General features: G+C 43.0%; 1 protein-coding gene and 1 pseudogene across 41 annotated transcripts; one reads left to right on the top strand and one right to left on the bottom strand.

The window, feature by feature from the left end:
- Window positions 1-1,291: 1,291 nt before the first annotated feature.
- Window positions 1,292-112,458, top strand: GAPVD1 (GTPase activating protein and VPS9 domains 1). Of its 41 annotated transcripts, XM_077967986.1 has the most exons (29): window positions 1,292-1,441; window positions 11,019-11,067; window positions 32,466-32,582; window positions 42,322-42,474; window positions 44,039-44,255; window positions 47,436-48,279; window positions 51,853-51,939; window positions 54,186-54,320; window positions 54,465-54,654; window positions 59,528-59,688; window positions 68,182-68,311; window positions 70,790-70,915; window positions 73,434-73,607; window positions 76,145-76,285; window positions 78,009-78,143; window positions 78,592-78,711; window positions 83,082-83,159; window positions 83,290-83,660; window positions 87,906-87,993; window positions 88,949-89,029; window positions 93,599-93,721; window positions 96,213-96,342; window positions 97,123-97,232; window positions 97,543-97,702; window positions 101,492-101,679; window positions 102,506-102,719; window positions 106,293-106,365; window positions 107,713-107,910; window positions 110,077-112,458. In XM_077967986.1, exons 5-29 carry the CDS (start codon window positions 44,071-44,073, stop codon window positions 110,215-110,217), a joined length of 4,383 nt encoding a protein of 1,460 aa, XP_077824112.1. In that variant the 5' UTR covers window positions 1,292-1,441; window positions 11,019-11,067; window positions 32,466-32,582; window positions 42,322-42,474; window positions 44,039-44,070; the 3' UTR covers window positions 110,218-112,458. The 41 variants fall into 41 exon arrangements, 30 of the variants coding, with proteins under 30 accessions (XP_077824112.1, XP_077824117.1, XP_077824111.1 ...); XR_013405578.1 differs by lacking the exon at window positions 42,322-42,474 and having other exon boundaries at window positions 68,182-68,248; window positions 78,009-78,100; window positions 110,077-110,798; XM_077967991.1 differs by lacking the exon at window positions 11,019-11,067 and having other exon boundaries at window positions 68,182-68,248.
- LOC114672974 (U6 spliceosomal RNA) lies at window positions 50,686-50,786 on the bottom strand (annotated as a pseudogene).
- Window positions 112,459-121,896: the final 9,438 nt, after the last annotated feature.

Genomic DNA, 121,896 nt, shown 5'->3' with positions numbered 1-121,896 from the left:
AAGCAGTTTGATTTGAAATAGCTGGGGAAATGATTATTACTTTTTTCCTTTTTTTGCCGGGAGACTCCCGGTGTTGGTGGATATAATCATTGTTTTCAATTTTTTGAAGAGCTGTCAAGTGGAAGACATTCTGTATTGCCCCAGGCAGCATAACTACCAGCAATGGAAGGAAATAAAGGGAAACAGATTTCAGCTCAGCAGGAGGCAGAACTTTCTAACATTTAGAGCTGTCCAACAGTGGAGCAGGCTGCATTACTTGAGGGAGTGAGCTCCCTGAAATTTGAACTGTTGAACAAGATGACCATCTGGCTGAATGTACAAGAGGGAATTCCTGCCTGGGCGGCAGTTGCACTAGTGACCTTTAAGGAGGTATCTTCCAATTCTAAGGTTTCTAGACTGTTTAACTCAGCTAACTTGACCTCTGAGTTATGCTGTTAAAAAAATTATTAGACAGCTCATCTATTGACTTACTTTAAATAACTGCATGGTCAAGTTTACGATAAGATTTTAGAAACTGAGAAGTGGGAAAGCAGGTTTAATACTTAAAATCCAGATACCATCCAAACCAATTAATTAATGGCACTTTGAACAAAAGGGAAGGGAGGGGCCGGGAGCGGTGGCTCACGCCTGTAATCCCAGCACTTTGGGAGGGTGAGGTGGGCGGATCACGAGGTCAGGAGATCGAGACCATCCTCGCTAACACGGTGAAACCCAGTCTCTACTAAAAATCAAAAAATTAGCTGGGCGTGGTGGCGGGTGCCTGTAGTCCCAGAGACTCGGGAGACTGAGGCAGGAGAATGGCGTGAACCCGGGAGGCGGAGCTTGCAGTGAGCCGAGATCGCACCACTGCACTCCAGCCTGGGCGACAGAGCGAGACTCCGTCTCTAAAAAAAAAAAAAAAAAAAAGGAAGGGAGGTTTGTGAGTGGTGTGTGCGTGTGTGTGAGAGAGAAAGAGAGAGAGACGAGAGAAAGAGAGAGTCATTCTTTCGAATAATGTGTCCTGGGCAACTGAGCGTTGTCACAGAAAGCATAAAACGCTCTACAGTTTTGCTTTACACATACTTGCTCAGTCGGATTCTTCACTTCCAGCATTACTGCAGGCGGAAACCAGGGCTCAGGCCTGGTAAACAACCTTCCGGAAGACGATTCTGGACCCGGACACCCACTACCGCCTCAGCGGGCAGCTGACTTAGGGCTGCCTAAGGAGGAAGTGGGAGCCCCCGGCCTCCCGGGCGGAACTACCGCTCCCAGGGGCGCCCGCGGCGCCGCGCACGCGCGCTGGCGTGGCGGCAGCGCCGCTGCAGGACGCAGGGAAGCCAACAGGCGAGTGGCGAAGGTGGCGGCAGCGGCGGCGGGGGCAGTCACCGGCGAGGGCGACGGCTCCGAGGCCGAGTGGCGGTCCGGCAGAGTCCTCCGTGTCTTCATCCGCATGAGCCCCTTGGTGAGCGCGCGTCCCGATTTAGCCCGCGCGCGGTGCGCCGCTCCCTGCCTCGCGGCCGGCTTGCTCCGGCCTAGGGCCGCAGCCTGCCTCTGACGGCCGGGCCGTCCGGTCCAACTGACCCCGGGGTCCCGGGACCTTCCCGTCAGTGTCGGGCGAGGTGGGGGTTGGGGGACACTGGGTTAGGCCCAGGGGAGAAATGTGGCGGCGCGCAGGAGCCAGGGCGGCCTGGGGCTAAGGAGAGGGAGAGGCGCGTGGGGGATGGGATGGGAAGGGACTGGGGGACCGCCGAGCGGTCTCGGGTGGGGGCCAGAGACTAGAGGCCTGGCAGGTAGGGAACTGAGTACAGGAGGCGAGAACGAAATGGAATGTCTTTTGAGTGTCGCTGATAAAGATGTCGTGCTGCGGGGAAGCTTGACAAGCTGGACACACGGGTCTAGGGGCAGCCCACCTACCACAGACATTCACCATACTTGGCATCTTTCCTCTTGCTGTCGGAGGTCTGAAAGTGAGGTAGCTGTTGGTTATTTCCATCCCTTTCAACTTCACCTTTTATTGACTGGCAAAATTGTAATGGGTGCTGGCTAGGTAAACCACAGAAGTACACACAGGGTTCTGTGTAAAAATGTGCATAAAAACAGGGAGACATAGTGATAGGTTCAGATGTGAACTAGGTCAAAGGAGGAATCAGTGTTTTTATTTTTAAATTTATGACGAAAATAAGTTCTGAGCAGGACTTTGAACTAGAGAGGGGTTTTAAACTGGAGTTCATTGACGGATAGAATTAGAAGGGTCCTTTCACTAGGATGATAAAATGACATCATTATTTTTATTGACTGCTATCTGAAACTTATTATTTCCTTCAGTTGTGAATGTGGACAACAAGCCAGAGTAGAATTAGCAACGCTTATGACTTTGTCATCAATAAAAATTACGGATATTTTTGTATCATATTTACAGTTGCAGACAGCTCAGAATATCATTTATGGTTATCACTTCTTTGAATTTCTGGTGTTACTAGACCCGCCGTTAAGACCTTGTTATTTAATGTGATAATAAGGCTGTACATATATTATTACCATATTAGTTTGTTAAGTTGTGTTGCTAATATTTCTGTATAATTGGCTTCCCTTGCAATCACATGTATTTAATCATGCATTTAAAAGAAATCTGAGAACGGGACCATAGGCTTCACCAGACTGCCAATGAGGTCCATGCACAAAAAGATTAAGAACTCCTGAAATACTATAGGGGGCTGAGGCGGGCGGATGACTGAGGTCAAGAGATGGAGACCATCCTGGCCAACATGGTGAAACCCATCTCTACTAAAAATACAAAAATTAGTTGGGTGTGGTGGCCTGTGCCTGTAGTCCCAGCTACTCGGGAGGCTGAGGCAAGAGAATCGCTTGAGCCTGGTAGGTGGAGGTTGCAGTGAGCCGAGATCACGCCACTGCACTCCAGCCTGTCGACAGAGTGAGACTCCGTCTCAAAAAACAACAACAAAAAAAACCCTCCTGAAATAGAAGTAAGTTTTTTTGAATCTATAAGTCTACTTAGAAGAACATCTGAGTCATTAAAGTCAGACAGGATGACAGTGTAGACGAAAGAGAATTTCATAATCAGGGAGATAAAAGATTTGGATGGGATCAGAGTAGCTTTTTTTTTTTTTTGGTTTTGAGATGGAGTCTGGCTCTGTTGCCCAGGCTGGAGTGCAGTGGCGTGATCTCCGCTCACTGCAACCTCAGCCTCCCGGGTTCAAGTGATTCTCGTGCCTCAGCTTCCTGAGTAGCTGGGACTACAGGCACCCACCACCACGCCCAGATAATTTTTATATTTTTAGTAGAGGCAAAGTTTCACCATGTTGGTAAGGCTGGTCTCAAAGTCCTGACCTCAGGTGATCTGCCTGCCTCGGACTCCCAGAGTGCTGGGATTACTGATGTGAGCCGCCGCATCCTGCCCAGAGTAGTCATTTTGAAAGAACAGACCATAAATGTTTCATTCAGGGTAATGGGGAGTGAACAAAATAATTGGAAGAAGAAAGGGAAGTGAATATGTTGGCCTTTAATTTTTGTATTAAGGCACCTCCCCAGTTCCAAGTGATTGCAGCTCTGTAAGCTCTGATGTTCTGATGTAACCCTGTGAAAAGAAATTTTACTGTTTGCTGGTTTTCTTTAAATCATGGAGGTGGAATTTTGTTTTTTTGGGACGGAGTTTCACTCTTGTTGGCCAGGCTGGAGTGCAATGATGTGATCTCGGCTCACTGCAACCTCTGCCTCCTGGGTTCAAGCAATTCTCATGCTTCAGCCTCCTGAGTAGCTGGGATTACAGGAGCGCGCCACCATGCCCAGCTAATTTTTGTATTTTTAGTAGAGACGGGGTTTTGCCATGTTGACCAGTCTGGTCTCAAACTCCTGACTTTGTGATCTGCTCACCTCGGCCTCCCAAAGTGCTGGGATTACGGGCGTGAGCCACCGTGCCTGGCCCTAATTTTTCTATCTTTAAATGAAAAACAGGAGAATCTCTCTTGAAATATATTTTTTGGGCCAGGCATGGTGCTCATGCCTGTAATCCCAGCACTTTGGGAAGCCGAGGTAGGTGGATCACCTGAGGTCAGGAGTTCGAGACCAGTCTGGCCAACATGGTGAAACCCTGTCTCTACTAAAAATACAAAAATTATCTGAACGTAGTGGCGGGCACCTGTAATCCCAGCTACTTAGGAGGCCGAGGCAGGAGAATTGCTTGAACCCAGGTGGCGGATGTTGCAGTGAGCCGAGATTGTGCCATTGCACCCCGGCCTGGGCTACAAGAGCAAAACTCCATATCAAAAAAAAAAAAAAAAAAAAAAGTGTGGGTGTGGTGGCTCATGCCTGTAATCATCCCAGCACTTTGGGAGGCCAAGGTGGGTGGATCACGAAGTCAGGAGTTCAAAACCAACCTGGCCAAGATGGTGAAACCCCATCTCTACTAAAACTACAAAAATTAGCCAGGTGCCTTGATGGGTGCCTGTAATCCTAGCTAGTTCGGAGGCTGAGGCGGGAGAATCGCTTGAACCTGGGTGGCAGAGGTTGCAGTGAGCCGACGTCGTGCCACTGGGAGACAGAGTAAGACTCTGCCTCAAAAAGAAAAAAAAAAACGAAAAACAAAAACAAAAAACCCCAAAGCCATTTTACTCTTGCTATTAACTTTCTTTTCATATGTGATAGAAAGTAAACATACTATAGAGTTGAAAAGTTGGTAAGTCATTTTCTTGAAATTCGTTTTCAAATTCTTATTTGCTTCATTTTGGCATTTGCCTTCTCACTGACAAATCTCTCTTTTTTTTTTTTTTTTTTTTTTGAGACGGAGTCTCACGCTGTTGCCCAGGCTGGAGTGCAGTGGCGCGATCTCGGCTCACTGCAAGCTCCGCCTCCCGGGTTCCCGCCATTCTCCTGCCTCAGCCTCCTGAGTAGCTGGGACTACAGGCGCCCACCACCGCGCCCGGCTAATTTTTTGTATTTTTAGTAGAGACGGGGTTTCACTGTGGTCTCGATCTGCTGACCTTGTGATCCGCCCGCCTCGGCCTCCCAAAGTGCTGGGATTACAGGCTTGAGCCACCGCGCCCGGCCCAAATCTCTCTTAACATTTTCTTCAGACTGTGTGTGGCTTGAAATTTTTACCTGTTTGTAAACAACCTGTCAACATCTTGTAGGAGATTTTTTTTCCCCTCTAAAATAATAGCAATAATAGAAAACCACTACAGTACCCTTTTTCTGGATAAAATGAAGGGGGAGTATGAAAAGGTGGATAAAACTTTTTATGAAGCAGATAATTGGTACTGGAACAGTTTATGTTGAGTTGAACACACCATATTGCAAGTCACTGCCTTGAAGAGATCTTCCCTGTCACTTTCTGCGTCCTTACATCACTCTCTTTGTCATTCTTTGTCCTCTTCCCCTTTATTTTCTTTATAGCGTGCTGCTATCTCTTATTATGTCGCTTGTACGTATATTTATAGAGTATTTTAATCTTTTTCTTTTCTTCCTTGAATGTTAGCTTCATGACAATAGAGACTTTGTCTTCACTGCTGTTCCAGAATAGTGGATGGCACACGATAGGTGCTAAGTAAATACTTGCTGATTAAATAAATGAATGGATGAGTTTATAGAAGCTAAGTATTTTATTTCTAAGAATAAAGCACATCCATTTAAAATCTTGCAAATCGTATTATACATACTGGGTTGAATTTCATCTTATGTTTTTCATCTTACTTTTTTTTTTTTTTGAGATGGAGTCTTGCTCTGTCACCCAGGCTGGAGTGCAGTGGCACGATCTCAGCTTACTGCAACCTCTGCCTCCTGGGTTCAAGTGATTCTCCTGCCTCAGCCTCCCCGGTAGCTGGGACTACAGGTGCCTGCCACCATACCTGGCTAATTTTTGCATTTTTAGTAGGAAGCAGGTTTCACCATGTTGGTCAGGCTGGCTTTGAACTTCCTGACCTCAAGTGATCCACCTGCCTCAGCCCCCCAAAGTGCTGGGATTACAGGAGTGAGCCACCATGCCTGGCCATCTAACATTTTTTTAAATACAGAAAATTATTTCCCAGCACTATGTTGTGCGTTTGTGAGCGTTTGGTTTCATTTGGGGACTAATCATTCTTGGTACATGCTGCCATGTAGGTTTGATTATTCTTCACTTTGTATGATGTAATAAAAGGGAGAATCTGTAGGTGAAGTTCTTGTTTTGCTTAGGTTCTTTTACCTTTTACTGTGTGATCCTAGATTGTTTTATTTCTCCTCATTCTTCTTCCTTCTTTCTTCCTTCCTTTTTTTTTTTTTTTTTTTTGAAACAAGGTCTTGCTGCATTGCTTAGGCTGGACTTGAACTCCTGGACTCAAGTGATCGTCCTGCCTCAGCCTTACCAAGTAGCTAGGACTATAGGTAGGCACCATCACGCCTGGCATTGTTTCTTTTTGTTTTCTTTTTTTTTTTGAGAGGGAGTCTCACTTTGTCTCCCAGGCTGGAGTGCAGTGGCATGATCTCGGCTCACTGAAACCTCTGCCTCCCGGGTTCCAGCGATTCTCCTGCCTCAGTCTCCCTCCTGGGCTGGGACTACAGGCAGGTGCCATGACGGCCGGCTAATTTTTGTATTTTTTAGTAGAGACGGGATTTCATCATATTGGCCAGGCTGATCTTGAACTCCTGACCTCGTGATCTGCCCGCCTGGGCCCCCCAAAGTGCTGGGATTACAGGCATGAGCCACTGTGTCCAGCTGCATTGTTTCTTAATTGCTCTCTTATTCAGTATGTTGAGGGCCACAAATTTGCTTCTGTCAAAATGAAAGCAAAGGAGCTCTAGAAAGCGATATTGGTGCTAGAATTAGCACTGAATTACAATCAGTGTAACTGATTAGTAATCAAGGAAGTGAAAGCCAAAATAAGTGAAAATATGTTTTTCACATCAGATTTATAAAAAAAAATTTCATGTCTGGGCTGGGTGCAGTGTCTCACACCTGTAATCCCAGCACTTTGGGAGGCTGAGGTGGGCGGATCACCTGAGGTCAAGAGTTTGAGACCAACCTGGCCAACATGGTGAAACCCCGTGTCTACTAAAAATATAAAAATTAGCCGAGCGTGGTGGCATATGTCTGTAATCCCAGCTACTTGGGAGGCTAAGGCAGGAGAATCCCTTGAACCCGGGAGGCTGAGGTTGCGGTGAGCTGAGATCGCACCACTGTACTCCAGCCTGGGCAACAGAGTGAGACTCCACCTCAAAAAAAAAAAAATTTCATGTCTGACAATATCAAATATTGGTGAAGATGTGGCAAAAATGGTAATTTTGGAAACTACTGGCCAGGCGTGGTAGCTCCTGCCTGTAATTTTAGCACTTTTGGAGGTTGAGGGCCACTTGAGACCAGGAACTGGGGAGTTCAAGAACAGCCTGGGCAACAAAGTGAGACCCCCCCATCTTTATTAAAAAAGAAAATATTTATAAAAAATTAAAAAAAAAGAAACTGCTACCAGTTACTGTTGGGAGGAGGATAAACTGTTGGTTGAGCGTAAACTCTTACAGCTGCTTTTGGAGACAGTATTTGCAGCAAATACTGTCAAAGTTGAAAATAAGCATACTCTATAATTTCATGTCTATAAGGGAATACGAATGGGAGGTAGTGGCAAAGGGGATGATATCTACAATTTTTTTTTTAGACGGAGTCTCACTCTGTCGCCCAGGCTGGAGTGCAGTGGCGCGATCTTTTTTTTTTTTTTTTTTTGAGACGGAGTCTCGCTCTGTCACCCAGGCTGGAGTGCGGTGGCCGGATCTCAGCTCACTGCAAGCTCCGCCTCCCGGGTTCACGCCATTCTCCTGCCTCAGCCTCCCGAGTAGCTGGGACTATAGGCGCCCGCCACCTCGCCCGGCTAGTTTTTTGTATTTTTTAGTAGAGACGGGGTTTCACCATGTTAGCCAGGATGGTCTCGATCTCCTGACCTCGTGATCCGCCCGTCTCGGCCTCCCAGAGTGCTGGGATTACAGGCGTGAGCCACCGCGCCCGGCTAATTTCTTGTATTTTTTAGTAGAGACGGGGTTTCACCATGTTGGCCAGGATGGTCTTGATCTCCTGACCTCGTGAGCCACCCGCCTCGGCCTCTCAAAGTGCTGGGATTACAGGCGTGAGCCACCGCGCCCAGCCGGATAGCTATAATTTTCTTTTTTTGAGGCTAGACACAACTGTGACAATTAACAGTTAATTCTGGGAGGCAGAATATACGTGCTAAATTATTATTTGTATCTTTCTCTATTTTCTGCTGTTTTGTTTTTTTTCTTTTTGTTTTTTTTTTTGAGATAGAGTCTTGCTCTGTGGTCCAGGCTGGAGTGCAGTGGCGCCATCTCAAGTCACTGCAACTTCCCCCTCCTGGGTTCAAGAGATACTCCTGCCTCAGCCTCCTGAGTAGCTGGTACTACGGGCACGTGCCACCACACCTGCCTAGTTTTTTGTATTTTTAGTAGAGATGGGGTTTCACCATGTTGGCAAGCCTGGTCTTGAACTCCTGACCTAAAGTGATCCGCCTGCCTTGGCCTCCCAAAGGGTTGGGGTTACAGGCATGAGCCACTGAACCCAGCAGGTTTTGTTTTTTTGTAATCCATAACTTTTAAATATTATTTTTGCAACTCTTTGAAAAATTGTAAGCCTACAGAAGAGTTGTTCAGCAAACATTCATCTATTCTTCACCTAGATTTGCGGTTAACCTTTTGCCATGTTTACTTTACACATAGAAGATGCACATTTTACTTTGGGAATCCGAGATGGACAGATTACTTGAGCCCAGGAATTTGAATTTTGAGACAAGTCTTGCTCTGTTGTCTAGGCTGGAGTTCAGTTGCACTATCAGGGATCATTGCAGCCTTGACATCCTGGGCTCAAGCGATCCTCCCACTTCAGCCTCCTGAGTAGGTTGGGATGTGCCACCACACCCGGTTAATTAATTGTTGTAATTTTTATTTTTTGAGATGGAGTTTCGCTCTGGTTGCCCAGGCTGGAGTACAATGGCACAATCTCAACTCATCGCAGTTTCCACCTGCTGTGTTCAAGCGATTCTCCTGCCTCAGCCTCCCGAGTTGCTGGGATTACAGGCATGTGCCACCATGCCCCTCTAATTTTGTATTTTTAGTAGAGATGGGGTTTCACCATGTTGATCAGGCTGGTCTTGAACTCCTGACCTCAGGTGAACTGCCCACCTTGGCCTCCCAAAGTGCTGGGATTAGAGGGGTGAGCTACCACACCCAGCCAATTAAAAAAAAATTTTTTTTTTTTTTTATTACTGGGGAGACAGGATCTCCCTATGTTCCCCAGGCTGGTCTCAAACTCCTGGGCTCAAGCAGTCCTCCCAGCTTGGCCTCCCAAAGCTTCGGGATTACAGGTGTGAGCCACTATGCCTAGCTGCTAGACTTTAAAATAAACTTTATTCGGCCAGGCGCAGTGGCTCACACCTGTGATCCCTGCACTTTGGGAGGCCGAGGCGGGCAGATCACGAGGTCAGGAGTTCGAGACCATCCTGGCTAACACTGTGAAACCCCGTCTCTACTAAAAATACAAAAAATTAGCTGGGCGTGGTGGCAGGCGCCTGTAATCCCAGCAACTCGGGAGGTTGAGGCAGGAGAATCGCTTGAACACAGCAGGTGGAAACTGCGATGAGTTGAGATTGTGCCATTGTACTCCAGCCTGGGCAACCAGAGCGAAACTCCATCTCAAAAAATAAAAATTAACCCAGGAGGCGGAGCTTGCAGTGAGCTGACCTCAAGCCACTGCACTCCAGCCTGGGCGACAGAGCAAGACTCCGTCTCAAAAAAAAAAAAAAAAAAACACACAAAACAAAAAATTAGCTGGGCTTGGTGGCTCACGCGTGTAATCCCAGCTGCTCAGGAGGCTGAGGCAGGAGAATCGCTTGAACCTAGGGTTGCAGTGAGCCGAGATCAACGCCACTGCACTCCAGCCTGGGCAACAAGAGCAAAACTCAGTCTCCAAAAAAGAAAAAAAAAAAACAAAAAACCCCAAGAACTTTATTCTCCTGGTGCTTTCTTAGCCACCGTCACAGCGTTGTCACGTCTCACTTTACCAAGCTGGCTCCACTGAGGGTTTGTGAGCTGCTCTCCAGTGATGGCACATAGTTCTTATTACCTAACAAGGTGATACTACCTGATCATGGCATTCTGGAAATTGTGACAATATGTACTGATCTTTTGTTGGTGCAACTAACAATATAAAACTTGCTGCTCTGTAAATGTATGCTTCAGTTTAATTAGTTTATTTAGAATAATTACCCCTAATACTGATTTTTGTTTTTGTTTTAGAGACAAGGTCTTGGTCTGTCATGCAGGCTGGAGTGCAGTGGCGTGATCACAGCTCACTGCAGCTTCCATCTCCCTGACTCAAGAGATTCCCCTGCCTCAGCCTTCCCAGTAGCTGGGACCACAGGCACATGACACCGTGCTTGGCTAATTTTTGTGTTTTGTATTTTATTTTTGTTTGACCAGACGAATTTTAAATACAAGTTTTGTATTTTTTTTTTTTTTTTTTTTTTTTTTTTTGAGACGGGGTCTCGCTCTGTCACCCAGGCTGGAGTGCAGTGGCCGGATCTCAGCTCACTGCAAGCTCCACCTCCCGGGTTTATGCCATTCTCCTGCCTCAGCCTCCCGAGTAGCTGGGACTACAGGCGCCTGCCACCTCACCCGGCTAGTTTTTTGTATTTTTTAGTAGAGACGGGGTTTCACCGGGTTCGCCAGGATGGTCTCGATCTCCTGACCTTGTGATCCGCCCGCCTCGGCCTCCCAAAGTGCTGGGATTACAGGCGTGAGCCACCGCGCCCGGCCCCAAGTTTTGTATTTTTTGTAGAGGTAGGGTTTTGCCATGTTGCCCACACTGGTCTCGAACTCCTGAGTTCAGGTAATTCATCTGCCTCGGCCTCCCAAACTACTGGGATTACAGGCATGAGCCACTGCGCCCAGCCACTCATGATGTTTGTAGATAGTTTAATAGCGAAAGTAGGTACATTCCAGTGGTAACACATTCAGTTTATTATTTTTTCCTTTTTCTTTTTTTTTTTCTTTAGGGGTAAGTGTACTGGAGAGAGTTGGTTATACATTCTAGGAATCTCAAAGGTAAAGTACAATTTAAAAATAATTTTTTAAATAATTTTTTTAAGTTTGCATACAGCTACAGATTTTTAATTTTTATGTAAGTGGAATCATTTTTTTTTTTTTAGACATATTCTCACTCTGTTGTCAGAGTGCAGTGGTGCCATCATAGTTTACTGCAGCCTCAAACTCCTGGCCTGAACAGGGTGATCCTTCTGCTTCAGCCTCCTGAGTAGCTGGGAATATAGGAGTGTGCTGCTTTGCCCAGCTGAGTCCTCCTTATTTGCTTTGGACAGACTAGTACTTGAAAAAATAATTTTCAAATGTTTAGTTGAGTATTTTTTTTTCCTTCAAGTTTTTGGAGGCTGTTTTTTTGTCATACACATCTCCTTCTCTGGAGTTAATTTTCAGTTATGTATGTTTTACACTTGAACTGCCTAAACTTGTGTTTGCATATTATTTTCAACTTTAACTCCTTAAGTAATCCTTTTCAAGATATTTTAGTTTTTTTTTTTTTTGAGTTGGAGTCTCGCTGTGTCGCCCAGGCTGGAGTGCAGTGACGCCATCTCAGCTCACTGAGCCTCAGCCTCCCAAGTAGCTGGGATTATAGGTGCCACCATGCCCTGCTAAGTTTTTGTATTTTTAATAGAGACAAGGTTTCACTATGTTGGCTAGGCTGGTCTTGAACTTCTGACCTCTAGTGATCCGCCTGCCTCAGCCTCCTGCAGTGCTGGGATTACAGGCATGAGCCACCGTGCCCGGCTTTTTTTTTTTTTTTTGAGACAGAGTCTTGCTGTGTTGCCCAGGCTGAAGTACAGTGGCATCATCTCTGCTTACTGCAACCTCTGCCTTCCAGGTTCAAGTGATTCTCTTCCCTCAGCCTCCCTGGTAGCTGGGATTACAGGCGCCCACCATCACATCTGGCTAGTGTTTTGTATTTTTATTTTTATTTTATTTTATTTTATTTTATTTTTTTGAGACAGAGTCTCGCTTAGTCGCCCAGGCTGGAGTGCAGTGGCGCGATCTCGGCTCACTGCAAGCTCTGCCTCCCGGGTTCACGCCATTCTCCTGCCTCAGCCTCCCGAGTAGCTGGGACTACAGGCGCCCACCGCCTCGCCCGGCTGATTTTTTGCATTTTTAGTAGAGACGGGGTTTCACCGTGTTAGCCAGGATGGTCTCGATCTCCTGACCTTGTGATCCGTCCGCCTCGGCCTCCCAAAGTGCTGGGATTACAGGCTTGAGCCACCGCGCCCGGCCGTGTTTTGTATTTTTAGTAGAGACAGGGTTTCACCATGTTGGCCAGGCTGTCTCAAACTCCTGATCTCAAGTGATCTGCCTGCCTCAGCCTCCGGAAGTGCTGGACTAGGCTCAAGCCACCATGCCTAGCCAGATGTTTTAATTTGTAAAGGAACTAGAACCAAAAATTTTGTACTGTATACACATTTTAGAATAAGTTTTAGGCACCTAGCTGTTTGATTTCTGGTAACTAAGATTATAGTCAGTTAAACTTTACTGCTGGCGAGGCACAGTGGCTCATACCTATAATCCTAGCACTTTGGGAGGCCGAGGCGGGTGGATCCCTTGAGGTCAGGAGTTTGAGTCCAGCCTGGCCAACATGGAGAAACCCTGTCTTTACTAAAATTACAAAAATTAGCTGGGCATGGTGGCACACACCTGTAGTCCTAGCTACTTGGGAGGCTGAGGCAGGAGAATTGCTTGAACCTGGGAGGCAGAGTTTGCAGTGAGCCAAGATTTTGCCCCTGCACTCCAGCCTGGGTGACAGAACGAGAGTCCGTCTCAAAAAAGCAAAAACAAAAAAATCTTTCCTTCTTTATGCTTACCTATATTTTCTAATTTTTCTGGATATGTTTCAATATGTATTATGATTTTGTAAAAGCATTTCAGAAAGGTGGTTATTTTTTGTTTCAAAGCTGAAACCCAGTTTAAAACTTGGTAATATAGTGGTCAGAGGAAGTGGTGAATATCTTGATACTTCAGTTTCTAATATTTAATATACATATAAATGAATGGTTGAGGCTGGGCGCAGTGGCTCGCACCTGTAATCCCAGCACTTTGGGAGGCCGAGGCACGTGGATCACCTGAAGTCGGGAGTTTGAGACCAGCCTGACCAATGTGGAGAAACCCCGTCTCTAGTAAAAGTACAAAATTAGCCAGGCGTAGTGGTGCATGCCTGTAATCCCAGTTACTCGGGAGGCTGAGGCAGGAGAATCACTTGAACCTGGGAGGCTGAGGTTGCCATGAGCTGAGATCACGCCATTGCACTCCAGCCTGGGCAACAAGTGTGAAACTCCATCTCAAAAAAAAAAAAAAAATGGTTGAGTGAAGGACTTAATAGACTTCATAGGGGTTTCTATAATTTTTTTTTTTTTTTTTTGAGTTTGAAGATGAAGCAGATACCTGGTAAGTGCTTGTGTCTGAAAGAAAAGTATAAAAGTATAAATTTAGTTCTAATACTCCGTGTGTATGGCCAAAATTATGTTTTTATATACCTTTTTTTGTAAGCCATTTAAAAAATACAGGCTTTAAACATACTCTTGTAAGTGTATAAACAGATACTGCGTCTGCTTGTTAATCTAAGATGTCTGTCCGAAAAGGTGCTTGCTTGGTCTTGCTCCCTCATAATGCCGGTACACCCACGCTGGAGACTAGTAGAAGGCATGTTGTCAAACGTGTTTAGTTCTTTTTTTTTTTCCTTACCAATTTATGTGTCATTTATTTTCTGTGAATCTTTGGAAAGATTAAACCCACATGGTTCTTCTGTCGGAAAAAAGACAAAAAAATTAGTCAAGGCATATTAGCCTTTTTCCTTTCTCCTAGGATCAGAGTGTAGTATTATCCTGCCAGACAATCTTAATTTTGACGAAATACTTACATTTTTCGGACGTAGATTAACTTATTTTTTTATTTTTTATTTTTTGAGACGGACTCTTGCTCTGTTGCCCAGGCTGCAGTGCAGTAACGCGATCTCGACTCACTGCAACCTCTGCCTCCCAGGTTCAAGCAATTCTCCTGCCTCAGCCTCCTGAGTAGCTGAGACTACAGGCACCCACCACCACACCTGGCTAATTTTTGTATTTTTAGTAGAGACGTTATTTCACCGTGTTAGCCAGGCTAGTCTTGAACTCCCGACCTCAAGCGATCCACCTGCCTCAGTGCTGGAATTACGGGCGTGAGCCACCACACCTGGCCCTCCTTTCACTTTCTAATGCGGAATTCTAATCTATCCCTTTGTTTTACTTGTGTTATTTATATTTACTTACTTCCATTATCTTGACTACTTTACAAAAATGCATTAGGTCCAAAAGTTATTAACACTTAAGGCTGAATTGCCAAATGTTTAAAAATACAGATTTCTGTACCAGAAAAACTTTGCAAAAACTACATTAATTCTTTTTTGAGATGGTGTTTCACTCTGTCTCCTAGGCTGAAGTGCAGTGGCGTGATCTTGGCTCACTTCAATCTCTGCTGCCTGGGTTCAAGCGATTCTCCTGCCTCAACCACCCGAGTAGCTGGGATTACAGGTGCCTGCCACCATGCCTGGCTAATTTCTGTATTTTTAGTAGAGAAGGGGTTTCACCATCTTGGCCAGGCTGCTCTTGAACACCTGACCTCGTGGCCCACCTGCCTCGGCCTCCCAAAGTGCTGGGATTACAAGCGTGAGCCACCGCGCCCGGTCAAAAATATATTAATTCTTTTTTTTTTTTTTTTTCTTTTTTTTGAGAGTCTCTCTCTGTCGCCCAGGCTGGAGTGCAGTGGCCAGATCTCAGCTCACTGCAAGCTCCGCCTCCCGGGTTTACGCCATTCTCCTGCCTCAGCCTCCTGAGTAGCCGGGACTACAGGTGCCCACCACCGCGCCTGGCTAGTTTTTTGTATTTTTTAGCAGAGACAGGGTTTCACCATGTTAGCCAGGATGGTCTCGATCTCCTGACCTCGTGATCTGCCCGTCTTGGCCTCCCAAAGTGCAGGGATTACAGGCTTGAGTATTAATTCTTTATGCAGAAATTATTTCATCTTTACTAACTCCTTTGGAACCCAAGGAATCTAACTTTGACTCCTCTAAAACAAAGTCCTTTTAATATCTAACTATTCCAGGTTGTGATAGGCCAACTTGGATTCTGACAAAGTAACTTATTATTAAGGCCTCTCTATGAATAAGTTTCTGTTCCTTAATTTGAAAATATTACCATGATAATGGCAATGGTAATAGCTGACTTTTATTGGATTCGTTCTCTTTTTCTTAGGCATTATGCACATTATTTGAAATTATGAATTCCGTAATTGTATAGAGACATCTTAATGATTGATTTCTTTTTGAAAAGCTATTTTAACAAACTGGATAATGGTGACTAGGAGGTTTCTTTTGGGTAGAACCACAGTAATGATAGTAATGCTGTTTGAAGTTTGATAATGAATATGTGTAATTTTTATGAAACATCATTCTGGTAAATGTGATGAAATGTACATGACAGCCCTCTGTTTACATGCTTTCTTTAATTTTGAGGGTGGACTCTTGAATCTTGAAACAGGCTTTACCAGTATTACAGCTCAGCAAAAATGCAGCTGAGGCTCAAAGTTCTCTTTCTGCTCCTTCATTCAGTTGTTTTGTATACCCACTGTATTTATGGAAACAGCTAAGTTCATCCAGGGGACCAAAGCTTCCTCAAAGCCTGGGGGTTGTGAAAACTTCCTCTCATAAGTTTACAGTGTTCTAAGGATTTTAGATTGTTTTAGTTACTTGGTTTATCTTGATCTCCAGATTTATATATATCTTACTGAGTTGTCATTAGAGATTGTTAAATTAGATTTGGTGGTATTTAATTTCACACTCATACAATTAATGGAGGTGTATCTAATTGTGAAAGTTCCAGATAGGTACTTATTTCTAGATTGGTTGGATACTTCTATGTTATTTATTTCCTCTGGGAAATAATGGGGTATACTTTTAATGCCATTGCAGTTCTGCTTGTTAGTGTGTAGCTTGTTATTGTTGAACTATGTCTTCTTTTGAAGTTAAGTACTATGCCCTTTTTGTGGCATTTGAAAATTTTCTCATTTTTACAGAATTTGTCTTGTGTGTTTCAGTAATTGCACTAGTAGATCTTCAGCAGGGAAGAGCTTGGTGTCAAATTTTTATTGTTTTTCTTTTCTTTTTTTTTTTTTTTTTTTAAATTCTTCAGCTAAGACTGCAGAAGACGTGATTTATTGTATGGGTGTTATACTTGGCTACAAGTAAACACAGAAATAGTCCAGAATGTCACAGGTCCAGGGTAGAGGACCAACATGGGCAGTTTTGGTTATGAGCAAGGTGGGTTTCAGGTGATCGGTGATCAGAGGGTGATGAAGTTCTAGATCCATTGAGGTAAGCTCTAGACAGTAGCATGCAGTCCCACAACTTGTACCAGCATCCCCAGCGTCTGGCATTCCATGTTTCTGCTCCTGTGGCCTCCACGGTGCAACAAGCTAGCGGTTTACTTGGACCTCTGCCTCATCTTTCTTTTGTGCATTCGCTTCTTCCTCCACTTGACTCTCATGGTGCAGAGGTTTCCAAGGAAATGGCACTAAGGCTGAGAGCTCCTTTTTTTTTTTTAAATTACTAAAGTAATAAATATTTATTTTTATTTTTATTTATTTATTATTATTATTATTATTATTTTGAGACAGAGTAGCGCTCCGTCACTTGAGCTCAGGAGCCTGCACTTGCCCAGGCTGGAGTGCAGTGGCACAGTCTCGGCTCACTACAACCTCTGCCTCCTGGGTTCAAGCGATTCTCCTGCCTCAGCCTTCCAAGTAGCTGTGGTTACAGGCGCACACCACCATGTTCAGCTAATTTTTGTATTTTTAGTAGAGACGGGGTTTCACCATGTTGGCGAGCCTGGTCTTGAACTCCTGACCTAAAGTGATATGCCTGTCTCAGCCTCCCAAAGTGTTGGAATTACAGATATGAGCCACCATCCCTGACCTGTTCTTTGTTTTTTAAAAAAACCTAAAAACAATGGGAAAAAAATGAAGGGTTTTCTTTCTCACATAGGCATGCACTTACTATTTGATTTGAATTATTTTCCCCCAAATTATAGTTAACATTATATATAATTGTTAAGTGCTTTATACATTTTTTTTTTTTTTTTTTTTTGAGATGGAGTTTTGCTCTCGTTGCCCAGACTGGAGTACAATGGTGCAATCTTGGCTCACCGCAACCTGTGCCTCCTGGGTTCAAGTGATTCTTCTGCCTCAGCCTCCTGAGTAGCTGGGATTACAGGCAGGCACCACCATGCCTGGCTAATTTTGTGTTTTTAGTAGAGACAGGTTTCTCTATGTTGGTCAGGCTGGTCTCGAACTCCCATCCTAAGGTAATCCACCCACCTTGGCCTCCCAAAGTGCTGGGATTATAGGTGTGAGCCACTGCACCTGGCTGCTTTATTCATTTTAATTCATTTAACTTTCAAAACCCTGTGAACATACCCTATAAAGTAGGTTCTGGTATATGTATTTGCAGATGAAGAAACTGAGTCATAGAGAAGTAAAGTAACTAGACAAAGATTGCTACAGCCAGGGAATGGCAAACCTGAGACTTGAGCCCAGGTACTCTTGCTCCAGGGTTTAACTCCTAGACTGCCTCTGGGATCTTACCATGCATATTGTTCTGCAGTTTGCTCTTTTCACTTAATGATGTCTGATGGACTTCTTTCTTTGTTGTTGTTGTTTTAATTTTTTTCAATTTTTAAATTAAAAAATTCTTTTTGAGACATCTTGTCACCCAGGCTAGAATGCAATGGTGTAATCTCAGCTCACTGCAACCTTTGCCTCCTGGCTTCAAGTGATTCTTCTGCCTCAGCCTCCCAAGTACCTTGGATTACAGGTGCCTGCCACCATGCCCGGCTAATTTTTTTTTTTTGGAGATGGAGTCTGGGTCTGTTGCCCAGGCTGGAGTCCAGTGGCAGAATCTCGGCTCACCGCAACCTCTGCCTCCTGGATTCAGGTGATTCTTTTACTTCAGCCTCCTGAGTAGCTGGGACTACAGGTGCACACCACCATGTCCAGCTAATTTTTGTATTTTTAGTAGAGACAGGGTTTCACCATATTGGCCAGGCTGGTCTTGAACCCCCGACCTCGTGATCTGCCCGTCTTAGCCTCCCAAAGTGCTGGGATTACAGGCGTGAGTCACCACTTGCAGCCTAATTTTTGTATTTTTAGTAGAGACAGGGTTTCACTATGTTGGCCAGGCTGGTCTTGAACTCCTGACCTCAGGTGATCTGCCCGCCTCGGCCTCCCAAAGTGCTGGGATTACAGGCGTGAGCCATCAAGCCCAGCCTAAATTGTTTATTTTTTTGATGGACATCTTTCTACATGGTTTGAGTGTGCCATTACTTATTTAACTTAATGCCTTTCAAACTTAATCTTGTTGCCAGGTATGGTGAGTCATGCTTGTAGTCCCAGCACTTTGAGAGACCGAGGTGGGTGGATTGCTTGAGCCCAGGAGTTTGAGGCCAGCTTGGCCAACATGGCAAAACCCTGTTTCTACAAAAAATACCAAAGTTAGTTGGGCACGGTGGCGCATGCCTGTAGTCCCAGCTACTCGGAGGGAGGCTGAGTAGGTAGCAGGATCACCTGAGCCCGAGGAGATTGAGGTTGCAGTAAGCTGTGATCTAGCCACTACACTCTAGCCTGGGGGACAGAGTGAGACCCTGTCTCAAAAGAAAAAATAAAAAGACAAACTTAATCTTGTTTAACATTGCCAATTTCATTAGTAATGTTTTCAAGTTATATAAAAAGTCAAGGTTTTTGAATTGGAATAGTGATGAAACATTAGTATTCCCTAAATAGTGCATATTAGCTATTCACATGTATTGATATTGTCTCAGTTGAGTTGTATAATAAAATCTGAGCTTAACCCACAAACCATTTATTATGAATGAATTTAATTATTTTTGTAGTTATTCTATCTTCTTTAGCTCTGGAAAATTAGTATATTGAGGGAAAAATCAATAATCTGTTTGAATTTCATTTGTTTACTTTTGACATCTTCCGGAATTCTGGTGTCATCACAAGAAGTCTATTTTGTTGAACTGTGAGTACTATCTGGCATTATATTACTTGTATTTTCTTTCTTTCTTTTTTTTTTTTGAGACAGAGTCTCGCTGTGTCGCCCAGGCTGGAGTGCAGTGGCCGGATCTCAGCTCACTGCAAGCTCCGCCTCCCGGGTTCACGCCATTCTCCTGCCTCAGCCTCCCGAGTAGCTGGGACTACAGGCTCCCGCCACCTCGCCTGGCTAGTTTTTTGTATTTTTTTAGTAGAGACGGGGTTTCACCGTGTTAGCCAGGATGGTCTCGATCTCCTGACCTCGTGATCCGCCCGTTTCGGCCTCCCAAAGTGCTGGGATTACAGGCTTGAGCCACCGCGCCCGGCCTACCTGTATTTTCAAAGTAATTTGCCTTTCAATTCCTTGTACTTGTGTCAGGCAGGGTTAGTTGGTAGTAAGTCCATTCTTTTTTCTACAGTGTTTCACTCTTGCTTCAAATATACCAACTATTTTGTAGGCCATAGTTCAAAACAAAACAAAACAAACAAAAAACCAAATATACTGACTAAAGATAGTAAAGTAGCACTTGTTTCACATTTTTTCTCATTAATATTTACTGCCCAGTTTCAAAGAAATATCTTTCCAGTCGTTAGTAAAAATGTCACACTTGTAATCCCAGCTCTTTGGGAGGCCAAGGCAGGCGATCATTTGAGCTCAGGAGTTTGAGACCAGCCTGAGCAACATAGCGAAACCCCATCTCTACAAAAAATACAAAAATTAGCTGGGCATGATGATGTATGCCTGTAGTCCCAGCTACTCAGGATGCTGAGGCAGGAGAATTGCTTGAGCCCAGGAGGCGGAGGTTGCAGTGAGCCGAGAGCGCACCGTTGCACTCCAGCCTGGAGAACAGAGTGAGACCCTGTCTCAAAACACACAAACTTCAGATATGTTCATTGAAATGTGAGAAGATATTTTCAACTAAATTTAGTTGCAGGCTTTTTTGTTTTGTTTTGAGACAGGGCCTCGCTCTTGCCTGGGATGAAGAGTGGTGGGGCCATTACAGCTCACAGCAGCCTCAAACTCCTGGGCTCAAGCAGTGTTCTCATGTCAGCCTCCTGAGTACCTAGGACTACAGGTGCATGCCACCACATCTTGCTAATTTTTGAAATTTTCCTTCATAAATACGGAGTCTCCCTATGTTGCCCAGGCTGGTCTTTTGAATTCCTGGCCTCAGGTGATCCTCCCGCTTCGGCCTCCCAAAGTGCTGTGATTACAGCTGTGAGCTACCATGCCCAGCCTTAATTACAGTTTTCTAATAATGTTTTCTAGTAATTTTGGAACTAAGTAGCAGCTTGACTGATTCCTAATTGGAGCATTGCTCTTTATCAGCCGGTCATTTTTAAAAGTAATTATAAATTCGAACATTCATTCAGCACCTGCTAAATGCCAGTCACTGTGCTAAGTAGTGGGGATACTGGGATGACAATGTCCCTACTTCAGGGAATTTGGAGTTTTGTTGTAAAAACAGCATTTTGTTGCAAACAATATAAAATGCTGCGGGAGAGATGAACCCAAATGAGGAAATATCTGAGTCAAGGGACTGTACTTGGTTTGAGCTGTACCCTGATACCTAAGTGTGATTTAACTGGCCAATGAAAGGAGTAGACAGAGGGCTCTAAACAGAGAATGTATAGCAGTGTAGTTTGTGAAAACTAGTATAAATTGTCACTGGAAAGTCATGTGTCCCTAATATATTGTGTATCCTTCATTATCCCTAAGGTAATGTGCCCCCCGTCAAGATCAGACCTTGCCTATCTTGTTCATCAGTGCTTAGCACATAGGTTGTATTTAATAATTAACATTTGTTGAATGAATGAGTGAAGGAAGTGTGTTAAATGAAGCATACTGTGCTTGTCTGTTCTTTTGTTTTGAGATAGGGTCTTGCTTTGTCTCCCAGGCTGGAGTGCAGCTCACTGCAGCTTTGACCTCCCAGGCTCAAGCAATCCTCCTACCTCAGCCTCCCAAGTATCTGGGACTCCAGGTGCATGCCACACCTGGCTAATTTTTAAATTTCTTTATAGAGACAGAGTCTCGCTATGTTGCCCAGGCTGGTCTCGAACTGCAGTGCTCAAGTGATCCTCCTGCCTCAGCCTCCCAAAGTGTTGGGATTATAAATGTGAGCCGTAGTACCTGAACTTGTCAATTTTTTGGAACGAGAATGAACTCATTATTTTAGTATATTATTAATGCCTGACAATTTTTAGATCATGTAATTTCACAAAACGTAAAATGAGCAAGAAACTGCTCTTGCACTGAAGGGGGTAAGTCCTGTAAGGAGAAGTAAATGTAAACAAATTGTCGTGATTCAACATGATATTTGTAAAAAATATTTGCAAGAGACACTCATCTATTGTATGGATTGGTTAAGTCACTGAAAAGTGGTGGATAATTAAAATGCTCACATTAGGCCAGGTGTGGTGGCTTATGGCTGTAATCCCAGCACTTTGGGAGGCCTAGTTGGGCAGATCACCTGAGGCCAGGAGTTTGAGACCAGCCTGGCCAACATGGTGAAACCCTGTCTTTACGAAAAATACAAAAATTAGCCAGATGTGGTGGCAGGTGCCAGTGATCCCAGGTAGTTGGGAGGCTGAGGCAGGAGAGTCACTTGAACCTGGGAGGCAGAGGTTGCAGTGAGCCAAGATCATGCTACTGCACTCCAACCTGGGCAAAAGAGCGAGACTCCATCTCAAAATCAATCAGTCAATAAATAAAGTGTTCACATTAGGCCAGGCAAGGTGGCTCATGCCTGTAATCCCAGCACTTTGGGAGGCTGAGGCAGGCAGATTGCTTGAGCTCAGAAGTTCGAGACGAGTCTGGGCAGCATGGTGAAACCTCATCTCTACACAAAATACAAAAATTAGCTGGGTGTGGTGGTGCATGTTTGTAGTCCCAGCTGCTTGGGAGGCTGAAGTGGGAAGATTGCTTGAACTTGGGACATCAAGGCTACAGTGAGCCATTATCATGCCATTGTACTCCAGCCTGGGTGACAGAGCAAGATGCTGTCTGGGAAAAAAAACCAAAAAAAAAAAAAAGCTCACATTGATAAAATGCAAGAGATAACATTATATCAGGTTATTTAAAAAGTGGCAGTCATGGCTGGGCGCAGTGGCTCATGCCTGTAATCCTAGCACTTTGGGAGGCCAAGGCAGGTGGATCACCTGAGGTCAGGAGTTCGAGACCAGCCTGGCCAATATGGTGGAAGCCCATCTCTGCTAAAAATACAAAAATTAGCCAAGTGTGGTGGTGTGCACCTGTAATCCCAGCTAGCTGAGAAGCCGCAGCAGGGGAATCACTGGAACCTGGGAGGCAGAGGCTGCAGTGAGCTGAGAGCACACCACTGTACTCCAGTCTGGGCAACAGAGCAAGACTCATCAAAAAAAAAAAAAAAAAAAAAAAAAGACAGTCGTGTCCTCTTTTGCCCTATTACATTAATGTGACTATTACATAAATACTATGAGGAAGGTCAGGCGCAATGGCTCATGCCTGCAATCCCAGCACCTTGGGAGGCTGAGGTGGGTAGATCACTTGAGGTCAGGAGTTCGAGACCAGCCTGGCCAAATGGTGAAACCCCGTCTCCATTGAAAATACAAACGACTTAGCTGGGTGTGGTGGCACTAGCCTGTAATCCCAGCTACTATGGAGGCTGAGACAGGAGAATCACTTGAACCCAGGAGGTGGAGGTTGCAGTAAGCTGAGATCATGCCATTGCACTCCAGCCTAGGTGACAGAGTGAGACTTCATCTCGAAAAAAAAAATTAAATTTAATTAAAAAAAAATTATGAGGAAAAGTATGTGCACAATAAAAAACCAGTTCTGCCAAAGTGTAGGCATCAGTATGTAAAAATCTTTCACATAACGTAATCCTCAGGTAACATGATTTTTCCCAAATGTGCTTACTATTTGAACTATTATTTATTCAATGCCTTTTTTTTTGAGACAGATTCTTGCTGCGACATTCAGGCTGGAGTACAATGGCGAGATCATGGCTCACTGCAACCTGTGCTTCCCGGGTTCAAGCGATTCTTCTGCCTCAGCCTCCTGAGTAGTTGGGTTTACAGGCATGTGCCACCACGCCTGGCTCGTTTTTGTATTTTTAGTAGAGACGGGGTTTTGCCATGGTGTCAGGCTGGTCTTGAACTCCCAACCTCAGGTGATCCATTCACCTTGGCCTCATAAAGTGCTGGGATTACAGGCGTGAGCCATTGCACTGGCCAAAACATAGTTATTACAACTATTTCAGGAATGTTATATAGAATAAATGAGAAGAGCCGGGCACGGTGGCTCACATCTGTAATCCCAGCAGTTTGGGAGGCCGAGGCGGGCGGATCACCTGAGGTCAGGAGTTCAAGATCAGCCTGACCAACATGGAGAAACCCCATCTCTACTAAAAATACAAAATCAGTTGGGCGTGGTGGTGCATGCCTGTAATCCCAGCTACTTGGGAGGCTAAGGCAGGAGAATCACTTGAACCCAGGAGGCGGAGATTGTGGTGAGCCGAGATGGCGCCATTGCACTCCAGCTTGGGCAACAAGAGCAAAAGTCCATCTCAAAAAAAAAAAAAAAAAAAGAGGCCGGGCGCGGTGGCTCAAGCCTGTAATCCCAGCACTTTGGGAGGCCGAGGCGGGTGGATCACGAGGTCAGGAGATCGAGACCATCCTGGCTAACATGGTGAAACCCCGTCTCTACTAAAAATACAAAAAAAAAAAACTAGCCGGGCGTGGTGGCGGGCGCCTGTAGTCTCAGCTACTTGGGAGGCTGAGGCAGGAGAATGGCGTGAACCCAGGAGGCGGAGCTTGCAGTGAGCCGAGATCGCGCCACTGCACTCCAGCAGCCTGGGAGACACAGCGAGACTCCATCTCAAAAAAAAAAAAAAAAAAAAAAAAAAAGAACAAATGAGAAGAATAAACGAGACCAGCCATGAAAAGCCCGTAGTTGGTGCCTAGCACCTGGCAAGCCTGAAATGTGTGGTAGTTATTGTTTTTGTTTCCTAAGCACCCTTATTCTTTACTGCTGATCAATTAAAACTCTTCAAGCTCAACTGTTACTACTTCTAATAGCCTAAAAAAAGATTTGCTATTAGGTGGAAGTCAATATAGAAAGTAGCTTTTCTTAAACCATTCTGGCTAGAAAATGTGTTTCCTTTGCTTTAGTTGATCAGAAGTTAGTGCAAAATGTAATATAGCTATGGAAATTTTGTTTCACGAAGTTTCTGTATTTCATTTGTGATCACAGTGAACTGAAAGAAAAAATACTTTTAGTGTGATAAACACCATAATGTGTTAACAGATGTTAATGGGTTCTGGAACATCATATGGGAGCTGTTCCCTTTTCTAAGCGATGGTGGTTAGAGATTGTGATAATTACAGTGTTCAAATGCTGCTCTCAAGTTTGTATAATTTTTCTTACTGAAAAAAGTTGCTAAATCAGATACTTGAATTTAGAAGTATATTATTTGTTTAATTTAAAAGGTAGACTTAAATTTTTATTATTTTTGTGGAGACAGTCTTGCTATATTGTTCAGGCTGGTTATGAACTCCTGGCCTCAAGCAGTCGTCTTGCCTCAGCCTCCCAAAGTGCTCGGATCACAGGTGGGAGCCACTGTGCCCAACCTAGAGTTTATTTTTTAGAACAGTTTTAGCTTTATAGAAAAACTGAGATGATGGTACAGAGATAGCATCAAGATCACGTCTTCCCGTTATTAGCATCTTATATTAGCATGGTACATTTGTTTCAATTATGACAATTTGTTGCAATATCGTGAACTAATATTGATACATTATTATTAAATAAGGTTCATACTTTATTCCAATTTCCTCAGTTTTTACTTAGTGTCCTTTTCCTGTTCAGGATCCCGTTCAGCATACTTTTGTTACATTTAGATGTTATTGTGTAATTTTTAATTAGATTGTCTTGAATTAGATACATTCATGTATGTGTGTGGATGAAGCACACTCTTACTCATAATGCTCTTAGATTAAAGATAATTGGCTTTTTTTTTTTTTTTTTGGATGGAGTCTCACTCTGTCACCCAGTCTAGAGTACAGTGGTGAGATCTCGGCTTACTGCAACCTCTGCCTCCTCCCTCATTCAAGCGATTCTCCTGCCCCAGCCTCCCAAGTAGCTGGGATTACAGGCACCTGCCACCACACCTGGCTAACTTTTTTTAAATTTTAATTTTAGTGGCTCACGCCTGTAATCCCAACAGTTTGGAAGGCCGAGGTGGGCGGATCACAAGGTCAAGAGATTGAGACCATCCTGGCCAACATGGTGAAACCCCGTCTCTACTAAAAATACAAAAATTAGCTGGGCATGGTGGCGCATGCCTGTAATCTTACTCAGGAGGCTGAGGCAGGAGAATCACTTGAACCTGGGAGGCGGAGCTTGCAGTGAGCCGAGATTGCGCCACTGCACTACAGCCTGTGGGACAGAGCGAGACTCCATCTCAAAAATAAAATAAAAAAATACATAAATAAAAAGTTTTAATTTTATTTTTAAGTTTTAGTAAAAATGGGGTTTCACCATGTTGGTCAGGCTGGTCTTGAACTCCTGATCTCAAGCAATCTGCCCACCTTGATGTCCCAAAGTGCTGGGAGTACATGCATGAGCCACCACTGCCGGCCTGATAGTTGGCTTTTAATTTTACTTTAGTAAGTCTTTTACACATGTAGGTTTCATAATGTTAGCAGGTAGTCTGTTTTACCTCTTTAGTTATGACTTTGATATTTCCCACTTTGATGAAAAGGTCATTTTGGTCAATTTTGTTATGTACTGGATATGGCGTCTGTCTCATTGCCCCTAGGAAATGATAAAAAGTTACCCTACCTTTTAGTTGATAAGAATAATGATATTTTACACTGTGCAGCAATTTACACTTTACAGTTATCGTACAGTATACCATCTGAGATAGATAAGGGCATCATCCCAGGTTTGAAGATGGGGAAATAAACTTTGGTGAAGTGCCTAGCCACAAGTCACGTTGCCAATAGGTGTCAGAGTTCAGTCTTAAATTCATCAGATCTTCTGACTCCAGTTTTAGTATTTTTTTGCTAATCTCTATAGAAAATAAGAAAGTGGGAAAAGGTCTTTTTTTTACTGACTTTCTAACATTATCTCTGAAATTATGTGGTTAATAAAGAGGTGATTCATTTGTTTACTTGAATTCTAGCTGTTAGAGTTTATTATTTTTATTTTTTAATTATTTTTAATTATTTATTTGTTTTTGAGATGGAGTTTTGCTCTGTTGCCCAGGCTGGAGTGCAATGGCATGATCTCGGCTCAACGCAGCCTCCGCTTCCTATTTAAGCAATTCTCCTGCCTCAGCCTTCCGAGTAGCTAGGATTACAACATGCATCACCACACCTAGCTAATTGTGTATTTTTAGTAGAGACTGGGTTTCATCATGTTGGTCAGGATGGTCTCGAACTCCTGACCTCAGATGATCCACCAACCTCGACCTCCCAAAGTGCTGGGATTACAGGCGTAAGCCACTGCGCCCAGCTTATTATTTTTATTTTTTAGACAGGGTTGTGCTGTGTTGCCCAGGCTGAAGTGCAGTGGCACAGTCTTGGCTCACTGCAGCCTTGACCTCCCTGGCTCAAGTGATCCTCCACCTTCAGCCTCTGGAATAGCTGACACCACAGGCGTGCATCCCCACACCTGGCTATTTATTGTTATTACTTATAGAGACGAGGTCTCCCTGTATTGCCCGGGCTGGTTCCAAACTCCTGGGCTAAAGTGGTCCTCTCACCTTGGCCTCCCAAAGTGTTGGGATTATAAGTGTGAGACACCACACCTGGCCTTACTTTGAGTTTTGAACTGCTAGATACATATCATTAGTTTGGGATACCATTAATTAGAAATTCTCAATAGCAAAAACTTGAAATGTGATTCTTATTCCATAAAAAGTTGGAAATATTTTTTTCCTACCTTAGAGACCTTCTCTTTAGTCAGAGGAGTTCATTTAGATATAGTTGTTAACATTTGTAATATATATATTCTCCCTGAAACTTTTTTTTTCTTTTTTTGATATGGAATCTCGCTCTGTCACCCAGGCTGGAGGGCAGTGGCATGATCTCGGCTCACTGCAGCCTCTGCCTCCTGAGTTCAAGTGATTCTCCTGCCTCAGGCTTCCCAAGTAGCCAGAGCTACAGGTGCGCTCCACCACGCCTGGCTAATTTTTTTTTGTATTTTTAGTAGAGATGGGGTTTTGCTATGTTGGCCAGGCTGGTCTTGAACTCCTGACCTCAAGTGATCCACCTGCCTTGGCCTCCCAAAGTGCTGGAATTACAGGCGTGAGCCACTGGGCCCGGCCAGAACTTTTTTTTTTTTTTGAGATAGAGGGTCACTCTTGACACCCAGGCCGAAGTGCAGTGGTACGATCTCACGTCACTGGAACTTCCACCTCCCAGGTTCAAACAATTCTCCTGCCTTGGCCTCCTGAGTAGCTGGTGGTGCACACCACCATGCCCAGCTAATTTTTTGTATTTTTAGTAGAGATGGAGTTTCACCATGTTGGCCAGGGTGGTCTCGAACTCCTGACCTCATGATCTGTCCCTCTCAGCTTCCCAAATTGCTGGGATTACAGGTGTGAGCCACCATGCCTGGCAACTTTTTTTTTTTTTTTTTTTTTAAAGAGACAGGGTCTCATTATGTTGCCCAGGCTGTTGTTGAACTCCTGGCCTCAAGTGATCCTCCCTCCTCGGCCTCCCAAAGCACTGACTGACAGGCTTGAGACACCACACCTCTGGCCTCCTTGGAAGTTTTAATGTGTAGTCATGGGTCGTTAATGAGAGGGATACATTCTGAGAAATGTGTCATTACGCAGTGCCATTGTGCCAACGTTATAGAGTGTGTTTACACAAACTTAGGTGGCATAGCTCTCTGCTCTCCTAAGCTATATGGCATAGCCTGTTTGCTTCTGGGCTAAAAACCTGTATAGCGTGTTACTGTACTGAATACTCTAGGCAGGTGTAACATAATGGTAAGTGTTTGTGTATCTAAACATAGAAAAATGGTACAGTAAGAATATGGTATAAAAGCACCATTCACCATTATAATCTCATGGGCCCACTGGAGTTTCACCATGGTTGACTGAAATGTCTTTATGTGGCGCATGACTGTATTTTGTAATTCATAAATTTCACCTTGTCAGGCAGTGCTTGCTCTCTGTGCTTTGTGTTAAAGTGGGTATGCTTGCTTATCAGGGGTTGACAGACTTTTTCTGTGAAGGGCTAGATAGTAAATATTTTGGGCTTGTGGGCCACGTGGACTGTGGAGGACTCTGGCAACTATTCAGCTCTGCCGTTGTGGCATGAAAGCAGCCATAGATAATATATAAACAAATGAGTATGGCTTTGTTCCAATACAACTTTTATTTATACAAACAGGCAGCAGGCTAAATTTGGCCTGAAAATCATATTCTGCTGGCCACTCTTCTATACCATTATAGAAGGATATAGAAATCTAGTGTGCTTCACTCTTGCCACTAAAATCTCCTTACTGTGCTCTCAGTGATAAGTGTTAATAACATGAGTTGAAAAACTTGAACTTCTCAAAATCTGACTAATATGCATAGGCATAATCTATTTCTTTTCTTTTGAGGTGGAGTCTCTCTCTGTCACCCAAGCTGGAGTGCAGTGGTCTGATCTCGGGTTCAGGTGATTCTCCTGCCCTCCGGGTTCAAGTGATTCTCTTGCTTCAGCCTCCCGAATAGCTGGGATTACAGGCACCTGCCACCACACCTGGCTGATTTTTCTATTTTTAGTTAGAGATGGGGTTTTGCCATGTCGGCCAGGCTGGTCTCAAACTCCTGATCTCAGGTGATCCACCTGCCTCGGCCTCCCAAAGTGCTGGGATTACAGATGTGAGCCACTGCACCTGGCCCATCTATTTCGTTTTTATAGAAAATGTGGTAATGCTGTTGAACTTATTTTATTTTATTTATTTTTTGAGACAGGGTCTCATTCTGTTGGTCGGGCTGGAGTGCAGTGGCTCAGTCTTGGCTTACTGCAGCCTTGACCTCCCTGCTCAAGTGATCCTCCTACCTCAGCCTCCTTAGTAGCTGGGACTACAGGCATGCGCACTCACATTCAGATCAGTTTCGTGCTCTCTGTAGAGACAGGGTTTCGCCATGTTTCCCAGGCTGGTCTCAAAATCCTGGGCTCAAGCGATCGACCTGCTTTGGCCTCCCGAAGTGCTGGGTCCGTAGATGTGAGCCACTTCACCTGGCCATATATATATTAATATATGTGTTTTGAGACAGGACCTTGCTCTGTCGCCCAGGCTGGAGTGCAGTGGTGCAATTATAGCTCACTGCAACCTCTGCCTCCTGGGCTCAAGCAGTCCTTCCATCTCAGCCTCCCGAGTAGCTGAGATTACAGGTGTGTACCACCATGCCCAACTAATTTTTTTTACTGTTGTTCTTTTCTTTGTTTTTTTTTTTTTTTGATAGAGGTGGAGTTTTGCCATGTTGCCTAGGCTGATCTTGAACTCTTGGGCTTAAGCGATCTGCCTGCCTTGGCCTCCCAAAGTGCTGGAATTATAGGCATGAGCCACCACTCCTGGCCAGCTCTTGAACTGATAGATGTTCAAAGTCTAGTTGCTTTTTTTACTACAAAATGAAACTCTCTAACTTAGAAACTGCTCGTGAGTTTCAGGAAAAAGTTTTATTTGTTATTTTAGGTGTGCCTAATGTTAATTTAAAAATTCTTTGATTTTACTTATGTTCTTATTCATAGAGCAACTTGTGACAATGCAAATATTAGCAAAGATAAAAAAATACTGAGAGCTGCTTATGTTTGGCCATGGTTTGGGGGCCGGTGATACATAGGCCTAAGAGATGCCCTATGCCTTTGAGGACACGGAAAGACAGGATATAGACATTAAAGATGAAAGTACAAAAAAAGATTTCAAATTGGTGGTATCAAAAGTTTCGCCAGGCTAGGTGGCTCACGCCTGTAATCCCAGCACTTTGGGAGGCTGAGGCGGGCGGATCACCTGAGGTCACGAGTTTGAGACCAGCCTGGCCAACATGGCAAAACTGCATCTCTACTAAAAATATAAAAATTAGCTGGGCATGGTGGGGGGTGCCTGTAATCCCAGCTACTCGGGAGGCTGAGGCAGGACAATCGCTTGAACCTGGGAGGCAGAGGTTGCAGTGAGCTGAGATCGTGCCATTGCACTTCAGTCTGGGCAACAAGACTGAAACTCCATTTCAAAAAAATAAATAAATAAATAAATCAGTGTGTCAGGAGTTCAGAGTTGAGATTTATTGCCATGTGCATACTGTATGGTTGGAAAGGAAGGTTTTATTGAGTCTGGTCTTGGAAATTGGAACATCTACATAAGAGGGGGTCAGATACAAATTTAGAAACATGACGATGAACTGAAAGTAAAAATGGTTTGGGCACAGTGTCTCATGCCTGTAATCCTAGCATTTTGGGAGGCAAAGGCAGGTAGATCACTTGAGCTCAGGACTTTGAGACCAGCTTCTGCAACATGGCTAAACCTTGTCTCTACAAAACATGTGAAACTTAGCTGGGCATGGTGGTGCATGCCTGTAGAGGGAGGGTGCTTGAGCTGGGGAGGCACAGAGCCACGATGGTGCCATTGCACTCCAGCCAGCCTGGCGACAGAGCAAGACCTTGTCTCAAAAACGAAAAATAAAAGAAAAATGGGAAGGCCAGTTTGGTAGGAGTAGGAGAGTTTTTGTAGGGAAATAGTATAAATTAGGATTGGAGGGGTGGATTGAAGCAAGATTGTACTTTGAGTATTAAACCAAGGAGTTTGGAAATTATCTCTGAGGGGTGAAGCATAGCTGAAAATCGTGAGCACCTTTGGACCTTTATTTCTACTTTAAGCTATTTATTTATTTGTTATCTTATTTTATTTTTTAAATTTATTTTATTTTATTTTATTATTAATTTTTGAGATGGAGTCTTGCTCTGTCACCCAGACTGGAGTGCATTGGTGTGATCACGGCTCACTGCTACCTCTGCCTCCCAGGTTCAAACAATTCTCCTGCCTCAGCCTCTTGAGTAGCTGGGATTACAGGCATGTGCCACCATGTCCAGCTAATTTTTGTATTTTTAGTAGAGACGGGCTTTCACCGTGTTGGCGAGGCTGGTCTCGAACTCCTGACCTCAGGTGATCTGCCTGTCTCGGCCTCCCAAAATGCTGGAATTACAGGCACCGCACCCAGCTAAAATTTTTTTTTTTTTTAACCTTTCCTATGGTGCTGAGAGAAATGGCTTTTAATAGACTTTTCAATTCTGAAATTCTGTCTTGATATTCAGATGTTTTGCAGGTAGAGGAAATAAAGAATTTAAGCTCAGTGAAGAGATAAGGGCTAGAGACACTATGTTTTGTGTGGTATTTGGGTGTAAACTCAAATGAAGTAGATGTTACCAGAAGCCAAATAAAGTTCTGTAAAAACCAATAGGTAACAGGAACTTTAAGGAGTAAATTTTTAGCAGAACTAGAAATTAAAGTAGATGTTACTGACAAAATGTTTAGATTAGTTGATTGAGAGCAAATGCTTCTTTTGAGTCAGACAGAACAATTTGTTTGAATCTTGACTTAGCTACTTACTAGATGTGTCAACACTTTTCTCAACTGTCAAATGAGGATAATGAGAGTAGACCTATCATAGGATTCTAAGAGTTCAATTAGGAAAAAGAATAGCAGAGTATTTGGCATAACTCATAAATAAATGCTAGTTTGATGTTAATATTATTATTGTTTGATGGTCATATTGTTACTTTTCAGGAAACAAACTGATTTTTTTTTTTTTTTTTTTTTTTTTTTTTTGAGACGGAGTCTCGCTCTGTCGCCCAGGCTGGAGTGCAGTGGCCGGATCTCAGCTCACTGCAAGCTCCGCCTCCCGGGTTTACGCCATTCTCCTGCCTCAGCCTCCCGAGTAGCTGGGACTACAGGCGCCCGCCACCTGACCCGGCTAGTTTTTTGCATTTTTTAGTAGAGACGGGGTTTCACCATGTTAGCCAGGATGGTCTCGATCTCCTGACCTTGCGATCCGCCCGTCTCGGCCTCCCAAAGTGCTGGGATTACAGGCGTGAGCCACCGTGCCCAGCCCAAACTGATTTATTTCCTAATGTCTGTACTTTTTTGTTGTCTTTAGTATTGTAAAAATTTTCCTTTTAGTTATTCACATATAAATTTTATTTAAGCTATTCCTGGTGACCCTTAACTCCGCTGATATTATAGTGGTGGCTTAGAAAAGCAGAAAAAATTGGTATACTTTTAAAATTATCAAACCCTTTTCCTCAATCATTGGTTTTTGTGTGTGTGTGTGTGTTTTTTGAGACAGGATCTGGCTCTGTCACCCGGGCTCAAGTGCAGTGACGTGATCTCAGCTCACTGTAACCTCCACCTCCCGGGTTCAAGCGATCCTCCCATCTGAGCCTCCCAAGGAGCTGGGATTCAGGTATGCGCCACCATACCCGGCTAGTTTTTGTATTTTTAGTAGAGATGGGGTTTCACCATGTTGGCCAGACTGATCTTGAACTCCTGAGCTCAAGTGATCTGCCCACATCAGCCTCTCAAAGTGCTGGGATTGCAGGTATGAGCCACCATGCCCAGCCTCATGTGTTAATTTTTTAAAGTAAAGTTATATTTGAAGATTTTAATTTCTAAATTGCATGAGTTGGCTCATATGTTGCTGTGTCATTGAAAACATGTTATGTTCCCTTTCTATCTTGAACAATATTTCAGTTGTAATTGGGTCGTGAGCTCCTTGAGATTAGGCGATTTGGCTAGGCTCCAGCGAAACTCTGTCATATATTTGTTCAGTTACATTTAATTAAGCAGCAAGAAAGGCACAATTTGAGAATTTCTAAAGTATTTTACCCCATTTTTTAATTATGAAATATTTCTAACGTACAAAAACCATTGAAAGATAGCACAGTGATCCTTATATACCTACCACCTCAGTTTAACAGTTTACATTTTGCTATATTTGAAAAAATTGTCTTAATGTTTTTGCTGAACCATGTACAAGTTGCAGACATCCTAACGCTCGCTCGCTTGCTTGCTTGCTTGCTTGCTTTCTCTTTCTTTCTTTCTTTCTTTCTTTCTTTCTTTCTTTCTTTCTTTCTTTCTTTCTTTCTTTCTTTCTTATCTTTCTCTTTCTTTCTTTCTTTCTTTCTTTCTTTCTCTCTCTCTCTCTCTCTTTCTCTCTTTCTTTCTTTCTCTCTCTCTCTCTCTCTTTCTCTCTTTCTTTCTTTCTTTCTGAGAGGGTCTTGCTTTGTCTTTTTTTTTTTTTTTTTTTTTTTTTTAAGAGAGGGTCTTGCTTTGTCACCCAGGCTGGAGTGCAGTGACACGATCTTGGCTTACTACAACCTCTGCCTCCCAAGTTCAAGCGATTCTCCTGCCTCAGCCTCCCAGGTAGCTGGGATTACAAGTGCACGTCACTATGCCTGGCTAATGTTTGTATTTTTAGTAGAGACAGGGTCTCACCATGCTGGCCAGGCAGGTCTTGAACTCCTGAAGTGATCCTGCTCTCCTCGGCCTCCCAAAGTGTGAGGATTGCAGGCCTGAGCCACCATGCCCGGCCCTAACATTTTATTTCTAAATATATACATGGAGTGTGCATCTCTTAAAAGCAATGTATTCTCCTATGTAATCACAATACCAATATCACACCTGATAATAATTAACAATACTTTTCTAATATCATCTGGTATCCAGTCCATATTTAAATGTCTCCAGTTGTCCCTAAAGTGGCTTTTCTTTCTTTTTCCCCCTAATCAAGAGCCAGTCAAGACTCTTGCATTGCATTTGGTTATGTTGTTTTAGTTGCTTTTAATCTAGAACAGTTTCTCTTAACCTTTTTCTCCCATTATAGCAATATAACTATAAGACAAGCAGGAAATCTTGTAGGCAAATACATATTAGAATTCATTTGATTATTTAAAAAAAATTATCAATGATTTTGTAGAAGAATGTGTACATTTTATTTTATTTTATTTATTTATTTTTTGAGACAGACTCCCATTCTGTTGCTCAGGCTAGAGTGCCGTGACGCAATCTCAGCTCACTGAAACCTCTGCCTCCCAGGTTCAAGCAATTCTCTGCCTCAGCCTCCCGAGTAGCTGGGATTACAGTCATGTGCCACCACGCACAGCTAATTTTTGTATTTTTAGTAGAGACAGGGTTTCGCCATGTTGGTCAGACGGGTCTCAAACTCCTGATCTCGTGAGCCACCTGCCTCAGCCTCTCAAAGTGCTGGAATCACAGGCATGAGCCACCTCACCCGGCCCTAAGAATGTGTAAATTTTAACAATTATTTGTTGATTTTCTACATTTATGTTATCTTTGTAGCCGTGAGGGTTGTTATGAAAATATATGTAAACATCTATGCAAAAACTCTAAAGCAGGGACTCTCAATAACTTTATTTTTGTTTTTTGTTGCCCAGGCTGGAGTGCAGTGGCGTGATCTTGGCTCCCAGGCTTAAGCCATCCTCCCACCTCAGCCTCCCAAGTAGCTGCGACTACAGGCGTGTGCCACCACACCTGGCTAATTTTTGTATTTTTAGTAGAGACAGAGTTTCACCATGTTTGCCAGGCTGGTCTCAATCTCCTGACCTCAGGTCATCCACCCGCCTCAGCCTCCCAAAACACTGGGATTATAGCCTGTTTTTGAGATGTGACAAATTTCCTCAATATGTTGTAACAACACAAGTGAATTTAAATTTGTTTGGAGTGTTTTACTTTGTATAGAATTTTGTAGTACCCTGAGAGTTAAAAAAAAAAAAAAAAAAAGTTTACCCAGGCACGTAATCCCAGCACATTGGGAGGCTGAGGCAGGAGGATTGCTTGAGCTTAGGAGTTCAAGACCAGCTTGGGTAACTTAGTGAGACCCTATCTCTGCAAATATTTAAAAATTAGCCAGGTGTGGTTTCACACGCCTGTAGTCCCAGGTACTCAGAAGACTGATGTTGGAGGATCACTTGAGCCCAGGAGGTCAAGGCTGGAGTGAGCCACAATTGTGCCAGTGTACTCCAGCCTGGGCAACAGAGTGAGATCCTGTCTTTAAAAAAAAAAAAAGTCCCGAGAATCATTGCTACAATTACAGAGAAACTTATTTGAACATTAATTTTGGTGTGGTAAGCCTGCTTATATTTAAATTTAAATAGGAGAAGTGGGTACTTGCTTTTTTTGTTGTTGTTTTTTGAGACGGAGTCTTACTCTGTTTGCCCAGGCTGGAATGCAGTGGCATCATCATGGCTCACTGCAACCTCTGCCTCCTGGATTCTAGTGTGCAACCTCCGCCTCCTGGGTTTTAGTGATTCTCCTGCCTCAGCCTCCTGAGTGACTGGGATTACAGGCACCTGCCACCATTCCTGGCTGATGTTTTTGTATTTTTAATGGAGACAGAGTTTTACCATGTTGGCCAGGCTGATCTTGAACTCCTGACCTCAGGTGATCCACCCACCTTGGCCTCCCAAAGTGCTAGGATTACAAATGTGAGCCACTGCTCCAGGCCAGAAATCAGTACCTTTTACTTTTTCATTTTCTTTTTTTTTTTTTGAGATAGAGTCTTGCTCTGTTGCCCAGGCTGGAGTGCAGTAGCGCGATCTCAGTTCACTGCAACCTCTGCCTCCCAGGTTCAAGCGATTCTCCTGCCTCAGCCTCCCAAATAGCTGGGATAACAGGTGCACACCGCCATACCTGGCTAATTTTTGTATTTTTAGTAGTGAGGGAGTTTCACCATGTTGGCCAGGCTGGTCTCGGGCTCCTGACCTCGTGATCCGCCTGCCTCAGCCTCCTGAAGTGCTGGGATTACAGGCACAGAAATGGGTACTTTTAAAGTCCTTACTCTATGCACATTATGAGGAACTCAATGTTGAATCAGACACGATTTGTACTCTAGAGCAGTGCTATTCAGTAGAACTTTCATTGTTCTATGATGGTGGAAATGTCCTATGTCTGCATTGTCCAGTGTAGTAGCTGCTAGCTACATGTGGGTCCCCAGTACTAGGAATGGCATCTAGTATGACTAAGAAACAGAATTTTAAATTACATTGTTTTTATTAAGATATAATTTGCATACCATACATTTTGAATTTTAATTTAAAATTTAACTTTAATTTAAACAACCATATGTGGCCAAAATATTGTACAGCACAGCCCCTAGAGTCTTTAAATCTATTGTGGGAGGGTGATGGGATGTAAACATGTGAAATGTAAGTTAGTAAAATATTTAAATAACAGGGCAATAGCATAAGTGTGCTGCAGGACATGTATAGTTGCCAGATTAACAGCACAGGTCAGGTGCAGTGGCTCACTACTGTAATCCCAGCACTTTGGGAGACTGAGGTGGGAAGATCTCTTGAGCCCAAGGGTACAAGACCAGACTGGTATCGCCTCTACTTAAAATACAAAAAATTAGCTAGCAGCATGCCTGTAGTTCCAGTTACCCGGAAGACTGAGGTGGGAGGATCACCTGAACCCAGGAAGTCAAGGCTGCAGTGAGCCGTGATTGTGCACTGCACTCCAGCCTGGGCAATGGGAGTGAGACCCTGTCTCACGCCAGAATAGAAGCAAAACAGTGCAGAAATGCAGGAGCATGTGAGACACCAGCAATCGAGGAAAGATTAGTGTTTGGCATATCAAGTAGATATTTTTATGAAGTCAAAGGTTCATACAGTGTAGCAATGGAAGGTGGCCTGGGAAGATAGTTTGGGACCAGATTTTAGAAGGCTGTACATGTTATAAACCTAAGTAATCAACTGTTTTCCTGAAGGTAGTGGGAAGCCACTGAAGATATCTTAGGCAGAACAATAATATAATTTTGATGGCAATTTAGATGTATTAATGTGGTTGTGTGTTAAGAAATAATTGAGACAGATTGGCCTCAGGGATGGAATGGAAGTTCAGATGAGAGAGACTCTGTGAAGAATGCTGGCTGTCAACAGGCAGCAGTTGGTCAGAAGATTTAAAAACAAAAAAAGAGGGCCGAGCGCTGTGGCTCATGCCTATAATCGCAGCACTTTGGGAGGCTGAAGCAGGCGAATCACGAGGTCTAGAAATTGAGACCATCCTGGCCAACACGGTGAAACCCCGTCTCTACTAAAAATACAAAAATTAGCTGGGCGTGGTGGCGCACTCCTGTAGTCCCAGGTACTCGGGAGGCTGAGGCAGGAGAATCGCTTGAACCCGGGAGGCGGAGATTACAGTGAGCCGAGATTGTGCCACTGCACTCCAGCCTGGGCGACAGAGCAAAACTCCATCTACAAAAAATAAAAAAATTAAAAAATTTAAAAAAAGAATACCACTGGAAATACAGCAAGCTGCTCCTTCCCTATTGGAAGAATGGTATTGAGTTATTAACAGAGGTAAAAAAAGTTTCTAAGGAAAACAGTGGTTTTAACATAGTTGAATTTAAAGTTGTGGAAGATTATCTAAGGCATATTTCTGAGTGACAACTGTAAAGAAAGGAGTGCCTCTAGGTAGATCAATATGGATTTATGAGTTTTTCATGTAGACATCAGGGTAATAGCAATAGTGTACTGACTCTATCACCTCTCACCTGTATGACCTTGAGCAAATCCCTAGGCCTCAATTTTCTTAGCTGCAAGATACCTATCTTGGAGGGATATTATGAAAAGTAAATGTGCAAAGTTCTTAGACCCATTCCAGGCACAGTTTTCAGTTTATAAACTGTTTTCTCATATGATAGTTGTGTTGAATAACCCCTCCATATGGAGGTGTCAGCACCTTGCATTTCCTGCCTTTTAACTTCTCTGGAATTTGCCATGTTCTTTCCATTTCCCACTGTCATTTCTTGCCTATCAGCAATTTCTTTGTCTCTCTTTGTCTATTCCATCCCCACCTCCTCATACTTTTCCTTGGTACCAGAGACTTTATGTAGTGAAATATAAATTTAATTGTGTTAATCACATTTAAGCCTCTTCTCCATTGCATGCAGTGCAAAGTTCGTGTTTTTTTTTTTTTTTTTTTTTTTGAGACAGGGTTTCACTCTGTCACCCAGGCTGCTATAATGCAATGGCATAATCGTGGCTCACGGTAGCCTCAATCTCCAGATGTCAGGTGATGCTCCCACCTCAGCCTCTTGTGTAGCTGGGACTACAGGCACCCGCCACCACACCCGGCTAAGTTTTGTATTTATTGTAGAGATAGAGTTTTGTCATGATGCCCAGGCTGGTCTCGAACTCCTGGGCTCAGGTGACCTGCCTGCGTTGGTGTCCCAAAGTGCTAGAATTATAGGTATGAGCCTCTGCGTCTGGCCCAAGTTTCTTAACTCTGAGTTTTCTATGCCTTTTGTCTCTGTAGCCTTATCTCTTAGTATACACTTTCTACCTTCTCCCTCCATCCCCACTCTTAACTGCACAAACATACACAGCCCCAAACTGTAATAAGCCATGTGTAGGTCCCTAAATAGACTTCATGTCATATATATATGTATAGGCATGTGTATGTGTGTGTGTGTATATATATATGCCTTTGTTTGGTTGGCTGTTTCTATCCAGAATATTCTACCCCCACCTCTCTGACAAATAGTTTTTTTTTCCTTTTTTAGAGTCTTGCTCTGTTGCTTAGGCTGGAGTGCAGTGGCGCAATCTCGGCTCACTGCAACCCCCACCTCCTGGGTTCAAGCAATTCTCTGCCTCAGCCTCCTGAGTAGCTGGGATTACAAGCACCCACCACCATGCCTGGCTGATTTTTTTGTATTTTTAGTAGAGATGGGGTTTCACCATCTTGGCCAGGCTGGTCTTGAACTCCTGACCTCACGAGGAGTCATGAGGCCGCCTCGTACCTCCCAAAATGCTGGGATTACAGGTGTGAGCCTCTGCGCCTGGCCACTTTTTTGTTTTTTCGTTTTTGCATATACTTGTCTTTTAAGACTAAATTGAGGAATCTGTTTCTTCAGTCATTCCTTTTATTTTTGTCCTTACTCTATGTTGTGTAGACTTGTAGCGTAATACTCATTATGCTTTGGGGCAGCCATTTGCTTCCATGCCTGCCTCATTCTACTAGTTTAGAAAGTTGTTGAGGGCACAGTACTAGGTTTTCTCCTTTTTTTGTATTTCCGGTACCTAATATGTTGCTTGTGTCAGGCACAGAATAAATTCAGATTTTTGTCAATTTTTTTTTTTTGAGATGGAGTTTCGCTCTGGTTGCCCACGCTGGAGTGCAATGGTGCAATCTCACTTCACTGCAACCTCTGCCTCCCGGGTTCAAGCGATTCTCTTACCTTAAGCCTCCTCAGTAACTGGGATTACAGGCATGCACCACCACACCCAGCTAATTTTTTTTTTTTTTTTTGAGACGGAGTCTTGCTCTGCCGCCCAGGCTGGGGTGCAGTGGCTGGATCTCAGCTCACTGCAAGCTCCGCCTCCCAGGTTTACGCCATTCTCCTGCCTCAGCCTCCCGAGTAGCTGGGACTACAGGCGCCCGCCACCTCACCCGGCTACTTTTTTGTATTTTTTAGTAGAGACGGGGTTTCACCGTGTTAGCCAGGATGGTCTCGATCTCCTGACCTCGTGATCCGCCCGTCTCGGCCTCCCAAAGTGCTGGGATTACAGGCTTGAGCCACCGCGCCCGGCCCACACCCAGCTAATTTTATATTTTTAGTAGAGATGGGGTTTCTCCGGGTTGGTCATGCTGGTCTTGAACTCCCGACCTCAGGTGATCTGCCCACCTCGGCCTCCCAAAGTGCTGGGATTACAGGCGTGAGCCACCGTGCCTGGCCTTGTCCACATTTTATACATGAAAAAAGGTTAAGAGGTTATGTATTATATATTCAGGGCAACTGAACTAATTAATGAAGCATATAGGTCATATAGGTTGTTTCTTTTTTTTTTTTTAGATGGAGTTTCACTCTTGTCGCCCAGGCTGGAGTGCAGTGGCACAATCTCAGCTCACTGCAACCTCTGCAACCTGGGTTTAAGCAATTCTGCCTCAGCCTCCTGAGTAGCTGGGATTACAGGCACCCACCACCACCCCCAGCTAATTTTTGTATTTTTAGTAGAGATGGGGTTTCACCCAGAACAGCCAGGCTGGTCTTAAACTCCTGACCTCAGGTGATCCACCCGCCTCAGCCTCCCAGAGTGCTAGGATTACAGGTGTGAGCCACCATGCCCAGCTGCATTTAGTAGTTAGCCCGGCCGCATATAGTAGTTGGTTTTTTTTTTGAGACACAGTGTCACTCTGTCACCAGGCTGGAGTTGCAGTGGCACAATGATCTCGGCTCACTGCAGCGTCCACCTCAGGACTGCTTTCATTAACTATGATACTTCTCATAATTAAAACCATTAGAGCAATGATTCTTTTCTTAGCCTGTGGACTTAGAGCCCCCTAGAGGGTGTTAAGAGTTCCCACATGGAAGTCTACAAAGTCACACATGCATTTTCTGTAGGCTGAATTAATAAGAGTATATGTATATATGTCACCATTTAAAAAAATGTACACACATGCCTTTGTGACTAATTCAATAGGAAATCATCTTGGTGAACTAGACATACTGATATCTTTTCAGAGGAAAGCAATATGGAAAGCTATCTCCAACAGTGGAGGAGATTAGAATAACAGCTTTGCATGGTTTGCTGGGGAATCAATAAGGTACAAGAAGGTGTTTTTTAAAAGCAGTTAAATTCAGGTTTCACAGTAATACTTGAAATTTTCCTAGTCATCAGTAGTTCATTCAAATAAGAGGAGAAAGTTTAAAATTGCAGAAATCGAAATTTTAAATGATTAAATCTGTTTCTCTCAATGAAGGTTTCTTCAAGTATATTTCTAGCTGCTACCATAATATTTAATTCTTTTTTTTTTTTTTTTTTTTTTTGAGACAGAGTCTCGCTCTGTCGCCCAGCCCAGGCTGGAGTGCAGTGGCGCGATCTCGGCTCACTGCAAGCTCCGCCTCCCGGGTTCACGCCATTCTCCTGCCTTAGCCTCCCGAGTAGCTGGGACTACAGGCGCCCACAACCGCGCCCGGCTAATTTTTTGTATTTTTAGTAGAGACGAGGTTTCACTGTGGTCTCGATCTCCTGACCTTGTGATCCGCCCGCCTCGGCCTCCCAAAGTGCTGGGATTACAGGCGTGAGCCACCGCGCCCGGCCCAATATTTAATTCTTAATGAGAAATTTTTTTTTTTGAGATGGAGTTTCTCTCTTGTCCAAGCTGGAGTGCAATGGCACGATCTTGGCTCACTGCAACCTCTGCCTCCCAGGTTCAGGCGATTCTCTTGCCTCAGCCTCCCGAGTAACTAGGATTACAGGCATATGCCACAATGCCCAGCTAATTTTGTAGTTTTGGTAGAGACCGGATTTCTCCATGTTGGTGGTCAGGCTGGTCTTGAACTCCTGATCTCAGGTGATCTACCCACCTCAGCCTCCCAAAGTGCTGGGATTACAGGTGTAAGCCACCGTGCCCAGCCTTTTTTTTCTTTTTGAGACAAAGTCTCACTCTTTTGCCTAGGCTAGAGTGCAGTGGTGCGATTTCAGCTCACTGCAACGTCTGCCTCTTGGGTTCAAGTTTCTCCTGTCTCAGTCTCCTGAGTAGCTGGGATTGCAGCCGCCTGCCACCACACCTGGTGAATTTTTGTATTTTTAGTAGAGACAGGGTCTCACCATGTTGGCCAGGCTGGTCTCGAACTCCTGACCTCAAGTGAGCCACCTGCCTTGGCCTCCCAGGGTGCTGGGACTACAGGCGTGAGCCACTGTACCCAACCTAAGAAATTTTTTGCTAACTTGATGGCTGTCTGCTGCCCGGACACACAATATTATGTTTTGTTATCTGTGCCACAGGTATTTCTGTTGTTGATTTAACATTTGTGATCTGGCACAAATTCTAGGTTCAAGGGCATAGCTTAAATAATAATGCTGTAAAATATGTGTGCTATTTGTATCAGTTTGTGTAGCTACTAGATAAATAAGAGTAGTAAGATTTCATTTATTACTTTGGCAAATATTTATTCAACTCCTGCTATGAACTAGGCCTTCTCCTAGTCCCTGAAATTACAGCTGTGAGTGAACAAAGCAAACAAGGCTTGGCTCTATTGTCACTTACCTTCTAGTGGGGAAGCCTTGCAATAAGCACGGTTAACATGCAGGTAGATATCTGTAAAATAATGCTAGATAGGGGCAGTGCTTTTTCTTTTAAAGGCCAGAAGAGGGATTAGGAAGTTATATTTTCTGTTTTAGAAGGAATTGTCTGAGAAGGCCTTTCTAAATACATGTTTGAGTGGAGAGATCTGAATGGAATGAAGATAGTGGATAACCTTTCAGAGAGAGGCCAGCAAATGTGCACACTTTCAGAGAGGGACATGCTTGGCCTGTTCAAGGGACAGCTAGAAGGTAGGTGTTCTGGAGCTGTGTGAACTAGGGTGGGATTGTAGGAGAGGAAATTGGAGAAGTAGCCAGGGGTAGATCTTGTAGGATCTTCAGATTTCATTCTATCATGAAATAAAGCCTTTGGATGGTTTCCAGTAGGGGAATAAAGTAATAAAGTGGTCTGACTTAAGTTTTGTTTTGTTGGTTTCTTTCTTTCTTTCTTTCTTTCTTTCTTTCTTTCTTTCTTTCTTTCTTTCTTTCTTTCTTTCTTTCTTTCTTTCTTTCTTTCTTTCTTTTTCTTTCTTTCTTTCTTTCTTTCTTTTTCTTTTTCTTTCTTTCTTTCTTTCTTTCTTTCTTTCTTTCTTTCTTTTTCTTTCTTTCTCTCTCTCTCTCTCTCTCTCTCTCTCTCTCTCTCTCTCTCTCTCTCTTTCTTTCTTTCTTTCTTTCTTCTTTCTTTCTTTCTTCTTTTTGAGACCTGTTGACCAGGCTGGAGTGCAGTGGCATGCTCTCGGCTCACTGCAACCTCTGCCTAACAGGTTCTAATAATTCTGCCTCAGCCTCCCGAGTAGCTGTGACTACAGGTGTACATCACCACACCCAACTAATTTTTGTATTTTTAGTAGAAACGGAGTTTCATCATGTTAACCAGGCTGGTCTCAAACTCCTGACCTCAGGTGATCCACCTGCCTTGGCCTCCCAAAGTGCTGGGATTACATGCGTGAGTCTCTGCCTGGCCGTGATCTGACTTTTTAATTCACTATGCTATGTAGAGAACAGACTTTAGAAGTACAATAAAAGAAGCAGTGAGATCACTTAGGACGTGGTGATTACACACCTCGTAGTGAGAACTGATGTAATTAGCAATGGGGGGATGGCAGGAATTAGTAGTCAGATTTTAGATATATTTTGAAGATAGAATCAACAGGATATTTTGATTGTGATTAGAAAGAGTACAGTCAAGGATAAATCTGGGGTTAACAAATAGACATTGTATTTGAGGATATACACAGGGTTTACAGCAGCTATCTCTGAGCTGTGGCCTTAGGAGTGAGCTTTTTTTTCTTTTTGCTTATCTGTATTTACCAATTTTTCTACTGAACCTATAATACTTCTGTAGTAAAAAGATAGAGATTATTTGAAAATTAGAGTTAAAAGTGGTATCAAATGTAACCTATTTTTTTTTTTTCTTTTTTTTCTTTTTTTTTTGAGACTGATTCTCGCTCTGTCACCAGGCTGGAGTACAGTGGCGCAATCTCAGCTCACTGCACCCTCTGCCTCCCGGGTTCAAGCAATCCCCCTGCCTCAGCCTTCTGAGTAGCTTGGACTACAGGCGCGCGCCAGCATGCCCGGCTAATTCTTTGTATTTTAGTAGAGACGGGGGTTTCACCATGTTGGCCAGGATGGTCTCGATTTCTTGACCTTGTGATTTGCCCGCCTGGGCCTCGCAGAGTGCTGGGATTATAGGAGTGAGCCACCGTGTCTGCCCAAGTGTAACTTAATTCTTAAAGTGTTCTCCTATCCCTTTTGATTTTAGAAAAAAGCTTCAGTGACATACATAAACTTTAAATATTTATCTTTTTACTCTTAGTGATCAGTCTTTGAGCCTTTCCTACACTGAAGATGGTGAAGCTAGATATTCATACTCTGGCTCATCACCTCAAGCAGGAACGCTTATATGTAAACTCTGAGAAACAGCTCATTCAGAGGCTCAATGCAGATGTACTTAAGACAGCTGAAAAGCTGTATCGTACAGCATGGATTGCGAAGCAACAGAGAATCAATTTGGATCGGCTTATCATAACCAGGTAAAGAAATGATTTTCAGGTTTTAAATTTTGTGAACCACTATGATTCTGTAAATAAATTAGTAACTGTAAATAAATGAATCCATTTCCAACAAAGTACATTATTTAAGATAATTTTACATCAACGTTAAGGTGAGTCTTTGCTTATAATACAGTTTATTTTGATTATTAAATAACTTAGGCACTGTTATAGAAAATTATAACTTAAGCATTGACTTTTTTTTTTTTTTTTTTTTTGAGACGGAGTCTCCCTCTGTTACCCAGGCTGGAGTGCAGTGGCCGGATTTCAGCTCACTGCAAGCTCCGCCTCCCGGGTTTACGCCATTCTCCTGCCTCAGCCTCCCGAGTAGCTGGGACTACAGGCGCCCACCACCTCGCCCGGCTAGTTTTTTTGTATTTTTTAGTAGAGAGGGGGTTTCACCGTGTTAGCCAGGATGGTCTCGATCTCCTGACCTCGTGATCCGCCCGTCTCGGCCTCCCAAAGTGCTGGGATTACAGGCTTGAGCCACCGCGCCCGGCCTAGCATTGACATTTTATATCACACCAATTGGTTTTGTGTCTTTGTCTGTATAAAATGTTATTGTTGGCTGGGCGTGGTGGCTCACACCTGTAATCCCAGCACTTTGGGAGGCTGAGGCGGGTGGATCATGAGGTCAGGAGTTCAAGACCAGCCTGGCCAAAATGGTGAAACCCCATCTCTACTAAAAATACCAAAATTATCCGGGCATTGTGGTAGGTACCTATAATCCCAGCTTCTTGGGATGCTGAGGCAGAGAACTGGTTGAACCTGGGAGGTGGAGGTTGCAGTGAGCCGAGATCTTGCCACTGCACTGAAACCTGGGCGACAGAACAAGACTCTGTCTCAAAAGAAAAAAAATGTTGTTGTAGAGAGGAAATTATCTGTTCTGCTTTTCTCCTAATATTTAATATATAGGTTTCCAGCTGGGCGCGGTGGCTCATGCCTGTAATCCTAGCACTTTGGGAGGCCAAGACAGGTGGATCATGAGATCAGGATTTCGAAACCAGACTGACCAAGATGATGAAACCCCATCTGTACTAAAAATACAAAAATTAGCTGGGCATGGTGGCATACGTCTGTAATCCCAGCTACTTGGGAGGCTGAGGCAGAAGAATGGCTTGAACCCGGGAGGTGGAGGTTTCAGTGAACCAAAATTGCACCCCTATACTCTAGCCTGGGCGACTGAGACTCTGTCTCCCCAAAAAAAAAAAAAATTATTTATCTGTCTGTCTGTCTATCTATCTATCTATCTATCTATCTATCTATCTATCTATCTATCTATCTATGTTTCCGTGTTTCGATATTGTATAGCTATTTTTTGGGTTTAGAAACCACATATTTTATTGTCTTAATATCTACAAAGAACAGTTTTTATTTTTTTTATTTTATTTTATTTTTTGAGTCGGAGTCTTGCTCTGTTGCCCAGGCTGGAGTGCAGTGGCACAATCTCAGCTCACTGCAACCTCTGCCTCCTGGGTTCAAGAGATTCTCCTGCCTCAGCCTCCTGTGTAACTGCGATTACAGATGCATGCCACCATGCCTGGCTAATTTTTGTATTTTTAGTAGAGACGAGGTTTCATCATGTTGGTCAGGCTGGTCTCAAATTCCTGACCTCATGATCTGCCCCCTTGACCTCCCAAAGTGCTGGGATTATAGGTATGAGCCACCCCGCTTGGCCAAGAACAGTTTTTAACTCTAAGAATATCAGTGCTGTTGAGAATATAAGCCAGATGCAAAAGAATATGTACTGTATGATTCCATTTGTATGAAGTTCAAAAAGGCAGGACTGATCTTTGATGGCAGAAATCAGAATAATGGTTACTTGTTGGACTTGAGAGGGTGGTATTGACTGGGAAAGGGCATGTGAAAGCGTTCTTGGGTGTTTAAAATGTTCCATGTCTTAATCTGAGTGATGATTACTGGGTGCATAGATGTGTAAAAATTGTTTGAGCTGAACGCTTGACACTTGTGCACTTTACTGTATTTTACCTCAATAAAAATGAGTTAAAAAAAAAAAAGAACAGTGCTATTGTGGGCATTGTGTTTTTTTCCCCACATCTTTTAGGCCTATTTTATTTGGATTTGTTCCCAGAAGCAAAAAGCCTGGTTAAAGGATGTGATTCTGCAGGTCATTACATACTGGCATGTTGCTGTTGAGGACGGTTGAGCAATATGCTGATATGGACTTCATTTTTATTATTTTTTCGTACTTGAATATTTGTAAACTTTCTTGTGTCCATAAATAAACATAAGCAGTTTAACTGTAGCTGATATTTTTTTTTCAGACAGGATCTGGCTCTGTCGCCCAGGCTGGAATGCAGTGGTGTGATCTTGGGTCACTGCTGTCACAAGCCCCTGAGCTCAAGCGATTCTCCCACCTCAGCTTCCTGAGTGCTGGGACTACAGGCACACGCCACCACATCTAGCTAATTTTCATTTTTTTTTTTTTGTAGAGATGGAGTTTCGCCATATTTTCCAGGCTGGTCTCGAACTCCTGGGCTCAAGTGATTCTCCCACCTTGGCTTCCCAAAGTGCTGGGATTACAGGTGTGAGCCACTGTGCCCGTCCTGCAGCTAATTTTAATTTAGTTCATAAGAGGGCTGGACAGTTTTTAGGATCTACAAACTGATAATTTTCTTTCTTTCTTTTTTTTTTCCAGACAGAGTCTTGCTCTGTTGGCCAGGCTGGAGTGTAGTGGCACGATCTTGGCTCACTGCATCCTCTACCTTCTGAGTTCAAGCGATTCTCCTGCCTCAGCCTTCCAAGTAGCTGGGATTATAGGTGCCTGCCACCATGCCTGGCTAATTTTTGTATTTTTAGAAGAGATGGGAGTTTTGCCATGTTGACCAGGCTGGTCTCGACCTCCTGGCCTCAAATGATTTGCCTGCCTCAGCCTCCCAAAGTGCTGGCATTACGGGTGTGAGCCACTGCACCCAGCCCCAATACTTTTCATTGATTCTGTTTTGATATGAGGAAATTGTCCTTTGTACTTTTTAGTTTTGTCTTCCTTTACTCATTGAGTTGCTGTTGGTCTAAAAAATTTTAGCAATTCAGAGTGATCTTATTGTTGGGACTATAATCAACTCATATATCCATGTTTGGATATAGCATATGTGTTATTATTAATACTATTATTTTGCTTGTTTGCTCATTTTTTTTTAGTGCTGAAGCTTCCCCTGCTGAATGTTGCCAACATGCCAAAATTTTGGAAGATACACAATTTGTTGATGGGTATAAGCAATTGGGATTTCAGGAGACTGCTTATGGAGAATTCTTGAGTCGATTGAGGGAAAATCCTCGTCTTATTGCCTCCTCTTTGGTTGCTGGAGAGAAACTTAATCAGGAGAACACACAAAGTGTTATTTACACAGTTTTTACGTCCCTGTATGGCAATTGCATCATGCAAGAAGATGAAAGCTACCTCCTTCAGGTTTTGCGATACTTGATTGAATTTGAACTTAAAGAAAGTGACAACCCTAGGCGACTTTTGAGGAGAGGAACTTGTGCCTTCAGCATCTTATTTAAACTTTTTTCTGAAGGACTGTTTTCTGCCAAACTTTTCCTCACAGCCACTTTACATGAGCCAATTATGCAACTCCTTGTTGAAGATGAAGATCACCTGGAAACAGATCCAAACAAGCTAATTGAGAGGTTCTCCCCATCTCAGCAGGAAAAACTCTTTGGAGAGAAGGGCTCAGACAGATTCAGGCAAAAAGTTCAAGAAATGGTGGAGTCCAATGAAGCCAAACTAGTGGCTTTGGTGAACAAATTTATTGGTTATCTCAAACAGAACACATATTGTTTTCCACATAGTTTAAGGTGGATCGTGTCTCAGATGTACAAAACCCTCTCCTGTGTAGATAGGCTGGAAGTGGGGGAGGTCAGGGCAATGTGTACTGATCTCCTGTTGGCCTGCTTCATTTGTCCTGCAGTTGTCAATCCAGAACAGTATGGAATAATTTCTGATGCTCCTATTAATGAGGTAGCACGATTTAATCTGATGCAGGTATGCTTTTGCTATTATTATTAATGTGACATTTAGTTTAAAATCAGTTGATTGGGCTGTGGGGGTGGGAACAAATAATATGACGACAATATTTGTATAATCTTACGACATTTTCTCAACCAGCTCTAAGTATTTGCATCTTATTAAATAAAAGCAGTAATACTGGGATTTAAAACTATGGTGGTCACAAAACATTTTGTCTTTGTCTATTTTTTGAGGCGGAGTCTTATTCTGTCACCCAGGCTGTAGTGCAGTGGTGCATTCTCAGCTCACTGCAACCTCCGCCTCCCAGGTTCAAGCAATTCTCCTGCCTCAGCCTCCTGAGTAGCTGGGATTACAGGCATGTACCACCACTTCTGGCTAATTTTTGTATTTTTGGTAGAGAGGGGGTTTCACCATGTTAGTCAGGCTGGTCTCAAACTCCTGACCTTGTGATCTGCCTGCCTCGGCCTCCCAAAGTCCTGGGATTACAGGCATGAGCCACTGCACCCGGCTGTGTTTGTTTTTAAATGGAATCCTCACGCACTTGAATGTAGAGTTGATTAGATTTTCTAGAATAAGTCCACCATCCCTTTTCTATAATTTCAGAACCCAAAATGAACAAAAACTGAATGTCTTCTATACCTTATTTGGTAGCAAAACCTGTGCTGAAGTAACATGAGGCTATTCACAATTTTTTTTTTTTTTCACTTTTCTTTTTTGAGATGAAGTTTCACTCTTGTTGCCCAGGCTGGAGTGCAATGATGCGATCTTGGCTCACTGCTACCTCCGCCTCCTGGGTTCAAGCGATTCTCCTGCCTCAGCTTCCTGAGTAGCTGAGATTACAGGGGAACGCCACCATGCCCAGCTATATTTATAATTGTTATTCCATTTAGTGCTAGTGAATACTCATATTTTGTTGCAGAAATGTTGATTCATTTGATTACAAAATGCCATCTGTATATTGAACATGTTGTGTATATACACTGCATTACCTTTCTAAAATCTCTGAATTCTGAAATCTGAAACTCTTCTAAGAGTTTCGGAAAGAGGGTTTTTGGATGTATATTTTTTTTGCAATCATCTGAACGACTGAAGTCATGTTATTATTTCTTCATGGACTCTTTTCATCACACCTTATCCCTCAGATATAGTGTGAAGAACTGGTGTTTATTTAGAATAGACTATTTTTGGGTGATTTTTATTTTTTATTTTATTATTATTATTATTATTTGGAGACGGAGTCTGGCTCTGTTGCCGAGGCTGGAGTGCAGTGGCGTGATCTCGGCTCACTGCAACCTCTGCCTCCTGGCTTCAGGTGACTCTCCTGCCTCAGCCTCCTGAAAAGCTGGGATTATAGGTGCGTGCCACCATGCCTGGCAAATTTTTTGTATTTTTAGTAGAGACGGGGTTTCACCGTGTTAGCACCGGGATGGTCTTGATCTCCTGACCTCGTGATCCGCCTACCTCAGCCTCCCAAAGTGCTGGGATTACAGGTGTGAGCCACTACGCCCAGCCGTTTTATTATTTTTTTTAGACGGAGTTTTGCTCTGTTGCTCATGTTGTAGTGCAATGGCACAATCTCGTCTCACTGCAACCTCTGCCTCCGGGATTCAAGTGATTCTCCTGCCTCAGCCTCCCAAGTGCCTGGGATTACAGGCATGTACCACCACACCTGGCTAATTTTGTATTTTCAGTAGAGACGGGGTTTCACCATGTTGGTCAGGCTGGTCTCGAACTCCTGACCTCAGATGATCTGCCCGCCTTGGCCTCCCAAAGTACTGGGATTACAGGTGTGAGCCACCACACCCAGCCTTGGGTGATTTTTAAAAAATGATTAGCTCAGACTTGGTGCGGTGGCTCTCACCTGTAATCTCAGCACTTTGGGAGGCCAAGGTGGGCAGATCGTTTGAGGTCGGGATTTTGAGACCAGCCTGGGCAATACAGTGAGACCCCCCACCACCCCATATCTATTTAAAAAAAAAAAAAAGTTAGCCGGCTGTGGTGGCTCATGCCTATAATCCCAGCACTTTGGGAGGCCCGGGCGGGCGGATCACCTGATGTCCGGAGTTTGAGACCAACCTGACCAACATGGAGAAACCCCGTCTCTACTAAAAATACAAAATTAGCCAGTGTGGTGTCACATGCCTGTAATCCCAGTTACTTGGGAGGCTGAGGCAGGAGAATTGCTTGAACCTGGGAAATGAAGGTTGCAGTGAGGTGAGATTGCGCCAATGCACTCCAGCCTGGGCAATAAGAGTGAAACTCCATCTCAAAAAAAATTAATTAATTAAAAAAATAAAAAATCAGAAAAAAAGGATTAGCTCTTTTTTATGATCAGTTATATCACCTTGGGGTGTTTAACAATTCACTATATAGAAATGCCTGAAATAAAGTTAACTTTTTTTTTAACTTTTATAAATTAAAAAAAATTATGTGGAGCTCTTCACAAATTTGTGTCATCCTTGCACAGGTGCCATGCTAATCTCTGTGGAGTTCCAATTTTAGTATGTGCTTCTGAAGTGAGCACAAAATTTTTGACTCCTTATCCATGAAACAGTAGGGGTTTTTTTTGTTTTTTTTTTTTTTTAGACAGAGTCTCACTCTGTCACCCAGGCTGGAGTGCGGTGGTGCCATCTTAGCTCCCTGTAGCCTTTGAACACCTGGGCTCAAGTGACCCTCCTGCCTCACCCTCCTGAGTAACTGGGACTGGACGTGTGTACCAGCACACCTGGCTCATTTTAAAAATATTTTTGTAGAGACAGGGTCTTGCTTTCTTGTCCAGGCTGGTCTTGGACTCCTGGCCTCAGGTAATCCTCCTAACTTGGCCTCTCAAAGTGCTGGGATTATAGGCGTAAGCCACTGTGTCTGGTCCATGAAACACTTAAATTTATTCTTATGGTATATAATGTATTTGTAGTTTTTTTTTTTTTTTTTTTTTTTTTGTCATTCCAGTAGAGATTGAATCACATATTTTCAGAATCAGTAAAAAGGGGGTCTTGTCCCAGATATTAAGAAGAGGATGCTGTAATAACTTTCATTAGCCTTTAAAAAGAGTACAGTAACAACTTTTGCCAGTAGGGTCCTTGTTCTATGAATTAGTATTTACTTTATCAAACCAGCTTATGTTAGGTAGGAATCATTCGCTTTTAAATCTAGGAAAATAATTCTACCTTGAGTGCTTTATGAACTCTATAGGGTAATGTTCTTAATATTAACTTAAGGTAATTTAATGAATGAGTCAGCTTTTACAAATTAATTTAAAAAGCTCTAAACACATGAAAAGTACAATGTCAGAAACAAATGTAGTTGTGCTTTTCCCCCCTAATGTTAACACATAATGTTCCCCCTTATGTGTTAAAGAGAAATTAAAGCAAAAATTTATACTTTCTCTAACTCTTAATCTAAAAATAGCAAAAGCCAACATAAGGTACACATCTTTGGGGGATACTATTTCATATGCCTGGTCAGGTGGTATGAATAGTATTATGAAACAGATTTTGAGAATTGAATAGATGTGCTTGCTTTCACAGAGAGGCATTTATGAGTATCTGTCTGTAGCTTATGTTTCCCTACCGCTGCTTTGGGTTGCAGGTAGGCCGCCTTTTGCAGCAGTTAGCAATGACTGGCTCTGAAGAAGGAGATCCCCGAACAAAGAGCAGCCTTGGAAAATTTGACAAAGTAAGAATAAATACGATTTCTAGAAAATTCTGAAGTATTAGTGAGCCTAACTGTTCTCTTTATTAAATCTTGTCCTTAGGTGATGTCTGAATTAAATGTTCTTTTAATTAGCTACAGTATTGGATCAGCAGCATTTAAAGATGATTAACTCCCACAGACGTATTGAGGAGATGCCATCATAAAGAGAATCAAAGAGCTATTAAGATTATTTTATTTTAAAAAGTTTTTTTTTTTTTTTTTTGAGATGGAGTCTTGCTCTGTTACCTAGGCTGGAGTGTGGTGGCGTGATCTTGGCTCACTGCACCCTCTGCCTCCAGGTTCAAGCGACTCTCTGCCTCACCCTCCCTGGTAGCTGGGACTACAGGCGCATGCCACCACGCCTGGCTAATTTTTGTATTTTTAGTAGAGACTGGGTTTCACCATCTTGGCTAGGCTGGTCTTGAACTCCTGGCCTTGTGATCTACCCAACTCGGCCTCCCAAAGTGCTGGGATTACAGGCGTGAGCTACCGCACCTGGCCAACTTTTAAATTGAGTCGGTGTCTCACTCTGTTGCCCAGGCTGGAGTGCAGTGGTGTGATCATGGCTCAAACTCCTGGGCTCAAGCAGTCCTTCCACCTCAGCCTCCCAAGTACCTGGGCTATAGGGGCATGCTACCATGCCTGTCTGTTTTTATTGTTATAGAGATGAGGTGTTGCTATGTTGCCCAGACTGGTCTTGACTCCTGGCCTCAAGCGATCTTCCTGCCTCAGCATTCCGGCGTGCTAGGATTATAGATGTCAGCCACCATGCCTGGTCGATAATTGTTTAATTTTAAGTGTAGTTTATAAGTTAACATCCATGACATTGTTCAATTAATTTAGTTAAATAAAGTTTTAATCAGTCTTACTTTGATTAAGCTATACATTCAACCTATGAAAATTCAAGGATATTTGAGTAAAATTTCCCTTCCCCCTCTCATCTCTAGTCTTCATTCCCCGCCCCCAACAAAAGATTTTTTTTGAGACTGAGTTTCCCTCTTGTCACAGAGGTTTGCTGTTGTCACCCAGACCAGAGTGCAATGGCGTGATCTCGGCTCACTGTTAACTCTGCCTCCCAGGTTCAAGCAATTCTCCTGCCTCAGCCTCCTAGTAGCTGGAATTATAGGTGTGAGCCACCATGCCTGGCCCCCGAAAGATTCTTGATGTTATCAGGTTGTGTATCCTTCTAGAGGTCAATATGTTTACAAGCAAATTCCTACGTACACTATATACTTCCAACCACTCCTTCCCCTTTCAGAAATAGTAGCACAATGTATATACTGTTCTGTGTTGTGTTATGTTTGTCTCCAACATCTTATTGTTATTTTCTTTTTTTTTGAGACAGGGTCTCACTTTGTCACCCAGTGACGCCATCTCAGCTCACTGCAGTCTTGACCTCCCTGGCGCAAGCAATCCTCCCACCTCAGCTTCCCAAGTAGCTGGGACTACAGGTGCGCGCCACCACACCTGGCTAATTTTGGTATTTTTTGTAGAGACAAGGTTTTGCCCTGTTGCCCAAGTGGTTTCGAACTTCTGAGCTCAAGCAGCCCACCCACCTTGGCTGCCCAAAGTGCTGGGATTGCAGGCATACACCACCACACCCAGCCCCAAGATTTTAGACTATATCATTATAAAAAGAATTTAATGTTTTAGGTTGGGTGCAGTGGCTCATGCTTGTAGTCCTAGTGCTGGGCACACTTTGGGAAGCTGAGGTGGGTGGATCGCTTGAGCTCACAAGTTTGAGACCAGTCTGGGCAACATGGTGAAACCCCATCTCTACAAAAAAATACAAAAATTAGGCCAGGCGGGGTGGCTCACACTTGTATTTCTAGCATTTTGGGAGGCTGAGGCGGGTGGATCACCTGAGGTCAGGAGTTCCAGACCAGCCCGTGCAACATGGCAAAACCCCATCTCTACTAAAAATACAAAAGTTAGCCGGGCATGGTCATGGCGCCTATAATCCCAGCTACTCTGGAAGCTGAGGCAGGAAAATTACAGTGGGGGAGGAGGTGCGCAGAGGTTGCAGTGAGCCAAGATGGCGCTATTTCACTCCAGCCTGGGCAAAAGAGTGAAACTTCATCTCCAAAAAAAAAAAAAATTATTTAACATCTTAAAAAAATGTGATTTTTAAGATGTTAAAATGTTTTCATGCTTGTCCACTTTAATCAGAAATTTCTTTCCAGTATTTTAAAGGGAAATGTTTCACTGTTGTTTCCCTGTTTTAACAGAGCTGTGTTGCCGCGTTCCTTGATGTTGTGATTGGGGGCCGTGCAGTGGAGACCCCTCCATTGTCTTCCGTTAATCTTCTGGAAGGATTGAGCAGAACTGTGGTTTATATAACCTATAGTCAGCTTATTACTCTGGTAATGGCTTCATTGTTTAATAGAATTTTCTCAAAAGTCTTTTAGCTAAGCGTGAGCAGAGACATACATGAGTACATTGTGTGGGAAATACATATTATATTTGAAAAAGTGATTTCACTAGCTAATGTTCTTTGCTTTTGCCAGGTGAATTTTATGAAGAGTGTGATGTCTGGAGATCAACTGAGAGAAGATAGAATGGCTCTTGACAATTTATTGGCAAACCTACCCCCAGCCAAGCCAGGAAAAAGCAGCAGTTTAGAAATGACTCCCTACAATACGCCTCAGCTGTCTCCGGCAACCACTCCAGCAAATAAAAAGAATCGATTACCTATAGGTAAAGAGAATTTCTCATATCGGAGCTTTCTCTTAAGTTTAATATTTCGTTAGCCTTTGTTATTGCTCAGTGTTTTGGAATATATGTTTAAGTACTTGGGAAAGTCTTTCTCTTCATGTTTACTGATGGTATTTCAATTTTTAGAAATTGTATCAGATTAGTTAAGGTTTATCAGTAGGCTTTAGCTTTGTCTACCTACTTTTCTGTCCACAGTATACTTTGTTCAAATTTTATTGTCTTTTCTTGAAAACATTTTGGAAATGTTATAAGTAGTCATTTTTAAAACTATGTAGCCCTCAGTAGTTTTAAAGAGGGTGGCACGTGCCTTGTGGTCCCAGCTACTTGGGAGGCTGAGATGGGGAGATTGCTTGAGCCTGGGGGGTTGAGGCTGCAGTGAACCATGATCATGCCATTGCACTTCAGCCTCGGTGACAGAGTGAGACCCTATCTCAAAAAAAAAAAAAATTAGGTAGCCCCCTCATTTCTACAAAGTTCTAAATAATGTAATAAACAATATTATTTTAGAAGTTTCCATCAATAAAGTGGAAAATAATAGTATTTTTCTATTATTATTTTCATTAATAATCACTGTTTTATCAACTGAGCTAAGATATCTTAATGTTATAAAATAAAGCAAAAGTTTCATTTTATTTTTTCAAGTTTGCTTATTTAAGAATTCTGTTTGATTAAGACTTATTTGCTTGGTTAATATTTGTTATCTATCTGTCTACAAAAAAATTAATTGAGCATGTACCGTGTTCCATACTCTGGGTAGGTACTTTATAAATGTTGTTTCATTTAATCCCCACAAAAGTCCTGTGAGAGTGGATGTGTCTTGCACATGAGACATTGTGATAGACACTGGATACAAAGACCATTAGGACCTGCCCTTACTGTCAAGTTGGCTATTGATAGTTTAGTTAGGGAAAACAAGAAGAGACTAGTACCCTTCAGCGTACTGTGCATTCTGGGGAGATAAGTATGAGGGTTATGGGGACACCTAACTTAGCCAAAATGGTGATGGTATCAGGAGAAGATCTTGGAGCAGGTAAAGCCTGTTTGCGCTTTGTGATGAATGGAAGTTAGGCAAAGTAAACAAGATGGGGAAAAAGTGTTTAAGCCAGGGGAACAGGATTATTTTAGTGCCTGCCTAATTATAATGAGGAACTCAGCAACACTTAGTGAACATAGTTCTTTTTAATTTATGCATTTTGAAGAGAGGGACTTTGCTTTTAAATTTCTGTGAGCTAATTCATTAAGAACTGCCAGTTTCTTAAAATTAATCTACCTTATATTTAACATCACGTGGAATTGTATCAACAGGAGTGTGGCATCATACTCTTCAAGTCTTTGTCTTATTGTATCACCCCAATATGTCAGTTTTCAAAATAAAAAATAGAAAAAGGGATTTTGCACTTAATGGTTTTTTTTTTTTTTTTTTTTTTTTTTTTTTTTTTTTTTTGAGACAGAGTCTCGCTCTGCCGCCCAGGCTGGAGTGCAGTGGCGTGATCTTGGCTCACTGCAAGCTCCGCCTCCCGGGTTCACGCCATTCTCCTGCCTCAGCCTCCCGAGTAGCTGGGACTACAGGTGCCCGCCACCTCGCCCGGCTAGTTTTTTTGTATTTTTTAGTAGAGACGGGGTTTCACCGTGTTAGCCAGGATGGTCTCGATCTCCTGACCTCGTGATCCGCCCGTCTCGGCCTCCCAAAGTGCTGGGATTACAGGCTTGAGCCACCGCGCCCGGCCTTTTTTTTTTTTTTTTAAATGGAGTCTCATTCTTGTTGCCCAGGCTGGAGTGCAGTGGCACAATCTCGGCTCACTGCAACCTCTACCTCCTGGGTTCAAGCAATTCTTCTGCCTCAGCCTCCCTAGTGGCTGGGATTATAGATGCCCGCCACCATACCTGGCTAATTTTTATATTTTTAGTAGAGATGGGGTTTTGCCATGTTGGCCAGGCTCGTCTTGAACTCCTAACCTCAGGTGATCCACCCGCCTCGGCCTCCCAAAGTGCTGGGATTACAGGTGTGAGCCACCATGCCCGGGCATTTAATGGTTTTTTTATGGGCTGTTTGCACTCTGTTCACATGATGAAGTAAATGATTTTTAGTAAATCAGAGATTTTTTTTCCCCATTGTTCACTGCTATACATTAGGTTTTTCATTTCCCATTTTCTAAAAGTGTCATTAAATATGAGTCTGATGGAAAGTGAATTTCAAATGTATGCCCAGTATTATTTTGTATAGTCTTGTTATCTGGCTATTGCATTTATTTCGTATCTTAAAAAATTTGTCCATTGTTCAGAGGGTTGATTTTCTTTCTATTTAATGCTTTCGCAACCCAGGACAACAGTTAGCAGCCATCACTGCCTGGGATTCCTCAGCTACCAATATTACCGCTCATATTACACTAGTAACCCCGTTTGGTGGGTAATAGGCTGTTCTTATCTTCTTTTATAATTTTATTTAAGAAATAGTTTATAAAAGTATGCTCCATGTGCATGTTGCTTTTACTTTATGTAAATTGCTACATAAAATTTGATTGCTTGCATTTTTATAAATTATAGTTGCAGAGTTTGTTACGATTCATAGATCTGTTTATGAACTTGAATTTCAATTTGCAATTCAATAGAAGATAGGGTAAGCAAATAAAGGTGTGAGTAGGCCTGTTTTAGACTTGGAAATTGATGTGTGCTCTGTGATTAATGAACATTAATCAGCATTGTAAAGAAAGATGATTATTTATATTTCTGCTTCTGTCTTCAAGTAGGTCAGCTTTCATACAATGTGAAGTGACTTTTGCTGCTGCTATAGTTGTTTTTGCTTTATGTCTCTATTTTTCATTATTTTGTACCAAAACATAATTTCTATTTAGTATTCTGGTTGTACTGAATTTTATTGCCCTCTGAAAGAAAATAGAAACTTTTATTTTTTTCTTGATTTTTTTTTTTTTTTTTTTTTTTTTTTGAGACAGAGTCTAGCTCTTGTTGCCCAGGCTGGAGTATAGTAGCACAATCTCGGCTTACCACAACCTCTGCCTCCCAGGTTCAAGCCATTCTCCTGCCTCAGCCTCCTGAGTAGATGGGATCACAGGCGTGTGCCACCACGCCCAAGCTAATTTTGTATTTTTAGTAGAGATGGGGTTTCTCCATGTTGGTCAGGCTGGACTTGAACTCCCGGCCTCAGGTGATCTACCTGCCTCAGCCTCCCAAAGTATTGAGATTATAGACATGAGCCACTGCGCCCAGCCTTCTTTTTTTTTTTTTTTTTTTTGAGATGGAGTTTCACTCTTATTGTGCAGGCCAGAGTGCAACGATGTGATCTAGGCTCACTGCAACCTCCACCTCCCGAGTTCAAGTGATTCTCCTGCCTCAGCCTCCCAAGTAGTTGGGACTACTTACAGGTGCCCGCCACCATGCTCAGCTAACTTTTTGTATTTTTAGTAGAGATGGGGTTTCACCATGTTGGCCAGGCTGGTCTCGAACTCCTGACCTCAGGTGACCCACCTGCCTCAGCCTCCCAGAGTGCTAGGATTACAGGCGTGCTCATACCCAGCAGTTATTTTAGAAAAATGTATTTTTTGTTTGCTTATATGCAGGGGAAAGAAACAAAAATAATTGAAGCCTTTATTAATTTATACTGTTTCCAAAGCAGAAAGGACCTTTTATCCAAACATAAAGAAATTTTCTCTCTTGTATCTTTGAAAAGACATTAATACATTTCAGGGGGGAAAAGTACATTTAAAAACTGATTCTGGGCTGGACACGGTGGCTCATGCCTATAATCCCAGCACTTGGGGAAGCCGAGGTGGTGGATCACCTGAGATCAGGAGTTTGAGACCAGCCTGACCAACATGGCAAAACCCCATCTTCTACCAAAAGTACAAAATTCACTGAGTGTAGTGGTGGCTGCCTGTAATCCCAGCTACTCAGGAGGCTGAGGCAGGAGAATTGCTTGAACCCAGCAGGTGGTGATTGCAGTGAGCCGAGATTGCACCACTGCACTCTAGCTTGGGCAACAAGAGTGAAACTCTGTCTCAAAAAAACAAACACTGATTCTGGTTTTGTTAACAGTTGCCTAACTAAAGTATCTTATTTATGTGGCTATTAGATTTTCATATGAAATTTTCTTTTTTCTTTTCTTTTCTTTTTCTTTTTTTTTTTTTTTTTGAGATGGAGTCTCGCTCTGACGCCCAGGCCGGAGTGCAGTGGTGCAGACTTGGCTCACTGCAATGTCCGCCTGCCTGGTTCAACCGATTCTCCTGTCTCAGCCCCCCGAGTAGCTGGGATTACAGGTGCACGTCACCGTGCCTGGCTAATTTTTTGTATTTTAGTAGAGACGGAGTTTTACCGTGTTGCCCTGGCCGGTCTCAAACTCCTGAACTCAGGCAATCCACCCGCCTCAGCCTCCCAAAGTGCTAGGATTACAGGTGTAATCCCTCATATGAAATTTTCTGATGCTTGTAAGTTCAGTTACCAGTATGGGAGACCTGTAGCAGTTATATCGTTTTATAGGAAAATTAGTTAAGGCATCTTAAAAAGATAAGAAATGAGGTAATGCTTTTTTTGTCACTCCAAGTCTTAAATTGATTGGGGCATGTTTGCTGTTCTGCAGATGTGATCATATGTATGGCACTTACTGTAACATGGACTTGGATCACTGTTCTTGATTATCAGTTTTGAAGGAGAATCTTTATTAGTAGAGTAACTGGGAGGATTTAGTTTTTTGTTTTGTTTTGTTTTTTCTTATTTATATTTTTACCACTCTTGTGCATGTGCAAATGTTCTGCACTAATAGAAAATATATTTTCGTTTTTAGCATACCATTTTCTTCATTTGTCTATTTCTCTAAATTATTGTATTTGAAATTTTTTATTAGCAACTCGGAGCAGAAGCCGCACCAATATGCTAATGGACCTACATATGGACCATGAAGGATCATCTCAAGAAACCATCCAGGAGGTGCAACCAGAAGAGGTGTTGGTCATTTCCTTAGGGACAGGTCCCCAGCTTACTCCAGGGATGATGTCAGAAAATGAGGTATGAAGGTACTTGGTCAGTTGCTTCTGTAAATCAGTATTCATGTCTTAGTCCATACAGGCTGCTGTAGCAAAACACCAGAGGTTGGGTGGCTTATAAACAACAGAAATTTATTTCTCATATTTGTAGAGGCCAGGAAGTCTTATAGTCAAGGCAGATTCAGTGTCTCATGAGGATCTGTTTACTGGTTCATAGATAATGTATTCTTGCTGTGTCTTTGGGCTTATTTTATTTTATTTTTTGAGATGGAGTGTTGCTCTTGTTGCCCAGGCTAGAGTGCAATAGCACGATCTCGGCTCACTGCAACCTCCGCATCCCAGGTTCAAGCGATTCTCCTGCCTCAGCCTCCTGAGTAGCTGGGATTACAGGCATGTGCCACCATGCCCAGCTAATTTTATATTTTTAGTAGAAGTGGGGTTTCTACATGTTGGTCAGGCAGGTCTCAAACTCCCGAACTGAGGTGATCCACCTGCCTTTGCCTTCCAAAGTGCTGAGATTACAGGTGTGAGCCACCGCACCTGGCTGGTTGGGCCTATTTTATAAGGGCACTTATTCCATTTGTGAGGGCCCTGCCTTCATGACCTAATCACCTGCCTAAAGGCCCCATCTCCAAATACCATCACCTTGGGGGTTAGAATTTCAACATACAGATTTTGGGGGAGCACAGACATTCAGATCTGAGAAGTGAATTTTTTTTTCTTTTTTTTTTTTTTTTGAGACGGAGTCTCTCTGTGTCGCCCAGGCTGGAGTGCAGTGGCCTGATCTCGATTCATTGCAAGCTCCGCCTCCCGGGTTCACTCTTCCAGGCAGTAGCGGAAAACCCCATCTTTACTAAAAATAAAAATTAGCTGGGCGTGGTGGTGCATGCCTGTAATCACAGTTACTTGGGAGGCTGAGACAGGAGAATCGCTTGAACCCGGGAGGTGGAGGTTTCAGTGAGCCGAGATTGCCCCATTGCACTCCAGCCTGGGCAACAAGAGTGAAACTCTGTCTCAAAAATAAAAAAAACAAAAAACAAAAAAAAACAGAAAAAAGAAGCAAAAAGAAAAGAAGAAATCTTGACTCCCTAAAGTAGCAGCTTCTTTTTTTTTTTTTGAGACGGAGTCTCACTCTGTCATCCAGGCTGGAGTGCAGTGGCACGATCTTGGCTCACTGCAAGCTCTGCCTCCCGGGTTTACGTCATTCTCCTGCCTCAGCCTCCTGAGTAGCTGGGACTACAGGCGCCCGCCACCTCGCCCGGCTAGTTTTTTGTATTTATTTTTTTTTTTTTGAGACGGAGTCTCGCTCTGTCGCCCAGGCTGGAGTGCAGTGGCCGGATCTCCGCTCACTGCAAGCTCCGCCTCCCGGGTTTACGCCATTCTCCCGCCTCAGCCTCCCGAGTAGCTGGGACTACAGGCGCCCGCCACCTCGCCCGGCTAGTTTTTTGTACTTCTTTTTAGTAGAGACGGGGTTTCACCGTGTTAGCCAGGATGGTCTCGATCTCCTGACCTCGTGATCCGCCCGTCTCGGCCTCCCAAAGTGCTGGGATTACAGGCGTGAGCCACCGCGCCCGGCCTTTTTTTGTATTTTTTTAGTAGAGACGGGGTTTCACTGTGTTAGCCAGGATGGTCTCGATCTCCTGGCCTCGTGATCCGCCCGTCTCGGCCTCCCAAAGTGCTGGGATTACAGGCTTGAGCCGCCGCGCCCGGCCGCCTGGCTAATTTTTTGTATTGTTAGTAGAGACGGGGTTTCACTGTGTTAGCCAGGATAGTCTCGATCTCCTGACCTTGTGATCCGCCCGTCTTGGCCTCCCAAAGTGCTGGAATTACAGGCGTGAGCCACCACGCCCTGCCAGTAGCAGCTTCTTATATTCAACAATGATTGCTTGTTATTCAAGAAAATGGTCTAGGAAGAAGGGGCCAGTTTTAGTGATTGATAAAGTGATGGTGGTTGGTAAAGTATGTTTGGGACTATGACATTCCCCGTAGGGAAGACCAACAATCTCCAAAACTCCGTCCCTCCATACACACACATAAGCTGTCAAAAACTGTCAGAATCAACTTATTTGGAACCCTGGAATCTAATAAAAAAACTTTTAACAACAAAGGAATGCTTAGTGAAGGAAAAAACTGCTGAATTTTGTTAAGAGAGCTCTGTGATCCTACCCTGTTACCATCTTCAGCCCCCAGCCCAGTGGCTGCTTTGAAGACAGCTTATATTACTGTGCATTGTGCTGGTACTTGAGGGAGGAATGTGGACCTTATTCTGAACTCAGGGTTGTGTATTTTGATCTGTCTGGTAGATCCTGAAAGATCATCTCTAGGGCTTGGCTTTGTTTTGCCTGCCTCTGATCTTTCCCAGTGCTGAGGCAGCTACACAGGTGGCATTTGTCAAAAGTATTGAAAAGCAGATATATTAGTTGCTTCTGCTTGCATTAACAGATAGCAATCAGGGCAAGCCACATACAGATCCAAATGCTTATGAAGGAAGAAGCTTGGGAAGGAGACACTAGGGGGCACGAAGGGTTTGAAAAGCTCCCACACGTTCTGGGGAATCTAGAAGGTTGTACACATGCCCAGGGCTGGTCATGTGCTCAGGAAAGACCTTAGAAGACCCAGGCTCTCACTGCTGGCTAACCTTCAGGCTGAACCCAAGCAGGAAGTGAAGGCTAAGGTACAGTTGCAAACTGCCTGGCTAAGTGTTGAAGTGCCCCAACACAGAGCCAAATTTCAAAGACTTGGAAATGTTTTGTTTTGTTTTATTTGTTTTATTCCAGGTGTTAAATCTGCCAGATCATGTGCTCACCACTAAGTTAACAGAACAGATACTTCAGAGGCCACACATGACAGAAAATTTAGAGAGGTCATTAAATAAACAGTCACTACAACAAGCAGCAACAACCAAGGGGTGTAATCTGATTTCCAGAACTGTCACTTTATAACATTTATTTTTTTTTATTTTTATTTTTTAATTATACTTTAAGTTCTGGGATACATGTGCAGAACATGCAGGTTTGTTACATAGGTATACACGTGCCATGGTGGTTTGCTACACCCATCAACCCGTCGTCTACATTAGGTATTCTCCTAATGATATGCCTTCCCTAACCCTCCACCCCCGCTACAGGCTCCAGTATATGATGTTCCCCTCCCTGTGTCCATGTGTTCTCATTGTTCAACTCCCACTTATGAGGGAGAACGTACAGTGTTTGGTTTTCTGTTCCTGCATTAGTTTGCTGAGAATGATGGTTTCCAGCTTCATCAATGTCCCTGCAAAGGACATGAACCAATCCTTTTTTATGGCTGCATAGTATTCCATGGTGTATATGTGCCACATTTTCATTATCCAGTCTATCATTGATGGGCATTTGGGTTGGTTCCAAGTCTTTGCTATTGTGAATAGTGCTGCAGTAAACGTGTGTGTGCATGTGTCTTTTTTTGTTTTTGTTTTTGTTTTGAGACGGAGTCTCGCTCTATCACCCAGGCTGGAGTGCAGTGGCGCAATCTCGGCTCACTGCAAGCTCCACCTCCCGGGTTCACGCCATTCTCCTGCCTCAGCCTCCCGAGTAGCTGGGACTACAGGCGCCCGCCACCTCGCCCGGCTAGTTTTTTGTATTTTTTAGTAGAGACAGGGTTTCACCGTGTTAGCCAGGATGGTCTCGATCTCCTGACCTCGTGATCCACCCGTCTCGGCCTCCCAAAGTGCTGGGATTACAGGCTTGAGCTACCGCGCCCGGCCTGCATGTGTCTTTATAGGAGAATGATTTATAATCCTTTGGGTATATATCCAGTAATGGGATTGCTGGGTCAAATGGTATTTCTGGTTCTAGTTCCTTGAGGAATTGCCGCACTGTCTTCCACAATAGTTGAACTAATTTACACTCCCACCAACAGTGTAAAAGTGTTCTCCACATTCTCTCCAGCATCTGTTGTTTCCTGACTTTTTAATGCTCACTTTATAATATTTACAATGTCTGCTTTTCTGCAAAACTTATGAAGCATATAAAGAAACAAAACATATGGCCCTTTCACAGGAAAAAAGTTAATAGAAAATGTCCTTGAAGGCCGGGCGCGGTGGCTCAAGCCTGTAATCCCAGCACTTTGGGAGGCCGAGACGGGCGGATCACTAGGTCAGGAGATCGAGACCATCCTGGCGAACACGGTGAAACCCCGTCTCTACTAAAAGATACAAAAAACTAGCCGGGCGAGGCGGCGGTAGTCCCAGCTACTCGGGAGGCTGAGGCAGGAGAATGGCGTAAACCCGGGGGGGCGGAGCTTGCAGTGAGCTGAGATCCGGCCACTGCACTCCAGCCTGGGCGACAGAGCCAGACTCCGTCTCAAAAAAAAAAGAAAATGTCCTTGATAGGCTGGGCACAGTGGCTCATGGCCGTAATCCCAGCACTTCAGGAGGCGAAACTGGGCGGATCACGTGGTCAGGAGTTTGAGACCAGCCTGACCAACATGGTGAAACCCTGTCTCGACTAAAAATACAAAAATTAGACAGGCGTGGTGGCGTGCACCTGTAATATCAGCTACTCAGGAGGCTAGGGCAGGAGAATCACTTGAACCTGGGAGGCGGAGGTTTCAGTGAGCCAAGATTGCACCACGGCTCTCTAGCTTGGGCAATAGAGTGAAACTCCATCTGGAAAAAAAAAAAGGAAAAAGAAAATGTCTTTGATGGCCAGATGGTGGCTCACTCCTGTAATCCCAGCACTTTGGGAGGCTGAGATGAGCGGATCACCTGAAGTTGGGAGTTTGAGACCAGTCTGACCATCATGGAGAAACCCTATCTCTACTAAAAATACAAAATTAGCTGGGCCTGGTGGCTCATGCCTGTAATCCCAGTACTCGGGAGGCTGAGGCAGGAGAATCACTTGTACCTGGGTTGCGGAGGTTGTGGTGAGCTGAGATCGCGCCATTGTACTCCAGCCTGGGCAACAAGAGTGAAACTCTGTCTCAAAAAACAAAAAAAGAAAGAAAGAAAGAAAATGGCCTTGATGAAGCACAGACATTGGGCTTACTCAAGACTTTAAATCAATTTTAAAAAATATACTCAAAGAGCTGTGGAAACCACGGACAAAGAACTAAAGAAAACCAAGAGAACAAGGTCTCACCAAATAGAAGATATCAATAAAGAGGTAGAAATTACAGAAGGAACCATATAGAAATTCTGGAGTTGAAAAGTATAATAACTGGATTGAAAAATACACTAGAGGGGTTCAACAGCAAATTTGTACAGGCAGATATATCAGTGAACTTGAAGATGGATCAGTTGAGATTATCTAGTCTGAGGAGCATCAAGATTACAAAAGACAAAGACGTTATATGTTGATAAATGGTCATTAAGAAGATACACCCAGCACTTTGGGAGGCCGCTCTCACTGCAACCTCCACCTCATCTGTTCAAGTGATTCTCCTGCCTCAGGTTCCCTAGTAGCAGGGACCACAGGCATGCACCACTATGCCCAGCTAATTTTTGTATTTTTAGTAGAGACAGAGTTTCACTATATGTTGGCCGGGTTGGTCTCAAACTCCTGACCTCAGGTGATCTGCCCACCTCAGCCTCCCAAAGTGCTGGGATTAGAGGTGTGAGCCACTGTGCCCAGCTAAAGTTTTTTTAGCACTCAGATTCTGTGGTTTTAGTTTAGTCTAGAGTTTGCAGATGCTCTGATTTAGAAGCATGAAATTTGATTTTTGTATTTTATACTCCAGTGTGACTGACTTTGTACGGTGGCTTTCTGTATGGCATCTCAAAATTGCTTGCCTTTGGATATGATTTGGAAAAATATCTTCATTATCCCTTTTCTGTTAGTTCACATGAATCTTCAGGCCTTGAGATGATTTTTCTCCTGATGTTTTAGTTTCACATTACTCACTATGGTGAATAGTCTAAATTCTTAATCTTAAAAATAAAAAATTTAAAATATTTATGTTGGCCAGTTATGGTGGCTCATGCCTGTAATCCCAGTGCTTTGGGAGGCTGAGGTGAAAGGATTGCTTGAAACCAGGAGTTTGAGACCAGCCTGGGCAACATAGTAAGACCTTGTCTCTACAAAAATAAAAAAATTGCCAGGGATGGTGGCTCACACCTGTAATCCTAGTGCTTTGGGAAGCTGAGGCAGAAGGATCCTTGACTCCAGGACTTCGAGACCAGCTTGGGCAACATGGCGAGACCCTGTCTTAATAGTAAATAGGCCAGGCGCAGTGGCTGGTATTTACTGGGAGGTCGAAGCGGGTGGATCATTTGAGGTCAGGAGTTTGAGACCAGCCTGGCCAATATGGTGAAACCCCATCTTTACTAAAAATACAAAAATTACCCGGGTGTGGTGGCACACGCCTGTAATCCTAGCTACTTGGGAGGCTGAGACAGGAGAATCGCTTGAACCTGGGAGGCGGAAGTGGCAGTGAGTCAAGATCGTGCCATTGCACTCTAGCCTGGGTGACAGAGTGAGACTGTGTCTTAAAAATATAATAATAATAATAATAATGAGAAGAAGAAGAAGTAAAAATAAAAAAAATTAGCTGGGTTTGGTGGTGTGTACCTGCAGTCCCAGCTACTCAGGAGGCCAAAGCAGGAGGATTGCTTGTGCCTAGGAGTTCAAGACTGTGGTGAGCCATGATTGCACCACTGCACTCCAGCCTGGGCGACAGAATGAGCTCCATCTTTAAAAAAAGTTTTAATAAATAAAATTTTATGTGTATTTACTTTTTTTTTTGAGATGGAGTCTCCCTTTGTCGCCCAGGCTGGAACGCAGTGGCACGATCTCGGCTCATTGCAACCTCCACCTCCCGGGTTCAAGTGATTCTCCTCCCTCAGCCTCCTGAGTAGCTGGGATTATAGGCGTACACCACCACGCCTGGCTAATTTTTGTATTTTTAGTAGAGATGGGATTTCGCCATGTTGCCCAGGCTGGTTTTGAACTCCTGACCTCAGGTGATCTGCTGGCCTTGACCTCCCAGAGTGCTGGGGTTACAGGCATGAGCCGCCACCACTCCCAGCCAAAAAACCCTATATTTAAAGGCATCATGTGTAAATGTATAAAACCATTTCAAAACCTTTAATTTACTCAGAGCCAAAACAGCAACCAAGAGTGTGTTTTTTTTTTCTGTTTAAAAATCATTTTATCTTTTAGCTGACAAAAATTGAATCTATTTATGGTATACATGTTTTGATATACATTGTGGAATGGCTAAATCAAGCTAAATAACATGTATTGCCTCACATATTTTTCATTTTTGTGGTAAGTATTTTTCTTTGTAAGTGAGGGTACTATTCTTTCTTCATATTTCAGCAACAGCCGAGGGAGCCAAGACCTCTGAGTTTAAGTCCCAGGTGTGCCTAAAACATGCTATGTGACTTTCAACAAAGCACTCAATTCTTCATTAAGGTGGAGATACACATACAAAGCTGAGTTGTGAGGCTTGTAGGGAGTAGTGAGATGTAATTGTGTTATTTGGAAGTCATCTGGCAAATAGAAAGCGTTATAAAAAGGCCATCAGTCTAAGCTGGAGATGTCTGTGAAGTCATACTTCGGTTTCTGGTATGGACTTTTGTGGCCCTGTATGTATGTTGTGATCAAGTGGACGTTCAAACTAGATGGATTAAATTTTGATGCCTACAAAATAACATGATTACATGTTTTCTTCTAGTTGAATTTATTTACTTTTGTTTATTTACTTTAAATTTTATTTAAATTTTGCAGATTTAGTATGTTTTAAATTTTTGTTTATTTTATTTTTATTTTTATTTTTTGAGATGGAGTCTTGCTCTATCTCAAGGAGGGCAGTGGCGCAATCTCGGCTCACTGCAAACCCCACCTCCCGGGTTCATGCCATTCTTCTGCCTCAGCCTCCCGAGTAGCTGGGACTACAGGCGGTCACCACCATGCCCGTATAATTTTTTTTGTATTTTTAGTAGAGATGGGGTTTCACCATGTCAGCCAGCATGGTCTTGATCTCCTGACCTCGTGATCTGCCCACCTTGGCCTCCCAAAGTGCTGAGATTATAGGCGTGAACCACTGTGCCTGGCCTTGTTTATTTACTTTATTTAAATTTTGCAGATTTAATGTGTGACATGACAACTATTTTATGTGCATCTTTTTACTTAATCCTCAGCAATTACATGGCATACATACTATCACCATTTTATAGATGAAGAAACTGAGGCTTAGAGAATTAAATAACTTTTCTATTCAAGGTTACATAGTTGACACATGACAGAATTAGAAGTACCAAAGACCTCTGATTTGTATAATTCTCACCACTACTCATCTGGTAGTCTGGTTGCCTGTTCAATCTGTGATACTCGTAGGGTAATGGAAAGGCATAGCTTCAGCTACTTTAATTAATATACTTTTATTCCACAGGTATAAAAGCTTGACAGACCTTCTGAATGGGCTTGTAGTTAAAAATTGATAATTTAAGATTAAGGAGTTAAATATGCATTTGCTGTGGTTTGTTTCCTTGTCAGTAATCTTTCCGCTGATAAACCAAAATTAACATTTTATTTTTTAGGTTCTAAACATGCATCTTTCGGATGGAGGACAAGGCGATGTCCCTGTTGATGAAAACAAACTCCATGGTAAACCTGATAAAACCTTGCGCTTTTCCCTCTGCAGTGATAATCTGGAAGGAATATCTGAAGGTGAAGGGTTATTTCATTCAAGGAGTTGTGTGATTCAAGTAATAGTTTGTTTTGTATTTTTTAAAGGAGCTTATAAATTATAATTACACCATCTGTGCCTCTCACTGAGGAGACTAATGAAGATTTCCTCTAATGAATTTGAACAGTTGGCTGTAAAGATTGTTTCCTGAATAAAATTAAGATTGCAAGATGCCTTTGGTCATATAAAATGGAGAAGATATAAGTCTTTATTCAGACTTAAATAGAAATAACAGCAAGTTTTGTTTCTGCGGTATTAATATATACCAAAGCTTATAGAGCTCCTTTAGAAGGATATCATGCATGTCTAAATGGGAAAAAATGGACTTACCAGTATTTCAAGGTGTTGTGTATACTCTTAAATGTTCTGTATTCCTTTACTCACACTCACACGTACCTTTCTGAAGCAGGATACAATGGAAATAGGTATTAAAAAGAAAATTCAAAGCCAAGATTGTGAAATGAGATTATGTCAGGCCAGGCGTGGTGGCTCACACCTGTAGTCCCAGCACTTTGGGAGGCTGAGACGGGCGGATCACAAGGTCAGGAGTTCGAGACCATCCTGGCCAACACGGTGAAACCCCGTCTCTACTAACAATACAAAAAATTAGCTGGGCGTGGTGGCGGGCGCCTGTAGTCCTAGCTACTCAGGAGGCTGAGGCAGGAGAATGGCGTGAACCCAGGAGGTGGAGCTTGCAGTGAGCCGAGATTGCGCCATTGCACTTCAGCCTGGACGAAAGAGTGAGACTCCATCTCAAAAAAGAAAAAAAAGAACATGTCATTTCACCTACTAGGACCAATTTTTTTTTTTTGAAAGAGAAACCTAAAATATAATAACTTCACGTTTTAATCTAACTTTTCCAAAAAGTCACATATGTATATTCATTCTAGAAAACAGAGAAATAGAATCACCTATAATCTCATAATTTTGTTAATAGCAGTTGATGTTTTAGATTATTCACAACAAAATTAGGTTTATCCTGTTTTGTAATCTTTTATAATTTAATAATATGGCATTAACAATTTCCCTAGTAATTTAACATTCTTAAATTACATGGTTTTTATGGCTGTTTTCCTTAACTCACATGGGCATATCATAATTTTTTCAACTTTCTTCTGTGATTAAATCTATAGATTGCTTCCACTTTTCGGACATCATAACTTCTGGGCTGGGCTGTAATCCCAGCACTTTGGGAGGCCAAGGCAGGTGGATTCACTGAGCTCACAAGTTCGAGACCAGCCTGGGCAACACGGTGAAACCCCGTCTCTATTAAAATACAAAAAATTAGCGGGGCGTGGCAGTGTGTACCTGTAGTCTCAGCTAGTCGGGAGGCTGAGGCAGGAGAACTGCTTGAACCTGGGAGGCGGAGGTTGCAGTGAGCCAAGATGGTGCCACTGCATTCCAGCTTGGACAATAGAGCGAGACTCTACCTAAAAAAGAAAAAAGAAAAAAAAAGCTCTGTAACAAGGCCGGGCTCAGTGGCTCACGCCTGTAATCTCAGCACTTTGGGAGGCCGAGGCGGGCAGATCACAAGGTCAGGAGATTGAGACCATCCTGGCTAACACGGTGAAACCCTGTCTCTACTAAAAATACAAAAAATTAGCCGGGTGTGGTGGCAGGTGCCTGTAGTCCCAGCTACTCGGGAGGCTGAGGCAGGAGAATGGCGGAGCTTGCAGTGAGCCGAAATCGCGCCACTGCACTCCAGCCTGGGCGGCAGAGCGAGACTCCATCTCAATTAAAAAAAAAAGAAAAAAGCTCTGTAACAAGCAACTTTAGATTAACTGTTATTACTATTTTTTGAGATAGAGTCTCACTTTTGTTGCCCAGGCTGGAGTGCAATGGTGCGATCTCAGCTCACTGCAAACTTTGCCTCCCGGGTTCAAGCAATTCCCCTGCCTCAGCCTCCTGAGTAGCTGAGATTACAGGCATGTGCTGCCAGGCCGGCTAATTTTTATATTTTTTGTTTTGTTTTGTTTTTTGAGACGCAGTCTTGCTCTGTCGCCCAGGCTGGAGTGCGGTGGCATGATTTCGGCCCACGGCAAGCTCCACCTCCCGGGTTGACACCATTCTCCTGCCTCAGCCTCCTGAGTAGCTGGGACTACAGGCGCCCGCCACCATGCCCAGCTAATTTTTTATATTTTTAGTAGAAACTGGGTTTCACCATGTTAGTCAGGATGGTCTCAATCTCCCGACCTTGTGATCCGCCTGCCTCCGCCTCCCAAAGTGCTGAGATTACAGGCATGAGGCATCACGCCCAGCAGATTAATTTGTTATTAGCACCTTAGGATAAATTCCTAGAAGCAGAATATCTATCTCAAAGGGCATGTGTTTTTTTAAGGTATAAAGGCAGTATTAAAAACGCTTTAATCAGTTGTTCGTCTTTTATCAAGGCATGAAAAATGATGTGGTGGCTCATGACTGTTTTAAAAAGATTGCTCATGCTATAAATATTTCTCTAGGTCCTTCAAATCGCTCCAATTCAGTGTCCTCCCTAGACCTGGAAGGAGAGTCTGTGTCAGAACTTGGAGCAGGACCTTCTGGCAGTAATGGAGTTGAAGCTCTACAGCTGTTAGAACATGAGCAAGGTAAAGTGAACTGGAACACAGTTGCCTAAGTAGCAAAGAATTTACCTGATTGCAAGATGAGCAGTGTGTTTTCATTAAGTTGGCTTGGTTCAGTAAGAGATTATATAATCACTATTAAACTTTCATTTCTTCTTCATTCCTTCAGTTCTTCAAAATATATTTAGTTGGTAAGTGGATTGTTTAGGCTTAATAAATTAATATAAATTACTTGAAATTCAGTAATATTTGATATTTTAATTCTGTAATATTTTAGGAATACAATGTAAAGACTCAAGGCTCAAGAAACTTAGAACAGGGAAAAAGTAGTACACAATTGATTTAAAGTATCATGAATGTATTTTGGCAGTTCTGAGTGAGAGATACATATGGTTGAAAGTATAGGGAAAGCTGCCAGGCACGGTGGCTCATGCCTGTAATCCCAGCACTTTGGGAGGCCGAGGTGGGTGGATCACCTGAGATTGGGAGTTCAAGACCAGCCTGACCAACATGGAGAAACCCCATCTCTACTAAAAATACAAAATTAGCCGGAGTGGTGGTGCATGCCTGTAATCCCAGCTACTCAGGAGACTGAGGCAGGAGAATCACTTGAACCTGGGAGGCAGAGGTTGCGGTGAGCCAAGATGATGCCATTGCACTCCAGCCTAGGCAAAAAGAGCGAAACTGTCTCAAAAAAAAAAAAAAGAAAGAAAGTATAGGGAAAGCTTATTGGAAGAAAAATATTAGCCTTAAGGGCTGGCTGGCATTGCCTTGGCAGGAGTTGGAGATAGGTCATTCTAGGTGAAGGACAAGTATAAGCAAGTCAAAGAGGTGGGAAGCCATAGTACTTATTCAGGTATCAGTTAGGGAAATAGAGTGAGGTAAGGATTAAAGAGTAGGTGGATCCCTGTTGTCGAAAGAAGGATGTCAGTATTTTAGTGGTAAGCTGGAAGCCACTGAAGGCTTTTGGTTCAGTGAGGATGAGGAAGTGAGGTGCCTTAGGAAGATGAAGTTGAAAGAGTTTTTTGGATTTGTTCATTTAAGATGATACCCTTGGCCAGGTACAGTGGCTCATACCTGTAATCCCAGTGCTTTGGGAGGCTGGGCAGGCAGATCACTTGAGGTCAGGAATTTGAGACTGGCCTGGCCAACATAGTGAAACCTCATCTCTACTAAAAATACAAAAATTAGCCGGGCGAGGTGGCGAGCACCTGTAATCCCACCTACTCAGAAGGCTGAGGCACGAGAATGGCGTGTACCCGGGAGGCAGGGGTTGCAGTGAGCTGAGTTCGCACCACTGCTCTCCAGCCTGGGCGACAGAGCGAGAGTCTGACTGAAAAAAAAAAAAAGATGGGGCCGGGCGCGGTGGCTCACGCCTGTAATCCCAGCACTTTGGGAGGCCAGGACGGGCGGATCATGAGGTCAGGAGATCGAGACCATCCTGGCTAACACAGTGAAACCCCGTCTCTACTAAAAATACAAAAAATTAGCTGGGCGTGTTGATGGGCGCCTGTAGTCCCAGCTACTCGGGAGGCTGAGGCAGGAGAATGGCATGAACCTGGGAGGCAGAGCTTGTAGTGAGCCGAGATCACGCCACAACACTCCAGCCTGGGTGACAGAGTGAGACTCCATCTCAAAAAAAAAAAAAAAAAAAAAAAAAAAAGGTGATGCCCTCAACTAGGTTTCAGACAGTGATTCTTAGGCTTTAGTATGCATGAGAATTACCTGGTTAGCTTTTTAAAAATTCCATTTCCCAAGTCTTACTTCTAGAGAAGAAGTCAAGTTTTAGAAAGAAAAAGAGTATTATCATTGGAGTGTGTGTGACTTGAAAAAAGTAATGCTGTATTTTACTGGATTGGTTTATCAGTGTATCAATTAGGATTAAGTTTGTTGCACACAGCAGAGAAAACTCAAATAATAAAGTAGTACCTCCTTATCCATGGTTTCACCTTCCATGGCTTCAGTTACCCACGGGCAAACTTGGTACAAAAATATTAAATAGAAAATTCCAGAAATAATTCATAAGTTTTAAATTGTGTGCCATTCTGAGTAATGTGATGAAATCTCACACAGTTTCACTTATCGCATCCAGGATATGAATCATTTCTTAGTTCAGTGTATCCATATATACACTACCTATTAGTCACTGCTTATCAGATCAAAAAAGCATGGAATATATAGGATTTGGTACGATCCTCAGCTTCAGGCATCGACTGGAGGCCATTGCATAAGTGGAGGAGGAACTTTCATATGAGCTTATGAAAGAAGTTGAACAAATATCACCTCTTTAGCAAGCTTTCTGGGAGATTCTGAGATAGGTGGTTGGCATATGCGAAATGCTAGATTAAGAAGTGAATTGATAGGCTGGATACGGTGGCTCACGCCTGTAATCCCAGCACTTTGGGAGGCCAAGGTGGGTGCATCACCTGAGATTGGGAGTTCGAGACCAGTCTGATCAACATGGAGATAAAATTCTTTAAAGTTGATTAAAAAGTCATAGCTGTGCTACTGTTTTTAAAGTGCTTAATTTTGTTTTTGATAGCTACAACACAGGATAACCTTGATGATAAGCTAAGGAAGTTTGAAATTCGTGACATGATGGGATTAACAGATGATAGGGACATATCAGAAACAGTGAGTGAGACCTGGAGTACAGACGTCTTGGGGAGTGACTTTGACCCTAATATTGATGAAGATCGCTTGCAAGAAATTGCAGGTAACTGCCATTTAATGTCTCTGAAATATCACGGTTTAGTTATTCAGATCCACTGACCTTTCATGAGAGGGACCACCAGTGCCCTGACAAACCTTGTGTGTGTTAGCACCATCCGGGAAATTGTTATAACTGTATGGAACAAGACATTTGGGTACTTTTTTCTTTACTTAAATATAAGCAGTGTTTTTCCTTTCTACATTTAATCCCACCCCTTACCCATCCTCCTCCCCGCTGCCCCCTCCCCCCCAAAAAAACCAAGAAAAACCAGTGTTTTGAATTAGCTTCTGGTCAAGTGTTGTTTCCAGGGCATAGTATACGTTCTTAGTTTGTCTCTGATTAGTATATTATCCATTTGAAACCAAACACCTAACCTTAAGATGAAAATTCTTATAGATTATAGCCATAAAATCCTTTACAATAATATGATACTGCTGTTCTCTAAAAAAATGAATTCACTTCTGGAAGGGTTAATTCAGTTCCAAAGGGTAACCAGGTTTTTATTTTTCTTCTTTTTAAATTTTTATTTATTTTTAATAGAGACAGGATTTCGCTTTGTTACCCAGCTGGTCTTGAACTAGTGAGCTCAAGCGATCCTCCTGCCCTTTTTTTTTTTTTTATGTGGAATTTATTCAGGTGGTATGTACATACACTAAAATTCACTCTTTTTTGGATACTGTTTTATGAGTTCTGAAAGATATATAGTCTTGTAACCCTTATCTTCATTTTGTTTTTAAATCATGGAAAACTTATTTATATATTTATTTATTTTTCTTCAACTTTTATTTTAGGTTCAGGGGGTACATGTGCAGATTTGTTACGTGGGAAATTGTTACAGCAAATTGTATGTTGCTGGAGTTTGGTGCACAAATGATTTTGCCACCCAGGTAGTGAGCATAGTAACCAATAAGTTTTTGTGTGTTTTTTTTTTTTTTAATTTGAGATGGAGTCTCACTGTGTCGCCCAGGCTGGAGTGCAGTGGTGCGATCTCAGCTCACTTCAACCTCTGCCTCCCTGGTGCAAGTGATTCTCCTGCCTCAGCCTCCCGAGTAGCTGGGACTACAGGTGCCCACCACTACACCCAGCTAATTTTTGTATTTTTAGTGGAGACGGGGTTTCACCATATTGGCCAGCCTGGTCTCGAACTCCTGACCTCAAGTGATCCACCTGCCTTGGCCTCCCAGAGTGCTGGGATTACGGTCATGAGCCATTGCTCCCGACCTAAATCGTGGAACATTTTAAACAAATACAAGAGACGATGGTATCATGAACCCAGTGTATCCATCACTCAGCTTCAGGAGTTAGACACACATGGCTAGCTTTGTTTCATCTGTTCTCTTACCCACTACCCTCTTCTCTCCCCTCATTATGTTTAGGCAGGTTCCAGACATTATTTTATTTGTAATTATTTTATGATATATCTTTAAAAGGTAACTTTTATTGGTAACTTTTTTGCATTTTTTTTCATGCCCTGAAGTAGAATTGTTCTTTTATTAGGTTTAATCAAAAGTAGTGAAGACTTTTGAACTTGAGTATTTTTAACACAGACGTATAATAAGGTTTAATACTTTCAATTTGTATTTTTAAGTGGTGTAAATAGATGTCTTAGTTGGTTTTGCATTACTTTGTTCCAGATGCCAAAGTAGTATTGTTCTTGGCAGTTAGCTGTGTTTGCGCAGTAAGTTGTATTTGCAGTTAAGTGAGTGCTTTGAAGATGTGTATTTTCCTGTGAATATATTTTATTGCTCTGAATAGTGACTAATATGCTGGAAGAAAAAACATATGGCCAGCCTAACATTCTGTGGTTAAACGCTCAATGTTTTTAATCCCTGTAGGGCTATAAATTTTAGAATAGTATTAAGGACCCCTGTAAAATTTGCTGAAAAATCAAAGCTAAAGCTGTTGAAATTACTTGACTGAATGATGTGTGTTTTCTCTGTGGAGAGTCAAAGGTGAACTGGAGGAAACTGGTGAAAAGGGTCTTGTGCCATTGTGACCAAAATAGGAACTTTGTATTTTTAGTGGTGTGCTTGATTGAAGTTATTCTTACCTTGACTTCTTTCTTGTAGGTAGAGAGGAGTTTGGTGTTTTTTTTTTTTTTTTTTTTTTTTTTGAGACAGAGTCCCAAAATGACACGGCCATTTTTATTTTTGAGACAGGGTCTCACTCCCATTGCCCAGGTTGGAGGGCAATGGCATGATCTCGGCTCACTGCAATCTCTGCACCCCCTGCAACCTCTGCCTCCCAGGTTCTTGTGCCTCAGCTTCCCAAGTAGCTGAGACTACAGGTGCATGCCACCACACCCGGCTAATTTTTGTATTTTTGGTAGAGATGGGGTTTCGCCACGTTGGCCAGGCTGGTCTTGAACTCCTGGCCTCAAGTGATCTGCCTGCCTCAGCCTTCCAAAGTGCTGGGATTACAGGTGTGAGCCACCATGCCCAGCCAAGAGATTTTGTTAGCTTATGTTTGGCTTTTCTCCACTATCACTGCACTTTCCAACAGGATCTTTGTTAACCCTTTGCTTCCCACTGGTTATACAGGTGCTGCAGCAGAGAACATGTTAGGCAGTTTGCTGTGCCTCCCAGGTTCAGGGTCAGTGCTTCTTGACCCCTGCACTGGTTCTACCATATCAGAGACAACAAGTGAAGCTTGGAGTGTAGAGGTATTGCCAAGTGACTCAGGTTAGTATGCTGTCATTGTTTGCTTTTTCATTTACACAGAAGTTTTAATTAAATACAAGGTATCCCAACTTCTGTATTACATATATTTTGTCAAATATACTTTATTTTTTTTAAATGGAGACGGAGTCTTGGTCTGTCACCCAGGCTGGAGTGCAGTGGCGTGATCCCAACTTACTGCAACCTCTGCCTTCTGGGTTCAAGTGATCTTCTCACCTCAGCTTCCTGAGTAGCTGGGATTACAGACGTGCCCCACCATGCATGTATTTTTGTATTTTTAGAGAGACGGGGTTTCACCATGTTGGCCAGGCTGGTCTCGAACTCCTGACCTCAGGTGATCTGCCCACCTCGGCCTCCCGAAGTGCTGGAATTACAGGCATGAGCCACTGCGCCTGGCCAATTATACATTTGACAAAGGTGAGGTGATCACATTGCTAAGAATGTCATATGGAAAATTAGTTTAGGGCATTTTCTGTCCATTAAGGGAAAATGCTCTGCTGGATAGCATAGACTGTGATGGCAGGTGCTTTCTGACTCTGCGTTCAGTTATTTTGAAAGCAATTTTCTGTAGCTTATCAGAGTTCCGTGTGAGTTATTGAATTTAGTATCTCCCACAAACTCATGACAGGATAAGAGTAGCAACACAGTTCAAACTGAGTGCTTGCCTGGTAAACACGTTTAGATTTATCACAGGGAAGAACTTGACTCTCTAAAACATGTTTAATGTGTTTTTGAAATACGTTGAAATTGAGACTCTGTAATCCTGAGGATTTTTTGTGCAGGCTATTATAAATGTATATAAAGTGTTCTGTACTTTGTCTTTTCATATGCATTGCATTTTTTTCTGATTATGAAGACACATTTTTGCCTTCAACTAAATGTCAACTACCAGAATGTAAATATAAGTTAACCATGTATCTGCATTGCATTCTGTTGATTTACTTGGTTCGATAATTGTTAAGTGATCATGATATGTGTTTTATAATGTCTTTTTCTTTCTTTTTTTTTTTTGAGACAGAGTCTCGCTCTGTCGCCCAGGCTGGAGTGCAATGGTGCAATCACAGCTCACTGCAACCTCCGCCTCCTGGGTTCAAGTAATTCTCTTGCCTCAGCCTCCCAAGTAGCTGGGATTACAGGCACCTGCCACCACTCCCAGCTGATTTTTGCATTTTTAGTAGAGATGGTATTTCACCATGTTGGCCATGCTGGTCTCGAACTCCTGACCTCAGGTGATCTGCCTTCCTCGACCTCCCAAAGTGCTGAGATTACAGGCGTGAGCCACTACGACTAGCCTGTTTTATAATGTTAAAGCATTCAGATATGCTAGCCTTGTTTGAAGACCAGTTGGGGACAATAGGATTAGCTCACCAGCTGTTGAGTATTCATAGGAGTTACTTTTTAGGAAGTGGTTGATTTAATACCAAGCTATTCCATACTCTCTTGTCCAGTTCACGTGTTAACCAATAGCATACTCTGTGACATTAGTGATCTAGAAACCACGTTTTCATCTGGGCACAATGAACTGGCTTATATTGGGATGAAAATCACAACTTTGACTTCTTTAACACTTAATCTAACTAGCATTGTTAACTATCCCAGACTTAGACATATATTTGCACTGATTTCATTCATGCCCTGGTAGCTTTGTTTATCTGAGTCACAAAAGCTCAAATTGTGGTGTGCTAACAGAATCACAAATGTAACACACCTCTTATCTTCTATTTAGAGGCCCCAGACCTAAAGCAGGAGGAGCGTCTACAAGAACTGGAGAGCTGTTCTGGACTGGGTAGCACATCTGATGATACGGATGTCAGGGAGGTCAGTTCCCGCCCCAGCACACCAGGCCTCAGTGTTGTGTCCGGTATGTCTGTCTTGTTTTAAGGAGTAGGGATTTGAAGGTGTTCACCCCTATCCCCTCCCATTTATAAAGTTGATACAAAGAGATATGTTTTATTTAAGAGCTGAGTAATTTCCAGGAAACAAACTTATTTCCGTTGCACCTGAAATCTTTGAGAACTTAATGTGTGGCTTTATGGAGCCTGTTGAAGTAATTGGCAGACAGTCTCTCTACAACTGTTTCTGTTCTTAGTAGCCTGTCCTACTTTAGAATTGTATGATTCTGATTATGTTGTGTAAAGCAAGGTAAGTATATTTAAGCAGTAGTACCATAAAGGGTATAATACTAAACTCACATGTATAGAACTGTGACACAAAATTCAAGAATGTTTCAGTTTCTCCAAATTTCATATACTTTTTGTGTGGTTATTTTGTTCTTCTTCCTGTTTATTTTTTACTATTGTTTTTTAAAGGCATAAGTGCAACCTCTGAGGATATTCCCAATAAGATTGAAGACTTGAGATCTGAGTGCAGCTCTGATTTTGGGGGTAAAGATTCTGTCACTAGTCCAGACATGGATGAAATAACTCATGGTAAGAGGGGGAAATAAGAATGACTTAAAAAATGACCACATTCATGGTTGAAACTGGCATTGTGACAAATTGCTGGTGACTGCATCTATTGGTATAGCACTTTGGGACATACTTTGTCAATATCTATTTAAGGCCTTAAATGTTCACATTCTAAATTTAGTCAGGTTAGTTCCACTTCTAGGTATCAGTCATAATGAAAAAATTCCATATATAGAGAAAGTCCTTGGCACAAAGATGTTCTTTATAACGTTTTGTGTTGGCAGAAAATTAGAAATAACTTAAAAATTGAAGAAAATGGAATGGCTAAATAATTTTGATATAACCGCGTATTAGAATTTATGTAGCTATTTTAAAATGCATTAAGGAATATGAAATGACTTAGAGAAAAACCTAGAACATACTACATGGAATTTATTTTGTAGAATTTTACATACAAAATAATAAAACTTTTTTTTTTTTTTTGAGACAGAGTCTTTTGCTGTCACCCAGGCTGAAGTGCAGTGGCACGATCTCGGCTCACTGCACCTCTGCCTTCTGGGTCTCCTAGGTTCAAGCTATCCTCCTGCCTCAGCCTCCCCAGTAGCTTGGATCACAGGCACCCACCAGTACACCCAGCTAATTTTTGTATTTTTAGTAGAGACGGGTTTCACCACATTGGCCAGGTTGGTCTTGAACTCCTGACCTCATGATCCACTCGCCTGAGCCTCCCAAACTGCTGGGAGTACAGGCGTGAGCCACCACGCCTGGCCAGTAAAACATTTTTTAAAAACCTATGCATGAAGTAAGTACTGGAAATACCAAAATGCTAGCAGTGGTTTTATATATTGGATGGTAGGTTTTGAGGTACCTTTTCTTTTCTTTTTTTTTTTGAAACAGAGTTTTGCTGTTGTTGCCCAGGCTGGAGTGCAATGGCGCAATCTCAGCTCACCGCAACCTCTGTCTCCCGAGTTCAAATGATTCTCCTGCATCAGTCTCCTGAGTTGTTGGGATTACAGGCATGCACCACCACGCCCGGCTAATTTTGTATTTTTAGTAGAGACGGGGTTTTGCCATGTTAGTCAGTCTGGTCTCGGACTCCCAACCTCAAGTGATCTGCCTGCCTTAGCCTCCCAAAGTGCTGGGATTACAGGCGTGAGCCACTAGGCCCAGCGAGGTACTTTTTCTATTTTTACAATTTTTTTTGTTCTAAACCAGGGTTTTTTAACCTTAACACTATTGACATTTTGGGCTGGGAAATTCTTTGTTGTGGGGGCCTGTCCTGTGCATTTTAGGATGTTTAAGCATCTCTGGCCCCTACCCATAGCATATACCCTATACCCCCTGGGGTTGCAGCAACCAAAAATGTCTCCAGACTTTGCCAAATGATCTCTTGGGGGGTAAGATAGCCACAAATCAAGAACCACTGTTCTAAACCAGCAGTCTCAAAGTATGGTCTCCATGGACCACTGAGGTCCTAAAACCCTTTGAGGGAGGAGGGTAGATGAAGTCATAACTGTTTTCAGAAAAATCAAAGTTATTGTCCATTTTCATTGTGTCAACATTTGTACTTATGATGCATAGGCAAAGTGGATAAAATTTGCTGGGGCCCTAGCAGGATGCAAGGGCACCACATTGTATTCTTCACTCACAGTTAAAAAAAAAAAAAAAAAAAGTTTTACTTAGGAATGTCTTTGATGAAGGAATAAAAATTACTTAATCACATCTCAACCCTTGAGTATACACCTTTTTAATATTCTGTGTGAAGAAATGGGAAACACCCATATTGCATTTTTATCACATTCTGAGATATGATGAGATGTCTCAAGAAGCACTTATGTGATTATTTGAGTTGTTAGCTGAACTAGCCAATGTTTCCACTTATTTTTATTTGATTTTTCATGAAATATCATTTTTACTTGAAAGAATGACAGAATAACTGGATTTCTTAGGAATATGTAGTTGGGTATTTGGCAGACATCTCAAAAATTAACAGAGTATGACCAGGCACGTTGGCTCACACCTGTAATCACAGCACTTTTGGAGGCTGAGGCTGGAGGATTCCTTGATCCCAGAAGTTCAACACCATCCTGGGCAACATAGTGAGACCCCGTCTGTACAAAAATAAAAAAATAAAAAATTAGCCAGATGTGGTGGCGCATGCCTGTGGTCCCATCTTTAAAGAAATAAAAAATTTTTAAAAATTAACAAAATGATCCTGTTACGTAAAGACAAGCAACTAATAGAGTTTGTTGCCAGTGATGAAATTCAAACTTTCAGACAAAAATTAGAATTTTGGAAACGTGTGTCTACCTGCATGAGTTTGACAACTTCCTGTTGTTTTTAAAGACTTTTCTGGTGAGATTTGTGGTGATATGAAAAAATGTGAATTTAACAGAGGACAAAAAGTTCATTGATTTGGTTTCAAATTCTACCTTGTAGCTATCCTTTAAAAAACTTTACTTCTCAAGATGTGGTAGAGTAGCAAAGAATAATATCCACAATTTTCTGAAAAGGCTACTAACATATTGTTCCTCTTCCAACTACATGTCCGTGTGAGGCCAGATTTTCTTTATATACTTCAGCCAAAACAACATTTTCAGCACATTGAAGCAGAAGCAGACATGAGAATCCAGCTGTGTTCTAAGCTGTACATTAAAGATACTTGCAAAAAATGTTGAAGTGTCATTCTTTTCATTTTTTATTTTGGAAAATAATAGTTATTTTTAATTTTTTTTAAAAAAGGCTTTTTTGTGTTACCATTAAATTTTTTTCTTTTTTTAAAAAAATGGGGCTGGGCACAGTGGCTCATGCCTGTAATCTCAGCACTTTGGGAGGCCGAGGCAGGCGGATCACGAGGTCAGGAGATCAAGACCATCCTGGCCAACATGGTGAAACCCCGTCTCTACTACAAATACAAAAAATTAGCCGGGTGTCGTGGCGTGTGCCTGTAATGCCATCTGCTCGGCAGGCTGAGGCAGGAGAATCGCTTGACCCAAGAGGTGGAGGTTGCAGTGAACCGAGATCACACCACTGCACTCCAGCCTGGCGACAGAGCGAGACTTTGTCTCAAAAAAACAAAAAAAATGGACAGCCTCCCAAACCAGAGTCGGTTCAGAGAGACTCCCATGTATTACCATTTAATGGGTATGTTTAAATGAATTAATAAATATTAAAACCTCAGTTTTAATTTCTAATATAGAATTTCAATAGATATAACCACTATAAACAAAAGCTCTTAGGGTCAGTAATTTTTTAAGTTGTAAAGATGTCTTGGCCAGGCATGGTAGCTCGTGCCTGTAATCCCAGCACTTTGAGAGGCGGAGGCAGGAGGAGTGCTTGAGCCTACGAGTTCAAGACCAGCCTGGGCAACATGGTGAGACCCTGTCTCTACAAAAAATAACGTAAAAATTAGCTGGGTATGGTGCTGTAGGCCTGTGCTCACAGCTATTTGGGAGGCTAAGGCAAGAGGATCACTGAAACCCAAGAGGTTGAGGCTGCAGTGAGCTGTTTGCACTACTGCACTCCAACCAGGGTGACAGAGTGAGACCCTGTCTCTAAAAAAAAAAAAAAAAAAAAAAAAGTCCTGAGACCAAAATTTGAGAACTGCTGTTTTAGGCTATCTTTTATAATGATCTACCTATAGAACAAAAGTAAAAATCAAAAGGCATAATAGTACTCTCATTCATTATGGAAAGATAGCTTCAGACAAAAAAAAAATAGCTTCAGACTAAAAACATTTAGATTAATAGTTTCTTTTTTATGTTTGAAATTTCCATCCTCCACATACTTCTCTGTTTTAAAGTTATTTGCTGAGAGCAGTGTTAGAACTTCAAGATTTACAACCTTTTATTTATACCCTGTCTGTACATAGTATTACCGCTATGTTTATATTTTATTTATTTTTTAATTTTTAGTTCTTGTAAATTTTTGTAGAGTCAAGGTCTCACCATCTTGCCCAGACTGGTCTTGAACTCCTGGGCTCAAGTGGTCCTCCCTCCTTGGCCTCCCAAAGCACTGGGATTATAGGCATGAGCCCCTACACCTGGCCTTCCCCCTGTGTTTTCAGGTGAGGGGAAGGCGAGGCTCGGGGAAGCTGTGACATTCAGGTCTTCTGGCTTTGTTCTCTTTGCATGAACCATACTAGCATTTGGCCATTAGAAGTAAAGATGCCAGACCAGTTAAATGTAAAGAAAATCTGTGTATGAAGATACTAATAAAAACAGAAAATAAATTGAAAGTAATCATTATTTGATTTTTTTTTCCTCATATGCCTCTCAAGTTCTAATGGATCAAAAAAGGAACCATCAGAGAATACTTAGAACCCTTTAAACTGTGTTGAGACCATTTGTCCTAAGTTGTGGCTTGGTCTCACTGTTTCCTTCCTGTTTTAGGTGCCCACCAGCTGACCTCTCCTCCTTCTCAGTCAGAGTCTCTGCTGGCCATGTTTGATCCACTGTCTTCACATGAAGGTAAACCAGTGAAATGAACTTTTTCACTCATGTCATAGACAGGAGGAGGAAACCAAACCCCCTTGTTAATGCCTTTGTTAGAGAAGTTGTGTCTCAGTTACAAAACTTTTTTTTTTTCCCTGTGTTGCAGGGGCTTCTGCTGTGGTAAGGCCAAAGGTTCACTATGCTAGGCCATCGCATCCACCACCAGATCCCCCAATCCTGGAAGGAGCTGTGGGAGGAAATGAGGCCAGGTTGCCAAACTTTGGTTCCCATGTGTTAACTCCAGCTGAATTGGAGGCATTCAAGCAAAGGCATTCTTACCCTGAGAGACTAGTTCGAAGCAGGAGCTCTGATATAGTATCTTCTGTGCGGAGACCCATGAGTGACCCCAGCTGGAACCGGCGTCCAGGAAATGAAGAGCGAGAACTCCCTCCAGCTGCAGTCATTGGTGCTACTTCTTTGGTGGCTGCACCTCATTCATCATCTTCATCCCCGAGTAAGGACTCCTCAAGAGGAGAGGTATGGGACATAGGCCGTGAAGAATTGTGTTCTGCCTGCCTGGTTCTCTTGATGTCTGAAATTAACATGGAATATATAAATGTAGGATTACAGATAGAGAGTAGTGGCGATTAAAGATGATTTGTCAATCTAGTGTGCCCACAACCATAACCATTGGAAACCTATACAACTTTCGTTTTATAGTGATACTATCTTGCATTTTTGTGTCACTTTTAGCTTCTCTCCAAGCAATTTTGTATCTGATTTTATTTAAGCCTTACAATATTCCTCTGAGATGTTAGATGAGGTTTTTTTTTTTTGGTTTGTTTGTTTTTTTTTTGTTGTTGTTGTTGGTTTGTTTGTTTGTTTGTTTTTTTTTTGGTGAGATGGAGTCACACTCTGTCACCTAGGCTGGAGTACAGTGGCGCAATCTTGGCTCACTGCCACCTCCACCTCCCAGGTTCAAACGATTCCTCTACCTCAGCCTCCTGAGTAGGTGGGACTACAGGCATGCGCCACCATGCCTGGCTAAATTTTTGTATTTTAGTAGAGACAGGGTTTTACCATGTTGGCCAGGATGGTCTCGATGTCCTGACCTCATGATCTGCCAACCTCGGCCTCCCAAAATGCTGGGATTACAGGCAAGAGCCACCATGCCCAGCCCCATGACTATTTTTTATTTTAAACAACTATAAAGTTACAAACAAGTTGGAAGTACAATAAAAGAACCCTTCCTTCCCATTTGAGAGCAAGTTGGCAGCATGATGCTCCAGTACCCCTAAACACTTCAGTGTAGGTTTCCTGCAAACAAGCAGATTCTCCTACACCTCATGGTACAACCATCAACTTCAGCAGATGAACATTGATACATTACTACCAGCTACTTATGACACCCCATTCATGTGTCCCCAGTTGTCCCAGTAAAAAATTTTTTTTTTTTTTTTTTTTTTTTGAGACGGGGTCTCGCTCTGTCACCCAGGCTGGAGTGCAGTGGCCGGATCTCAGCTCACTGCAAGCTCCGCCTCCCGGGTTCACACCATTCTCCTGCCTCAGCCTCCCGAGTAGCTGGGACTACAGGCGTCCGCCACCTCGCCCGGCTAGTTTTTTGTATTTTTTAGTAGAGACGGGGTTTCACCGTGTTAGCCAGGATGGTCTCGATCTCCAGACCTTGTGATCCACCCGTCTTGGCCTCCCAAAGTGCTGGGATTACAGGCTTGAGCCACCGCGCCCGGCCCCCAGTAACATTTTTTATAGTAAGAAGATTCTATTCAGAATCACAGACTGCTTTTAATTGTCATGCCTTTTTAGTCTCCTTCAGTCTAGAACAGTTCCTCATTTTTTTCCTGACTCATATGACCTGTACACTCTTGAAATTTACAGGCCATTTGTTTTCTAGAATGTTCGTCAGGTTAGGTTTGTTTGATGTTTTCTTGTGATTAGACTGAGGTTATTAATCTTTGGCAGAAATATCACTGAAATGACAGTTTTTTTCATTGCACCTTGTCAGGTAGCACAGTTTTAATTTGTCCCATTTCTACAGTGTTCATTTGGAGAATTTGAGGAAATGTTGTCTACCAGGCTTTGCCACTGTAAAGTTACTCTTTTCCCTTTATAATTAATAAGTGTTTTCGGGGAGAGGGTACATAAAAAACATGTAACTATCCTGTTCTCCATCAAATTTTTAACTTACCTACTTATTATATCTATGGTCTTATGGTTTTCTGTCTTTTAAAAAAATTTGTATGTGTGCGTGTGTGTGTTTTGTTGTTTGTTTGTTTGTTTTAGATAGGGTCTTGTTCTATCACCCATGCTGGAGTGCAGTGGTGCCAACACTGCTCATTGCAGCCTTAACCTCCCAGGCTCAGGCAATCCTCCCACTTTGGCCTCCCAAGTAGCTGGGAGTATAGGCATGCACCACATGCCTGGCTAAATTTTTGTTTGTTTGTTTGTTTTTGTAGAGATGGGGACTGTGTTGCCCAGGTGCTTGTCTTGAACTCTTGGACTCAAGCAGTCCTCCCACCCCAGCCTCCCAAGTGTTGGGATTACAGGCATGAGCCACCCACAGTGCCTGGCCCAGTTTTCTGTCTTGGTTAGGGTTTGTCACTATTACTTATTTTGAAGCCCAGTTGTCCCTAATTAGGCCAGTGGGAGCCCCTTCAGGCTGGCTCCTGAGTTCTTTCAATGCACTGCTATTATTCTTTGAGCATATCTTTACTTTCTGGCAAAAGATGTTACAAGCGGATACTGTACTTTGTCCTAGTCAGCTCTTTCTTTAAGTACCCTTGTTTCTTTTAATGAAAAATGCAGGCCGGGCGTGGTGGCTCAAGCCTGTAATCCCAGCACTTTGGGAGGCCGAGACGGGTGGATCACGAGGTCAGGAGATCGAGACCATCCTGGCTAACACGGTGAAACCCCATCTCTACTAAAAAATACAAAAAGCTAGCCAGGTGAGGTGGTGGGCGGGCGCCTGTAGTCCCAGCTGCTCAGGAGGCTGAGGCAGGAGAATGGCGTGAACCCGGGAGGCAGAGCTTGCAGTGAGCTGAGATCCGGCCACTGCACTCCAGCCTGGGCAACAGAGCGAGACTCCGTCTCAAAAAAAAAAAAAAAAAAAAAAAAAGGAAAAATGCTTTTTTGGAAATTGAGATCTGGATACAGTGTTCATTTGCTGTAGGGGTGTTGCTGCTCCCAGGACTACTCAGTGAATAGAGCTAGGGAGTGTGTGTTACACATGTTTACCTGTGTATTTTAATTATCTACCTTTCTCCATAAATAAGACCATGAACTTACACTGACACACTCAATTTTAGTCCAAACACAACAGAGTTTGTTTCATCTTTCTTCCTTTCCAAATTTGTAACTCCTTTCTCCAACAGTGAGATATCTGCTTTCACTATTCTTCATGTGCATATTTATTCCATCACCTCCCCTGTATGTATTCAATTTCTCATCCCCACTGTTAAATTAACTTTTCCCTGGCACAGATGCCCTCATCTCTCTGCTGGGGTTCTGATAATTCTTTATCCCAGGTATATAGATGAAAAATGGAAATTAAGTGATTTGTCCATGGTCACACGATAGGCTTTTAAAGGGATTACAGTCCCTGTCCTTTGGCATGTTTTTTTTTGTTTGTTTTTGTTTTGTTTTGTGAGATAGAATCTCACTCTGTCGCCCAGGCTGGAGTGCAGTGGTGCGATCTCGGCTCACCATGACCTCTGCCTCCTGGGTTCAAGCAATTCTCCTGCCTCAGCCTCCCAAGTAGCTGGGATTACAGGCGAGCACCACCACACCTGGCTAATTTTTGTATTTTTAGTAGAGATGAGGTTTCACCATGTTGGCCAGACTGGTCTTGAGCTCCTGACCTCAGGTGATCCACCCACCTCGGCCTTCCAAAGTGCTGGGATTACAGGTGTGAGCCACTGTGCTCAGCCCCTTTGGCATGTTTTAATGATAACTTAGTATAATTTTGATCAAAACGTGAACTTTGAAGTTGCTTAGGTCTAGGTTTGAGTCTCAGCTGTGCCACATATAGGCTGTGTAGCTTTAAGGAAGAGATTGTTTTAGTCTCATATTTTTTTATCGATATAAAGGGCCTAATACAGGACCTATCTCTGAGGTTACTGTGAAGATTAAATGAGATGATACATGTCCTTACTATGCTCAGTATTTGGCACGTAGTACACACTTGGTTTTATTATTATTAATACTACTGCTACCATCTCTACTGCCCTTCTGGAGTTTATTTATACTGCATTTACTTATTTCGTAAGTATTTATTGAGTGCCCAGTCTACACCGGGCTCTTATTAAGGCTTCAGTTTATTAACAGTAATGAGTAGTGCCTACCCTCAAGCGGATGACAGTGGTGCTTAAAAGGTAAACTACCTTGCTCCAGTAGTCAACCTACATGGCAATAGGAGTTGTGCCTTAAGGCAAACAAGACTGGCTTTCTTATTTCACAAACTTACTTAAATCCTTTTTAGCCTGAGCAACATAGTAAGACCCCGTATCTACAAAATAAAAACAAAACATTAGCTGGGCATGGTGGTGTGGACACCTGTGGTCCTAGCTACTTGGGAGTCTGATATGTGGAGGATTGCTTGAGCCAGGGAAGTCGAGGCTGCAGTGAGCTGTTATTGTGCTACTGCACTCCAGCCTGGGCAACAGAATGAGATCCTGTCTCAAAACAAAAACAAACAAAAAGAAATCCTTTTCTTAGTAATTTATCCTGCTATTCAACTCCAAATAAAGCCTCCAACTTTTTCTACAGACTGAAGAACGCAAAGATAGCGATGATGAGAAATCAGACAGAAACAGACCTTGGTGGAGAAAACGTTTTGTTTCAGCCATGCCTAAAGGTAATTTTATAAAATATTAGAACGCTGTCTTAGCAATAAGAAGCAAAGCCCCAGAATCTCTTTCAGAGAGCCAATATCTCAATTCCTCTGTAAGACTTGCTGGGCCTAAGTTTCTAGCCACTTTGAGGGTGTAGAAAATGGTTCCACTCAGATGAATGCTAAGGCAGAGCTTTAGAAACGTTCTTGTTCTTTGCAGGAAGTGGTAGTGGGCGTAAATGGAAGTCATGCCTGTCAGTATTATTTAAATATCATATACCGTTGAAGTTAAACATATAGAGGACTTTTAACATATATATTGCTATTAATTATTGCAGGAAAATGGGACACTATTGATAATTAAACATTGAAAATTCATCCTTTACATTCCTGGAATAAGTTGAAGCTTTTTATGTCTATGTTCATTGAGAATGTTTATACTGTAAATATCAGTGAGTGTTTGTTTTGGAAGGTAGCTGTATAAAATTGTTTACTTTTTTGGTGAACAGCCCGGCATCATTTGAGTTGGCAAAAGCATCTCTTCCTGAAAGAAGAGATCATCCAGGAGTAAAGCTAGAAACTTCTTCCAAAGGCCTCTTCTCAGCACGGTGGCACTCAGGAACTCTGGGGAGAGCTGCTTTCACGCCATACTCAAGCGCTTGATGAGGAGGAGAGAATGAAGCTAGGAGTTTTGAATGTGTTGTTTTTGAGCAGAGGTTAAGAGTCAGTGGTTTTGATTTTAGTCCCAATGGATTCCTGTTAAATTATTCTTCCTATGACAGATGACTCCAAAGCAGATTCTGAAAGCTCCTTTAAAAACCTTCATTACTATTTTAAGGACAATTATCAGTCAACACTTGGAATTTCTTAGCTTTTAAACTTTTCAGCCTCCTTTCACTTAGAAATGTTGGCCCACCAGTTAACTTCCGAGTAGTGCAGTATGTTATATGTCACACTACTGACTTTATTTAATTTCCAGCTCCTATACCATTTAGAAAGAAAGAAAAACAAGAAAAAGACAAAGATGATCTGGGGCCTGACAGATTCTCAACACTCACAGGTTTGTAGACCCATGGACTTCCTGGCTCCTTCATTCCCAGAGCACATATTTCATAACACTTTTTCTTGGGTGCCATAAGCGTTGCCTTTTTAGAAGAGTGTGTCTGTGTGTACAGTGGGGAGTATGTTCTTCATAGCTCTGTGGTTTCCAGTTGGCAGCCACAGTAAACCTCAGTGTGCTCTTCCTGCAGACTGCCACCACCATCATCATCCTCATTATCATAACTCCGTTTATGATGAGGCCCCTGATCCTGAGCCTCTAGGCATACCCTACAACTCGACATCTAGTGGGATGATGACACACAGTGCCTTTTAGGAAAGTGTGGTGACAGTTTTAGTGCTGTGCATGCTGTATCTTTGGATCATTGATTGAATAGTTTTCTTTAACATTGATCGTAGAATTCTACATTTATTTTCATCTACAGTTTGTTCTTGATTATTCAGGATCACAGTGAAATTCTGTTTTACCTAATCATTTCCTTTTTTGTGATAAAGTGTTTGTTCAAACAATATCATAAATGCCAACCATTATAATGAAAGTTTTAAAAACTTTACTAATTTTTTACAGCTTGAACCATTTTAACATTGCCATCTGACCCAAGGAAAATACAGCTGGGGGTTGGGTTTTTACCTGATTAAGCGTTTGTATTTCTGCAGCTGCTTTTTGGCACATTATGAATGAGCACCTTAAAAGGAGAGTTTGAGAGTAGTGTTAATGACCAGCCTTGGGTTTGATAGCTGTGTATTGTTTCCAGTGGCTATAGAGCATCTTGAGCAAGTTTGTTCAACCCACGGACCGCAGACCACAGGCAGCCCAGGACAGCAGGACAGCTTTGATTGCGGCCCAACACAAATTCGTAAACTTTCTTAAAACAGTATGAGATTTGTGCAGGAACCCTTTTTTTGTTTGTTTGTTTTAGCTCATCAGCTATCATTAGTGTTAGCGTATTTTATGTGTGGCCCAAGACAATTCTCTTCTTCCAGTGTGGCCCAGGGAAGCCAAAAGATTGAACACCCCTGGTCTAGAGGGCAGTTCATTTCTCACCTCTTTTTTTTTTTCATTTTGAATTGTTTTTCTACTAAGTTAAAATGAAAAATTTTTTTCATTAAACAATTTTATTTAAAAATGAGATAGATAATAGGATAACATCCTCATCAAAGAGTTCAGCATTACAGGTAGAATCCCATTTTAATGCCTGTTACTCTAATGTTTAGTTCCATATATTTATATATATTTCCATATCCTAGCATGTAAGTCCTTGCTTTATTGGAAATGGTGATTTCCCCGGAAGAAAGGGTTTTGAACAGCAGGAGATGTGCTTACAGGCCACAGATCCCTGCTGAGAGCAGCCAAGCCTGTCCTGTTCAGTCAGGAAATACTTGTTGACCATGTGACTCATGCCAGGCACTGTGCTAAGTGTTGTGGGTATTAAGTCAAATCACACATGACTCTTCAGGACCTTCCAGTCTGATTGGGAAGAGTTGGAAAGACATTGTCCTTTTGGCAAAATATTTCTGTATCCTTACCACATGTTCCTAATATTAGAAGAACACCAGCATTTACAAAGTGAATTACTCTTAATGACATCTCATGTTTTTAAAATGTTGACTCAATAGTTTTGAAGAAGTTATAAATTATTGTTTGTTTGTTTGAAGGAGTTATATTTTATTTACCCTCTTTAGGCAATATATTTTTCTTGGTTCTTGATATTGGAAATAGATCAATAGATTGGATATAGAAGTCAAGTAGAGTAGAATAAGTCTTTTTCATAAAGTAATTCATTTTCTTTGGCTGTGATTCAAGCAGGTTAGTTTCCTTACTGGTCCAGAAATTTCTATCCAGTCCTTATTAATGACTCATTGAAAGTTATCATTAAACCAATATAAAGATGTTATAGGAGGAAATTTCCTAGTAGTCTGTTCATAATTCTGTGACCCTAACTACTATTCTTTTCCTGTTATCTCCTAATCTTTTCCCATATTTATACATGGCTTTTTCTTGACTGAATTAGATTATGCATGTGACTTTGTATTCTTTTTTTAACCAAGTTATTTTATAAAACCTCTCCCAATTTCTACTAGACATAGTTGGGTTTTAAATCATTTTTATTAGCTATAAAATAATCGCTCATGGTTTTACTGCAGTGTAAACGTTTTCTTACATTGGCTATTTAAATTGTTCCCAATTTTTTATTATGAAATTAGTACTCACAATGCATTTATATGTATTGCATTTTTTGTTTGTTTTAATTATTCTCTGGGGGTAAAATTTTTAAGAACAGTGTTAATAGATATAAAGATTATAAGCAACATTGTGGCTCTCACTGTGTTTAGCCATAGTGTAGTGTATTGTCCCTTTTTCAGACCTCTCAACAGCACTCAAAAGTAATAACCAACTGAGTAAGGTGGTGCATGCCTATTATCCCAGCTCTTTTTGGGAAGCCAAAGTGAGAGATTGCTGAAGGCCAGGAATTCGAGGTTACATTGAACTATGTGCCACTGCACTCCAGCCTGGGTGACAGAGCAAGACCTTGTTTCTATTTAAAAAAAAAAAAAAAAAAAAAGCAATAGCCAAAAAGGACTTCCCCTTCAAAACAAGATTCTGTAATGATAAATGCTTTATCAGTTTACATTTGGAGACAGATCAGATTTTATTAAGAATCTCTTATGAATTCAAATACTGTTATAGCAGAAATACTAAATTACTTTGGAAATCCTCTCTATATACAGTTGTCCTTCAGCATACTCAGGGAATTGGTTCCAGGACCCTTGCTCCCCACCTCATACCCTAATCTGTGCATACTTGAGTCCTGCAGCTGGCCCTGTGGAACCTGTGTATGTGAACAGTTGGCCTTCTCTGTATGCTTGTTTTGCAGCTCTCTGTGAAATGTAGTAGTTTCTTTTTCTTTTCTCTCTCTCTTTTTTTTTTTTTTTTGAGACAGTGTCTTGCCCTGTTGCCCAGGATGGAGTATAGTGGCATGGCGTGATCTCGGCTCACTGTAATCTCTGCCTCCTGGGTTCAAGCGATTCTCCTGCCTCAGCCTCCCAAGTAACTGGGATTATAGGCATGTGCCACCACGCCCAGCTAATTTTTGTATTTTTAGTAGAGTTGGGGTTTCACCAAGTTGGCCAGGCTGGTCTCGAACTCCTGACCTCAGGTGATCCGCCTGCATTGGCCTCCAAAGTGCTAGGATTACAGGCGTGAGCCACCGTGCCCAGCCTAATACAGTATCTTCAATCTGCATTTGATTGCAAAAAACTGTGTAAATGGACGTGTGCAGTTCAAACCCATGTTGTTCAAAGGTCAACTGCAGTTTACTACAATTTTACGGAGACATGAAAACCATGTATTTGTTTCATGAAAACAAAAGAAGAGCCTATGAGCATGATACTTAACTTGTCTATGTCTTGATTTCGTCTTCTGTAAAATGAGGATGTTAACAGTATTTCTCTGTAAGGTTGTTTGATCAGTAATTAAGATAATCTCTATAAGGTGCTTAGCACAATTCCTGGCATGGTAAGTGCTCAATAAATATTAGCTGCTGTTAGCTGCTGTGAACACAAACACGAACAGACACACACACAATACGTATATGTATATATACACGTATGTGTGTGTGTGTGTGTGTGTATATATATATATATATAAAATCTAGTGATTTTGATGTGTTTTTGTAATTTTTAGAAAATGGGATTCTACCAGAATGTGAACATTTATGGTCACCTGCCTGGGCTAGGTCTATCCGGGAGTTTGTGTTTCACTGTGGAACTTTGTCCTGTAGATCTATAGCAATCCCTTGCTTTAACAACCCAGTTGACTACTATTTTAGATTCCAGGATAATATTTTTGATGTGCTGATTTTGAAAGAGTAATGGTCCTGTCAGTAAATAGTGCTGCATTTGTGATTGTGATAAGCTTTTTCTCTGTGCATCCCAGGTACAATTCCAGCACTCCCCAAGAATGTCTAGATTCTGTAGGAGTGCCTCTGACATCAGTGCATGCACAAAAGTGCTCTGTTCCAGCAGCTGCACTGTCATGGTGAGATCTAGTGAGAATAGAATATGAATACTGTTAGTTTTCAAATGCGTGGAGAGAGATTCATAAAGGAAGAATGGAAAAAGACATTTGTTATTATTTAAAGGGGTTTAAGTCTAAGTTTGAATAGTTTTTTTTTCCTCCTTCAGCATAGAGATGTCCGAATAAATGAAGTCTGCATGTAAAAATGCACTGTTGGAAGTTCTGTTAGCATGAATTGCTGATAACAGTGATTTGAGTGCAAACACTTTAGAAATCTGTCATCCATTCAGTCTGCCCTGAACTTTGACACTGTCATTCTGGTGATGATGAGAAGGTGGAGCTACTCTTCCCAATTTCCTGCTTTGGCAAGGCTCTCAGACCTAGAAATGGGATGAGTAGGCAGCTGCATGGTGCCTCTTAACATTGAGATATGTGCTCTTTTAAAGTCTTACCTCCTAATCCGCCTTTGGGATTATGCTACTGGTGTCATACTAACATCAGAGTTGGTACAAACCGAAGGGGCTAATTCTCTCATTCTCCTTTCCCTTGCAGATGATCCCAGCCCTAGACTCAGTGCACAAGCTCAGGTCGCTGAGGATATTCTGGACAAATACAGGAATGCCATTAAACGGACCAGCCCCAGTGATGGAGCAATGGCAAACTATGAAAGTACAGGTGATAATCATGACAGAGATTTGAGTAATAAACTTTTATATCATAGTGACAAAGGTAATCTGAATTTAAGTGGCCTTTAAAAGAAAGAATAGCTAAGGGAATCAGTTTACTACCTCAAAATTACAGACTACCTCTAATTTTGTTTAAATTGTTTAAATGTTTAAATTGATGTCCTTCTCTGGATTCTCCCACTAGCCCTGGGTACCCCTGAATGTTCAGATGCCTTAGAGTTGTCCTCCTTTGCATCTGGGGTGACTGGCCCACAGGGAGTTGGGGCATATTTTAATGGGAGGAAGTTCTTTTTCAATGTCTACAGCTTTGTAATTTTATCCAGTTACACACTCTCAATATAGCTATGGGAGCAGACTATTGGGACAAGTTATCCATTGTCACCTGGTACTTATTTTAAAGGATTCTGTTTTCCTCATAATAGAATACTGAATAGCTTTCAGAAAAATGAGATACAGTCCCCAAGATAAATGAAGAGAGAAAGTGTATAAAAGCATAAATAGGGGCTGAGCACGGTGGCTCACACCTGTAATCCCAGCACTTTGGGGGCCGAGGTGGGCAGGTCACTTGAGGTCAGGAGTTTGAGACCAGCCTGGCCAATGTGGCAAAACCCCGTCTCCACCAAAAATACAAACAATTAGCTGCATGTGGTGGCAGATGCCTGTAATCCTCAGATGGCTGAGGCATGAGAATCGCTTGATCCCAGGAGGCGGAGGTTGCAGTGAGCTGAGATGACGCCACTGCACTCCAGTCTGGGCAACAGAGCGAGACCCTGTCTCAAAAAAACAAAAAAAAAACAACAACAAAAAAGAAAACGTAAACATAAATAGTATACTGCATAAATATGTGTTTATGCCTATATGCACATAGAGTATCTCCTGGAATAATCTTCCAGCAAACTGATAATGTGAGTTGGCTCTGAGGAAGACTTCTAGGAAGCCTCAGAGGGAGAGGGAGTAGAAAGGAGAACTTCCTGTATTTTTTTATTTTGAATAGTTTCCAAATAACAGAAAAATTGAAAGAATAATACAATGAAGGTTCATCTACCCTATATCTAGACTTAACAATTTTTAACATTTTGCCACATTCCCCATATATATATAGTGTGTGTGTGTGTGTGTGTGTGTGTATATGTATATATATACTTTTTTTTTTTTTTTTTTTTGGTGAGACAGTCTCACTATGTTACCCAGGCTAAAGTGCAGTGGCACAATCATGGTTTACTGCTGCAGCCTCAACCTTCCCAGGCTAAGGTGATCCTCCCATCTCAGCTTCCTGAGTAGCTGGGACCACAGGCACGTTCCACTGTGCCCAGCTAACTTTTGTATATTTTTGTAGAGATGGGACTTCGCCGTGTTGCCCAGGCTGGTCTCTCCCTGTATTTTTTTCTGAAGCATTTGAAATTATTTCCAAAGAATAAGGATATTTTCATATATGAACTCAATATATTTATTATGTTTTGGAACTTTTTAGTCTTTTAAATTTTTTTTTTTGGTAGAGGTGAGGTCTCGCTATGTTGCCCAGGCTGGTCTTGAAATCATGAGCTCAAGCGATCTTCCTGTCCTATGCCTGGCCAAACTTTTTATTCTTTTTGATTGTATACATGTATGTATTGTATTACATATTTCTTTTGTGTGTGTGTTTTTTTATTTGAGACGGAGTCTTAATTCGTTGCCCAGGTTGGAGTGCAGTGGCGCAATCTCGGCTCACTACAACCTCCACCTCCCGGCTTTAAGCAACTCTCCTGCCTCAACCTCCTGTGCAGCTGGGACCACAGGTGTGTGCCACCACACCTGGCTGATTTTTGTATTTTTCATAGAGATGGGATATCACCATGTTTGTCAGGCTGGTCTTGAACTCCTGACCTCATGTGATCCACCCACCAAGGCCTCCCAAAATGCTGGGATTACAGGTGTGAGGCACTGCACCCAGCCGTGTATTATATATTCTTGATTAAGACATAAAACCAACTTTGCAAACCACAGATCTGACCTTGTTGCATTTGTGAGTTGGTCCCCTGACTCGCTCTTGGGTGTAGCAGGAAGACCTCCAGTAGAGAGAGTCAGGAGACCTGAACCCATAGTCAGTCTTGGCCATTGGCCATCCAAGGAATTTAGAGCAAGCCATTTTCTGACTGGGCAGGAGTCCATGTCTATAAAATGATTTTTGAAGCCTCTTTTAGTTCTCTGCTTCAGTGATTCTAAGATGTTAACTTTATTAAGTTAATGTGGACTTTCATTGTTGTGCATTAGTATCGGGATAAGAAGTAAAACCACTCTCTTCTCAGCAACTAGTCTCTTGATACATAATTGTTGCTATTGATAATTCAGTTAAGTATTTGAAGTTTTTCTTTCTTTTTTTCCAGAGAACTCTTATTGTTAGTCAATGGTAATTTATTCTTGAGTTGCTCTGAATACCTACTAGTGCCATAATATTCCAAATGAACCTGGTTATCCATTTCTTGGGGGTGGGTTTTGTTTAGAGGTTTTGGGTGATGGTGAAAGTGCACATGATTCTCCCCGTGACGAGGCACTGCAGAACATCTCAGCTGATGATCTCCCAGACTCTGCGAGCCAAGCAGCCCACCCGCAAGATTCAGCTTTCTCTTACAGGTATTTCTTTTATAGGATTTGGAACTTTAGGGTTTGGACTTTTCAGCACCATTGCAGTCACGTCAAGTCAAGTGATGTGTTGAATCAATAAATGTATAAAGCAGGGAGAGAAAAATGAAATGCTATTTACTAAGAAGACTTTGTTTCAGTTGTAGATGTTATGTATCAAAGGTGTTAATTCAAGGATTTAAAAAACTCACTGGGCGTGGTGGCTCACGCCTGTAATCCCAGCACTTTGGGAGGCTGAGACCGGTGGATCACTGGAGCCCAGGAGTTGGAGACCAGCTTGGGCAACATAGCGAAATCCTGTCTCTATAAAAAAGAAAAAGAAAAAAAAAGAAGAAGAAAGGGTTTCTTGTCAGGTAGTGAGCTTATCTTGTGGCATCATCAGTGTTTCTGAAGAGATGTGCCAAGAGATGTTCCAAATCTGAGTGCTGGGGGCTTCTGACTTCCGTGGTTCCTCCCACTCTGCCATAATATGCTTTTCCAATTCTTATAGCACCGGTCATAGAACTCGGTGTATGGAAAAAGGTCAGAAAGGATTTGTTGTTTGATTCTGGTGCCTTAAAGAATGGTCCTTGCCCTGAGCACTTTTATCACCTGGCTCCTTGGGTAATTAGAAAGCCTGTTCTTTTAAGTGGAGTGTCAGTTAAGAATCATCTTTTAAAAAATGTTTGAAACATTTGAGTCCTAAGTTAACATTAATTTATATAGTAAATATTTGTAAAATGTGAGCATATCTGGCTAAAGAAATTAATGTATTTTCTACTCATTTTTCAGAGATGCGAAAAAGAAACTGAGGCTTGCTCTTTGCTCTGCAGACTCTGTTGCCTTCCCAGTGCTGACCCACTCAACAAGGAATGGTTTACCAGACCACACAGACCCAGAAGGTAAATTGCTGCAGGATCATTTAAGTTTTCCTATGTTTATGGGTTGCACCATATGAAATTGCCAGTATTCAGCTGTTTAAGCTGTATGGCAATTCCATATGGTTCAACTTAATATGTTTATATTAGTGTCACTTAAGGGCACTGTGATTACTGATAGTTTATTAAAGTATTTTCTAATTGGGAGTGGCAATACAGCTTAGTTCTAATGATACATGACAAAGCAGAATTGACATCCCAAATGCTGAGAGTTAGCTTAATTAAGCCCATGGAAATTCTCAATAAAAACAGAATCCTTGTTTCTTTTATTTAGACAATGAAATTGTATGCTTCTTAAAAGTTCAAATAGCTGAAGCAATTAATTTACAAGATAAGAACTTAATGGCTCAACTTCAAGAAACAATGCGCTGTGTGTGCCGTTTTGATAATAGGACTTGTAGGAAACTGCTGGCTTCTATTGCTGAGGACTACAGGTAATACACCCCACCTATTCAGCTTTTAAACCTAGCTGTTAGCTGCAAGTGTTTTCTTTTTGATCCTTATTTCAGAAATGAATCTAGGCTTCCTACAAAGTGCTTGGCTCTATTTTCCTGGATGTAGATTTCTGTGTTAGTCTGTTCTCATGCTGCTGATAAAGACATGCCAGAGACTGGGCAGTTTACAAAAGAAAGAGGTTTATTGGACTTACAGTTCCATGTGGCTGGGAGGCCTCACAATCATGGCAGAAGGTGAAAGGCACATCTCACATTGCAGCAGACAAGAGAAGAGAGTTTGTGCAGGGAATCCCCCCCCTTTTTAAAACCATCAGATCTTATGAGAATTATTCACTATCACGAGAACAGCACAGGAAAGACTTGTCCCCACTGATTCAATTACCTCCCACTGGGTCCCTCCCACAACACTTGGGAATTCAAGATGAGATTTGGGTGGGGACACAGCCCAACCATGAGCTGCCCCTTGCTTCTCCCAGATCTCATGTCCTCACATTTCAAAACCAATCATGCCTTCCCAGCAGTTTCCCAAAGTCTTAACTCATTTCAGCATTAACTCCACAATCAGAAGTCTCATCTGAAACAAGGCAAGTCCTTTCCGCCTATGAACCTGTAAAATCAAAATCAAGTTAGTTACTTCCTAGATACAATGGAGGTACAGGCGTTGGGTAAATACAGCCGTTCCAAATGAGAAAAATTGGCAGAAACAAAGGTATAAGCCCCATCCAAGTCCAAAATCCAGCAGGGCAGTCAAATCTTTAAGCTTCAAAAGGAACTCCTTTGACTCCATGTCTCACATCCAGATCACGCTGATGCAACAGGTGGGTTCCCATGGTCTTTTTCTTTTTTTTCCCGAAACAGAATTTTGTTCTTGTTGCCCAGGCTGGAGTGCAATGGTGCAATCTCGGCTCACTGCAACCTCTGCCTCCTGGGTTCAAGCAATTCCCCTGCCTCAGCCTCCCGAGTAGCTGGGATTACAGGCATGCACCACCATGCCTGGCTAATTTTGTATTTTTTTAGTGAAGACGGGGTTTCCCCATGTTAGCCAGGCTGGTCTTGAACTCCTGACCTCAAGTGATCCACCTGCCTCAGCCTCCCAAAATGCTGGGATTAAAGGCATGAGCCACTGCACCCAGCCAGGGTTCCCATGATTTTAGGCAGCTCCGCTCCTGTGGCTTTGCAGGGTATAGTCACTTTCCCAGCTGCTTTCATGGGGTGGTGTTGAGTCACTGGCTTTTCTAGGTGCACGGTGCAAGCTGTCAGTGGATCTGCCATTCTGAGGTCTGGAAGACAGTGGCCCTCTTCTCACAACTCTAATAGGCAGTGCCTCAGTAGGGACTCTGTGTGGGCGTTCCAACCCCACATTTCCTTTCCATACTGCCCTCGCAGAGGTTCTCCATGAGGATCCTTCCCCTGCAGCAAACTTCTGCCTGGGCATCCACGTGTTTCCATACATCTTTTGAAATCTAGGCGGAGGTTCCCAAATCCCAATTCTTGACTTCTGTGCACCCACAGGCTCAACACCACATGGAAGCTGCCAAGGCTTAGGGCTTGCACTCTCTGAAGCCACAGCCCAAGCTCTATGTCGGCCCCTTACAGCCATGGCTGGAGCAGCTGGAAGGCAGGGCACCAAGTCCCTAGGCTGCATACAGCATGGGGACCCTGGGCCTGGCCCATGAAACCATTTTTCCTCCTAGGCCTCTGGGCCTGTGATGAGAGGGGCTGCCATGAAGACCTCTGACATGCCATGGAAACATTTTCCCCATTGCCTTGGGGATTAATATTCAGCTCCTTATTACTATGCAAATTTCCATAGCCAGCTTGAATTTCTTCTCAGAAAATAGGATTTTGTTTTCTATCACATTGTCAGGCTGCAAAGTTTCTGAACTCTTATGCTCTGCTTCCCTTATAAAAATGTATGCTGGCAAAGCACAGTGGCTCATGCTTGTAATCCCAGCACTTTGGGAGGCCAAGGCAGGTGGATCACCCAAGGTCAGGAGTTCGAGACCAGCCTGGCCAACATGGTGAAACCCTGTCTCTATTAAACATACAAAAAATTAGCTGGGAGTGGTGGTGGGTGCCTATAATCCTAGCTACTTGGGAGGCTGAGACAGGAGAATCGCTTGAACCTGGAAGCAGAGGTTATGGTGAGCTGAGATCATGCCACTGCACTCCAGGCTGGGCAGCAAGAGTGAAGCTCTGTCTCAAGAAAAAACAAAAAAAACAAAACAAAGCCAAATGCCTTTAACAGCACCCAAGTCACCTCTTGAATGCTTTGCTGCCTAGAAATTTCTTCTGCCAGATACTCTAAATCATCCCTCTCAAGCTCAAAGTTCCACAAATCTCTAGGGCAAGGGCAAAATGCCACAAGTCTCTTTGCTAAGACATAACAAGTCACCTTTGCTCCAGTTCCCAACAAGTTCCTCATCTCCACCTCAGCCTGGACCTTATTGTTCATACCAGTGTGAACATTTTTGTCAAAGCCATTCAACACATCTCTAGGAAATTCCAAACTTTCCCACATTTTCCTGTCTTCTTCTGAGCCCTCCAAAGTGTTCCAACCTCTGCCTGTTAACCAGTTCCAAAGCTGCTTTCACATTTTCGGTTGTCTTTTTAGCAGTACCCCACTCACGGTCCCAATTTACTGTATTTGTTTGTTCTCATGCTGCTGATAAAACATATCTGAGACTGGGCAATTTAACAAAAAAAGAGGTTTAATTGGACTTAACAGTTCCATGTGGCTGGGGAGGCCTCACAATTATGGCGGAAGGTGAAAGGCACATTTCACATGGCAGCAGACAAGAGAAGAGAGCTTGTGCAGGGAAATTCCCCTTTTTAAAACAGTCAGATCTCTTGAGACTTACTATCACAAGAACAGCCCAGGAAAGACCTGCCTCTGTGTTTCAGTTACCTCCCACTGGGTCCCTCCCACAACACGTGGGAATTCAAGATGAGATTTGGGTGGGGACACAGCCAAACCATATCAATTTCTAAGCAACATATTTGGATATTTAGTGTGGAAATGTAGTTATAAATGAGCAGTTCCAAATAGAAGAGTGCAGTTTATTTCAGCTTTGCACAAAAGCAGGTATAGAGGTATGCCTATATTATGAGGCCAGGACAACTAGAATATCATATTTCTTTTTTTAGTGGTGATAGGAAAGACTACTTTTCTGGACCAGAGAAGCAGAAGTAAGTAGCCTTAGGAATTGCTGTGCTTTTTCTGCTGCCAGTCCCCTGCTCATGATTATGGAGAAAAATGTAACTGAGATGCTTAGGTAGTGAGGAGGCTTCAAGGCTTAGGGAATGGGCACTCTGGTGATTGTTACATTTAGACTATAAGCAAGTAATTGGTGAGGGATGTTTGTAACCTAGTGACATATAACCTGTATTTGTTGTTATTTTTAGTCATCTGTAGCTGTCAATTTCCTATTAAGTATGAGGTCCTATAACTCCAGTATAAAATACACCAAGTATGCACAGGGGCTTAGTAACATTTAGTGAGTTAGCTAACTAAGTCTTCAGTCCCATAGATGCTCCCAGACAAAATGCAAAATGGATCTGTTCTTCAGCTGGCACCATGATCAGTCTGTACCATGTCTGCAGCCTGACAGGCTACTTTGTATATGTGCTACTGAAGAAAGCACAGACATGCTACTTTGTAAAACCAGACTGTGCAGTAATTTTATAAAGAAAAGTTAGGACCCTTATTCTTCAAAGAAAGTATGCACTGAATATATCTGATGTCATGCAAAGTATTTTTCCTTTTAGAAAAAGAGCCCCATATATTGCTTATCTCACTCGTTGTCGACAAGGACTACAGACCACACAGGCTCACCTGGAAAGGCTATTGCAAAGGGTTTTGCGAGACAAAGAAGTGGCCAATCGATACTTTACCACCGTCTGTGTGAGATTACTGCTTGAGAGCAAAGAAAAGAAGATCAGGGAATTCATTCAAGGTAACTCAATACCTTTAGTTTAAGCATCTCTTCACCTGTCATACGGTTGGGAAGACTGGGAAATACTGTTTTGTTTTGCTAGTTTGTTCAAGTATCTGCATGCCTTACTCAGTTATTTTATGGAGTCTTAATAAATTAAACTTTGATGTCAAACCAATAAATTGCATTTTTCTCCTGTATTGAATATCTGTAGTTTACTTTTTAAATTGGGGACATTTGTAAATTTTGGGTCTGTACGAATTCTCTCATTTAAAAAAAAAAAACAAATGCATTTTTTTTTTTAGGAACTTTTTTTTTTTTTTTTTTTGAGACAGAGTCTTGCTCTGTCACCAGGTTGGAGTGCAGTGGCGTGATCTTGCCTCTCTGCAACCTCCGACTCCCTGGTTCAAGGGATTCTCCTGCCTCAGCCTCCTGAGTAGCTGGGATTACAGGCATGCGCCACCACGCCCAGCTAATTTTTGTATTTTTAGTAGAGATGGGGTTTCACTGTGTTGGCCAGAATGGTCTCAATCTCCTGACCTCATGATCTGCCCACCTCGGCTTCCCAAAGTGCTGGAATTACAGGTGTGAGTCGCTGTGCCCAGCCTAGAAACATTTTTTTATAACAAATTCCTTGCACTTAAACTTTCACATATTCCTTACTTTTTCTCCTGATTTAATTATATGGCCACATATTGTCCTAAAATAAACCACACTGAAACAGTTTTGGCTCTAAGATCATGGTGTCTGCATAGCTAGTGATAAAAATTATTTCTATGATTTCCTTTTTAAAATTATTTAGATAGTTTTTATTAAACTATTTAAAAATTATTATTTTGCTTTGGAGACTTTCAGAAACTCACCGCAGCTGATGATAAAACTGCTCAGGTAGAAGATTTTCTGCAGTTTCTTTATGGTGCAATGGCCCAGGATGTCATATGGCAAAACGCAAGTGAAGAACAGCTTCAAGATGCACAGCTGGCCATTGAGCGAAGCGTGATGAACCGGATTTTCAAGCTCGCCTTCTACCCTAATCAGGATGGGGACATACTTCGCGACCAGTGAGTACTTCTATGTTGAGTGCCTATGTGGGACTACATAGGGATCTACCAGGTAGCCCATATTTTAGGCAAGCTATATGTGTAACTTAGTATCTGATTGTAAAGGAAATGCATTGGTTACCATTTTTCACCTGTCAGAGTTACATGATCACAAAGAATGATAATACCCAGTTTTCAGGGAAGTGGGCAGTCAAGCGGGAAGGGGTAGAAATTGGTGTAGCGTCTTTGGAAAGCACTGCTGTTTACTCTGCCTTAACTAATCTTCCCTTCCTTCTTGTGATTAAGTCTTACTTAGCCTTCAGGTCTTGACTTAAGTATCGTTTCCGTGATGAAGCCTCTCCTGACTAGGTTACATCCTATTAGGGCTGTCTCAGGCCTCAGTGCCTTTCTTTAGCACTTGCCACAGTTGCCATTTGACATCTGTTTGAGTCACGGTTTCTGAACCCAGCACTATTGACATTTAGGGCCAGATTGTTGATGATGTGGGAGGCTGTCCTGTGCATTATAGGATCTTTAGCAGCATCCCTGGCCTCTACACACTAGGTGCCAGTAATACCCCACCAATTGTGACAACCAAATGTCTCCAGACATTCCCAAATGTCCCTTACGGGGCAAAATTCTCCCCTGTTCTTTTTTTTCTTTTGAGACAGGGTCTTGCCCTGTCACCCAGGCTGGAGTGCAGTGGCATGATCACAGCTCACTGACACCCAGGCTGGAGTGCAGTGGCATGATCACAGCTCACTGAAGCCTCAACCTCCCGGACTCCTGTGACAAGTGATCCTCCTACCTTGGCCTCCCAAATCGCTGGTACTATAGGTGCACACCATGACACCTGATAGGTGCACACCATGACACCTGGCTGATTTTGTTTATATTTATTTATTTATTTAGATGGAGTGTCACTCTTTCGCCTAGGCTGGAGTGCAGTGGCGTGATCTCAGCTCACTGCAACCTCTGCCTCCTGGGTTCAAGCGATTCTTCTACCTCAGCCTCCTGAGTAGCTGGGACTACAGGCACGCACCACCATGCCCCGCTAATTTTTTGTGTGTTTTTAGTAGAGATGGAGTTTCACCATGTTGGCCAGGCTGGTCTTGAACTTCTGACCTCAGATGATCTGCCCATCTTGGCCTCCCAAAGTGCTGAGATTACAGGCATGAGCCACTGCGCCCAACCTTGTTTATTTTTTGTAGCGACAAGGTCTCGCTGTGTTGCCCAGGTTGGTCTCAAACTGCTAGACTCAAGCGATCCTCCTGCTTCAACCTCCCAAAGTGCAGGAATAAGAGCTGGGATTACAGGGCATGAGCCGCCATGCCTGGCCCTCTCCCCTGTTCTTAATCACTGGTTTGTGTGATCGTTTAATGAATGTTCTCTCCACACTGGCTTGTTCCCTCTGCGAGACCAGGAAATAATGCTTTTATTAACCACTCTAATAGCACCAGGCGCAGTACTTGGCCTCTAATATATGCTTGTTATATATTTATTAAGAATGAACAGTTGGTCGGGCATCGTGGCTCACACCTGTAATCCCAGCACTTTGGGAGGCTGGGGCGGGTGGATCACCTGAGGTCAAGAGTTCGAAACCAGCCTGGCCAACATGGTGAAAGCCCGTCTCTACTAAAAATACAAAAATTAGCTGGGCATGGTGGCATGCATCTATAGTCCCAGCTGCTCAGGAGGCTGAGGAGGGAGGATTGCTTGACCCAAGGGGCGGAGGTTGCAGTGAGCTGAGATCGCACCACTGCACTCCAGCCTAGGCGACAGAGTGAGACTCTGTCTAAAAAAAGAGAGAGAGAATGAACAGTTAAGTATTTGAATACCAAAAAATGCCTGGAATTATATGGCTTATAAGTTATATCTCAATAAAGCTGTTTAAAAATCCTAATCCTGGCTGGGCACAATGGCTCATGCCTGATTGGGAGGCTGAGGCAGGTGGATCACCTGAGAGTCAGGAGTTGGAGACCAACCTGGCCAGCAAGCTGAAACCGTGTCTCTACTAAAAATACAAAAATTAGCCAGGCATAGTGGCTCACACCTGTCATGCCAGCTACTCGGGAGGCTGAGGCAGGAGGACCGCTGGAACCCGGGAGGCAGAGGTTGTGGTGAGCCGAGATCACACCATGCACTCCATCCTGGACAACAGAGCGAGGCTCTGTCTTTAAAAAAAAAAAAAAAAATTAATCTTGGAAAAAATTAACCTGGAATAGTAATACTAATTATTTTTGGGTAGTGAGACTAGGAAATATTTTGCAGTTTTTATTTTTCCTCGTCTGTATATTCTCTCTTTTTTTGACAGTCTCCCTGTGTCACCCAGGCTGGAGTGCAATGGCACGATCTCAGCTCACTGAAACCTCTGCCTCCCGTGTTCAAGCAGTTCTCCTGCCTCAGCCTCCTGAGTAGCTGGCATTGCGGGCACATGGCACCATGCCCAGCTATTTTTGTATTTTTAGTAGAGATGGGTTTTCACCATGTTGTCCAGGCTGGTCTCAAACTCCTGACCTCAAGTGATCTGCCCACCTTGGCCTCCTAAAGTGCAGGGGTTACAGGCATGAGCCACCGTGCCCAGCCTTCTGTGTTTTCTTGAGCACTGCTTCACAACTCTGTTTCTGACCTCAAGCATGTTAAAGTTGTTACCATGCTTCTTAACAGTGACAGTGGCTTGCTGGGCCTGACTCCCAGGGGTCCGTGTAATAGGATCCTCAGGGTGTGGGTTATGTTTGTATGAAATATTTTTCATGGAGATTTTCAGATGTTGCATAGATATTTGAGAAAATTGACTTTCCTGTGAAATGGGTTAGGATCCTTCCAATCTGCCGTCCTCATTTGTTCATGGTCTCAGAGTGTTTGGCCCACCCCAGACTTCTATGCTTAATATGCCAGATGGGACCTGTTTTCTCTCCAGAGCACCAGTTTTTGCCTTTAGGCATAGGATAAGGAATGGGGACATTCAAACCATATTGACTACAGACAGCAACTTTGAAGGAGATTGTTTTTCCCCACCCTCCATGACATTTCTGCGGGGTTTATAGCATATGAAAAGCCAACAGAGGAACTGGAAAGAACACTAGCAGCCAGGAAGCTGGGTTCAGCCCCTGCTACTGACACCTGTATAGCTCAGGCAAGCCTTTTCCCTTTTTAAGCCTACTTCTCTTCATCTACAAAGTGAAAGGTTTGGTGAATGGTAGAGGTCCTTCTCCATGTAATTAATAACTTTGGTTTCTGGCTTTTGATCCTTCTACTTCCTCTCACCTTTTTATCCCCCCTCACCTTCTTTTCCTCTGCTTTACAAAATTATGTGTCCAAGCAGCTCCTACTAAGGGCTCTTCTCCTTTCTCCCTTGCAGTGCTGTCTGGTCCAGAGAGGAAAGACTCCCTCCCTTCCCTGCATCCCCTTGGCTCACTCAGCGTTTCTGAGCAGATTGGAAAGAATACTTATCTAAGAGGCTCAACTCTAACTGTAATCCATAGCTAGCAATAAGTCAACATGTTTCAAATGTTTTGTAAAAATCAGTGATGACTATTTGTGTACCGTATTTTCTGAAATGAATATTTACATGTGTATTTTGGGGGTTTTCAGGGTTCTTCATGAACATATCCAGAGATTATCTAAAGTAGTGACTGCAAATCACAGAGCTCTTCAGATACCAGAGGTAATACAGGTTTATATAGCATGGGTAATGTTAACTAAATCCTGCGTGGTAGTGTTACCACATTTTCAAGGAACTGAAATATGATAAAATATAAAACATCATTTTCACTCTATGTAATTCAGTCTAACTTCAAAGTTCCTGAAGATGCTTTCAGGGATTAAAATTCCCTGGTATGAAATAGTAGAAAACCAGTTGGGAGGAGCCCTTCCTTGATGCCACTTCTCAAGCCAGCCCTGCTGTCAGGGGCAGTATCTCTCCATCAGTGCTTTTATAGTCAGGTTTCTGCAGAAATGTTTTGAAGAAGTGGGAGGCTGGTAGCACTCCAAAGAGTGAGATATGCTGTCTCAGGAGAGGTCATTGAGTCTGCATGTGATCTCAGATTACCTTTAGCATTTTTACCTGTCCTACATCTCTTAGAAAATAAGAAAACATGAAAATTTCAGGTATTTGAGGTTTCTGGTTGTTTTTGTTACAACCTCCACTAATGAGACGTTAATTAGCATACAATTTTAAATTGTTTTTGGTTTTTTGAATCTGTTATTTCCAGGATTACTACAACAATGGTACATATTTTTAAATTAACCTCTTTTTTTTTTTTTTTTTTGAGAGGGAGGCTCGCTCTGTCGCCTAGGCTGGAGTGCAATGGCGCAATCTTGGCTCACTGCAACCTTCACCTCCCGGGTTCAAGCAGTTCTCTGCCTCAGCCTCCCGAGTAGCTAGGACTACAGGCGTGTGCCACCACGCCCAGCTAATTTTTTTGTATTTTTAGTAGAGAGGTGTTTCACTATCTTAGCCAGGCTGGTCTTGAACTCCTGACCTCGTGATCCACCTGCCTCAGCCTCCCGAACTGCTGGGATTACAGGCATAAGCCACCACACCCGGCCTTAAATTAACCTCTTTTCTCACACGTGATAACTTCTTTTATCACATGTGATAAATCTATTTCCTGTGTAGAGCCAGTTTAAGCTAGTTTTAACGGAAAGTCCTCTTTTAGTAGTTTGCACTTCTGGAATCAGCTACTAAATGTAGAGAAGTTCCATTCTAGCTATTTAAGAAAGAGAATGGTTTGAAATTTTGTGAATTCTAGCTTCTGTGCTGTTGAATGCCATTTTTCTATTAATGGATATCTGGTTTGCTCTATTTTAAAATGCAAAGCAACTTATTTAAAAGTTTTAAAGTTATGCTTCAATCTTTGGTGAAGGGGAAGGGGGCCTGCAATATGGTTTTACCAAAGAGAGGAGAAAGCAACCACATTATCCTCTGCCTCCTGACACGGAAGTTGCGGTGGTCACTGCCTGGGGTTGCCATTGGATTCAGAATCTGTATATTGTCTATGGTCTCACTTAGGTTTATCTTCGAGAAGCACCATGGCCATCTGCACAATCAGAAATCAGGACAATAAGTGCTTATAAAACCCCCCGGGACAAAGTTCAGTGCATCCTGAGAATGTGCTCTACGATTATGAACCTCCTGAGCCTGGCCAATGAGGACTCTGTCCCTGGAGCGGATGACTTTGTTCCTGTGTTGGTGTTTGTGTTGATAAAGGTGGGCCCCTTACTACTATCAGTTAAGGAGTTATGTGGCATTCTGAGCAGGTGGCGCAGGGCTTCACACAACGGTGGAGATCTTGGCTCTTTTCCAAGTCACAAGCTCTGGGTTACTCAGAAAGTGCCTACTGTCAAGATTTGTTCTTTTGAGACAGAATCTCACTCTGTCGCCCAGGCTGGAGTGCAGTAGTGTGATCTCAGCCCGCTGCAACCTCCATCTCTTGGGTTCAAGCGATTCTAGTGCCTCAGCCACCCAGATAGCTGGGATTACAGGCGTGTGTCACCACGCCCAGCGAATTTTTTTGCATTTTTACTAGAGACGGGGTTTCGCCATGTTGGCCAAGCTGGTCTCGTGGTCTCGAGCTGGCCTCAAGTGATTCGCCTGCCTCAGCCTCCTGAAGTGTTGGGATTACAGACATGAGCCACTGCGCCCGGCCAAGATTTGTTCTTACCTTAGGGTTTTCAAAAGAAAGGATGGGAAGACTGGATTCCTAGATGAACATTTTCAGCTTTTAAAGCAGTGCCTGGGTCGGGTGCGGTGGCTCACACTTGTAATCCCAGCAGTTTGGGAGGCCGAGGTGAGTGGATCACGAGGTCAGGAATTCAAGACCAGCCTGGCCAAGGTGGTGAAACCCCATCTCTACTAAAAATACAAAAATTACAGGCTCCTGTAATCCCAGCTCAGGAGGTTGAGTGCAGTGAGCGGAGATCACACTGCTGCACTCTAGCCTGGGCAACAGAGTGAGACTCTGTCTCAAAAAAAAAAAAAAAAAAAAAAAAAAAAAAAAGCAGTGCCTGAAGTTCTTGGTTGAGGCTCAGTATATAATTATTGAATGAATGGATGAGGGCAGGTTCTTTTTGTTATGCTTTTACCATCTTCTTTCATACGGAATTCCTTGCAGTACTTGTCATATAGGCTACCAAATTTACCAATGATCTCTCCTCTTTCAGCTTCTTATTTTGTAATTGTAGTATGAAAGTACTGACATCTGTCGTTCTTGTTGACTTTAAAATTACAGTTTCATCATTATTTATTTATTCTTTTGAGGCAGAGTCTCGCTCTGTCGCCCAGGCTGGAGTGCAGTGGCCAGATCTCGGCTCACTGCAAGCTCCGCCTCCCGGGTTTACGCCATTCTCCTCCTCAGCCTCCCGAGTAGCTGGGACTACAGGTGCCCGCCACCTTGCCTGGCTAGTTTTTTTTGTATTTTTTTAGTAGAGACGGGGTTTCACCATGTTAGCCAGGATGGTCTCGGTCTCCTGACCTCGTGATCCGCCCGTCTCGGCCTCCCAAAGTGCTGGGATTACAGGCTTGAGCCACCACGCCCGGCCCAGTTTCATTATTTAAATGGTTTATTTTGAACATTTTGAGGGTGACCATGTAGTTTGGGTGCATACAGCCACTCAGTGATCGTATCACCTGTGTGTTCCAGACAGCTCAGCCCAGCCGTTGCTCTCTAAAGTGTGTGTGATGTATGTCCTACTATTTCTTAGCATTGTGATATTTCTACAACCTGAACTCAGCTTGGAGGGAGAAACCCGTGGGGTTGGCGTCACAGCTCCTCCTGTTGGCCATCGCTCTTCTGGCTTCCACACGTAGTAAATCTAGTTCCTGTGGAGAGCCAGTTGAAGCTAGTTTTAAGGAAAAGGCCCTAGCTCTTCCTCTTAACCGTTTAACAGCCTGTGCCCTTTCTCACCACATGAGGAAGGTAAAAAAAATTCAGAAGATGTCCTCTGTTACCTCTGGCAACAGAGGGCATGCCATCTTTTTTAGTTTTTTCTTTCTCAGCTTATTCTCCCTGGACTTACCAGATATAATTCAATTTGCTTACAGTATTTATTTTGGTGTCTAACATTCTGAAATCCTGGGATGTTGAGTAAGACCACAGAGATTAGTTCAGCCTTCTTAGAAACCAGTGAGGTTAGGGACTTGCAAGGATAGAAACCTCTAGATAGATTAGCTGATACTAGAACCTGGGTTGCCTTTCCAACATATTATTGCTACTCATGGAAACTAGGGTTTAAAGATTACTTCCAAAAAATAACTTCGGGATTGTTTTCAAAAGGATTGGTATGTCTTTCATAGAAGAACATTTGAAGAACACTTAAATGATTTTGGCAGAGCTTTGACATCTGAGTAATTGACTTTCATTTTTTACTTCTCTAGGCAAATCCACCCTGTTTGCTGTCTACTGTGCAGTATATCAGTAGCTTTTATGCTAGCTGTCTGTCTGGAGAGGAGTCCTATTGGTGGATGCAGTTCACAGCAGCAGTAGAATTCATTAAAACCATCGATGACCGAAAGTGACCAAGACCAAGGCCCACCAAGGCAGCAGACTGTTAATCAAACAAACAGATCTCTAAGAAGGCGCATCAGCTGCTTTGAAGGCTGAAGATTGTTTTTGTATAATATTGTACAGCTTCAGGCATTTTAAAGCAGATCTTTACTAAACAGGTTAATGAGCTAACAAGCAGGTTCTCTTTGGGCTCTTTCCTTTCTGAGTTGCATATTCTATTTTCTTGTCCCCAAGTAGAGTCTAGTACTACAAAAAGGGACCACATTTTTCAGGTATTTCTAAATATTAAAAAACAGAACAAAAATCTCTTAGAAAATTTCTAGACCTCCATTCTTGGATACCCTTTCTTTCCTTTTATTTTAAAAAAGAACAGTACCCCTCTTTTAAGATGCTGTCTTATATTAATGTGCATCTAATGGAAAGAAGATACGAGTTGCACTGAGGATTATAATAGTGGTACATTAGTGGCATTATCTATAAATACACTCACCTAAATTGAAAAGCTAAGAAGGAAATGTAAATATAATATATATTTATATTTGATGTAATATGGACATCTGCAGATTCTAATAAACAAGGACTATTGCTGATAGTAGGCTGTGACATACTGTCTTGTGAAATGGTTTCCTTGACAAGATTTAAGCTGAGCTTAAAAGCAAAAAACAAAAAGTACACAGAAATATTTATTAAAATGTAATACAGTTTATTGGACTTTCTAAGTATGGCGTTTGATGGACAGGGCTGTCTTTAATGAGTGTGAAAGTTACTAAGTCACTTAGACATATCACCGTGGAAGTTTGTGAGCCTGCATTAGGAGATAGACTGATTACCATACACAACGTAAAAAGGAACAGTGGATAGCTCATACTTTATGGTGGTTCTTCTCCTCCGAAATAATATACTGCAGAAATCCCAGACAGAGCTCCTTACAAACCTTTAATTGTAATATATTTTTGATGATTATTCACATTGAATGCACAGACCAAGAATTCAGTGAATGTCATTTTTTAAAAAACTAATTTGTATTGTCTGCTCTGGTGATACAAGTTTTACTAGTGATAAACTATTTTAATCAACCATACTATTCTTACGGAAAAAAATAATCTATTTTGGCAGGTTTCTGTGCCTTTATTTCCCTCTTCTGAAAAAAAGTCTGTGTTTTCATAGTTTGGTTTGCATTGTATATCAATAATCAATCAGGAGTGGTTTTTGGTGCCTGAAAAATTGGCCAAGGAGGCACACCAAAGCTTCAAGCACAAGTCTTGTACGTGGGCCATCACTGTCTGGTTTCACTTTGTGTGTTTCCTAAACACATTTAGCTGCTTTTATAACAAACTCAGCCCCATACTTGAGTCCCTTGTTGTTGGGAGCATTTCCAGGTATCTTTTAAGGAAACTGTGATAAACAGCCTTGGGCAGATGAATACGGAGGCTGTCTGCTGTCTGTCTCTGAGATCTTTGTGTCTGGGAATGCCTAAAGATTTTATTTTTTTTTCTTTGTTTTTATTTTATTTTTCGAGACAAAGTCTCATCCTGTCACCCAGGCTGGAGTGCAGTGGTACGATCTTGGCCCACTGCAACCTCCACCTCCCGGTTCAAGTGGTTCCCCTGCCTCAGCCTCCCAAGTAGCTGGAACTATAGGCGCGCGCCACCACGCCCAGCTAATTTTTGTATTTTTAGTAGAAACGAGGTTTCACTATGTTGGCCAGTATGGTCTCGATCTCCTGACCTCATGATCCACCCGCCTTTGCCTCCCAAAGTGCTGGGATTACAGGCATGAGCCACCGCACCCAGCCAGAAACTAGATTTTCTTTATGTCTCCACCCTTCTTATTCATTTACTTTACAATACCAAAATAAATTGCATAGGAGTGTGGGATGTGGTTTCTGCCTTCTAGAGAGAGATCAGAATTAAACTAGTACTATGAAATGTCCTTTTGAATGTTAGGTCAAGAAATCCATGTACAGAGTCGTGAGCTTCATGGGCTGTAACTGCCAAACTTGCCCTGTGTTAGAAGTTAAATCCCATCGTCAATACATCACGAGGCCAGCTGTGTGATCTGAGACCTAGATGGGAGTTCATTTACTTCAGCCTTTGATTCAGTAAATGTTAAGCAGAGGACTTCGAATGGTTGAAATTCATTGTTACAGGATTTTACTCATAAACCAATGAGAGATTTTGTTTTCTCCACAATGGTTGCTAAGTCTATTCCATGTTAACACTGTGGAAATAAATACGAAGATGTGGACATTGCATTGGGGCTCTTTTCTGTGGAAGAGAAGGTGGTGGGATTGGGGTGAAGGGCTACACTGAAGGCAGGAGATAGGGCTCTGCCTTGTTGGAGCCAGGGCTGAGGTTTGGCTCCAAACCTCAGAGATTTGGCATCTGTGACACCTCTAAAACAGGTTCGGGTGCTCATGACTCTGTAGCTGGTGGAGGAGCACAGCACAGCTGTTGCAGGGGCAGCTAAGGTTTCCTCTGAATATCCTGTCAGGAGCAAGGACTACTTTGGCATTAACCATCACTGGTTTGATTTCTTGACAGGTACATGAGATGGGGAGTGATTTGATTTTTTTTTTTTTAGAAAAGAGGAATAGTTGTTCCCCAAATGTTTCTTCCTCCATTGCCCTCCCGTACTTGTTTTACATGAAAGATTAGTGTAAAAGTGCAAAATCAGCCCTGGAAACATTCGGTAGCCACCGATTACTACATAGAATTTACAAAGTGGATGTTAAAAGGAGAGAGAGTTGGCTCAGTGCCCCTGAAATCTTGTAGGATTAACTTCTCTGAGGAAAAGAAAAACCAAGTTTGCATTTTGTATTAATATTCTGCTTTTAGAAGTAATAGAAATACAAGTTCAAGATTGTCTTTACTTACAAAATTACAGTTTAATTTTTTTTGAGACACAATCTTTCTCTGTCACCCAGTCAGTAGTGCAGTGGCGTGATCTCGGCTCACTGCAACCACTGTCTCCCAGTCTCAAGTGATTCTCATGGCTCAGCCGCCCTGGTTGCTCAGATTACAGGTGTGTGCCACCACACCCAGCTAATTTTTTGTATTTTTTTTGTAGAGACAGGGTTTTGCCACGTTGGCCAGGCTGGTCTTGAACTCCCGGCCTCAAGTGATCCGCCTGCCTCAGCTTCCCAAAGTGCTGGGATTACAGGTGTGAGCCACTGCGCCCAACCACAAAATTATATATATATATATATTTAAACGTCAAACATTTTGCTTGCTTGCTTCATTTTAGGTAAAATCTCAGCCACAGTAATTGCTTGCTTCTGCTTTTTGTTTATAAAAACCTGCTTATGAAAGCCTTCTTACACAGATAGTTACATCGCTGTAGTAGGAGGCTCAGGTTTTCTGAGGGATTGCAAATAGGTGTGCTGCATGGTTTTTCTTTTCCTATGTCCTGGAAGCCTTTGTTGAAAGTGGGCTTTACAAATGTGTCCCTGAGGTCCATGATCGAGAGAACAATCCCAGCCCCAATACAGGGGCTGTGTTCTTGCCATAAGAATCTGCAGCCGACTGGTGTGCTGAGCCCCGGCACTCTTTTTCCTGTTATTTGCTATGGGAATTTCCGCTTTAGAGCAAGTAAGATCACCTAGGTGTTTTAAAATTGTTTTTCTCCTGTGTGATTGGGTGTGAAGAGGGAAAGTAGGAATACACTCAGAATTATTACTGGATTGCACAGAAGTGATAGAAGTGTAGTGGGGTTCACTTCCTCAATGGGTGCTTCTAGATTTTTCTCTCCTGTCTCTTCCTGCTTTGTTTCTTTAAAGAAAAATCTGTTGTCTCTTTTTAAATATTTAGTGAGTTTTTTTTGTACACAATTGCTTTAATTTTGAGGGAAGTAAATCCAAAATGATCTTGAAGCCCAAAGGATTTTTAGTAAATAGATTAACAGCGATGAGGTATTTGCAATACTCTAAATGCCAAAATGCTTTGAGAACTTTGCCAGGTTAAAAATTACTTAATATATTTTAGAATGTAAGTTAGAAAGTAGTAGGACAAGGAATAGCTTTATTACTCTTGAGAACACTTGGAGAAATGAAAATAGAGTTTGCTTCCGTGTTAAGTTGTGGTTGAGCTATGGAGTGACCCTGGAGCTGCCGCATTCCACAGGCCTGAGCTCATCAAGGGTTCAATTCAAGAGAGAGGACGTCTCCACTTGGATAATGGCAGACAGTGTGGGTAGGGGCCATGCACCAGGGGAATTATCTCTGTCAAATTAATACTCTCCTGTCTACTGGATTCTTCTTGTGCTTCACCTGGATTAAAAAGCTGTACTGCCTCTTTTGAAACTGATGAAGCCTTTCTGTAAGTCTCAATTAATGAGCTTGCACAATCTTGTATATGTACAGGAAACCCATCCTGTCTCCTAATGTGATTAGTACTGTAAAATATTCTATAAAACTGATTAAAAAGGGAGAGCAGTTTGATTCACTGGGTTTTATGTTTCTGTCATCTATTTTATATTCAGAAGCATTTCTGAAAACGTATTTGACTTCCGAATGTTCTGATGTTTTCCATGAATTCACACACATCTTTTTCATCTGAACAATATGGGCGTTTGCTAAGTGTGGCACAAGAAGGAACTAGAATGACTTGGCAGTAACTAACACAATGGTGAACATCTACGGGTTTTTTGTTTTGTTTTTTTTTTTGAGACAGGGTCTGGCTCTGTCACCCAGGCTGGAGTGCAGAGGCGGGATTTCGGGTCACTTGCAACCTCTGCCTCCTGGGCTCAAGTGATCCTCCGGCCTCAGCCTCCCAAGTAGCTGGGACTACAGGCACACGCTACCACACCTGACTAATTTTTGTATTTTTTGTAGAGATGGGATTTTGCCATGTTGCTCAGGCTGGTCTCAAACTCCTGAGCTCAAGCGATCTGCTCGCCTCAACCTCCCAAAGTGTTAGGATTACAGGCGTGAGCCACTGCACCTGGTCCTTCATCTATGGATTTAACAGTTTCTGACGCCTATATTTGGTAGCTATTCATCATTTTTCATTCTGAAAGCAAAAGTGTTGCCATCTAATCACAATATTCACTTAGGCCTTTATTAATCTTTTCAGGCAAGGGAGGTTATTTTTGACAAGGAGTACTAACTCACTCTTCAGGCTTCCCTTGCTGGTGGGAAGGTGCTTTTCTTATATTGATTGCACTTCATTTAGAAGGAAATAGTTAAAAACTTGCTGAGGACCCATTTCCATTTGCTCTGTTCAGTATTTTTTCTTTCTTTCGAGAGAGTTTTGCTCTTGTTACCCAGGCTGGAGTGCAATGACATGATTTTGGCTCACTGCAACCTTCGCTTCCCAGGTTCAAGCGATTCTCCTGCCTCAGCCTCCTGAGTAGCTGGAATATAGGCATGCGCCATTACACCCGGCTAATTTTATATTTTTAGTAGAGACAGGGTTTCACCATGTTGGTCAGGCTGGTCTCGAACCCCTGACCTCAGGTGATCTGCCCGCCTCTGCCTCCCAAAGTGCTGGGATTACAGGTGTGAGCCACCGTGCCCGGCCCACTCTTCAATATTAAAACGAGTGGTATGACGCCTAGAACCAAATATAGCATTCAGCTTTTCTTGCCAACTTGGAATTTACCTGTGTCGCTTGGCCTGCTGTTATGCTTGTACCCACTCAACCCTTTCCACAAGTACAGGGCTCTGTGGCTTTTCCCCACAGGATGCTAAGCTACTGACACTAGCTTCACTAGCCTGCCTGCTGTGCTGCTGCAAAATGGGTGCTGATCCTGTAGAGAGAAACCAAGGCTGAAGCTCCTCTTGGCCGTAAATGTGTCCTCCTCCTAAGGATCGAAGTATTCAGTGAAGAGCTTTTGCTTCACTTATTTCATTCCAGAAGAATCCTTTCCATCCACTTAGGGTAGTAAAATATAGCCCATAGATTAAACAAACAAACAAACAAATGACCCATGGCCAGAGAAAGTGTTTTAGCTCATGCCTGTAATCCCAGCACTTTGGGAAACCAAGGCAGGAGGATCACTTGAGCTCAGGAGTTTGAGGCCAGTCTGGGAAACAAGGAGACCTGGTCTGTACAAAAAATTATTTTAAAATAAGCCAGGCATGGTGGCGTGTGCCTATCGTCCCAGCTACTTGGGAGGCTGAGGTGGGAGGATGGCTTGAGGCAAGGAGTTCCAGGCTGCAGATCGGGCTACTGCATTCCAGCCTGGGCAACAGGGTGAGATCTTGTCTCAAAAAACAGAAAAAAATATATGAAGAAAGAGCCATATAGGCTATTGTGGGGATCCAGCACACCTTCCGCATTTTATGCTAAAGCGGAAACAGCTCTCAGTTCCAAGTCCTTGGACCTGTTGTAAACAATGAATGTGAAAACTATGGTAATCGTATTTCTGTTAACTGTTTAGGAATTCAGCATATTGCTGGTCCAAATATATGCTGTGACCCACCCTGACCAATTAGATCATCTTTGGGGATAGGGCCCAGGATTTGGTGCTCTAGGGAGTTGTACTATAAATCGTTTCCCAAACTTCCCTGTTGAGAATCACCTGGTATTCTTGTTGGACTCTATCAGAGTCCATAAGGGAGGGAACAAGGAATCTTTAAACAAGTCCTCCCAGTGACTTATTTTCCAGAGTTTTTGTTTTTGTTTTCGAGACAGGGTGTCACCCTATCGCCCAGGCTGGAGTGCAGTGGCATGATCCTAGCTCACTGTGGTCTCAAACTCCTGGGCTCAGGTGATCCTCCTGCCTCAGCCTCCTGAGTAGCTGGGACCACAGGTGCATGCCACAACACCTGGTTAATTTCAAAAAAAAAAAAAAAATTTTCAGAGATGGGGTCTTGCTACGTTGCCTGCTCTGATCTTGAACTCCTGGGCTCAAGCGATCCTCCTGCCTCAGCTTCCCAAAGTACTGGGATTACAGGTGTGAACTGCCATGCCCAGCCTCTCCAAGAGAGTTTGAGAAGCACCAGGAGAGCTTGCACTTGAAGAATGAACCAGTGGCCCGCCTACCTGCATTGCCCACCTGGGGAGGTTCATCAAACTGCAGACTCATGATCCCACCCCGTACCCATTGAATTAATGCCTGGGGAAGATGCCGGGAATCTGCATTTCTAGCAAGCTCCCCGTCTGACTCAAGCTCATGAAAATGGGTGATCCACTATGAAAGTGGTTAACTCTTAAACACTTGGCTCCATAGCTCACCAGGGTAATAGGCATGAATGGGGAAGGCCCTTTAAAAGGATGAGAACTGTTAGCCTACAGCCACAACTGTTAGCCTAAAAGACTCCTTTAAGGGTAGTTCTTTTTATATGCTTAGAATGAAGCATTTTCTTTACTCATAACTGCCTGTTACGTAACACTCTTTCCTTAGCCTCAAATTGCTAAACACTTCCAGAGAATCATGGTGTTCAATGACATACCCAAATATACGTACGAAAAATACTTAGAGTCTAATCTTCCTGTGTTTAAGCTTTTAAAATGGTTGTTTGTTTGTTTGTTTTTTGATATGGAGTCTTACTCTGTCACACAGGCTGGAGTACAGTGGTGCGATTTCAGCTCACTGCAACCTCTGCCTCCCAGGTTCAAGTGCTTCTCCCGCTTCAGCCTCCTGAGTAGCTGGGATTACAGGCACGTGCTACCATGTCTGACTGATTTTTGTATTTTTAGTAGAGACTGGGGTTTCACTATGTTGGCCAGGCTGGTCTCAAACTCCTGACCTCAAGTGATCGCCTGCCTTGGCCTCCCAAAGTGCTGGGATTACAGGCGTGAGCCACCGCACCTGGCTAGTTGTTTCATTTTGATTGTTTTGTGTCCATTCATAACGGGTGTCCCATGTAAAATAACTGCATTGGTTCCCACAGCCCTTGACCTCTGACTTGACTTTTGCTTCCCCAGTGCTGCCTCTGCTGAAAGTAAAAGAATTTCTCCTCTTCTACTTCTCCTCCCATAGTTGATGTGTGGACTTCCATGCCTGGATTCCCTCCCCTGGGTCCCTTTACATTTTGATCACTGAGAACCCTATTTTCCTTTTCTTGTGGCTGTGGTGGTGACAGCAGAGGCTGCATCTACTGCTGCTGCTTTGGGGCAGCACGCTGTGAGGAGAGTGCAATGGAAGGGGACAGATGACAGAAAGTGCTCAGAGCCATCCGACTGTTGACTGTCACAGCGTCCTCAGGGATGCCCCCGCCACAAGCCCCTTCACAGCCAAGTGGGTCATACCAATGAGCCTAAACTGGTCCTTTCCCTCCCTGGGCCACTCCCGCCATTACTGAAAAGCCACAGGTTCCCAGCGGTGTTTGGTTATGTTGCTAGGCTCAGGAACTGGAAAAAGGATCTAATCTGAGCTCTGCCTCTAACCAGACCTAAGGCAAGTGGCAACTCCTTTGAAGAGCGTTTTCTGATTCGGGCTTTATTACCTCACGGATCCCCTGCAGTTTTACCATCTATGTAAAATCTTGAACTATTTTTCCTGTACTGGCATTTAATGGAGGGGTGTGGGGAAAGTGCAGGGACACAGTGGAGGCTGCCAGGAACAGAGGGGTGTCCGGAACCCTTGATCAGGAAGGCTGCCCACTGAGCTGACTCAAGAGGGGACCTGATAGTCTTGTCACTGAACACAAGTTCAAGCCCTAAACTTCTTTTTGTTTTTTGAGACGGAGTTTCGCTCTGTTGCCCACGCTGGGGTGCCATGGCGCGATTTTGTCTCACTGCAACCTCCACCTCCCAGGTTCAAGTGATTCTCCTGCCTCAGACTCCCAAGTAGCTGGGGTTACAGGCACGTGCCACCATGCCTGGCTAATTTTTGTATTTTTAGTAGAGACGGGGTTTCACCATGTTGGCCAGGCTGGTCTTGAACTCCTAACCTCGGGTGATCCACCCACCTCGGTCTCCCAAAGTGCTGGGATTACAGGCGTGAACCACTGTGCCTGGCCCAAGCTTCTTTTTAACCTGGTATATTTGTGGGTGAGGAGACAGGCCAGGAAATCCTGGAAAGGCGCCTCCTCCAACACTGGCCAGCAGGGCACTTGCCAGGGAGGGCCTGCGCTGGACTCACCAGGAGCACAAGGACCACCTATGCACAGGGCAGTTACTCAGAGCCCTTTTTGGTTGTTATTATTATTATTATTTTTTTTTTGAGACGGAGTTTCGCTCTGTTGCCCACGCTGGAGTGCCATGGCGCGATTTTGTCTCACTGCAGCCTTGACCTCCCAGGTTCAAGTGATCCTCCCACCTCAGCCTCCTGAGTAGCTGGGACTACAGGTGCATTCTGCCACGCCTGGCTAATTTTTTGTAGATGGAGTCTCCCTATATTGCCTAGGCTGGTCTCCAACTCCTGGGCTCAAGCTATCCTCCTGCCTCAGCCTCCAAAAGTGCTGGGATTACAGGTGTGAGCTACCATGCCTGGCCATTATTAATCTTTTATTGTTATAATAGCTTAATGGGAGAAGAAAAGATTGTGGTCAATACATGTATGAAAATTAAGAAGATCGTGTTGTAGATTGATTTGCAGGATTTTTTAAAGTCCCCCTCCCTGCCTTTTTTCCTCAGCAGGGTTCCTGAACATCCATCAGTGATTAGTGGTTGCTTCTAGCAAATCTTTTGCTTCATTAATTTTGCTTGCTAAGTAGGGAGATCCACCTTTATCTGGGTGATTCAAAACCACAATTCTCCTATGAGCTGCTCTAATCTTAGCCTTGCCAGCAGGTGAGCTTACACCTAAAATAACATTAGCTTTTCTCCTACTCATATTCTGTTCAAATCCTCCTTTGTAATAGGATGAAAGGCTAGAAGTTGAAATGTTCTCTACTGCTTCTGTGATCCTTGTTCTAGAGGTTTCCTGGACAGCGACGCACAGCAACCTGCAAAGGCAAGAGCAGCAGCAACCAGCCCTGGAGCTGTCACAGTTCTTGCCAGTCCCTGCTGGTTGATACCTGCGTCTGGTTGAGGCATTTGGCTAAGTTCTCAGCGGGGCACAGCCCCCTGCTGGCGGGGGTGATGCCACCATAGGCAGCCAAGAGAACCCATTTTTTGTTTTATTCTAGATTCAGGAGGTACCTGTGCTTGTTTGTTACATGGGTATTACATGCGTAATGATGGGGGTTGGATTTCTAAGCCTACCCATCACCCAATATTGGACACTCTACCCAGGAGGCGATTTATCAACTAATAGGCTGGGTTGTGAGCTCAAGTCCCTTTCTACTGTGGTCATAAACAGGAACCACAGTGAAGCGGTTCCAGACACGTGATGCCTTTCTGGGTCCGGATACTTTCATCCCTACATGCCCCACCCCGCACACCTCTTTGTCACTCATGGCTGCTGCTGCCCAGCCTTCTTCACTGGCCCAGTCTCTGGATTGCCTGAACCTCCTGAGGGACCCTTGGGAAATGTCTCTTTTGTGTTTTGTGTGTGTGTGTGTGTGCGCGTGCATGTCAGGGTCTCACTCTGTTGCCCAGGCTGGAGTGCAGTGTCACAATCTCGGCTTACTGCAAGCTCTGCATCTTGGGTTCAAGCGATTCTCCTGCCTCGGCCTCCTGAGAAGCTGGGACTACTGGTGTATGCCACCATGCCTGGCTAATTCTTGTATTTTTGGTAGAGATGGTGTTTCACCATGTTGGCCAGGCTGGTCTCGAACTCCTGACCTCAAGTGATCTACCCACCTTGGCCTCCCAAAGTGCTGGGATTACAGGTGTGAGCCACTGTGGCTGGCTGGGAAATGTCTTTTAAACCTGTCCCCCACTGCCACAGCCAGTTTTTCCACCTCCACGATCACAACTGCCTCCTAGTTTCCCTGCCGCCTTCTCACCCCTTCTCCTAGGTGCCCTTAGAATTCATCAAGTCTGGCCAGGCGCAGTGGCTCACACCTGTAATCCCAGCACTTTGGGAGGCAGAAGTGGGCAGATCACCTGAGGTTGGGAGTGCGAGACCAGCCTGACCAACATGGAGAAACCCCGTATCTACTAAAAATACAAAATTAGCCGGGTGTGTTGGCACATGCCTGTAATCCCTACTCGGAAGGCTGAGGCAGGAGAATTGTTTGAACCTGGGAGGTGGAGATTGCGGTGAGCTGAGATCACGCCATTGCACTCCAGCCTGGGCAATAAGAGCAAAACTCCGTCTCAAAAAAAAAAAAAAAAAAAAAAAAAAGAATTCATTAAGTCTGAGCAGATTCCTCTTCTGCCTAAAACCTTCTCTTTCCTACCTGGGTGCCACCCTGCCTTTTCAGCCACATGCCTCTGGTCCTTCTCATTCCCCTCCAGCCAGCCCCACGCCAGCCCCACTCCGGCCCCTGAAAACTATCACCTTTCCCAAAGTGCTGCCCTTTGCCAGCCTCTAAGCCTTTGCCGATGTCCAGATCTGACTGCCTCCCCCGCAGTCCTTCCTCCTGCCTCAGATGGCCCTTCTGGGGGACAATCGCAGGTGCCCCCTCCTGCCTCCCTCCTCGATGAGGCCTCACCTCCATCCCTCCCTCTCCAGAGCAGTGTCTCCCTGGAGCCTCTGCTCTCCCTGGGGATGGCATGTCCCCACATGGCAGGTGTCCCTAATGTTTGCAGATGGGAATGGATGAGAGGCAGAATGTAACCCTTCAGGGCGGGGATTCCACTATCTTTTCCTTCCACATTCAGGCCCTGCTGGGACAGGGACTATCCCTGTCGTGGTCCAGGGCCAGGTAGTTCTTCACGTCCTCTGGGAAGACAGAGTGCCCCGAAGCCCAA

The sequence above is a fragment of the Macaca mulatta genome, chromosome 15, assembly GCF_049350105.2.
Source record: "Macaca mulatta isolate MMU2019108-1 chromosome 15, T2T-MMU8v2.0, whole genome shotgun sequence".
NCBI classification, from domain to species: domain Eukaryota; kingdom Metazoa; phylum Chordata; class Mammalia; order Primates; family Cercopithecidae; genus Macaca; species Macaca mulatta.
The sequence above is the reverse complement of the archived record's forward strand: the minus strand, read 5'-3'. Positions and strand labels throughout refer to the sequence as shown.

What these genes read in the sequence shown, in the direction of transcription:
- GAPVD1 (XM_015116834.3), top strand. Translation starts at nt 44,071, where the DNA reads ATGGTGAAGCTAGATATTCATACTCTGGCTCATCACCTCAAGCAGGAA. An exon ending in GCCTTGGAAAATTTGACAAA is followed by an intron (nt 51,940 to 54,185) that starts GTAAGAATAAAT and finishes CTGTTTTAACAG; the next exon opens with AGCTGTGTTGCCGCGTTCCT. An exon ending in CATGGATGAAATAACTCATG is followed by an intron (nt 78,712 to 83,081) that starts GTAAGAGGGGGA and finishes TTCCTGTTTTAG; the next exon opens with GTGCCCACCAGCTGACCTCT.